The 144179-nt window shown below is 41.3% G+C and overlaps 4 protein-coding genes and 1 non-coding gene across 7 annotated transcripts; 3 read left to right on the forward strand and 2 right to left on the reverse strand.

The window, feature by feature from the left end:
* Nucleotides 1-5621: 5621 nt before the first annotated feature.
* MIA3 (MIA SH3 domain ER export factor 3) lies at nucleotides 5622-49022 on the reverse strand. Of its 2 annotated transcripts, XM_054980043.1 has the most exons (29): nucleotides 48856-49022; nucleotides 45910-46043; nucleotides 39217-39303; nucleotides 34660-37543; nucleotides 31209-31481; nucleotides 30080-30219; nucleotides 25850-25981; nucleotides 24062-24083; nucleotides 22665-22753; nucleotides 22400-22477; nucleotides 22207-22317; nucleotides 21139-21210; nucleotides 20738-20842; nucleotides 18484-18606; nucleotides 18282-18384; nucleotides 17256-17311; nucleotides 17075-17165; nucleotides 13365-13503; nucleotides 12154-12255; nucleotides 12013-12073; nucleotides 11882-11917; nucleotides 11507-11574; nucleotides 11285-11382; nucleotides 11043-11174; nucleotides 9665-9736; nucleotides 9481-9560; nucleotides 9252-9323; nucleotides 8528-8672; nucleotides 5622-6489 (listed from the first exon to the last, which is right to left on the reverse strand). In XM_054980043.1, the coding sequence occupies exons 1-29, from the start codon at nucleotides 48998-49000 to the stop codon at nucleotides 6173-6175; spliced, it is 5967 nt and encodes a 1988-aa protein (XP_054836018.1). In that variant the 5' UTR covers nucleotides 49001-49022; the 3' UTR covers nucleotides 5622-6172. The 2 variants fall into 2 exon arrangements, with proteins under 2 accessions (XP_054836018.1, XP_054836026.1); XM_054980051.1 differs by lacking the exon at nucleotides 9252-9323.
* Nucleotides 49023-55617: 6595 nt separating this feature from the next.
* Nucleotides 55618-72587, forward strand: TAF1A (TATA-box binding protein associated factor, RNA polymerase I subunit A). The gene is made up of 11 exons (XM_054981418.1): nucleotides 55618-55775; nucleotides 56724-56873; nucleotides 58212-58381; nucleotides 58985-59098; nucleotides 59963-60161; nucleotides 62968-63098; nucleotides 63964-64122; nucleotides 65482-65548; nucleotides 66303-66426; nucleotides 67462-67622; nucleotides 72282-72587. The coding sequence occupies exons 2-11, from the start codon at nucleotides 56726-56728 to the stop codon at nucleotides 72398-72400; spliced, it is 1392 nt and encodes a 463-aa protein (XP_054837393.1). The 5' UTR covers nucleotides 55618-55775; nucleotides 56724-56725; the 3' UTR covers nucleotides 72401-72587.
* Nucleotides 72588-80667: 8080 nt separating this feature from the next.
* HHIPL2 (HHIP like 2) lies at nucleotides 80668-120277 on the forward strand. Its single transcript, XM_054972420.1, has 9 exons — nucleotides 80668-81264; nucleotides 86529-87181; nucleotides 89819-89962; nucleotides 91047-91378; nucleotides 98121-98247; nucleotides 98863-99008; nucleotides 99528-99609; nucleotides 107771-107853; nucleotides 119099-120277. The coding sequence occupies exons 1-9, from the start codon at nucleotides 80668-80670 to the stop codon at nucleotides 119488-119490; spliced, it is 2556 nt and encodes an 851-aa protein (XP_054828395.1). The 3' UTR covers nucleotides 119491-120277.
* Nucleotides 94676-95971, forward strand: LOC129332331 (translation initiation factor IF-2-like). 2 transcript variants are annotated; one of them, XR_008597322.1, is made up of 3 exons: nucleotides 94676-94998; nucleotides 95334-95385; nucleotides 95595-95971. XR_008597322.1 is itself a non-coding variant. In XM_054983378.1 (3 exons), exons 1-3 carry the CDS (start codon nucleotides 94905-94907, stop codon nucleotides 95917-95919), a joined length of 312 nt encoding a protein of 103 aa, XP_054839353.1. In that variant the 5' UTR covers nucleotides 94676-94904; the 3' UTR covers nucleotides 95920-95971. The 2 variants fall into 2 exon arrangements, 1 of the variants encoding a protein (XP_054839353.1); XM_054983378.1 differs by having other exon boundaries at nucleotides 95754-95971.
* A 2204-nt stretch (nucleotides 120278-122481) lies between the features above and the next one.
* TRNAT-UGU (transfer RNA threonine (anticodon UGU)) lies at nucleotides 122482-122554 on the reverse strand. The gene has a single exon. It is a non-coding gene; the product is annotated as a tRNA-Thr (tRNA).
* Nucleotides 122555-144179: the final 21625 nt, after the last annotated feature.

Raw genomic sequence — 144179 nt, forward strand, 5'->3', positions numbered from 1 at the left:
CTCCTTGGCTGAGGGCTCACGTTCTTCCTCTTTGATTTGATTACTCTCTATTTTATGCTCCTGTCCTGTCTGCTCAGGTCAGGTCTCTGTGTGTGGTGGGGTAGGGCTCAAGGGATCTCAGGAGGAATGGCAGGGGTTTGAAGAAACCTCCAACCCCCCTCCAGCCCAAACTCTTGGGGCTGTCCCTTTCCACAGTCCACTCCTCACTCCGTCTTCCCGGCCCAGCTCCGCACCGTAGCCGGTAATCCTTAGTTCGCCTCGTGATCTAGCTCCCAGTCCCCGTTTCAGTCTCACTCTCGCAGCACTTTCAGACCCTTCCTAACGACCCTTGTGTGGCACGGTGCTGTTCCTGCAATGGCCTGGTGTGTAGAGGGCTACTATCTCTTTATTTTGCGCAACTGTCCTGTCTGCTCAGGTCGGGTGTCTGTGTGTGGTGGATTAGGGCTCCCACGCAAGGGGGATTGATGTCTCTGTCCCTTCCAGGTGGAACTTGCCCCTGTCTATGGGATAGTCTTGGTCTCTCACCCCACAACGGGGGGAAGGGGTTCCATCCTTGCCGCCACGGCCAGCAGGGGGTGATGTCAGCAACCACATCTTCTGGGAAGGAGGGGGCCAGAAACATTGCCCCCCCCGGCAGCCCTGAAAGAGGCATCCCTTGAGGGCCCTGTTTGCCTGCTGCCAATAAGCTGCACCTGCTCATGATGGGATGTGCACCATGAAGGGCGGTGGGACTTAGAACAGCCCACCCCAAGGAGGGGGAGGCATCCTCATCCACCAGAGCTGGCAGTTGGGTGATGTCTGTGTCCACAGCTGCTCAGTACAAGAGACAGCGTTACACATGTAGCTGTGCAGGACCGTGGGAGGGTACCCTATCATGGTACCTGGTTATCCCTCACTCCCTGAACTAGGGGGAATGGGTTCCATCCTTGCTGCCACGGCCGGCAGGGGGGTGATGTCTGTGGCCACCGCTCCTGAGCACGAGGGATGGCTTTGCACATAAAATTGTACAAGATGGTGGGAGGGGCCCTGATCCATGGGACCTGCTGTCTCCTCTGCGCTGGGGGGGGAAGGGGTTCTGTCAGTGCCCCCACGGCTGGCAGGTGGGTGATATCTGTGGCCGCCACATCCTTTCCCCCTGGGACTTAGAATGGCATCCCCCCAAGGTGGGGAAGGCATCTGTGACTGCCGCCTCATCTCAGAGGTATCTTTTGCCAGTAGAATCAAATCCACATACTTAGATAATGTCATAATGTCATGTGAGAATATGCAACAATGTGATATGAAATACTTTGATAATATGAGTATATGCAAATAAGTTATATGAAATTACTTTGATAATGTGCGAATATGCAAGAATGATATGAAATACTATAATATTGTGCTGCAGAGGTTTGGGTGGTTTTTGTTTGGTCGGCGGCCACGTCTTCTCGGGCAGAGGGGCCTCACACTGATGAGATCGTAAGCTGTGGGAGGTAATAGGCCCCCCCGAACCCCACCAGCAAGACTTAGAATACCCTCCCCCCAAAGAGGGGGAGGCATCCCTTCTGTCCCCGCAAGGGGACTTAGAATAGCCTCCCCCCGGGGACAGGGAGGTGTCCATCCATTCCACCATGTCCAGGAGGTGAATTTTATTGGTGGACAGTGACTCACAGCTCCACAGCACAAGGGACAGGTATCAGTCAGTCTTTTTCCCGTCCCGGGGGGTAACCGCACAACATCTACGGGACTTGGGCACCATCCAGGGGACTTAGTGTTACCCTCCCCAACCACAGGGAGGAGGGGGTGGCCACTGACATCACCCATGCGCTGAAAGTGACAGTGGCTTTTCGTTGGGGTGTGCGGGCAGGCACGGGGGGTACCGCCGGTTGGTGTCCACACAGCCCACCCCTGAGAAGGGAGGCGGTTGACTACCTCCCTGAGCCTGTGAGGAGGGGACAGCAACCAACATCACCTATGTGCCGGACATGACGGCGGCCGACCGCCTCCCCAAGCCCGTGAGGAAGGGGCGGCCACCAGCATCACCCATGTGCCAGATGTGACGGTGGCTGCCCGTTGGGGCATGCGGGCAGACACGGGGGGTGCTGCCAGCTGGCAGCCAAACCCCCCACCCCCGAGAAGGGAGGCAGCCGACTGCCCCCGCGAGGAGGGGTCAGCCACTAACATTATCCATGTCTGGGGGTCCATCACTTCAAATGGAGCCATAAGTCAATTGGCATTGATGGCTCCAATTTTATTGAACGGGACTTTCCTGGGGGTGCTAGATTTGGGGGTCTGTAACTCGGAGATCCGTATTGCAATCTTTACCAAACATGGAGGGTGGCTGGAGGAGAGCCTGCTGAAAACTCCCTGCGAATTTGGGCTCTCCAAGTCTGAAGGGGGCCATTCTGGGCTCCGACAAACCACAAACTGGTTCATGAACCAAGTCAAGTTAGTTAAAGTTCATGGTTCATGAAATGGAATGAACGTCGAACCTCCCATTTTGTTTGTTTGTTTTCAGTTCATGCCCATCTCTAGTAGTAACAACAAGCCCAAGAGAGCCAGCATCAAACCAGAGAATCCCAGCACCCAAACTGGTGAACCAGTACCAAGGCAGGCAACCAGATTGGCAATTGGCAAGCAAGCAACACTCCAATAGGAAGGCCTCAGAAAATGAGTATTTGGGGGCACCTAAGGTTTCTCTCTGCAGCCTATACCATCACTGGCTGAGAGGAATGTAGAGACACAGCTGCAGCTGTGCTTCATCAGTGTTGCACCTGTTCCCTCCCAACTCACTAAAGAAAAACCACAACAGCAAACATTAGCTTTATTTTAGGCGCTTCTGTGTTTTGCTTCTGCTTGTTTTAATAAATTGACGGACACTTTTCTTGTTCCAGTGATATTTTAGGGATTTTTTGAGTGTGGCATTTTTGGGTACAGTATTTGTTAATTTTCTGCACAGAATTGTGCCAAGGTCCAAGGAGTGTGCTGGCAGCTGGATTATTAAGGTGTTATTTTAGGTGGGAGGGATACAATTTGGATTCTGGTCTTTACATAGCACACTAATCAAATTGGATAACTTTCCTGCTCTTTTTCTACTTTGAAGTTTGGGGAAGAGTGCTTTTCTATACCTCCCTAACACAGACTTCGCTCTCAAAGTCCAGAACTAGTTATTCAGTCATTAAGTTGACCTTGAGGAAGACCAACCATGCAATGGAGGGGGTGGGGGGCAGACATGAGTGATGTGGGCTGACAATGTCACATGGGAGAAACATGCTCACTCTATATGCTCATCAGAGGCCACGAGAGGAGACTCTGAGCCACAAGAGAGAGGCATAGACCACTTGAATTTCCTGACTCAGCACCTTGGGATTGACCAAACACCTTACAGAACTCCGATACGTAGTCCCTCACCATTGCAACTGCTGAAGCCTGGCAGGGGAGGGAAAGAGGAAATAGTTTGGAGAAGGATACAGGTGAAAATGAAGTACCCCTTCCACAAGTCCTTGCAAGTTCTCCACCATGTAATTGGTTCAGCTCAGCTGGCACTATGCAACTGAGCCATAGGTGAGAGACTGTTTGGGGTGGGGCAGTGAAGACGGGAGCAGACAAAACTCGGTGGGAAGAAAGCAGGTGAAGGGGAAGAGGCTATGGGAGGCAGGAAAGGGAGAGAGGACATGGGGGGGGAGGGAAAATGAGACATCACCTGCAAGTCCCCCACATAAGCCTGAATTCTGAAGTTACAGGGGAAAAATTAACTTGATTCTGTTGACTTTCATAACGTTAGTGTGCCAGACGGAATAGTTTCTAAGCAGTCCCAAATGGATTAACCTTTCCTCATAAGTGCTTTAACCTTTCTAATTCTTGACACTTTTTTCCAATTACATCTTTTATGATAGTACAACGATGGCTGCTCTCAATATTTCAAATGCAGTAAGTGCCATAAATTCTTATCAAGATTATAGGATATTGCCTACTTTATTTTCAGTCTTTTCCCTGACATTTTTCACTGCAACTAAATTTAATATTGGCACTTCCACAGAGCTCTTTTTCTCTACCCTCTCCCATATCCCCCCTGTATACAGATTGAATCCCAATTGCAATTGGAAGGCACTAACCAATGTGGATCTTTCCTAGCAATCTGCAACTTCTGAAACACTGAACCAGACAGAATTATTCCCACCATGCTTTTCAGCAAGCAAGCACTACTAGCAGTAGTGGAAAATGGACCCAGTAGAGGGAAGCAAGTAATAAGATCCCTTGCAGGGCCTGGTACTACTGATTTACTTTTCAAATATTTGGCAATATGAATACATTCACAGTGCTGGAGCTAGTGAACCATGAGCCTTAAAAAGTTGATGCTGGAGCTTCTAGGACCCACTTGGGCAAGATGTAATTAGCTACTAATTACTGCACAAGAAGATGTGTGTGTTTGTCCTGAGTTCTGCTTACTAGGGATCCTTTGATGAAGGAGTTGCTTTCAGCATAGGGTTGTCAAGTAACAGTATCGAGAGATTGTGCATGATTCTAACAAAAAGAAGCCAAAGTTGTATTGTCTTTCGTTGGCATGGATGCACAGGATCTCTGGTGCCCGTCATTTGCCAACCCAACCGAAGAATGAAGGCCAGAAACCATGGTTGTTTCTTCAATGTAGTTGCTGTTTTACCTATTTATGCTACCATAAACCCTGCATAAGAACAATCTTTGCACTTGAAGCATGTCTTCCATCCTAACTGCTTGACAGCCTTGTCAATGTAATTATACCACTTGTAATCATGTTTTTCCTACTCCAAAGCTCTCAAGAGGGGTGGGACTGTGGCTCAGTGCTCAAGCATCTGCTTTGTATGTAAAATGTTCTTCCAGTTACTATTCCTAATATGTATGCTTAAAAGGATTATGTAATAGGTGACAAAAGACTTCCATCTGAGAGCCTGCAGTCAGACAATACCGACCTTGGTAGGCCAAGGATTTGATTCACTACAGGGCAGCTTTGTGTGATCATTAACAGAAGTACTAATGGAGTAGATACGGCAATTTCTCCTACAAGTGCCTTTACACACACCACTCAGGAGACAGCTACACTGAAGCAACCCAGTTAACATCTGATTAGAATTGCATAGAATAATGCCTTAAGGATCCCCTTCACATGCACTTCATGGCACTACTGAGTTGTTTTCTCTTGAATGCTTTAATCTGCTTCTTCTTGCCTGATGCATTGCAAAAATATTCCAATAACCTTGCCCCAGTAAAAGCTAAATGTAACATGCATCAAAATGACCATATGGATAAAGTGCTGTCTATCGATAACTATAATGACTTAATTGTAAATAGTACTATTTCAACTTGTGCTTTTTTTTCTTGTGCTTGGAAGTGAGAGAGACCTGCTTTCCAGAAAAGTTTTCAAATTAACTAGGAAATGTTTTTACTACCTGGCTTGCATTTTCCTGGGCAGTGAGGACTCTACACTTAAACCTTTTCTGCCTGTTCAGGGCATACCACGGTTTGTTCATCCACCACAGCCCTCCACTAAAAAGGGCAGATTGCCCTGACACACAGTAACAAGTTCCTTGATTAATCTGTAGTTGTACTTTTATGGCCATGAAGGAAAATGGCTGTTGAACATAACTCATCAAATTTAGCAAAAGTGATCTCGCTCTCTTTATTAATAGAATTGTCCTTCCAATACAGTGTAGTTTGAGCCTCTGGTCTTTTACACCAGATGTTTTTAAAAAGTCTGAGTTAGAATCCTTATGTAAACCACTGGTCTACAGTCACTGTAGGCTATAGTTGAAGGGGTAGCATTTCTTACATAGGTATTTCCACAGGAAATGTTCAGATTATATTTTGAATTATGAAATCACCCACCAATTTGTTACATAGGCTACATTAATTAAAAACTAACTACACAGGTACTTTTCATATATTGCACGTTGAGAGCTGTGAACTGACCACAGCTATAAGAAGCAGACTTCAGGTTCATCACAGAAAAAATTATACTTGCCCAGGAGGATGGGCAAGTCCTCATTAAAGATGATCAAAATGCACAAGGCTAGTAATTGGAGACAACTTATTCTTGCATTTTAAAAAAAAGCTACTTTGAAACCAAATCTAAAAGAGGAAAACAGAGTTGGTTGTGCTAAGCCATTGAAATCCTCACCACATGAAACGTGGTAGAGTTCAGTCCAGAGATCTCAAGTCATGGTTTCTGTTCTGGATGATGTGCTGAGTCCTGTGAGCTAGCTGGGGACGGTGGACATGGAGGACCTCCTTGGTAGCTACTGGGTCCTGAAGGCGGTAAGTCTCTGACTGGAGGAGGGGGATAGTCCCTTAATCCTTGAGGGGGTAGCCGTGGAGGATAATAATCTCTGGGGGTTGGAGGTCGGAAAGGAGGAGGCCCACGGAGATATCCTCTGTGCTCTGGAGGTGGCAGTGGGCCAGGTGGAAAGTCTCTCATTCCAAAGGGAGGACCAGGTGGATAATCTCTAGGAATGGGTGGAGGAGGAGCACCACGCACTAAAAGGAAACGAAGAACAGTAAAGTTGACACCATGTACAAATTTTGCCTGCAACTGCACTTTGGCTAAACACCTAAGGGCAAATGTGAACATTTCACACTGAAATCTGGCAGAAATATGACAGTGAACACAGAGTCCTAAGACTTCGTGCTTTCATTTTAGGAAAGTGCATTTATGGACTGCAAATCCACTGTGTTCAGGAAATAAAAAGATCTACTGCACAGAAGATGAAGCATCTGTGCCCTTTTCAACCTATCACTTCCCTCCTAAAACACTGCTTTGGCGGAAAAAAGGTTTTGAAAACCCAGCTTCCACAAAAAATTAAATATAGCTCAGGATAGAAATGAAAAATATATAAATTTATACCATACACTGACTTGCATAATTTATTCTGAAACATTTCCTTGTACCTGAAAACTAAAACACAGATTTACATCTTCTGGTTTTTGAAAAACAAAACATTGTTCAAAATGTATACATGCACAGTGTGAGCTTGGCACGACCATTCAGTCTCTGTTTTGTTGGTAGTTGCCTCTTAGGAACCAATGTCTTCTACTAAACTCAGGATCTGGCAAGCCCCCAACCTAAAGGCTGTTCACAGCACAAGATCCAAGAGCTCTAGCTAGGGCCATTTGCAGAACAGGTAGGAGCAGGTTGCTCAACATGAATGGCTTACTGTCATAAAGGCACAATGGCTAGTTTATGATGCAGACAAGCCAAAAAGAGGAATCCTGCCAAAAAAGGGGACCCCCCCGCCCCAGATACTGATCCATTCACTCACTAAATGCTGACTACTGCACCAGATTAGATGAGTTCTATCAAGGTACTTCTATGTAGAGAAGTACCTTAACAGAACTCAAATAACGTAGCACAGTACAATATAGCCAGTGCCACAATCCTGCAGGTATCACAAAGACTGCCTTTAGCGCACTTTCTCCTTGCCTCAAGGTCTCCCTCCTTTCTCATTTGAAAATAAGGATGAGCGCTGGATAAACTTCCCTGACAAACCTAGGAAATACAGCTATTTGTATCTTCATTCCACAGCTGCCATCATCATCCTGAACTCATATCCAGTTTTGGATCCTGTGACGTACCCTGGCCTTGTTTACTGGCTCCCTTACGATACCCAGCCCCGGCTCCATGTACCTCGTCCTCCAGACCTCCTTTGGATTATTGCCTGAATCTCTGCTCAGATCCATACTTGACTCCTCCACCAAGGCTCTCTTCCTGGAACTCCAAACCTCCCAAAATTGTTCAGAACCTGGACAGCCCAGACAAGCCTAATCGTGTCAGATCTCAGTAACTAAGCGTGTGCAGAAGCGTGGTCGGCGCCATTCACCAGCATCGACAACAGAAGCAGGATGCTTTCCCACCTCCCACTAGTTTAGGGGCAGTCAGCGGGCCAGTCACAACTTTAGAGGTTAGGCAGTTTTGAGGCGTTGGGCCGGATCCTAAAGGGTTAAGCAGTGCATAACGGGCGGCTCACCCCTGCAGTCTATAGGGGTGGCAAGGGCTGTCCAACGGCTGTTGGCGGTTAAACATCACTTGCCATCCTGTGGTTGTCAGCATCATGACTGGGGGAACAACGCATTGAACAGCAAAGGGACTTTCGATGCCGGACATCCACAGCCCTATGCCTTGCCAATGCTCCAAAAGGCTGTAATTAATAAAGCTGTGGCCATTTCAACCGAAGATTGGCCTTGGTAATTGGATAGAAAATCTACAAGGAAGACCAGCATTGCTATGCAGAGGAAGGCAATGGCAAACCATCTCTGTTAGTCTCTTGCCTTGAAAACCCAAGAAGGGGGTCGCCATAAGTCGGCCATGACTTATGTCGGCCATGACTAACTGTCAAACACCTATAACTGATGTTGCTTGGGTCCTGCAAATTCTACATGAGGCTGAACTGAATGCTCTTTAAAAGTTGCATCTTCACCTCCTGTTCTGCAACAGGATGTGGAAAAGATTCTGGAATTCAGACTGTACAATTTCTTTAAAGTAAAAATTTTAGCACAACATAATGTATAGCAAACATACCTATAGAGATAGGAATAGGACGGGGTCCATAAGGTGCTCGAGGGGGAGGTCCAAATCGAACAGGAGGTGGCATAGGTACAGTTGCTGGAGATGTCATTATGGGAGGACCAGTAAAAGATGGTGGTCCTTTAGAGCTTATATTAACCTGTAAAAGATGGCAGCTTTATCCTTCTAGTAGATGTTCCAATATACTACAAGATCAAGCTTCTGACCAAATATTATTTTGAGAAGCAGAGTTGTCTAGCAGCAGGGCTCTAAAACTCCATTTCTCTCCATATTATGAAGATTTCCCTGCTCTTTACAGATAATGTCCCAAGAAATGGGCTTCCAACCATGTTTCAAACAACCCATCTAGATCTTTTTCCTGTGCAACTCTTTAAATGACAGCAAGGCCAGATTTCATTTCAATATAAAAATCGAGAATGTATACAAGATGTTTAAAAAGCCTCAAATATCAAGAACAACCACACCAGACAGCAAGGTAAATACATTGTCCTTAAGATGATTAATAAGAATGTTTTTTCAAAATTCAATGGTAAGGTATTAGTTGCCCCAAGGATGCAAGGAAGCTTACGTCAAGAAGCCTGCTAAGAGAGAAAGCTCAGGGTGAGTTGTGTGAATACTCATTTTGCTATGCTGCCACGTGAAAAAGCATGCTCCTAATCCGTCCTTCCTGTTAAAGCAGCAGAAGCAACAGCACCACTCCCAGCTTCTCAGTACTCACTACAGTTGATTCAGCAGATGAAGGTGGAACAGAATCAGCACAGGGGGCTTCACGCTCTTTGGGAGGATTTTGCTTTATTTTTCCCCCAGAAGAATAGTGACAGTGAGATGACAGACAAAATAGATATATAAGTAAGCACCAATGCAACATACATAGTGGGGTAAGAGCAAAGATTCTGCCTCAAGAGTCATCTGAACTGCAAAATAAAAACTTATTTCTATTTACTCACCATTCCATCCAGTACAGCAGAAGACGGAGAGGATGTTCTTGGCCCACAGTTGATTTGGGATCCTACAGCAAGACCAAGATCTGGAAAGACGAGAAAAAAAATCCTTTCTATGTTTTATATACTGCTTCCGGAAAAGATTATAATTTTTTTCAGCTTACTAGTAGCAGTATAGTTGCAGTCTCACCTGGAGCAGATATTCTTCCTGACAGCTCAGAATGCCTTCTTGGGACTGGAGGGCCATCAGGCATAGCAGAACCTGCAGGAGACAGAACTCAAGAGCTCAACCACTTGTATGGTAAGCAGCTGTTTCTAACAACAGCATTCTTAGTGCTCTTCAAGTAAGCACCCTCCATTTTTCACTATTTATGCAACTGGTGCATGATGGTTAACACATTATAAGCTTATTCACCCAACCTTAACAATTAACAAAGGATACACTGGCACAAGAATTCTTAGTGTAAACTAGCTAGGTCCCCTACTTTCAATCAGAATTTGAAGCTAAATAATAATTGTTACAAGTAAGGAACCTTATTATCCTTAAGTAGAGTTAAGGTTGGTGCCAACATATAACTTAACTATGGTAAAGTGGGAAGAGAAGCATCTGATCCATTCTTGATCTCTTTAACCATGGCTAAGATAAGGCCTTTGGGTAAGCCTGCAATGCCTGAAACAAGACATCTGAGGCAAAACATTTAATGAGGACTATCATAAGTTGTAGACAGCCTGGGATTTTTAATACAATCATCAGTGTTAGCAGCTGAATTAGAACAGTTGTTCCCAAATCCTCGACAAATACCGGGAACAATATTCAGCTTATTTTAAACGGAACCATCTTAAGATCCGAGCTTTAGGTAGTGCGTGTGTCAGAGTACTCAGAAACTCAGGAACACCAGAGCTTTTCAACATCCATTTGCAAGACCACAAGCATAAGCCAACCAAAGAGAAGCAACTGGGTTCTACTGATTTTAATGAGAGGAAATTTAAGCATGATTGACTCATCAATTGAAATCAATAGTCAAGAAGTGTTTACCATAGGTTGGTAGCCTAAATGCTATCATCCTGTTTAATTTAGGGCTATTTGTTATTTTCACTATTTTCTATTATTCTTAACATTCATATACAGAAACCAGAAATTAGCTGCAAATCTAGTCATTAAGTGGTTGGATTTGTGTTTCATACACACAAATGGCTGGAAGATTGCAGACTACTGCGTATCTTATATGAATTAACCCTTCTTAGTTTTAAGGCTCACGTTTCTGACTAATTTCAGCTTCCTTAGATAAGAACACACTTGACAAAGTCCTTAAGTAACTCTAAAGTTTTTCCAGCACTATTTACAGTGTGAGCTATAAAGTCTTAATCACAAGCAGCTTGCAAGGATTCTTCGGTTTCTGATACTATTAGTACCACTGAGAAAATGACAATGAGATAACAAGGTGTAATGGCCATTGGGGCTAACACAAGATACAGAAAACATGACATAGCAGTTTATAAACAACAATGCTTTAAAACAGTTTGTTTACCAAAGTAGCATAATAGGGGGGGAAACCCTGATTTCTTACCAAGTTCACCTCTAGACCCTTCCCTTGGATTGGCAGAAAGGGGCCGCACAGGAGGTTCCATCATTAGTGGTGGGGAAGGAGCTCCCCCACTCACAGGTGAAGGTCCAAAGGATCCATCACGACTCAATGGACCTGTAAGATGGTCGGAATAATGTGCCATCACTGGTGCAAAATACTTATTTCTCTTCAGAAAATCTATGTTGGCACTTTAGTTCACTAACAACAGATGAGTGGATATTTACCTCTGCGCGGAGGGACTTGGGGGTCTGGTCGACCTGGTGTTGGTTTCACAATTAATGGTCTCTGAAGATTAGCTATTTTTTGATTTACCTCTATTAACCTAGTAAAAATAAAATTATTAAAAGAGACACACTTTCATAAAGAAAGTTACAGTTGAATGTATTGTCCTATCCAGTTACAAATGTAAGGTGATTTGTGTTGGCAAATGTTGAGAATATGCTTACTTTTGTCTCAGGTTGGCAGCTTCCCTTTTCTCTTCAGCTAATGTTCTCTCTGCAGAACGTGCTATGAGCTATAAGGGAACAAGTGTTGGAAATACAGATAATAAGCTAGGTACAAACCATCAGTTAGAATCCTGATACAGTGCCTACCAACAAACAGTTGTCAGTTTGGCAGCTCTCATTCAGAGTTCAGTCAAACTATGGTTCACAAACTGTGGGGCTCATAATGATGCATGAATGCAGCTAAAAAAAGGAAGCTACATATTGAGATGTTAGCAGCATTAACCTTCTCACTCCATGGAATAAATTAAGTTTAACAATACACAAATTTAATGCTACAAAACTAAAAATACAATGATTTTGAAAAAAAATTCTTACCCAGTTGTCATGGGCCTTTTTCTCATGACTAGCAATCTGAAAGTATTAAAAATGTTGTTTAATAAATTTGCACACTTGCTTAATAAATCTCATATTCACTTTATCAGAATTATCTCAGGAGAGCATTATACCTGATTTTTGTACGATCGTTCTGTTTTTTGCAATTCTTCCTCCATTTCCTGAATTCTTTGCCTGTCAAAAAAGTTAAAAGCTTATTTTTTGTTCATTATTCAAAACCTTAGGACTTTTAATACTACAAATGATTTACTAACTTGTAAACTTTCACTTCTTCAACAGCCAGGACTGCTTTTTCATCTGCAGCAGAGAGCTTCTGCTCCTTCTCCTGTCGCTCATATTCTTCTTGTGTCAACTTCCTGGGAGAGAACAGAAGGAAGCAAAATAATCAAGATGACAGAACTGCCTCACCTGGTCTTGCTGCCAGACCAAAAGCAAGAATAATTAAGAAACAATGGAAGGCATAGTGCTCACAAGGTCAAAGTATCTTCATGTGGAAAGAAATAAAGAATGCTGGCATCTACATTTATGGTTACAAAGTAGACTGGCATTCTGCCTCCTAAAAGAACGCTTCATGCTCCAGCGCATGGAGGCACCATCATTAGTGGAAAATACTTTTGGATCCAACACAAGAAAAGGACCCTTTGTGACAACTGGTCAGCTCTGTGGTTTATTTGATAAGTTCCATTTCTGTAAGATGTTTTCACTCATGTAAATATGTCTGGTGGCAATATTATTATTGTTACTGTTATTATTATATCAGAATTCTCTCTCCCCCAGTCTGGCCCATTTCTGATATTAGAGCCAAATGAGAAAAATGGAGCAACTGCAAAGGTAATGGTGTAGTAAAGGATACTTTTAGCTTATTTTGCTCATACTTTACTTATAAATATACAAGTGATCCCCTATTCACAATAAATTTGAGTCTTACTTCAAACCGATTGTTTTTTTCTCCTACTGGGGCTAATTGCAGCTTGAGAAAGTGGCAACGGTGGCTGTTAACCCTCTAGATTAGGATATTTCAAAAGAAATGTGTAACAGATGAAGAACTGACTAGGAAGTTTCCTTTAATAGTTCTTAAAAGGACTATGGCTTTGATTAATAATCAAGGGCTAAGAAAGAACACTTATTTTCTAGCCCTCAAAAATACGAATTCAAATTATTTTGCAAGACAAGCAAAACAGATATGGATTTGCAGCCTAAGTTGCTTAGAGATACTAAGTAATACCAAAACCTAGACAAAACAGGAAAAAGTACTTAAATGCAGTTGCACTGCTGAAGCTAAGAAGGGGCAAAGGCCTAGCTTGTTCAGGGATAAGAAACCACAAAGGAAACTCATGCACGATGCCAACAAGTGCTTTGAGGGAAGAACAGTTTAATAAAAAATGGAACACATCTAGTAAATAGACATCTCCTTCTCCAAACGTACTTATATTTTATGTTTCTCTTTTTAAATTCCAGTACTTACTTTTGAAGTGCCATCTCCTTCTGCTGGTAAAGCTCATTGAGAATCTCCACTTTCTGTTGTAGGGTTTTACATGTACTTTCTAGCTGAGATTTTGCTGTCTGCAAGGAACAGGAATCGTGTTCCAGCTTCTTGATTTGCTCTGCAATAAACCACATATATGTTATACTGCATCTGTGATAGTGAAGCCGAGAGGATGAACCAACACAAAATGTCTTGGTGCTCAGGAAAAAGTAGTCTGCGATCCAATTTCTGTGTTGAAAGGAAAGCTGTCCATTTGGTCAGGACAACCTCACATCACCAGCAACCAGGCAGGACTAGAGTGATGATACCATGATACAGAAGTAGTTAAGGATCAAGGAGCTCCCCTCCAAAGGGGCTGAAAGGAGGGTAGCTGGATAAAGATGATTTAGAAAAAAGGCAGAGGAACACCAAGATGAAGCAAGAATAGCATGAGGTGGGTGGGGCTGAGAGAGCTCCATAGAGCCGTGACTAGCCCAAGATCACCCAGCTGGCTTCAAGTGGAGGAGCGGGGAATCAAACCCGGCTCTCCAGATTAGAGTCCCGCGCTGTTAACCACTACACCAAAGTGGCTCTGAAGAGCAGAGCCCTGATGGTACAATAGATGGAGATGTATTAAAGGGCTGAGTATGAATGTAATGATTTCAAGAAATGGGTGCATGTATCTTTAAATGCTTGGTTTGAGCTTGGTGAAGAGTGGGGGTGAAAGAGAGGAATGAGTGAGCGATATGGTTGGTTGACTGAGATTGTGGGCGGAGTGAATGCAGTTTAGACTGGGAGAAAGGTTTCAGTCAGAAGAAAGCAGGCTGGCTGTGTGCTGCCTGAATATGTTGAAGTGTTTATGAGAGAAATATAACCTGTGTGGAACCTGAACTGAGCATGTTTGTGAAAGGACACTCAGTCAGGGAAAGAGAGGCCAGCTGTGTGCTGCCTGAGCAGGTTTAATATTTCTGTGAATGAGAGTCAGAGAAAGAGAGGCTAGCTGTGTGCTGCCTGAGGAGTTTAAGCATTTCTGTGAGAGAAATATTGAGTTAGAGAAAGAGGCTAACTGTGTTTGAAGCCTTAGAAGAGATCTGTGTGAATGAGAGTAAATGAAGTACCTTTAAGAACTAAGAACTACTTTTATGAAACCAACACGCTTCTTGAAAAATAAACATTTATTTTGTTTTGTTATATCCCAGAGTAGCTGTCATTGTTATATCCCATTCCTATCCTCAGGGCCACATAGAACCACGAAGGAGCCTGACGCTTAGGAACGTTACCAAAGGAAAAAATTAAATAAACTATCTTGGAATAAAGTATTCCTGGTGGCAGCAGACTACCCAGAGGGTTAAGGGATAGAATAAAAGAAAAATCTACCCTAAAGAAAGTAAAGGTCATAACAATGAAACTTTCCTGTCGCCTCCCTCCCACTAGAGCCCACTGATCTCCACAAAATACTACTCCTAGGGAATAGAAGAGCCTGAAGAATGACATGAGGGACGTGTGCAGTGAGAAGGGGAAGCTGTGAAAATGTTCAATTTAGTCCAGATCCAACCTAAAAAGAAGAACTATGGAAAAATACACAAATGGGGGCAAAACTACATATGGAGAATGAAGTGTCAGTGCTGATCGGAGGAAAGTAGGGTTTAGAGTGGAAAATTCAGAATTGGAACAATGTCTACTGCAAGGGGGGGAATTGATATCTAAAGTGTATAAGATTTTGTTGAAATGGTTTACAGAAGATGAGACAGTTAAAATTCGAATGGTAAAGTGGGCAATAAATTGTAATAAAGATATATTGATGGAAGCTTGGGAGAAATTGTGGGAAAATACTATATTTATTTATTTAATTTTTTCAATTTATATACCGCCCATCCCCAGGGGCTCTGGGCAGTGAACAGTTAAAATCGATAAAAACAAGAACTAAAATCAACATACAAATAATAAAACAAATTAACAAAGTGCAGTGGTGGGGAGAACCCTCCCCAACCCCAAAGGTGGGAGGCCGACATGGCACCGCCCCCTTCAATCATCGAATGCCTGGCGGAACAGCTCTGTCTTACAGGCCCGGCGGAACGATAATATGTCCCGCTGGGCCCAGGTTTCCATTGACAGAGCGTTCCACCAGGCTGGGGCCAGGACTGAAAAGGCCCTGGCCCTGGTTGAAGCGAGGCGGGCTTCCTTAGGGCCAGGGACCACAAGTAAATATTTATTCGCTGATCGAAGCGATCTCCGGGGAACGTACAGGGAGAGGCGGTCCCGAAGATATGCCGGTCCCAACCCGCTCAGGGCTTTAAAGGTAAGAACCAACACTTTGAACCTGATTCGGAATTCAACCAGAAGCCAGTGCAGCTGGCGCAGGACAGGTGTGATGTGTGACAGGTAAGGTATACCAGTCAGGACCCGTGCCGCCGCATTCTGGACCAGTTGATATCTATAAAGATATCAACATATACCACGATAAGAGAAAATGTGTATAAAATGATTTATAGATGGTATCTCACACCAAAAAAGCTAGCCAATGGAAATAGTCAGATGTCAGATAAACTGTGGAAAGCATGAGGGTTCTTTTTATCATATGTGGTGGACATGTGAAAAAGCTAAGCATTTCTGGGGGGAAATAGTAGATGCTATGTCAGAGATATTGAAGAAAAAAGTTGTTAGAAACCCAGAATTGTTATTGTTATGTATGAACCTAGAAGACTTTGACAAAATGGACAGAATAATGGTATTTTATATGACTACGGCGGCTAGGATAATTTATGCACAGCTGTGGAAGACAAAAGAGATACCATCGGTGGAAGATTGGATTTTAAAAACATTGAGCTTGGCTGAAATGGATAAACTAACGAGGAAACTTCGAGAGGAAGATATGGAAGAGTATGTAACAAGTTGGGAGAAATTTAAGAATTATATAGAAAAAAAGTGGGACATTAAAGGGAAGGTGTGGTCTTTGGATACTTTCTGAGGGGAGGAACGTGTTCTGTTACTTTGAATTAATATAGAGGTAGTAATCATTATATTATAGTAGAGGTAAAAAATCTAGTTTGTGATAATACACCATTTTATTGATATATGTAGGTACAATATATTATAATTTACTAGGTTATAATGTCATGAATTGGATAAAAATATAAAGGATATTAATCATTTTGAACATTATAGATATGATAGATATATGTAATAGTGCTATCTAAAGATATGCAATGGTATAAAATATATTACTTTGACCCATTCTTAGAATGTAGTATATAGCTATTAATATAGGGGACATATTATATTGTAGGTTATTGGATATTATTGATAGATAGTACTAAAAGATATGGAATGTTAGATAATGGTATTTATCATTAGATAGGTATTATTATATTATATATATTTTAGCTTGGTTAAGGTTTTATTTAAGAGGTAATAAAGGGAATAGAAAACTGTCGGAAGTCAGTTTAATACTGTTTTTACATTGTTGACTTTTAAATTAAGATTTTATTATGTACCTGCTTCAAGGTAGCATAAGTTTAAATACTTAAATAAGCACATAAATAAGTTTGCTAAAAAATAAGGGGGTGGATTTCACGTTAATTTGAAAACAGACAGTTCTGGCTGTCGGTTTCTAATATGCATAAAATGGGAATGAGAACTATCTTCTTGTCGGACTCCTATTGTGGTTTTAATTAAATGCCATTACATGCTAAACTGTATGTTATACACACCTTCTAATTCATGCCTTGCTACTATTTCATCATTTAGTTTGGACTGTAAGAGATCTCTGTCTTCTTCAATGATTGATAATGTTGTTTTTACCTGTGAGTAACAACAAAATGGCATGTAAACCTTTGCTGCAATACAAATACAGCTTAGGGTATACTGACTAGACAAGACAACACGTTTTACCCGTGAAACATCCATCATCTGCTTAATCTGATTTTTCATCTTTTCATTCCTGGTATCTAGCAAATAAAAATAATTATTTCATTCCATTGTATTAAATATTTCAGCAAAATTTTCAAAACATGACATATTTTGATGCATTTACTTATATCTTTAAATACTTTAAAAATATTTCTTTATAGGAGCAAGGCTCCATTGATCATTGATTTAAAAGGTAAAGGTAATCCCCTGTGCAAGCACTGAGTCATTACTGACCCATGGGGGGGACGTCGCATCACAACGTTTTCTTGACAGGCTTTTTACGGGGTGGTTTGCCATTGCCCTCCCCAGTCATCTATACTTTATACCCAGGAAACTGGGTACTCATTTTACCGACCTCGGAAGGATGGAAGGCTGAGTCAACCTTGAGCTGGCTACCTGAACCTGGCTTCTGCCCAGATCAAACTCAGGTCATGAGCAGAGCTTGGGCTGCAGTACTGCGGCTTACCACTCTGCACCACAGGGCTCCTTGATCATTGATTAGCAATGTATTAACAACATTTATAAGCCCACCTTTCTCTTAGGCAAGTGGAATATTATGCAGTGCAGTGCATTTCAATTTAAGGCAAGAAAATGTTACAGTATCAGGCATTAGTGCATAACCAATTGATAGAAAGGAAGTGCTATAATAATCCAAACCAATTATCTTTTGAATTGTCCACATTAGTTACAATCTAGAATTTGAAAAATGAACCTCTAAGATACCTAGCACACTACTAGATGCACTACTTCATAACTTGTGAGCTTACCATTCTACTAGTATCTATGCCAATATTCCTTTGAGACGTATGTAAAAAAGAGCCCTGAACTTAAGTCAACAAGATGTCAATTAACGAGATTAAACAATGGTATTATGCATTTCTCATTCAACTGGTGATTACCATCTGGTACAAACTTCAGTCTCTCTTCCAAGAAACTTTCAACTTTTGCATTTCTGTATGAAGCATTATCACATTCACAAACTGGTACGGTTATCTAATGCTTTAATACCTGTGAGCCCTCCATTAGCCAAATCATTTCCTTCATCCTGCTTCCCACCAGGCTCAGAATCCACATCAAGCTGTTTCAGCTGCATAATGCAGTTAGTCAAAACCTAAAGCAGCAGGAAAAATGCCATTCAACCAAAGAATCACAATAGTAGAAGCTCAGTCATGCATCCCATGGAATATAGAAGAATACATAGAGTTCTTACTTCAATTTCATTTTCCTTGTAGGCAAGTGCTTCTTCAGTGTCTTTTTGAGACTTCTGATACATTTTGATCTGCTCACTGAGCTCAGCATGCCTCTCATTCCAACCTTCTGCTTCTTGAAGCAGCTAAGAATATCAGGACAATATTATTAGTAATACTGACACATTAAGAACATCAGAACTGCTATACTCCAGGCTTTGAAATAATTTAGTCTAGCAGCTAAAGAGTAAAAAGACTTGTTAAAACTGCTCAATTCCCTACTTTTGTTTTCATTTTGTATCTGACAGATCTGAAAAGGCAACTGACTTTTTACAACAGTGAACCATCTGCAGACATAAACCCAGGATCCAAACCCTGCAACAGGCCTAGATGCCAAATATGTCCCCATATACATTCGGGCAATACTATAATGGAACCTAAGAACATCAGCTAGACCATCTTGGGCTCATTCACTTGCTTACCATCCAACTTAATATACGCCATCATGTGGCAACAATGCCCTTCTGCCATCTACAATGGTCAAACATGTCTCTGTATAACAAAATAAATGGATACAAATATGACATCAAAAATCACAACATTCAGAATGCCGTGGAAAAAGAACATTTTAATCTTCCTGGGCGTATCATTATAGATCTTATGATTCATACTGCACCCTCCTGTAACTGCACTCCATGGTAGACCTCTCTCATCATTCCATAACTGTAACCATGATGTTCATTCCAGTCCCTTACACAGGGACTCAAACCTGAAAGATTTAAAACACGCTCATTCTGCTATAATTCCGCCTCTCTTCCCATCTTTTTTTTCTGTTGCTTTGGTTATGAAAACTATAAAAAACCGCAGCAGCAACAGCCATAAAACCTAGAGAACTGAAGGGGAAATGGCAAACACACACACACACACCTGTCAGTGCTGCCTCCATCAGTTTTATCTGTTTTAACTATGAAATTTTGTTAATTTGTTTTTATTGTCAACTGCATTGGGAACTGTTATGGCTGAAAGGTAATTATAAATATAACACCAAAAAATAAAAAAATGTCAACAAAAAGAAAAAGCAACCCTCTGTAGCCATGGACATTCCTTTCATACTCCTGAAACAAAAGAAAAGCAGCAAGTTTACCTAGACTTCTCATTAGCTTTCCACTTTCTCCTAGCATGCACCAGGCCAAACCTCTCCAAAGCATTTGTAATCTAGCATCAATTTGCTGTATGTACACCTGCTTATCTATGCTAGCAGGATAGCCTGATGCAAAGCAGCTGCACAGAGGAACAAGAATGAGAATTCTTTGTGGAAAACTCAGCTGTTCTGGCCAGAAGTGGGGGCATGAAGTATCATCATCAAGTTTAATTTGCTCCATAAAAATGGCCCCAATTCTTTTGCAATTAAATGTCAATATTCAAGCAGGGTTCAGGACTGGTTTTGCAATGACCAGCCTAAAACAGGCCTGGAAGAGCTACTTGTTGTAACAAAATAACACCTAAACTATGATAAAAGTAGAAAAATGATTGCAACATATAAAGCTTTAGAAGGGTAAACATGTCTAGGGTAATGCTAGAAAGATTCATTGCTTATCATTAGCGCAAGTACAGGAAGAGTACTCAAAGCAACACCACCTCCAACCGATGAGCATCAAACTCAATTTAAACAGACAATAGCTACCTTTTGCTACTATCTTCAAATAAGTTCACTGTCTCTGAGCACTACCATCATCATTAGCACTACCATTAGAATGACAGGCTCCCCACAAATTCCTGTGGGTGTTCTTGTCACTCACAGGCTCACAGCATCACCTAATCCACTGCACCGCTCTACTTCCTTCCCTGGCACTGGTCAACTTCTGCCCAATCCCATTTCTCAATATCCTACAGCATTACTTGTATCCCCAAATTGTATTTATATGAAACAGGCAAGGTTCATAGTCTAATACAAGTTTCAAAGCTAAGTATTATTTTAGGAGTAACAGTAAATAGCTGCTTCAAGAACCTACATGAGATAGCATAGAACTGCTTTAGAACGGTTGTAACATAGTGTTTAAGTGACTGGGCTATGAATCAGCACTCTGCTAGTCTGAGTCCCGTTACTGCCGTAAATTCTGCAAATGGCCTTGGGTAAGCTGCTCCTCTCAGCCCAGAACCCCAACTGTATTGTAGGGATAATAATAACACTGACTTTGCCCACTACTGAGTGGGCCCTAATCTGTTCAGAAGGACAGTATATAAGCACAATGTTGTTATGATAAAAATGGATTTCACCTGTTCCTTGCTCTTTTTTAGTCTTGCATTCTCTTCTTGCACACGATGCAACTCAGACTTCACCTTTTCTTCACTTAGTTTAGCTTCACTGAGAGCGCTCTGCACCTAAAAAAGTTCATGAATGATTTCCAGTTTGAGGTGAAAGTTGTGTGAAATTAACCAATTATACCAAAATAAAAATTTGAGAGAGAAAGAACAGAGTTTTGAAAAGGTGCTGCTTCTGAGGCGCAGGGAAGGCATGCACTGGAAATGGAAGCATTTTTCTAGGTCTTCTGTACAGCCATACCTGCAGGGGATGGGTGGATGGGAGAATAATCCCATTCACAAATACCCTCCTCCATTGATAACAGACTTGGAATTCAGAGTTAGAACACTTTGTAACCAAGTTTTTCATTGTTTACCTCAGAAAGCTCTACAGAATGCAATACGATGACTTCTTGGAGTCTCTCCAAAGACTTTTGGGTTTCTGTGATCTATGAAAATAAGCATTATTATTATTTCAATATTATTAGCTGAAAAATTTGAAAACTTCAGTTATTCCATTAGCATGATCCGCAAAGATTTATTTAGTTGCCCAGAGAAAGTCTCTGGAAAGAAAATATATACATTTTTAAAATAAATGTTGTCGGAATAATAGCAACACAATGTTTTGCGACAATTACACGAAGTAATCAAACCCAGTTACAGGCTGCAAATATACCTTGCTTCAAAAATATGCTCCCTAGACCCTAAAAAGAAAGAAGCAGTTTACTGTTGATGCCTGAAACAAGCCACTTTTCTCTCAGCCACACCAGCACAAATTAGGGCTAATACTTGCCTACCTTACACTGGAGATAGATCAAGATGGGTAGCAGTGTTAGTTTCTTTAGCAATAGAAAAGAGCAAGAAGTGAGCTGTGACTCACGAAAGCTCATACCCTATCTTAAATGTTGTTAGCCTTATAGGTGCTTCTGGGCTCTTGCTCTTCTCTACTGCCACGTTACATTGTTGTTGAAAGGACTAAACTGTGTATGTGAAGCACTCTATCATTACTGTGTTTTAGAATAACAGCTGCTCTTGAACAGCATCATTGCATTTAACACTTTGTAAAGGAAAGTAACATCTAGATAAAAATTTTTAATCAACTTTCCCAGAAAACATCGAAATAGCTTACTATAACGTAGTGGATAAACAAACCACTCCAAAATAGCATTATAACAATACTAACACAAGAAGTTCCCATCAAGAACAACAAACATCTCCCAGTCAGATATGTGCAATATAAAGTTAGCCTGACCTCCTCCAATCTTGAAATAAAGTATTAGGATGGCTTAGGTCTAAGCCCACTATTTTAGAGAAAACTTAAATAAGGTGAGGTGATAATAAAAAAAGATAGAGTCACTTCCCAAGCAGTGAAGACCCTCATTACATTAAAAGTGGTCAAGATTTCAAACTCAGTCAAAAACGTATTTTCTGAAATGTCTGCTTACTTGTTCTTGTTTCTTCAAGTTCTCCTCTTTCTCCATTTCTAACATGGTGTGTAAGTTTCTCACTTTATCATCTAAAAAACTGTTTGTTTCTTTAAGCTTCTTCACTGTGTCCTATAACAGAAATAACAATTAGTAAATTTATTTTGTTTGGATACTTTTAAACATATCATCAATAAATGATACGGTGTTTTACCTTAAGCCCTGCAGCTTCATCAGAGAGATGTGTATTCTGTTTCTGGGTCTCTTTCATAGATTCCTTTGCTTCCTTTATCTAATTACAGAGTAAAAACACACACAGAAAATAGAGAGTAGATACTGACATGAATTTTATTACCCTTGTTTAAATCATAATTTCTTCCATGACATCATTAATAGAAACAGAACTACACACATTACATTATGTAAACACTGATACTTTTAATTACAGAATAAATCACATTATGCAGATAGCACAATACCTTTTGATCAAATTGTGACATCTTTTCTAAGATTTCTGCCTTTTCTTTTATGAGAATTTTAATTTTTTCAACAAGCTGATTTTCTGTCACTAGAAAAAAGAAAAAATAAGAGCAAACATGGAAGTGCTTACTACAGAATGAAGACTACAAAAACTATCTTTTGGTAACTTGCGTATCACACATCTACCTTTACAATTACGAGTCAAGAATTTCCAAGTGTGGCTCCCAATGCTGAACTCTTGGGATAAGCAACTTAGGTTCTCAAGTCTGTATGTTACAGAAGTGTGTGTGTGTGTGTGTGTTTGTTATGTGCCGTCATGTTGCCTCCGACCTATGGCGATCCTAGGAATCAAAGCCTCCAAAATACCCTATCGTTAACAGACTTGCTCAGTTCTTGTAAACTGAAGGACGTGGCTTCTTTTATTGAGTCAAGCCATCTTGTTTGGAGTCTTCTTCCTTTCCTACTGCCTTCTACTTTTCCTAGTATTATTGTCTTCTCATGATGTGACCAAGTACGATAGCCTCAGTTTTGTCATATTAGCTTCAAGGGAGAATTCAAGCTTGATTTGATCTAGAACCTAGTTATTTGTCTTTTTGGCCATCCATGGTCTCCACAAAACTCTCTTCCAACACCACATTTCAAATGATCTTATAGAAATAGAACTGTCAAATCAATGCCAATGTTTCTGCTGCAATGATGAAGTACACAAAGTGAGAAAGAAGACAGATAGTTCATTAAAGGGCTCCGTAGCAGGAAGAGAGCTATTTAAGTCCCCTGAATTCATCACATCCACAGTGATAGCATACTATCAGATGTCTGTTTGGGTTGTGAAAGGCATTCCTGTTCTTAAAAGACACCTCCAGCAAAGTGGACATTCAGGACTTGCCTTAGAAAGAGCAAAGCGGGAAGCACAACTGCAGGTCACTCAGGCGGTAGGTATTGGGAGTTGCCAACATACAAAGATTTGCATATACATCAGGACTTTCAAGCTTCCCCTTCCCACTGCAGCCCTAGAAACCCCTCTGCTGAAGGCAAAGATAACCCCAGTTGTGTGTGTGGATGCGCCTTAGGCCTGCACACAGAACTATCTGATTATCAACCCTCACACAAGTGTTAAAACATTTGAAGCTCACCATATGCAAAAGGCTCAAGTGTCCAAGTGGTGTTTTAGATATGACAAGTGAAACCCACAAAGGGGCAAAATCCCATTCTCCCACTTTGCTGGCCCCACTCCCACCATTGACTGCTCCCCCAACCTCTTCTTCTTTTAAGTGGCTGACCTAAGGATGGCATCAGATTATAATTTATTATCTGCTTAGACTTATACTAAGACTATTCCGAGAAACCTACCCAACTGAAGTAGCTCACAATATAAAGGACAAGAAAAGAGTCCTACCTTGATACATTCTACTTTTTACCTACAAAGGTAAAGCAAAGAGAATGAAGTTAGGGAAAACATTAAGCCATTTATTGTCATTCAGCAATGAAAAACATGCATTTCTGACAAGAGACCAGCAACTTCTTTAGTTTCACTTCACAAAAATATCCACACTTGTATTGCTTCCAGTGTGCGTGTCAAGTGACACTGTGCAAGCAAGCTTAAAGCAAATTCTAAAAACAGCTTCTAGGTCAATGTCTTACTTCAAAGTCAGGCTAAAGGTCTGATTACTCAACTACTGTGTGGGTGTAATTAACTTAATTATATTTTATTTCAAAACTAAACAAAATTATAAGCATGTGCACTGAAATAAGGTAACAAATTATGTTTAGTTTATATGTGTGTATATATATATATGTGTGTGTATATATGTTTAGCATATGTTTATACAGCTACTAGTTTTCTCTTCCACCCTCTCCGAGGTACACACAAACATCAACTCATTCTCTCATTTACTATATACCAATTTCAGATTAAATGAATGCAATTACTTAAAAAGTAGACTACACAGCTACTGTATTTAGCAAAATTAGACCATTCCCACAGCCGTTTATCAGCTGCTAGACTAATCATTTATGTCAAGTGACTTCTTTGTTTTCAAGTGATGCCATGTTCTATTTTCTAGAATTGTAAAATTGATTTTCTATGCAACTTATTTAATATACTTTAGAACCCTGGTTGGGACCCATAATACAGTGTATTTACAAGCTGCTTAATTTCGGGTGAGTACATTATACAGAATTAGAAGCATGAAAGAAAGAACAAAAAAATATAGTGAGGAAGTAGCATAGAACAAGCAACAGATATGCAATCAGAAAAGGGTTGGCAAGTGGGACAGGGCAGAACTCAGTACAGAAAACAGCACTTGGAAGACCAAGTGCCTTTATAGTGGGTTTATCTGTGTCGTGTGTAGCGCAACTATGTTTAAGGCAACAGGTATCACATTTCCTCTGCATTAAAGAAGTTTTCTATTACATTTAAATCTCAAAGTCACAACAGATTAGTAATAAACCAAAGTGTATCATTGTAGTTGTATTTTGAAAGTACACAGTATTGCTCAAATGATCAAATTTGATGATCTCAGACAAGGCTTCAATGTTCTAATTAATGTACAGCCTAATCCAAACACCAAGGGTCATTGTTGCAGCACAAGACAATAATTGGCCACTGAGTGCCAATGTGGTAATGGGGAAGGATAAAGACCTCCGCTTTTGCATTGTTTCCTTAAGCAAGACACCTTAAAACCTACTGCTACTTTAATTTGTACAGTACTAATGTGGATTGAAATTAGAACGGAAAGACAAAGGAACTGGTTGGCCACTGCTGTGAGACAGGATACTGGACTAGATGGACCACTGGTCTGATCTAGCAGTGGTCCTTAGATTCTTAATGCAAAAGCCCTAAACACCATGCTTCTGCAGAGATGGATGTCCTGCAGCTTCCTGCATAATGGTCCTGTACCTTCCATGGCTTTTTCTATGGCCAGAATAGCAATGTTTGGTATGTCTCACTTCTAGTTCCAGAGGAAAAGGTCAAAGTGCTAGGAGCTCTCTGCCTAATACTACCTTCCATTTTTACCATGTAATATGACACAAAAAAGTCTCTGGAAGAATAAAATGAAAGTATGTTCTTCACTGTTCATAATATAAACAAGTATTTAAAACCAACAGATCTGCATAGATTTCATCATGTGTGTTTAAGTTCGAGTAAACCAATCAGTGTATCTAAACATAGAAGTTTTCTTACAGATAAGCAGGTTCTCCAGAAAAAAATGGCAACTGTAGCAATTCCAACCAAGGCAGTTAAGACAACTGGCTCCCAAGGAAGTCCATGGAAATCAGGTCCAGGCTGCATGTCTTCAGGCAGTGTTGAAACCAGCTAAGACAAAAAGATAACAAACTTTATACAATTTTTTAAAATGAAGCCAGCCTGATTCCATCAGATCTCAGAAGCTAAGCAGGGTCAGCCTTGGTTGGTAATTGGATGGAAGACCTCCAATGAAGACCAGGGTTGCAGAAGCAGGCAATGGTAAACCACCTCTGTTAGTTTCTTGCCATGAAATCCCCACCCCACCAGAGGTTGCTGTAAGTCAGCTCTGACTTGAAGGCACTCTCCACCGCTATTAAAGTAGGACCCTGTTCCTATACATGCTAGCTTGAGAAAAGGGTCCATTGTATTTAACAAGACCTCGAAGGGTGTGTAAGACTGCACTTGGCTAATATGTAGATTTGTTTTGATCAAAAAGGGGAAAATATTTTAATAAATAAATGTCTTTCCATTAAGCAAAAACTTATTGTATCAAAAATGAGTATGATCCTAGGCCTATCACGCACACAAAAAACAGAAGACAAAGAAAAAGTGTGGCATCCAAAAGAATAATTAATCTCACTGAAGAAAGATCTAGGGCCAAAACAAATTAAACAGACGGAGATTTTCAACCAAATAATTTATAATGTTTACATATTCTCCTAACTCAAAACTCTTCTCATTTCAGCACTCTCAATTACTGAAGGTTTTTTTTAATGTAAAAGTTTTAATTTGGCAATATACTAATTCTACCATTATTGCCTTAGACTTTAATTCTTGTTGACTCATTTTAATTTAAGTATTTATCTAATTATAATTTCAAAACAAAAATATGATCATGGTTCTGAAATATTACCAATGCAACATCCACAGCCACTTTAAATACTTGACAGCTGCTAACATACTACATATATATTTATATTTTATCAAAATATCATGACCAAGAACAACTTCTTTCTACCCAAAAAACTAGGAAAAAGACAAGCTGATATTAAGACTCATTCTTTTGCCTCAAGATTATATTTTTATTTTGCCCTCCTCCGATGAACACAGGATAGTGTACCTGCTTTTCCCTCTCCATTTTAAAGCAGTCCTGTAAAGCAAATTAGACTGACAACCTAGTCAGCTTCATGGATGGGAGATTTTGTTGCTATCCTAGTCCCAAAACTCTAACCATTACACCAAACTGGCTATCTGGTTTTCACACCAGCTACTACCAACTATGGAAGTGATTTTTGTATAAAGCCCTTAGGACAAATCATTCATAGTTTGGGGGTTGGCAGTCATCAATATGCTAACAACATCCAGCTCTATATCTCTGTATCCAAATCTCCAGGCAATGCAGTAGAGGTCCGTAACCACTGCTTGTCGATGTGCAATATGTGCTACCGCTATCTTTTAGAAATCGCTGTTTTTATTGATGATTAGTAAAGAGACAGGGACTGTGACTATACTACTGTGCACAGTATGTACTGTCTGTTGGATTAAGTATGATTCTACTATGTAATTCTGCATCATTTAATATGTAATATTAATGTTTACACTTTGCTTTCGCTCTGTTTTTATGTTTCTGCAATCCAAATATTACTGCATTGTTTACTAAATGACCCATACTGTTGACTGTATTGACTTGCATTGTGTAATTTGCCTCGAATCTCAGTGGGAAAGACAGACTATAAATAATACTAATAATAATTCTGGGCAAATCGACACATGCAACATAGAACACATACAAATCTGCATTTTTTTATCCAAATAGCATTATTTAATTTTATTCCTAATGTATATCACTATCACAAAAGAAGCATTCTTTCTTTTTCCGTTTTCACCTTTACCATTTAAAATTTCATAAAGGAAAAAGGATTAAGATTTATACTATTATTAAAGTCAATGAGCCTTGACAAATCATATTATGCACTTACAACATCTCACTACCTAGAGTTACACTAGCCTTCATTTTAAATCCCAGAAATTCAAGCTAAACCATGCTGCAGCGTTTAACCGAAAAACAATACAGCATTGATACAATACATAAAGTTGCCAGATTCACCCAGACACTTGTCCCAAAGTAATTTATTTCCCATATATGAAGAACTTGGATCATCATTTAGACAGCAACTATCCAGGCCTAAATGACACCAAAATTAAAACCAAGAACAAAACTTTTTTTTAGAATTCTAGCAATATCTTGTTTACAGTTTGTTTCCATGAGGCTTCTGGGGAAACTATCTTGTGAACTTCTCAGAAAGTCTGTTTGTATGACAGAGAAACAGGAGGCTAAAGTCACAACAAACATTTAATTTCACACGTGACTCATATGAATCAGCACTTTAAGAACTCACTTCATGTATGATTATCGAACTCTTCAAAAATCTGCCTGCTTCTACATTTAACTCACTTATACAAACACAAGTTTTTTGAGCTATTCCAAGGATCCACAAAACCTCTTCCTCCACCACCGCTTTTTATTCTTCCTGTAGCAGAAACCCCTTGCACAGCACCACTAGAACAAGACAAATGTCTCCTAAACTTTGCTGTACAAAAACACCGCTACACGTATACCACGAGAAAAGGCATGGGGAGGGGGGGGTGTGATAAACACAAACCTGTTGGGGCAAGCCCCCCGCCCCGCCCCCCCGCATACACACACCTTTTTCCTCTGCCCTTCCTGCAAGATTAACCTCGTTTCTCCTCACAACTCCACTATGGGCCTACCGGGAAAATCTCGCCCCTAGCTTTGGCTGTTTCGACAAGGCGCTGTGGGGACCGATGGACGACTTGCGCTCCATTTATTTCCAGCTCCTTTTGAGTTTGCTGGTCGGGGCCTTGGACAGACGTCAGCCAAGAAAAGAGCAGGGCTACGATCTCCCTGAGAAGGCGACCGAAGCTTCGGCGCCTGGAAATCTCCCCGCATCTCCCTCCCCGCCTCCGCACCTCGCTCTTCTCTCACCTGCAGAAAGCGGCCCGTGAAGGAAGCGTAACCCCGGGAAAGCGGCCCCAGGAACAGCGCGGTACTGCCGGTGGGGCCGGAGGGAACGACAGGCTCCATCGGTCGGAGGGGAGGAGAGCGGGGAGTACCTTGGGGCGGGGGAGAAGAGGCGGCCGCGGCGAACTTTGCCTCTCTTGGCATCCGTTGCTGCCCCTCCCCCGCTGCGCCCACAGGGCCACGTCACCTCACGCCGACCCCTCCTTGACCCCTGACGTCATCGCCCCGTGCCGGCAACCTGGTAGGAGAGTTGCGAGATCGGGAAGAGAACCGGCCAGCGGTACTCCTACCGGAAGCGGGGAGGAACAATTCGGTGACGGTTACAGCCCGCTCGCGGCTTGGTTTCCGCTACGGCCCGGTAGTTTATAGGTTGGAATGAAGCGGAAGCCTCTTAACTTCTACAAGCCGCATCGGCTTGCCAGGCTGTTCGCCGGCAACGCGATGGCTAGAGCTCTTCAGTGTTCAACTGCTTGGAAGAAAGGCCCAGTTTACGCGTGCAGGAGAATGAAGTGGTTCAGCCCACTACACCATTTCGGGCTACAGACGGTGGTGCTGGTCTAGGATCCGTTTTTGCTTACAATCCCTGCTAGAAACGTAGCGGCACAGGGAGAAATTATTCTAGCCTAGCCGTTTGCCTGCTGTACCAGTTCTTTCTTTGCAAGGAGATTTTAATGTACAGGACTATTCAGAAATTTCCCACCTGCCACTTCAGTGTACACATGCAGCATTTCATTCTGCTGCATATGTACACCAGGTCCAAGTCTCATTAACTTCTAGAGTAAGGTGCACATTACAGACAAGTATATTTAAGGAAGTTTTGACATAGGCAGTTCTGACATCCACAGCAATCTCAGGAGGCTGTAGTTTTCAGTGCATGTGTGTACTTAAACCTTACCAAACATTCATATAACTTACTTCAAAATAAGGCTACTATTCTCAGCATGCTTACTGAAATTTACTGGATTTAATTACTCTGAATACCCAATTACACTGAGCTGTATATGGACTTGGGAATTCAGTATACATAATCCTATGTACACTTCTTTGGGACTAAGTGTGACTGAATGCTGCTGGACTTTTTGATACATGAGGATCAGGCTATCTGGAGCTGCTGATCTTTAAACATGCAAACAAAAAATTAAAACCCATCCTAAATACAAGATTTAAACAGATGAAACACTTACAATCTCTGTGACGGGTCGCATATTTTCTTTGGCTAAAAGGACTGCAGCACCCAAGGCAGCAAGAATTTGTGGAGCAGCAGTGTCTGGTTCTGATGGATTACTGTCCTCTTCCATGGTATTATCTTTAGCGTTAGATGTACCTTTGGTTGAAAATAAATTATTTCATAAATTTTTGACCATACTTGTATTTTGAGAGTGTTCTGAAGATCAAAAAGAGTCCAGTAGCACCTTTAAGACTAACCAACTTTATTGTAGCATAAGCTTTCGAGAATCACAGTTCTCTTCGTCAGATGCATGGAGGGCAAGAAGAAACTTGCCCTCCATGCATCTGACGAAGAGAACTGTGATTCTCGAAAGCTTATGCTACAATAAAGTTGGTTAGTCTTAAAGGTGCTACTGGACTCTTTTTGATTTTGCTACTACAGACTAACACGGCTAACTCCTCTGTTCTGAAGATGTGTTACTTTACCTGTATCCCACACTCCTGATTCTCCATTTCAGATTATGCAAAAATAAATCCTGTTAAATTTCAAGTAACTGAGTTCAGAAGTGCAGTCTTACTACTATTTGTCAGTTCTTCAGATTAGGCCTATTCAAATATCCTGCTGATCTCTGCTTTAATAATATGAGTGCAATAGTACTTTCATTCCACCATTAAGATAAAAATCATAATTTCATTCTAGATCCAGAGATCTACAGAACATCTGCAGAAAGACATTTTTCTCTATAGCAGATCCAACTCTTTGAATGTTCTTGTCTGCACTGTTTGCTGACTTTCAGGAATTGGTGCAAAACCATTTTACCGTGGCCTACACTAGAGCATGTGGGGGCTTGATTTCTACTTCTATATGACCCAATTCACAGCCCTGTGTGTCCTTCTATGTGCCCCTGGACCACCTTGTTATACATACATGTACTTTGATGGCACATAACACACACGCAAAGAGATGTCTTTTAGGCAATCTCTTTCACAGAACTGTAGCAAATTGCTGGATCAGGGTTTTAGCTGTAATCTCGTTAATAATTTCATTCATAATAATGCCTGGAAAACATTTGAATACTTTTTCAGTAATGAAGATTAAAATGCTGTTAGCAAAACATACAAGTACAAAACTACCAGGAAAGTTACCTGTAATAAAATCATCTGTGTTTGTCCTAGAATCAACTGGTTCAGGAGCTGTATCCACATGGGGCAATTTCTTCTCACTGTCAAAACTGTCCTTGCTTTCTTTTTCATCCACAGTTCCAGCATTTGCCAAAACATTCACATCTTTTGCTTCATCCATCTGAATAATGGCCTGCTCTTTTGACATCTGCTCTGTATGTAGTGGGAGCTTTTGATCTGTCTTCTCTGCTGGGCTGTCTATGGCATACCTGTCACCGCCAGTCTGTTCTGCATTAGCTGCAATCAACAGAAACATTAGCTTTCATTTTTGTTTAACAATTGGAATGGATGAGTGTTAAGAAGTGTTAGTGAGTGTTATCCAATATGCTTACAGAACAGCTTACCCTGCTGCCTACTGCAATTGAAAATGGCTTAAGCCCACTTCACTGATACAATTTTTTAGAAAAATTTTTCAGAACATGATATATCAGTAGTGTGAAACACTAACAGAACAATCCTAAATAAAGTTACACCCTTCTAAACACAATGACTTCAATGGACTCTGAAGGGTGCAACTGTTCAGTGTCTTTACAAGAACCTGAGCTCTTGTTAAAAAAAGAATTCTACTAAATGTTTTAAAGAAAATAAGCTGCCAGCCCTGATTGCTGCAGAGAGGAATTTGAAAATATGGGTTTGCTTATAATAATATTTTCAAAATAAAATATTTTTACTACCTTACAATCATAACTTTGAGTCACTATAATTTTTTAAATTGGTAATTCCCTGTTAAAAGTATTTTTCTTATAGCTATATAGATTTTGGTGAGTCCCCTCACATTACCAAATGCAACATTTCCATCAGCTAAGGACTGACAACCAAAACCTTATGAAAATGATATGCAAATTACATGAAACCAAAAGGCTACAGCTGTTTATGCAATATATTTTCAGAGGAACTTCTAGGACTTAAAACACGCCCATTCTTGTTTCATTAGTAAAACACAAACACGATTGGTCTACCTGGTGTCAAATCAAATTTTAATCTATCAAATTTTTGCCTGTTTTCATTCTTAAGGGAAAAGGTTTTCAAGGGATAAGGGATTTGCAGTGCAATCCTTCGCAGTTACTCCAGCGTAAGCCCACTGAAAGCAATGGGCTTAGACTGGAGTAACATTGCTTAGGATTTTTCTGTTAGGTACTCCACATCTTAATATATGTTTCTGATTTTCCTTCTAACATGTTTAACAAATAAATACACGTATTAAAATGCTGTGTCAAAGAACATATATTCCATAACTATAAAGCCCTTACTGCCAGACAGCACTAATTATTCACCCTTGAAATGAGTCAACGTCAGCAAATTCATTTCCAGACCACTGTTTTAAGGACAGTAGAGGACCACCATCTGTCCTCAAGAACACAGAAGTTTGCCTTATTAACATTTTGCACTGGAAATCCATGAGGCTTTCAGTTCATATATATATAAGGTATTCTCAATCTTGGCCGTAATAAGCTTCCTTTAATCAGGAAAAAATAAGTTATATTTAGGTATAGTTCTCATTAAGGTAGTAAATCTAGTGCTGGATTACGTGGAAGCTCACACGATACCCCTCATGTACAAAAAAATACTTCCAAATCCTCCCCATAGGCATCTAGTGATTAGGGAGGAGAGTTCTAGCCTAACTTTAAACTTCACATACTAGTTTTCTGTGGGGTATGGAAAGCATCCAACAATGTAAACATACACTACCTCCAGTCTGAAGTGTTATAGCCTGGATGAAAATTAAGGCCTAGGGCTCAACTACACCAGGGTTCAACAAATCTCAAGCATCAGGCCATGGCATCTAGAAAGTTCATTGTGGTGCCTAGTATTTTCAGCAATTGTTTTATTGTAGCATGTCTTAGTTCTCAATAGAGGTACAAAGTTCATTTATCATTGTGCATCTGAATTGTAAAAATAAATCTGCATTTATTACATTTATATGCAAACTTAACTTTACACCATTCCATGGTGGTGGATGGATTAGTTTTTTAACCAGCTGCTTCTTATACTAGCTCCAATATTCAATTACATGGAGTTTTTTAAAGCAATAATGAAATTATGACAAACTGGGAAGTTGGGGTTGTGCTCTGAGGTGAGCTTTTTGCTGCGGTGTTTACAACCAGGATTATCCTTATATTTATTTAATGTGTCAAGGCCTGAACGACACATTATGGTTTCTTATTTTAAACAACTTATTTTTGTTTACCAGTGTGTGGGTGCTAGAAAAAACAACTCTGAGCTTTAACTTCTATTGGGAAAAACTTTCATTAATCTGTATTTTTACACCATTAGGAGTAAAAGCAGGATAACTTTTTCCAATGAGAAAAAGGCAAAGGAGGACAGAGTTAAAATTTACTTTTCTCTTCCTTGATAAACCAATCCCAGAGGCTGCATTTGTAAATGGGGAAAAATCATTTAAATGTGTAGTTACAATGCAATTGCATTGAAGAAAATGTGGAAAAGAGAATTGATGTAGTTTAGTAGTTATGAGCATGCCAGGAAGGCTCCAGTTTAAAGTTTGTGCAGCCATGAATTTACAGTGCAATTTTAGATAATCCAGGGCCCAAAGTTTGATGGTATTGGGAAATGGCTTCTCTCTCTCCCCTCCCACCTTTTCCTACAGCATCCTGGTGTATTTGTGCACTTCTTAGTGTTTCCCCAGCTTTTCTCCAATCTTTTCCAAACCTGCTTTGCTGTGAAATTTTATGAAAGATCACAGAAAACATGGCTGCCATGTCTGCAGGAAATTCTGGATTATCCCAGTCCCATGCACACAGCAGCCGTTTCCCTGTTCCCATGGTAACTATCACCACCACTACCCCCTCCTCCACTGGGGGACTTTTTATATTAAGCAACATATTGATAAATGATGGAATGGCATATTGCTATATCAAACACGGGAGGGAGGATAATTAAAAAAGCCGCCTGATGGCACAGGGGGTGAAATGACTACCACAAGGCAGGGAAATGGAACTCTCTTCCCATATTTGGAAAATATGCCATGCCTGTAGCTAATAATATTTTAAAACATTTACAATTATCTCGACAAAAGCTGCAATCAGTCCTAAGTATGCTAACTTGGATGTTTCATTAGACTCAAGAGATCTACTTCCAAACATACGAGTTCAGCATCAACCAAAAATCATAAATAAGCTTAATCAACTTGCTTGAAACTCTCAGCATGGTCTGTCTCCATTAAACCCTGGTTAAACACTATTTTCAATCAGGAATTAGGGAATTGGTTGAAAGCACTATATTTCAATTTTGATTTGGAGTCCATCAGCTTCTAAAAATGCTTGATCAGCGATTGTCCTAGAACAGTGTTTGAATTTTGAAAATCTTTTCTAGATGTCAGCATCAAATTTGTAGGTACCTGTGTGATTACATATCTGGCTTTTTTAAGCCTTGTCAGTAATTCATTTTAACATCTTACCTGTAATAAGTACATTAGAATCCATCTCTGATTCTAGAGGGGATGCAAGTGGAGCACTCTCACTAATGGGAGAGTATTTGTGTCTTAGTGAATACATTAGTTCCTGAATATCATCCAATAGGGCAGCTTCTTCATCAAACAAATCAATTTCTCTCACAACTTCTTCTTTGTTTTCTAGCGCTCTTGAATCTAAAATTTTGTCCACAACACCCAGAATGTTATATTCTGAAGATTCAAGGATCTGGTCCAAAGCGTTTTCAATGTCTTCATGGTTTTTGTTCTGTTTCTGAGCAACCATTAATTCCAACTCCATGTCATGAAACAAGGATTCTATCATGAAAACATGTTGCTGTCCAAGATATTTTTGTAAGCGTGCGATATGTTTTTCATCAAGAAATGCCTTCATTATAGTGAGTTCTCTCACAGACTCACTGTATTCTGGTTCTACAGCTTCCTTTTTGTTTTCTGAAACACTCCTAGGCCTGGAGGGATGATAGGAATGCTGGTCTTTGTCTGTAAATTTTTTCTGTAAAGAATCTTCACTGAGATGCTCCTCTGTTTCATTAAAGTCATCCTTGTCGTCTTTTACTTTAGAAATATTTAAATTGCTTGACATTTTGTCCTGGAAGAGATTTTTTTCTTCAACCACAGAATTTTCTGCATCGGGTAATTCTGGTAGCTTCAGCTCTTCCTGCTCCTCCTTTTTGCCTTCTATCATCTCAGTCATTTGAGAAACTTTGTTTAATTGCATGCTTTCATACTCTTCATTCAAATGGTGCATGCTGCCTTCCTTTCTGTCCTGCTCAAGTGTTGTCATTGCTTCTTCTCCCGTTTCATCAACAGGATTAGCAGCTCTTGAAATAGCATCATTTGGCATTTCCACTGGAGGGCTGGCACTTTGGATACCTAATGTAAAACTTTGCTCATCTGCAAGTCTCTCTTTAGATAGTTTTGCGCTAACAGCATTCTCATCCTGTAGTAGTTCCTCTTCCGATTCTTCTATGTTGTCTTCTTGAACTTCACTCTCCACAGACTGGAATTCTGCTATGGGCGATTTCTCTCTGCCTGGATTTGCACCAATACCTTCGTCCATGTGTTCAGCTTCCTTATGAACAATGTTTTGATGAGTAAGGTTTCCATGCTGTGTGAGGCTCATGGATTTTTCTATAACAGCTCTTTCCTCTAGTGTTTGCTTCTCAGTACTTCTCATAAGACTCTCATGGGCATCTAAATATTGGTTTTCAGTGTCCTGTTTGGATTGTTTGATATTAACTTCAGCATTTCCTTTAGTGGAAATGTTTTCCACAGCAGAGGCATTTGTTTGCTTCTCCTTACTGAATATCTCTGTTTGTTCAAAATCTTCTTCACTTTGATGTGCCTCATGCTTTGTTTTACTTGAGAAAAGATTAGTTTCATCCAGATCATTTTGATGCTCATTTGTTAGTTCTTCCATAGCCTCTGGTGCTATGTTCATAGACTCTTCATTCACATCATCTTTTTCATCTAATTCTTCCCATGGTATTTTATGTATTGTATCATTTTCTAAGCCATCCTCCAAAATGGTTTCCTCTACCCTTTCTTCATCTTGTATTATTTTATGAAGAGAGAGCCCTTCTGGATCATCTTTGATGTCACCTATAGGTGGTTTTAGACTTTCTTCCTTTGTTTCCATAGGTGCTTTAGATTCCAGGCCATCTCTGTAATTAGAAAAGGCACCAAAATTATGCATAGATGTGCTTTGCAACTGTTTTTGTGTACCAATTTCTCTCTCTCTTTTTGAATACTCTTCCTTGTAGTCCTCAGTTTTATACCTTCTTTCTTTAGGATTTTTGACATCTCCATTTTGTATTTTCTTTGTAATATGATCATGTTCTGATGTTGGGAGATCATTTTTTGATGACGCCTCCTCTGAATGAATCAAAACATTTTCTTTTTTGCTGATTAGGACTACTTCCTCCTCCTCCTCCTCCTCCTCCTCTAAATCAACCCTGTCCCCATTAGTTTCATCAGCTGTTCTTTCACCTCCACTGACAATTGCAAAAATTGTATCCCCTAAATTTGTTAATAAACCAGAGTCCTCTTTTTTCTCATCAACAGATTTTGTGACACCTTCCCCAGTGACATCAAGATCACTCATTTCTGACTCATGGATACCCTCTGATAACATCTTATCAGCCTTTGGGCCATCAGAAGATATAATTTCTTTTTCTGCAAAAGATAGCAAAGGAATTTCTTCCAATTGCTCCTTAGGTTCTCTCAGCCTTTCTGGATCATAAGAGTCAATATCCACATCTTCCATGAGATCACCATCAAGTGATGAAACAAGGCTAGTTGTCTCATCATCGGACACAAGAACATCTGCAGTTGAGCCAAATTTTGTTTTGAGCTTCTCTGATACTTCCTGCTGTATAAGTGTAAAAGCACCTTCATCTTTGTCTCTATAATCTGATTGTTTAGCTTCACCCTGAGAAATACTAGAGTTTTTGGCACTTTCATGTTCTGGCACTTTTAAAGTTTGATGCATTTCTTCCAAAGGCTGACTTTGGTCTCCCTGAGGATTGTCTGTATCCCTATTTACAGCGAGGTCCTCACTCTTGGAATCAAGAGCTCCTTCTACATTATCATCCTTTTCAAAAAGAAAATTGTCCAGTTCATCCACTCTGACATGGTCTTCACTGCTTTCTTCTGAGCCCACTTCGAGATCATCCATCTGTGGATCAACAGATTCCGCAGGATCAGACCCCTTAGTTTCCTCTTCCTTTTCAATTTCTAGCTCAGCTTCAGCATCATTAGCTACAATGTCCTCTGACAATTTTAAAAGTTCATCCACATTATAATTATCAAAATCATCTTTGCCTCCATCAAAACAAACAAAATCTGTTTCCTGCAAGGGGAAAAAATATATTTTTAATTACATAAGGATTTTCACTGTAGTTCCTTAGTGTTCTTTTAATCTTGCTGAAATTATAACCATACCTATGAAAATCTGCAGATGGTTCATTTAATTAAGGAAGGCAACAAGAACCACCTCAGAAACTGTCCAAGATTTACAGTGCCATTCTAAGAGAATTGCGTCTTTCTAAGCCCATTATCTTAGAAGAGTATACATCTGCTTGGGACTGCACAGCCAGTTGGCAATCCTGTGTGTTTTTAACTAATAGTAACCCACAGTGAACACAGATCAGATTGCACAGAGCATAAAATCACCAGACTGAACATCAAGACTATACCTCTAGCAATAAGAATTGCATTCCTCATATAACAATGCAATACAGGTTTCCAATTACAATTTAGAAAGTTTGCTTCTGAAACTGCAGAAATTGAAACTAACAGTTTCATTCTGTGAAAGTTTTGCATGAAGCATAGACTCTGTTTTATCTATTTCCTTACTAGGACTTGTATGTAGTAGAGTATGATTATTCATCAACGTTGATTTTGTGTGTTTTTATTGTGCTTCTCAGCTACACTATCTGTACAAGTCACAGATACAACTGGTTGCCCTGCATCTTGGAGCTAACTGCAATTTCCCCTTTTGGACAGAGACTGAACTTAGGACACAACGGTTCGGGAGGGCTCTGTCCTTACCAAACTAGGTGTCTGTGATACATCTGGTACATTGTTGTCCTGCATGTGCGAATTGGCTATTTCAGTCGTCCACGGATGTTTGGCAATTGCTATATTGTAAATGTCATGTTGTATATTACACTGTGTAAGAGGTTCAGCAGGCGATATAGTCCTGTGAAGACCCTCCAGATTTGAATAATGTTGGGGGGGGGGGACAATAGATAACTAGTTTGTATTTTTGATTGGATTTAATGAAATTCAGACACTGTTGATGAAATAATGAAATTTATTGTATGTGATTGTATTTACGTGTAATTATATATTTATTGATAACAGAAGAGAAGGTTTTTGTACATCTTGTAACATTGCTTGTCAAGGGATTCCTGTGGATTGCCACTTCTTGTTTACTGTGATTCTAGTGGGATCCGTCCTTAGTGGTTGTTGTACCCCTTGCAACAGCAAATTAAAAGTTCTGCCAGAAATGAAATTATACTTCTTCAATTTACACCACAGACAAAAAGGTGCAAACAGAAATACTACAAGCAAAGCATAAGTTTAGAGAAGGAGGCAACAAGGACACCATCTGCAAATCTGCTTCTGCCTCAGCTAAACTCATCGCTGTCCAATCATAACAGCCATGTAACTACCCTATGTCAGAGAATTGGACAAGCGAGCATCATCTCCAACAGCCTTGTACAATGCAAACCACAAAGTAAAATGCCTTCCACCAACAATATTGTAGCCCAGTTATTTGACAGCCTGTATTAGAAGTCCCAGGCAAAAGCAGGAGGTTTATGAAGTCCCTGATAAACAGCTGACTGCATACAGCTTAGTGGTATCCCAAGTTGTGTAGGTCTATTTCACAAGGTTGTGATTTTGATCCTCCTACTGCTCCCCCAAATATTGAAAGGATACAATTGAATATAATTTTATCCACCCACCCCCCCGCAGCTGAATTCAGACTAGTAAATAGAACAAAAAAAATTAACTTACATCTGTTGGTAATTCTAGCTCATCATGGGTATAAATATGGTTTATTTCAAGTAAATCCTTTGGAAAATATCCAAATTCACTTCCAACCTGCCAGGAAAACAAGAATTGAAGTCATATTTTTGCTGCTGGTAACTGACAGCCAGTAGTAACAAGGGACTGTACAGAAGTAGCAACATCCCGGTCAAGAATTACTTTACGTAGCATAAGTGGGCATTCAGAAGGGCACCCAGTAAGAGTCACATGTGCCACAGGGCACTTGCTTATCCTTTTTCAAAACAAGTGCACTGCATCAGAAAAACTACTATGAGCACCTAATAGGTTGTCAGATGCAGCTTAGAATGTAGTGCAGGGCCCCCCTGCCATATCAGGACTACAGAATGAAACTGTATTTGAGATGGCAGTAAAAAGGACACCTTTAGAAACACATCCAGATATTACTTAAAGTCAAAGGCAACATACTATGACACACTTAAGGTGTGCTTAGGGCTGAAATGAAAAGGCATGTTTGCACTTGCTAATCTGTTGTGGATCAGTGCCATTCTGAGACATCTACAACTGTTCTGAAAGTATAACAATGCTTGGAAAGCCACCTGGAAGAACGATAGGATAAAAACATGAGAGAGAAAAGCACTGAAACACTGGTATTGAAATGTAAACCTTAGTACCCTAGACTACTGTACAAAGTTATGTACAAATTTTAAGTAAACTCCAGAATAAAATCAGACATTCCTAAAATCAATAGAAATGGAACATTGAGCCTATTGATATTTATTCAGATGGCCCTTTGATTAACCTGAGTTTTAAATTCTCATGAAACTTACTGCCAAGTAAGTGTGTTGGGCCAAGTTACATGATATATTTGGCCACATGTCAGGATGGAGTTTCCCTGCCCCAAGGAAACTTTCCTGCAGCCAAAAGGCAGCTGTACGGAACTTATTTCCCAATCCCTGAAGGCTCTGATTTGGATCAGGGCTATGGTGTGAGAGAGGGGAGAAAAGGCTTCATCCTTTCCCCATACCATTTTTCCAACCTGAAATAGCCCCAGGGAGTATTCTGCTGCAGTGTGGGGCTGCATGAGCAATGTTCAGAGCATGTGCTGCCCTACAATGGAACAAATAATGTCCTTTCAGCTTGGAAAAACAGCATGGGGGGAGGTTAGACCTCTGCTGCTATGTTTCCACTTAGAATCAGGTCCTTTGGGACTTGGAGAAGTAAGTTCCCAAAACTGCTGTGTGCATGTAGGGAAAGTGAGCTGGATCAAGGGAACACAAACCTGACTCATGGCCAAACATAATGCACACTTTAGGTTTCTGGCACACAGTTTAAGCCTAGGTTATGACTTGAGAATTCCTGATTTTATCTAAACTGCACTCTCCTTCTCTGATTCAAAGTTAAGAGGTTTGTGGGTAGTTCTCATGCTCTCCAATATATTGTGTTTAATGTTGTATTTTTAGCAGCTATAGACTTAATAATATAAAGTAAAATAAAAAAACAAGGCAGCAATATTTTCCAGAGACGGTACCAGAGATAAGGCAATTCCTTTCTTGGCTTAAGACTGACAGTTTGGTACAGATGGGCAAATACTTTTGAATGACTAAATGAGGTTTCTGATTTATTTCCCCTGTGACAGTTTGTACATACCTGGCAATTTGCTCCTCCCATCTGTTTTATTTTATTTTATTACTAGCAAATTAGCCCATTGTGTTTAACAATACAACGGGCTCCAGCAGGGCCTTGTGAGGGCATGCGCCACCCCAGGAGCATTCCTGCCCTCCACAGCTGGCTGATTTCGGCCTCAAATGGGTCAAAATCGGGTTGGTGCAGAGTGCAGGAGCACTCCAAGGCCCATCACGCCACCCCAGCAGCATTCCTGAGCTCTACACCAGACTGATTTGGCCTCAAATGGACAGAAACTGGGCCAGTTCGAAGAGCAGGGCCCATCTTCAGGGCCCATCACGCCACCCCGGCAGCATTCCTGCATTCTGCACCAGCCCGATTTGGCCTCAAACAGGTGGAAATCAAGCCAGTGCAGAGTGCGGGAGCGCTCCAGGGCCCATCGTGCTGCCTTGGCGGTGTTCCTGTGCTCTGCACCAGCCCAATTTGGCCTCAAAAGGGCAGAAATCAGGCTGGTGCTGAGCACAGGAGCACTCCATGGCCCATCACGCTGCCTCAGCAGCATTCCTGTGCTCTGCACTGGACAGATTTAACCTCAAGCGGGAGGAAATTGGGATGGTGTGTAACACAGCAGCACTCCATGGCCTGTCGCAACACCCCAGCCTGCTCGGGGTGAGCTGAGGGCCAGGTAGGTGTGGTGGGCCTCATCGGTACCTCAGTGGCTGTGGCGGCACACCCCTCCAGAAATCCTTCGTGCCTCCTCAGGGATAAAAAGTGAGTCATCACTAATACAGCTTACCTTTTATATAGTAGGAATTTTACTTCATTTACACCCACCTTTGTCCCCAGTGGGGACCCATAGCAGCTTATACTATTCTCTTCAATTTTTTCCTCACAATAACTCTGTGAGGTAGGCAAGGCTGAGGGTTTGTAACTAGCCCAAGGACACCCAGTTAACTTCTATGGCAAAGCAGGAAATCGAACCTGCATCTCCTAGGTCCTAATTTGTCATTCTAGCCACTACAGTTTTTCTAGTGCTGTTAACACATAATTTAACAATAGAATGTTTTGCAGACTTTTAAAATCTGACATAAGAGACCTTATTTTCTATCAATCACCTTCTATCCAGGACTAAACCTGGTTTCATTTTCAATGGCAGCTGACACCATATTCAAACACTACATATTCAAATACTCCTTTATTTTGAAAATCTGTGTTTTCATTCCAGCTACATCATCAGCTTTGTACAATTCTGACTCCTTTACAGTTGCTTCAGTAATTCACCATAATCAGTGTAAAAGAACTTTTCTTTGCTAGAGACAAGTGATTTGGGGCTGAGGTTATATGCAAGCTATGGGAGATAACCAAGACCTTTCTTAAAGCCTTCTAGAGAAAGATCCACACTAGACTCTCACTTGTAAGTTCAGATAACTGTTGTCAGGGTGCCAATATTAATAGCAGAGAATTACTACAGAGATTAGATAATGTAGGCAATTAGAAACTAGCAGAACATATTAAAAGACACACACACACACATACTCTAGATATATTAAGACAGCAATGTGTTCCTGAAATGTAATCTGTTTCCTGGATATCCTGATGCTGTAATTTCTTGGACATTATTTCTGATGTTTAAAAGTAATTAGATGGATAAATTTTAATTTTGAGTTACAGCACAATTTTATGCACAGTAACTCCAATCTAAGACCGGTGCAAGCAATGGGATTAGACTACAGAACCTTCTTCATAGTGAGTCTAGTAAAATTTGAAAACAGCTTTTTATGCCTTCAGGGTTTGAAAAAAACATTTTAAATTAAGTCACCACATCAGATTCTTCAATGGCAGTCCTACGCAAGGATTGAAAAACAATGGCACACAATTCTTGGGTGCCAGGCATCAACATCACATTTTTGAATTACTGGAATTTTTCTGGAATTGATTGTTTGGGTTTATAAGATGGCACAATAAAATAAAAATCTAACCAATACTGTGCATGTATGAGCAGACATAACTAGTGCTTTCCACATCGTTCCCTTTGTTAAATATTTAGTATTAAATAGTTCCACAAACACACTACATCCAAAACCATGTTTACCAAGCAGATGTTATTAAATATTAAGGGAGAGCAATTGCTATAGTATTAGAAGCTGCCAAACCTATCTTCTGCAGTTATGCTATAGAAGCCAAAAAATGGAAATTATTGGTAATGTTCACTCAGTTTGACAAGGTCCTGAAGGGGGGAGGTTGCCTCTTAGCCTAAAATTCTCTAGAAGAAGCCTTTCCAGTCACAACACATAATAAAGACATTTCCAGGAACAAAAGCTGAAGCAGCTATCCTATGGATTACTATTCTTGACTGACATTATTTACAAGACAAGATTCTTCTAAGTTTTAAATTAGCTCCTGTATGGACTAATGGCTTTCATTATAAATCAGTACAGTATCAGTACAGATGCTTTTCTATAATCAAGGCTCAATACATGCACATCCTCTAGAATGAGCTTGTTTTCAACATAATACTATTTGTAAATAGCTTCTTGATGACTGTTATACCTGTAAGAGTTAGAGAATTTCAGATCTGATCAGTAGCCATTGATGGACATACCTGGTTATAACTTAAAATTCAGCAAATAATATAGGTGTGGAAGTGTGGTGAATTGGCACTCTCTAGCATGACTATGTAATTAATCTGCATTGCAAATCAGATCTTAGTGCCATTCTTTATTTTAAAGAAGCACAGCCTGATAGCAACTACATTATGCCACATGTTCGGAATAACACTTCATTCGGCCATGCAGCAGATAGTTCTTCTACTCTTTTGTATTGCATTTGATATGAGGGGCAAAGACAAACCTCTCAAAACAGATGATGAGTTTAATAGTTAATGTGACCTTAGGATATTCAGTCTACCTTCCAAAGGTAAGATCAGTACATGCCAAAGAAGAAAAAATTAAATGCGATCTCAACTAAAAAACAACAGCTTTGGGCTTCTTCCTAAAGAAGGCGCCCTGGACGCCAATGACCTAAATAACTACCATTGGATGGTCAGCATTCCATTCTTGGGTCCTCAAGCAGGTGGGGCTATGCTGCTTCACATAGCCTTGGAGGAGGCATTACCATGACCCATTTTGAATGTGGGTCTCCCAGATCATAGACCAACACTTTAATAATTACACCACATTGGTTAAACTATGTACATAGTGGCTGGCGTTGTGCAAATTTATTTGGTTAATTGTAGATAGGACTTGTGCCTCTAATTGGTTACTAGGCTTGGCCTAACAACTATTAATATGTTGTGTTTATGAAGGGCTGCGAAGCCCTAGAAACCGATGCCTCCTAATTATCCAGGCTATTTATGGCACTGTGGGTATCAGAAGGGAATTACTGTGATGATACAATGATTCCCTATATGCAAAGCTCGTCCTTTTTTTCTTTTCTTTTTTGGTAGAATAATGCAACTCTATTGCTGCTGAGAAACTAAAGAAAATAGCATGTCCTGGCAGTTAGTTGTGTTAGAAGAGTTCACACTAGCACTGTTCCCTTTGCAAAGGAAAAATCCTGCTCAGAGAGACACACAGAGCTCTGCCAACCAGAGTAGCCACCACTAATGCTTCCTTCCATGATCCTTAGCAGTGAGAAATCTCAGTGTGGCAAGAGTCTGTCTCATTTAGTCTCTGGCATCTCACTGCCGAGAGAATGTAGTTTGATCTAGGATGCATGAACACAGGATCTTAGTCCAGAGAAAGCTAGTTGTACCTGAATCTCACTAAAATCAACTTATTTCATTAATTTAAACAGGATGTGCTTGGCTAGCTGTCTTTACATCTAGGCCATTTTAATCTATTCAGCATGCTCAATTTTTACAAAGCTCAATTGATTGGCCACCTATGCTGCTCTTTATCAAGGCTTAGGATGTGATTTAAATACTGCTGCCAGATGAATACTGCAAGCTCTGTCTTCACCCTTCTGCTCCTGATCACAATCTCCGAGGCAGCTGTTTAGAAAAAAAAATCCAAAGCACCGGGAGAAAGAAATACACAATGGTATGTAAAATGGGAGTATAGGTAACATATAGTTTGGTCCTCAAGTGGCTTCCAAAATAAATGCTAAGAACTTTTTTTTTTAATTGGGAATATGCTTAATGGGATGTGTCATGCAAGAAGAGCAATATTTTTATCATATCATACCCAGCCTTTCTACTGCCATGGAACTGAGGCAGCATATGCAGGATTACCAAAAGGTCTCCTTCCTATCCAGGCACTGGTCAGAGCAAGATCTGCTTAGCTTCAGCAAAGCTGCTTCATCATGTGCACTCCAACCATATGCTGGACAAATATTTCAGGGATAGCTCCTAGAAATCTGGATGTTTTCTTTGGATGATTTAACATATGTGCATTTTTCCATATGATCACAAGATGAAACCAACATTAGCCTCATCACTGAATGCTATTTTTCCCCATAAAGGAGAACACAACACCTGCCTCAGATTATGTTAGGGAGGAGGGAGAAAATGACAGGTGTGCCATTTCCAGTAGTTCAAAAACACTACCAGGGTTATATTGTTGCATGCCCATCCTTTGATAAGCAGACCAATTTCTCAGAAATGATCACTTGATCAGGGGAGGGGAGAGGCTGAGACCAGAGGGGAAGAGAGTGCAAAGCAGTTAAGCAAAGAGAGCGATGAGTATAATTATACTGAGAGATGGCCTGGAAGACTGCCAGAATCTACACTGTTGCCCTTGCTCTCAAGCAACATGATGCACAATTAGAAGCGGCACTTCCTGGCTGAGGAGTCTGCTTGCTCCCAAGAGGCACCACTTGTATATTTGAAATGAAACAGATAATTTAAAGAACCTCCAGCTCTCCAGTACCCTCTTTTCTAAAAGAAACTAACTCTACTGGAACCCCTGGACTTCTTAGGCAAGCCATTAATGATACATAATGTGAAGAAATATGATGTCATTGCATTAAAACTAACAAAACAACAATCCATGAAAAAGCCACAAAAAAGAATAAATATTAACAAAAATGTTATTAGGGGGAAAATGTGTAAAACCCAATAACTGTTTAAAAACTTACACTTCCAGCCCAAAGCTCGTTGGTTCTTCCTGCTAATTTATAATAAACATACACTGATTCACCTTCTTTGAAATCTACAAAGCGACAATCTGGACCTTGAAAGTCTTTCACTGCTTTTCCTCGACACATTAACACTGTTGAAAGAAAGTGCAAAGAAAGAATGATAATGTGCATTTTTAAAAAGATCTTTGAACAATAAAGGAAGCATCAATATATGACTATAAAAAAATGGTAACAAAATAATTAATACAACAATACAATTAAGGGTAAATTCTCAGTGGGCAGCTGTATTATTCTGCTTTTATGACTTCTCAAAGTCTAGTGAATTTATCGTGCCATAACCTTTCATGAGTCAAAGCTCACTTCATCAGGTGCATGAATGGGCAGATACACATACACAATGTTGCAAACATCAAAATAACAAGAGTGTGTGGTGCCAGGTGGAGGGGGTATTACAAAGGCAAGAGCTTTCAGCCTCTACTTGTAGTACCTCCCTGTTGTTCTACTTTGTTCAGCCTTGGGTATGTATATCTGCAATGGAACATCTTCAAAACTTAACAAAATGAGCTTGGGCTCACAAATGTTTGTGCCACAATAAACACATTAGCTTTCTATGCAATCAATGTTTTATGCAAATCAATGACGAAACTTCCATTTACTTCAAATGGACCAGGAATGCACCTTAACATCCCAATCCAAACTGTATTTTATTTGCCCATTATTTTCAATATCATTTAAAGTCCTGTATTTTCATTCAAGAAGATGCTATATTGTTTTCCCCAAACCTACTTGGACTCTGATCTCATTACATGAAAATAAGTCAATTTAAACTACAACAAAATGGTTACCAAGTTAAGTATCTTTAGGACTGAGGAGCAAGGAAATGATTTCATAGTACAACTGCTCTTATTCAGCGGGGGTTTTCGAATATGATGTGTCAAACTGCAGAACAAACTAGATGCAGTTGCCCAAAATAGTTTTTTAAACATAAATTATAATGTACCTAGGCTGTGCATTTTTGTTTCCCAAGAATGTTTTATAATTTCAAACTAAGGCTGAAATCCTATGCAACAGTACTTGGGAGAAACTATATTGAATTCTGGATTTGAGTAAGTGGGATTTACTTCCAACCTTATGTATAAAGGTTGAACAGCACAGCTATCCAAGTACATTTTCTGGCAAGTAATAAACTCTTGCTCTCACTTGGATGGTTCAGATACCTGGAACCGGTCAGATCTTGGAAGCTAAGCAGGGTCAACCCTAGTCAGTATTTAGATGGGAGACCAATAAGGAAGGCCAGAGTTGTTACACACAGGCAGGGAATGGCAAACCACCTCTGAACAGCGTTTGCCTTGAAACTCCTATGGGTGCACTGTAACTTGACAGCACAGAAAAAGAAAAGAACGTATCCTTCCAAATAAACATATTTAGGAATAGGTGCCTATGAAACATATAAAAACATATAATCTCTGTCTACAAACTCTGCAATGTTTGAGACATCCTTACAGTAAACCCTGAATTCCAAGAATAAATCTCAAACATATGCTGCTATCTAGGTACTTTATAAACATCCACAATTTAAGTTTTTCACAAGAGGTTGAATTTTATAGATTAGATCTGAGTATTGTTGAAGGCTTTCACGGCCGGAGAACAATGGTTGTTGTGGGTTTTCCGGGCTGTATTGCCGTGGTCTTGGCATTGTAGTTCCTGACGTTTCGCCAGCAGCTGCGGCTAGCATCTTCAGAGGTGTAGCACCAAAAGACAGAGATGACACTGTGACACTGAGAGATCTCTGTCTTTTGGTGCTACACCTCTGAAGACGCCAGCCACAGCTGCTGGCGAAACGTCAGGAACTACAATGCCAAGACCACGGCAATACAGCCCGGAAAACCCACAACAACCATAGATTTGAGTAATTTGATATAGCACAGTGAAATGGATAGGAGAGGCAGAATGAGGTCATGAATTGGCTTGTCTGCAGAAATCCAGATTCTTTGTGGCTACAAGATGCAAGTTTGTTTACAAGAGAGGCAGGCTAATCAGATGTTTAATGTTTATTAAAAGTGGGGGAAAGCTTGACTGAGAACAATGCTAATGCAAAGGCACTAAGGATAAACAGGTCTACCAAGAAGCTGTTTGTTATCAGACTCTCCTTGGGGCTGACCCCAAGCAACTATGCAGTCTTTTGGGACAACATTTTAGGGGTATGAGAAAGAAGTGGGTGATTCAAGAAGTGTTCCCTAGGATCTTCTGTGACATTGCATAGCTCTGTTGGGGGCAACAATCATCAACAGGTTTGTCCTGACCGTCTATCCACATAGACAACAGATACTATTCATCTCTATCAAGAGAGACAGGCTGGAAAGAAAGACACTGGAGACAAGGCTGGGGGTGGGGGGTGAGCTAAAGTCGAATAAATAAATAAATAAATAAACACTTCCCATTTCGAGATCACCCTCAAACATGTTTTACTCACAAGTAAATTTCTCGGAGTTCAATTGTGCTTCAATATTGGCTTGAGTAAAGACAATTTTACTTTTATTATTGCGTGTAACAAGATAGCAAAGTATAGCAAAAGTCTGGGAGTGGACACTAAGTTTCAACGAGAAGGGGGCTGCCCAGAGCCAGGCAGGAAGGACGTCTCCACTAGCATCCTTCTCGCAACTCGGAAGGGGGAAAATAAAAGGTAGCGAGGAAGGGCGCCTGCCACCCCCCGTCACCGCGGGGACCAGAGGCGCCCTGAAGAAAAAGACCAACCCCCTCGGCCGGCCGGCCTCCCTCCCCAAGCCCCGTGGGGCAAAGAGGGCAGCCTCTTTCCCGCGCGGCCTTGGAGATGCCAACAGGTCTTGCTCGCAGCGGATGGGCAGTCACAGGGACCCGGCGGAGGGCTCGCAGGCAGGCAGGCAGGCCGCCGCCGCCGCCTGCCTCCCCTGGCCTCCTACTTACTGCTGCATTCGGGGTCGGCGCAGCGCTTGAACTCGGCGAAACGCCGGTCCAGCTCCCGGCGGGCCTGGCTCGAGGGCGGCTGGGCGCAAAGGAGCAGAGCGAGGAGCTGCAGCGCCAGGAAGAGACGCCGCGGTAGCGCAGCCATGTTTCGTTCGCCAGGCTGCCGGGCAAGCTGCTGGGCGGGAGGGGGAGCAGACACGTCAGCAGAGCCCGGCTGGAAAAGGATACGGCGGGGGGAGGAGGAGGAGCAGGACCGGGCCACACCCTGCGTGGCAGCCCGGCCGCCGGGGCAGGGGCGCATCCCGGGCACCAGCCCCTGGACTGGGAAGCCGCGGCACCCCGGCATCTTCGCCGGCAGCCCCCAGCTCTGCCCTTCTCTCTTCTGCTCCCTGCTAGGGACACCCCCCGGCTTTCGCTGTCTTCTGACAGCCCCCCCCCCTCCGGCACGTGCCTTTGAAAGCCTGATGACAGGAGTTTCACCTGTCGAATTCCTGTCTAATTCGTCGCTGCGGCCGCCTCTTTGTGGGCAGGCTGTGCAATCCTAAACACGTTTCCTACGAGCTGGGGCGGCGTTGGATATGGCGCTCGCAGGTGAAGGATAACCGGAGTGCTTTTCCTAACGACGTGTACATTCAAAGGTTTGACTGAGCTCGCTGGGATTGGCACTGGAGCCCTGCAGAGGGGGTAAAAAGTTGGAAGGAGGATATATGAAGCTGTCTCATACCGAGAGAGGTCATTGCTCCATCTGACTCCAGGCTGTGAGACTCACTCTGGCAGCCTCTCCAAGTTCTTGGCCAGGGAACACTTGCATCTGAGGCATCTTAACTGGAAGTATCAGGGATGCAAATTATGCAGGTGCTCTACGACAACAGCCCCTCTCTTGAAAAGTTTGAGTGGCTGTTGGATTCACCAGTGCTAGACAGCCTAAAGGATGTGCAATGTAGATTTTCCCCAGTACATGGAAAAGAGTTTTTAAATGCTTCACCTGATGTTCAGTGTGCCACCGTTCCAACTTTTGAGCTAAGGTATAGTAGTAGCTTGCCCAAGACTACATTATGCACCCATGACAAGTCCACCACTCAAAAATGCTTGAAAAATGAAAGCTTATAAGCACTGGATCCCCCCTGCCTGTCTGTACTGATAGGTAACAGAAATAGACATGCTTAAGTGCAACACACCAATTTTAAGGGCTCTAGAGCCAGTTCTTCTCTCATGCACTCATTTAATATATATATATACAGATTCTGAAAATTCTGCTGAGCCATATTGTCAGCTTGGTTACATAAAGCTATTCCCTACATATATTTTACCTGTGCTTGCATTTGTTCTTATGTAATATGTATTATAATTGGCTGGCTCCATGGGATGTATTGGTTAAGTTACTGTGAGTGATATATAGGTAATGTGTTTTTATCCATAATTCTGACAAAAGCTACTTAATGATATTGGATTTTATGTCCTAACATAGAAAGTAACATAATACAACAGGCTGATAGCTGAGAAGCAAATGTTTTCATTGTTACACATTTGGCAATGTGGAAGAGAAAGGAGGACAGGAAAAGCCCTTTTAAAACCATCAGTTAAAAAAAATGCTGCAAAGTACACAAGTTACTTGTAAGAAGTACCGAAGAGGGGTAATTAGCTAACTGGATCTATGGTATGATTGCACAAGTCAGCTGTGCTCTACCAGTTATCAGTAAGTTCTTATCTGAAATTGTTACCAGTAATCTCTGCTAATATCAGCATCAGAAGTGAAGTTATCATATCCTCAGAAAATTGATTTTTCATTGTCTATTATCTTGTCAGCATGATCTCAATGAGTCTAGCAGAATAATCAATGACCATTATGTTTCTGCTGGAAAGTAGAAGCTATTAACTTTTTTCCTTCATCCAATAAGAGGAATGTTAAAAGTGAAAGACTAGAGTGAGAGACAACTTAAAATACTGATGCCACATACCCATATCTTTATGCCTTTTGTTGTTATCTGATTACTTCCAAGTAGTTTGCCTATGACTGAGCTCTGAAATATTCCTCCTCATAAGGTTTAAACCTGTTCACTTGTCACTTGCTGTTTAGAAAGTTAGATCTACTTTGCAGGAATATTCAAAACAGGATCTTTTTCTTCTCCAGGCTGGGTAAGAGGGAGCATGCAAACCTGTTCAGATCTCACCCTGGGTAAGACCCCAGAGCTGAAAACTACATGTAGAGATCCCAGCATTCCCCCCCTGAAAAATCAGGTGCACAGGGCCCAATTCGGATTGCAACCATGGCAAGGAGGAAAGAGGGTTAAGCCTCCCCTCATCGCACAAAGGTTTTAGAAAAAGTTTTACCCCCCCCCCCCGCCGCATTCTCAGCCTAACCAGTCTAATATATAAATCTTTCATATAAACTCATCTACAGAATTCTTTGGCACTTGGATCTCTCGTGCTTAACAGTGAAATCCTAAGCAGAGTTACATCCTTCTAAGCTCATTGTATTCAGTGGACTTAGAAGGGTGTAACTTTGCTTATTTGTTTGTTTGTTTGTTTGTCTGTCTGCCTTTCTCACTGAAACCCAAGGTGGATTACGAAGTGGAAGTCCATGCAATCAACAGCTGGGACATTCAAAAACAATGCAAAGACTTAGGAATGGATTAAACTGTAACTAACCTACTACAGCTGCCTAAACTAGGAAATCTTTGCAAGACCTTCTTCTGAGGGCCAAACCAAATGTACAATGGTAGTTCCCAGTGATTTTTAATATTTTCAGGTGCATGGGGGGCTGATTTGGTGGCTTTTAAGCCATCCTTTCCCCCGCTATTTTCCATACTTGGCTCCCTGGGGAAATTTCAGGTTGGAAGAATGATGGGGTGGGAGGACTTAAAAACCCCTCCCTCTGCACCATGGTTCCAGTCCAAACTGGGCCCTTATACACTTAAAAGTAAAGTTTAAAAACTTGTGAGAACACAGACCATCCCATGCAAATCTTGTTTGATTCAGATGTCCCTAAATCACGTCACTTGCACTGGCATGTATGATAAGTTCTGTTTTCTCCCATTATGATTTCTTCATTATTAACATCTCCTCCACTGATAAGAACTGAGCAACCTAACTAAAGCTCACTGCATGTTTTTGAGCTGGATTGGTTTTTAGAAGTGAGATGAATAACAAGAAAAAGAAATGGAGCCACGTGTGTGCAGCAGGGATGAAATCCGGCTCCTGCAGAGTTTTTTTTTTAAAAAAAAACCCTGCCCTCATCCTGGATTTATTTTAGTGGCAGGTATACTTGTGGGAATATCTACATATGCTGAAATATATTAATTTGTAAATTGACCTAACTTAAATGGCCTCATGAGCACTAAGCATGATTGTAACACATCAGGAGCACAGAATGTTGAAGGCAGTCAGTATAGGAGGAAACCTCCCTTGGAAAGCAAAAACAGGAGGGGAAGTTGTCCAGTCAAGGCTCTACCAATTTATATTAACCTGAACTGAAGAGGGAGAGTGCCGTGAGATGAGTACCTCCTGATCTCCCCTGTATTTCAGTTTGATGTAAGATTTAAAGACTTTGACCACTTCAGTAGTTCTGAAGCTGTGATAGAAGAATTAGGAAAAATCGCACCCAAAGATTCTTTATGCTACAAAGGGGCATCTCTTTACAATGTATAGTACCCTGTAGGAGACTAGCATCTTTCAGCTCACCTATCTCCAACTTGAGCACTAGTTTGCTGAGATTCCAAGCTAGATAAGGAAGAAGCCACTCATATGGCTCAATTGTGTTGTTCTACTGTGCTATGGATGAGAAGATTTTACTACTTATATTTATACCCCACCTTTCATTCAAGGCAGCATATATAGGGTTCCTAGGAGACCTCCCATCCTGTCACTGATCTGATCTAGACCAACTCAGCTTCAGCAAGGTTGCTATATCATGAATTTCCTTATCTGTTACCTCACATGCTACATTAAATCAAACCACCAAAGTTACCTCCTGATATATCACAACAATATGAGTTTAGAAAGGAAGGATATAGTATAAAGCTAAGAATTCCCTAAGGTAGTATATATTACAGGGTCTTTTTAAAAAATGTAGAATACTGCAGAATCCTTTAAGCCCTGTCTACTAGGGTTGCCAATTCTTACTTGGGAAATTCTTGAAGATTTGGAGCAGTACCTGGGAGGCAGAGTTTGGGGAGGAGAGGGAGCTCAGAACAGCGAATCATATATGCTGGCAAATGGTTTCTGATATACCATACAGTCTATACTTTCAACAGCTTGACTAAGCATAAAAGCACAAATAATAAATAATTGTGAAATTGGATGGAGGTGATAGATACTTTCAGTAGTGAAAAAGCTATTACTATGATGTGATTAATTTTAAAAAGAGTAAAATGGTGTCCAGTACTGTCTATAGGGTCTCTTCTTGTCTAAATGAAGCATTAAAGTCAATTCTAAAAGACCTAGGCTACAGTTCTTTTTTCCAAGAAATTTTTATTTTATAAGATTAAAAGCTCAGTAAAAAGGGCAGAGAAATAGAAGAAAAAATGTAAAGAAAAAAGAATTCAAAAGAAGAAAAAGAACAAAGATTGAAAATAACAAAGAAAAATAATACGTTTCATTTTCCATTTTTCTCTACAACACCTATCATATTTTAACAAACATTTTAATTTTAGTTTTCATATCTCCAAAATTTACCTTTTCAATACTGCCTCCCTTCTATTTATTTTTGAAGTCTACATTGACCTTTTATCGTACCACGAAATAAGCATGTCATCCATATCTCAGGTCATGATGACTTTCTAATGTCAAGAGCCTCTCATTTCTCAGAAGCATTCATTCCTTCATCCACATTAGAAATGAGGCAGCATAGTACACCTTCAAGTCCAGTAAACCTAGGCCAAAGACTTAGGCTGCAGTTCTAAGAGCACTTTCTTGGCAGTAAGCCCCATTGAATAAAATGAGACTTATTTTTGAATAGACCTGCTTAGACTCACTCCCTTCTAGTACGTTTCTAAGCAGAGCTGCATCCTTCTAAGTCAGTCGAAAGCAAGAGGGTTAGAAGGGTGTAATAGAGTAACTGTGAAACACTGATTTGCAGATTTCTCTTTTGTGGAGACTATCCTATTTTCTTATTTCATCCTGCATTATCATTTTTGCATATCTTACAACAGCAGCATCTTGGGGCAAAAGTCCATTCTGAACGAAGGGATTACTCTGCATTGGATCTTGTTTTGAACTGGCCTCTCCTAACAAGACTCTGCCCCCACCTACCTTTCTCTGAGTAGTTAAATTAGCCTGATGGATTTACACTCCAGTACATCTGATGAAGAGAGCCAGCTTACAAATGTTTATGCTGTAATAAGGTACCACTGGACTGCCATTGTATTCAATTAAGCCTTTAAAAATGAAAAAAGGATATTCACAACCCTACGACACTGAAAGTGTGGATAATGTAATTCATATAAATAATGTTTCTGACATAATCATTAAGGCTTCTTTACCTGAGCAAGTGTCCTGCAGCACACATTTGAGCTCATAAAAGTTACTCACCTCTCAGGCGTAATGCCATACACCTATGCCATTAAGCCTTCTGGCCTCTTTTTGTAATAACTGTTCCTTTCCTGCCCTTCTGTTATTGATAATGTTGAGTATAAATGCATCTGCCAAACGAATACATGGTGCATGTATCTGACAAAGTGAGGTCTAACTCATGAAAGTTTATGCTGGAATAAATTTTGTTAATTTCTAATGTGTCACCTGTGTCCTGTTTAATTTCACTAACCTGGGATAATCTTACCCAAAATGCATCTTGGGGCAAAAGCACTTTGTAACATTTTGAAGATGTTGCTGTTGTAACTAATTACATAGTCTACAAGTACAAATCAGATTAAAAAATGGGATAAATAGGGAAAAATGAAATATCTTCATTTGAAAATATAAAAAGCCAGTAGTTCATCAAATACGTCCATACACTAATGCACACACTAATGCATCCTTTGAAGGATGAAAGGAGCAGGGGAAAGTGACAGTTCTTATATTACTAAAGCTAGTGAATGATTTTACATAAGGCACGAGGTTCCAATCTGACAGAAGCCAAATTAGGTTTTATTACTTAAGGATGTAAGTGCATGCAACCCACTGCTAAGTATTATTAGGGCACACTTCTAGTTAAACGCGATGGGGTTACAGTTTTGTGAGGCAGTCAGTCTCTTTGCTCCTTGGGACCGACTTTTGAGTTAAGATTCGTTCATAAGAAAGTTGTCAGAATATCAGAGGGGTAGAGCCGTCACGTCTTTTGCAGAAAAATCTGAAGTAGCCTTTGGCCCCCGAAAGCTGATACTGTCCGAATAGCATCTTAGGCCAATTGAACAAAACTCGTCCGTGGCCCTTCTTTTGGAAGCTGCGATGTACAGTTTTTGTTCCAGTAGCACCACTGGACCCGAATCTTGCTCTTTTGCTACGGACGAACACGGCTACTCGCCTGAAACTTACTTTCTGTTAGTAAAATGACACCCAGGGTAGCTTACAACACGCAATAAAACACTAGAAAAAGAGATTTTTTCCTTCAGGCATTTTTGTAAAAAAAACAAACCACTCTTTCCCCTCCTCCCGCCACCAGCAACCGCTCGGTGATCCAGGCCCTCCCAAAGACAGGCAGCTGTCGAGTAAAAGAATGTTCTTTACTCGGCCACAAGGGAGCGGAGGAGAGCGACGTCCCAATCCAGAACGCTAGGCCGCCGGATTCACGCATGCGTTCTCAAAGACTGAGGGCGACGAGATCATCACTCATGCCCTGAACAAAAATGGCTATCGCAGTTGCGGAGCTCTTGAAAACGAATGAAGAGTGCCTTGTAGGCGCTTCATTGTTTTGTTGCGCGTGCTGTCTTTGGGTAGCGGTGCCTGCGCTCTATTGAGAGAGGTTGCGGAGGACGAGAAAGAAGGTACGCTGAGCGATAGGGTCTATTTCGGGGCCTTGTTTCTGTGAGCGAAGGGCTTCCGCTGCGAGGCATTCTTTAGCCCTGGCTGCTGTTGCTGCTGCTGCATGGCAGGGTGGAAAATTCTAAGCGAAGACGCCACCTTGAGGCTTCCATGAAAAGGCAATGATTGATTAATATTTAATATTGTAATTTATTTTAATTTTTAGTTACTCATTTTTAAATTTTAATTTAATAATTAATATTTAGTGATATGCACGTTCGTGGTGGTTGCTGCTTGGGTCTGTTTTCCCCCATATTTTCATCGATCTTGTAATAAATCTTTTAAATGTAACCTGCTTTGACTTTTTTAATGGAAAGGTGGGTTAACATTATTATAATAGATTCCCCCAGAATAGCCTTCTTGCAGCGCTCTCCTAAGCAGCGTTGGGTTGTCGATTTCACTGGACTTATGAAGGGTGTTACTGTGCTGTGCATACGATGATCACTTTAGTTAAAATCGTTGCGTGAATTTGCATGGGTAGTTTTGAGGGATTGCGATTTTGTTTGTTTGTACTATCTGTCACTTATTCTCCATGCGAGTTATTTATGGTGCAACCCTGTATTTGTCTACTTAGAAATAAGTTGTATTGTATTCAGGGGTGTTTGCTCACAGACAAGTGTGCATAGGATTGCAGCCTTGATTGCCTTATGCTTCCAACTTTCATGTATGAAGTCACATTTGAACTGAAAATATTAAATGCTAGTTTCCTTATAATGTTGCATATTTTCCCTGTTAGGTGAATTCTGTATTTCATTAACCTGTTTATTTTATTTTTAACATTATTTACTTCATTTATACCCTGCTTTTCTCCCCATTGGGGACCCAAAGTAGCTTACATTGTTCTCCGCTCCTCTGTTTGATCTTTTAAATGTATTCTTAGAACATACAGATATTTTTTTTCCTTTTCATAGAAATGGATAGTTTTGTTGATGAACTGAGAAGGGAAGGAGGGGAGGCATCTTCAGAAGAAGAGCCTGAGGCCGCATCTGTGGGAACAGCAGGGAATACTGTGCTTCCTGAAATTTATTTACCTCGACTCCCAAGGTGTTTTCAGCATCCCAGTAAGTTTAATTGGCTGTGGGCATTGCAAGCTGCTGCTCTCATTCTGCCCTCTACTGATCCTTTTGTCGACCTTTTTTCTTGCCTTCTGGGGGGTGAAATTAAAGTTCTGCTAGGAACAGCTGCTTGGGAGAGCATGAACAGGGGGATCAGTTGCAGCCTTTTTAGGTATATTCTCACATATGTGTGAACCTCCATTATCATATATGAACATATGATGCTGTCTTATACGAAATCAGACCCATCAAAGTCAGTATTTACTCATACTTGCAGCATGACCCTTTCCAGGGTCTCAGGAGGACGTCTTTCACATTACAGACCACCTGATCCTTTAACTGGAGATGCAACTTGGGACCTTCTGCATGCCAAGCAGATGCTCTCCTACAGAGCCGTGGACTCCTTATGATTTAGGCCATTGGTCTGTCAAAGTCATTATTGCCTGACCAGCACCACCTTTTCAAGATGAGACACTTATGGGCTGGCCTGTTCCTTAAGGGTAGTATTAAATTAGCTTAAAAGCATAGTTATTTTCCAGGGGCAAGGACCTTAATGGATAGTTTATGCTAGGGCTGTAGATGTAATATCAGAGTTGTAGAAACTGGTGCTTAATATTAGATGCTAGTATTGTAGAGAGATGAATAACATTCCAGAATCCTAGGCTCCAACACTAAATGCATTTTTTCAGTTAGGCTGTTACATGGCTTTTCTGCTATCAACCCAACCACAAATTTAAAACACATTGATAGTTGTATCTTAACTAAACCCCTATGTATGCTATGATGCCTAAGGAGTTCACTGCCTGTGGTCACTTCGAGTAGTCTTATAAATCCTCGATGAGGGGATTGTATTGCATGATCGAATGCCTTGTTTAATATTACAGGAATCGTGATTGTTTCCAGATAAATCTCTTTACTACTGCCGAGATTGTTTACTAGGAAAGATTCTTTCATATTTTAATTCCTCTGGTTCAATAACAAATTACTTTTGCAGTGAGTGTTTGTATGTTCATAGAAAAGAACAGTGGCATAATATCCTGAAGAAACTGTTCTCATTTTGATTGGTGCTGTGTAACTGAATTCACCAGTATATAGCAAAAATGGACAGAAATGGATGCTGTAGCGTATTTGCAAAATGTTACAAAGTCAGTTAGACAGAGTCACCACAGAAGTTATATTTCAAAACAAGATGAAATATAGGTTTAATCTCTGCATTTACATACTTTGCTAAATCCACTTTTTGAGTGTATGTTTTATATCTTTTTCTGTGAACTGCTATTGAAACTCAAAGCATTAGATCCACAACTGTTTAACATCTGTTGGCAAAATGTTAATTTTTTGTAGCAACTGCAGGCCGAAAACCATCAGATTTTCAGAAGGCTAAAGATGACTGTTTAAGCTGTATACAGGATGCTCTCCTGCAAAGTCAGTGGCAGAGAGCTGCAGAATTAATGATAAGCTATCTAGAGACACTGGAGAATACAACTAAAGAAAAACAGCGGGCAGCACCTGAAGTAAGTAAACAATCTAATGATTTCATCCTAAACATTAAATTGGAAGAAGTCACACAAATTTTAGTGGTCTGAACTTCCAGTTAATGACTTACATCATATGGTATGTTTCCAGTGAAGGAAGGGCACTTCCCTTGGTCAAGGCTGTGACATTTTCACTTGTTTCCTCCTTCCACTTGATGGCTCCTCACTTTGCCTCTATACTGTTTATGAAGGTCCCCCTCAGAGGGACGGGAGACAGGAATGTTCTCATCTTCAAGTGGCACTCTGCATATGAACTTTTTAGAATACAAGCCAATATGTTTAGAAATGAAGTAGAAAACTGCTTAGTCCATTCAGCATAACATATCTTTCTGTGGCATGACAGAATCTTTGAGAGTTGCTTTACACAGTTAGTTGTGTAATATTTTCCTCCTTACCTTAACAGCTTGTATACTTTGAAGGTGCATCTATACTTACAGTGAAATCCAATTGGCTTAGACTGGAGTAACTCTGCTTAGGATTGCTCTGTTACTTAGTAGTCATGGGAAACTCTCATGGACATGCTATTTCGGTTTTGTTTCACATTGTATAGCTTTTATATATTACAATTTTTTCCTGTGATAGGAGATCTGGAGAATAGGAACGGAAATTTTGCATCATCATCCAAGAAGCAACATAGAGGAGTCCACCCAGTTTGCAGATCGGATGAAAAATTTAGGAGTAAAGGGATATTTAAAGGTGAGCATTGACTCAAACCTAGCTTAAGATAAAGATAAATACCCTTCAGAATCTGACATGCTTATTTTGGAAGTGCAATCTGAGAGAGTGCTGTTGGTTCTTGAAAGTATAGGGGCGGATCCTGCCTAAAATTTCTGCATGTACAAGATGGGGGCAACAGACCATCCCCAGCAGACCATCTCCCCCACCCAGCAATTTCTGGGATGATGGGCATTGTACAAGAGCAGCATTTGAGGCATCTTTTGGGCTGCAGTGGAAGTGGGCAAGTGGGGAAGTCATATTTCTGTGGATGAAAATCCTGTCTTCTGAAATTTTAGGCACAATACAAACCATGCTTATGAAGTGGTTTGCTGAAATTCAGAAGCAGTGCTCATATCTGATTATGCAGAGTAGAAAATTATCTGGTTAAAAGTATGGCTTTGTATTTTGAATTTCCAAAAATACGGCGTTTTTGTCCCATAGCTGCACAAAGCAATCTACCCTGGTTCAATTTTGTGACTGGAAAGGTGAGAAGATATAGTATGCTGATCTTCATCTTGACTTTGGGCAAATCACACACCCCTCCTTTGTTTGAACAAAGTACTCCCTGTGTGCAGTCTGACTTGGGGCTTTTTGTGCAGTGGCAGCTCCAGCATGGATACAGAATACATGTGTGTGTCCCCATATCCATCCATTTCAGTGTAGTTGATAGCTTTGTAGGTTCACTCCTATTGTGCATGAGGTCTCTCAGTGCATTTTGTACTGAAATTAATGGGGAAGCCCACTTAAATGGGCACAGAGAGCTCCTGTGTGAGTTCGTATGCTTGTGGCATTGCATTCAAAGACTTTTGATACAGAATGTAAATAAGGTTGAAATGATTATAGGTCTCTTTAGAGCATGTCTTCCACCTCTTGTGTAATGGGTATGTGGATGAGGCTTATCAGAACCTGGCCCTGGCAGAAAGCTGGCGCTACGGAGAACAAACAGTTCTTCAGGAAAAAGAGCTGAAACTTATTCAAGGCTACAAGGGGCTTCTTGACTACTTCAGATGGCTAAAAAAGAAGACAGACATATTGCAGCTTGGTGAGTACCTTGTTGTACGAAACTCAGTCATACGATAGCACTTGTTTGTGGGTATGATTTTGACTCGGGTTCAAATCCCTGCTCAGCCATGACCTTGGACCAGTAACTCTCAGACTGATTTACCTCACGAGTCTGTTGTGTGGGGACAAAATATGGAAGGGGAGAACCGTATATGTCACTGTTATCCCTTTGGAAGAAAGGCAGATTAAATACGTTTTGATAAATAGAATACCATTGATGGAACTTGTACTCTACACCAGGGACTCCTTTGATTACATCATAAGTTAAAGATGCTGCTTCAGTTGCATAAAATATTATCCATGTGATTATAATGTTTCCTAACACTGCATGATTTGGTAATTCCACTGTAAAACTTAACATTTGGCTCCAGTTAAAGTGCCAATTAAAATAAATTAGCAACTACAGTGTCACAAAATTGTCATTTTTTAATGTAATGTTTGAAATGAAGAGGGACATGTGGAGCAGGTAGCAGGAGTTTGGAGTGTGATATTCAAAATACATTAAAATAGTTTTTCTTTGCTGGAAAAAGAATCATCTGCTTTGGCTTTATGATTATGATAATTCATAGCTTGATTTTAAAAAAATAAACCCTAAAAATGCACTTTAAATCTTCATACTCTTGAAATTTTTACACATGCCCTGTATTTTATGATTTAGGAAAGTGATCTCTGAATTGGAACACATTTTTAATATCTTCCTTGTGAGGTAAATATTGGGCCTTGAAGCCAGCTGCAGCACATTGTCTCCACTCTGGTGCCCACTATTCTCTACCAGCTTTTGCTAAATGTCCTTCTCCACTTAGGTGTATAAAAGTGACTGCAGACTGGGATGGTCTCCTCTGGTCCTTTTATTAGAATTCAAGAGGCTGTGCGCAGCAATTGCTCATAACACTGGCCGTTCTGATGGGGGGAAATTACTTCCCCCTCTTCTGCAAACAGAAATGTTGTTTTGTTGGAGGAAGTGCATGGCTGGATTAATGCCTTTAAGTTTATAATGGTGTGATAATAATAGAAGACTAATATCTATTCTGAATGAACCAAAGCAATTTTATATTTATGTGCTTCATCTGATAAAATTCTGCATATCATAGCATTTGTACCTAAACCATGAAAATGAAGTCAGTTGTGTTTGTGACTAGCTGGTTAAAATAGGACATGTACTCTTGCTGTAATGTTTTGCATGTAAATAAGTTTGTGTGTTTTATTTCTGTGTATTAATGGGGATTTAAAATATATGTTTACCGTGCTTAGATGTTCATGCCTCTGATGTGAGAAGGAGAGCCAGTTTGGTGTAGTGGTTAAGAGCATGGGACTCTAATCTGGAGAAGCGGGTTTGATTCCTCACTCCTCCACTTGAAGCCAGCTGGGTGACCTTGGGTCAGTCATAGCTTCTCGGCGCTCTGTCAGCCCCACCCACCTCACAGGGTGAGTGTTGTGGGGATAATGATGACATACTTTGTAAACTGCTCTGAGTGGGTGTTAAGTCATCCTGAAGGGCGGTATATAAATCAAATGTTATTATTATTATTATAGTGGAGTGGAGTGTGCTGTATTGGATAGTGGCTGTACCCTTGGAGGGCAGAGTGAACTGCAGTTTGTAGTCAGAGTGCTGAGAGAAAAGTGCTCATTTTGGCTAAGTTGACAAACTGGAAGCCTGAAAAGGTCTTGTTCTGGCTAAGTTGGTAAACTGTGAGGAAGCCTGGGGTCAGTCTGTGTGTATCTCAGAGAGATGTTCTACCTAGGTTAAGTCAAGCAAGCTATGAGGAAAAGCCTCAGTGAATCCATGTCTGTATGAATGAGAGGAATGTTTATTCTGTTAGTGAAGATCTGTGTGGAAAATTAATCCTTGTGACTGGATCTGTGAATATAGTTTTAAGAATATTGAACTATTTGGAACCACCAATCTTATGAACCTGTTCTGAAACCAGTACGCTCATCAAAACTCTACAACCACCACGCATACGTACTTACAAATACATTCTTCTTCTGATTAAGCAAAACTCCCATTTCATGTGAAATCCCTACAGCCACCACCCCAAGTGCTGACTGTTCTGTCATACTACCATCTATAACAAAGCTTTCCTCAAATATCAGTTAAATGGAAGAGTTCTAAGGTGAAAGCCTTTTGGGAGGCAGCAATATATAGGTCGCACAAACAGGGCAAAATGCCACAGTGGGATTCAAACTTCAAAGGGAAGGTGTTCTCAAGATAAAAGTAAAGAACACCTGAAACACTGTGGGTGTGGAGAAAAAAGGAGGTTGTGCCCAGGGTCCTCTTGAGGTAGAAGTTTAAGGTAATGTAATAAAGGTCCAAGGCAGAATAAACAAAAACATTCCACCCCTTATCTAGTTTGTACTTAGCTTCCTTGGGACCATATGCTAGAAGGTTAAGATGCAGAATAGAGTTACTGTATAATGTCTTGTATCTCTAATTAGGCTTTGCTCTCCTTGCTGTTGTGGTCTTTGCAAGCTTGTTTGATAATAGGTGAATGATAAGGTTACCAACAGGCCTGGAGAAAAATTGCTTGGATGCTTCTCCATTAATGGAGGCTTAAATGGGATGATATTTATCTCTATGCCCAGAAAAACTTCAGCTGCCCATTTCCACACGTTAAGGCTCAGTTACAGTGACAAGACGTTTTCCTCCAGGCCTGTTGCCAACCCTAGTGAAGACTGTTTATAATGTTCTCTTTAAAGCTGAGATTATTGTCATTCTTAGCTTAGTTTCTGTGAACTGAACTTGAACACCTCTTGTGTTATCTTCTACCCCCTCCTCTCACCTCCAGAGGAAGAAAGCTATGCTGAGTCCTCTATTCAGCAAGAAATGCACAGCTTCTACCGGCAGGCGGCAGTCAACCTTAAGGAGATCATTAAAATTCCTGGAGTTTGGGATCCTTTTGTATTATGTTATGTGGACGTAAGTGCATGCTCTACTAGCTTACTATTTGATACTTGGTCTAAATATTGCTGGCAGTTAAAGATTTTATAGCTATGTGACATTCTTGACGCTTCCATTACAGTTAGTAAAAAAAAGTGATTCAGAATTTTCTAAGCGAGGATTGGGCAGCCGTTGAGAATACACTGCAATGTACTGTTAGGGCGGCCACTAGTTGAAAGATGGCTTTAATAAAGGAAGATCACAGGCATTCACAAATCTACTCACTAGGAACAAGGGCCCTAGCTCTCAGGTAAAATGGATGCCCACCACCAGCATGCATCTGTTTCCTGAGCTTTCACTTGTGCAGTAGTTTGTGGAAGATGAGAAATGGCAGGAGTTTCTTCCACTCTCTCTGACCTTCTCCAGACACCAGTGCAAGTGAGAACATTCCACAGATGCTCATGAGGACTAAGGGAGGCTGATCACAAAGCTGGTGTGTGTGGATTCCTGCAAGTTGGTGAATGATAGGTCTACCTGTGATAGTTAGAGACAGCACCCTTTTTCAGAAGTGTTAAGCTTCTGTAGTCAGATGGGATAGGTAATCAACCGTAAAGCTTTTTGACTGACCTTAAGCCAGTCTTTTTCTCAGTCTAATTTACCTCAAAGAGTTGTTAGAGGGATAAAATAGGAAAACCTTGTATGCATCTTTGAGCTGCTTGGAAGTAAAAATGTACTTGATAGTAACTGTCATTGATATAACAGCTCAGCAATCTGCTGTTTGAAAAAACAGCTTTATTATTGAAGCAGTTTATATATCACATTATTTTTGTTTGGGTAATATCTGTGATAATATAAGAATTTTAACTATATTTAAATAATGTTGGTGCAATTTGTATTTCCACAGCTCCTGGAATACTATGAGGAATATGAAGAAGCCAGAGAATTGTTAAATGAGTATGCTTACAATTCCAAATTTCCTGCCAACCCTAATGCTCATGTCTACTTCTATCAGTTTCTAAAGAGAAGGGGTGAATCAAGGAAGAAACAGATCGCTGCTCTTCAAGTATGAAATCTAGATCCTATAGAATTGCTACTGTTCTGAAAGCCAGGGTAATGTAGTGATTAGAGTGTTAGATTAGGATTTGAGAGACCTAAGTTCAAACCTCCACTCTGCCATGAAGTTTAAGCTGAACCTACTTCACAGGTTTGTTGTGAAGATAGTGCAGGTAGGGAGAATGATGTCTGCTCTCCTGAGGTTCTTAGAGAAAGAGCTGGACAGAGATTTGCTGCTTCTATACATGAAGCTTGCCTTTAGTCGCTGATGGACCTCTCCTCCATGAATCTATCTAATCCCCTTATAAAACCATCTATGCTCATGGCCATCACCATGGCCAGTGGCAGTGAATTCCACAGTTTAATAACGTGTTGAGTAAAGGAAGTATTTCCTTTTGTCAGTCTTAAACCTGTTTCCCAAGAACTTCATTGGGTGTCCTCGAGTTCTAGTATTATTATTATTAGTAGTATTGCCGTTAGTTTATTTCTCTCAATATAGTATATTTGTCTCTCTATATTCCTCTATCCCATGCATAATTCTATAAACTCCTATCATGTCTCCCATTAGTTCTCTTTTTTTCTAGATAGGAAAGCCCCAGACTCTCCAGATTTCGTTAATAGGAAAGGCGCTTCAACCCCTTAACCATCTTGGTTGCCCTGAACGACATCTTGGTTGTACTTTTTGAGTTAGAGATGTCTTTATGTACCTTTCATAATTTTATAAATTTGTTGTACCTTTCCCTTTGTGATCCTTTATTTTTAAACTAAAAGGCTCTATAAGCATTAACATTTCTTCATAGGAAAGGTGTTCTTAGCACTTTTAGTTGCCCTAATCTATTCCTTTTGCATAGCTAGAAAGTCCTTTTTGAGATGTGGTAAAAAGATCCATACATCAAATAGATTCTAAACAAGAACGGAGCCTATATTTATTTGGAAATTTTTATGACACTAGTAGGTTTCTTCTGTCTCTTCCCTAATAATTTGCAGTGAATGTGCTCTTATTTTGCTGTGGGCACACACACAAAGCTAGTATTGTTTATTGGCCCATAGTGCATATTGGGGTATGTACCATATTTTTAATGCTTTCTTTGTAGAGTTCTAGCTCTCTCCATGCAGGGAGAATGGGCATGCGTGTGTGTAGTACATTCAGAAATGAACTTTGTAATGGTACATAATGTGTATAAATTCCTGTTGGAGTGTACTAGGGAGATGAACTGCACAACGTGAAGGACTTTAAAGTGCCACCAACTTCTGTTAGATGATATAAACTTCTGTGCTTAAGTCTGCACTGAAATCACTGAGATGTAAACATGCCAAACTTTGCTCCATTACCTAAGGATTTTTTAAATTTCTGTCTTTTTTTCTGTAGGTCTTACATGAACTTGTTCCTTCTCATGAATTGATGTTGGAATTTTATGTCATGCTTAAAAAATCAAGTAAGACTTTTATCATATTGTTTTCCAGAGCTAGGAGCAAACTGGCTGCTGGGCTTTGCTTTCTTGTTATGGGGTAGAGGAGGACAGAACCTTAGGTATAATTGCATAGAGAAAGCTGTTCATCTCTGCAAGGAAATGTTGATGTAAATAAAAGCTCATTCATTAATTGCAATATTTCTGGTGCAGCTCTTGAAGCTTCAAAGGACTTTGGGCGCTCTGCTTTACATGTTAGTTGTAAACCTAAGGTGTCTTTGCTAATATGTGCAGCAAAGATTTAAACCCAAGGTGTCTGTTAAGCAGGAATGAAAATAAAGCTTCAAGAGTTGGAAATATTATTTAGAAATGGTGGGAGTTTAAATTGGATTTAGCTTGTGAATTTTGGGTTTTGAATTTTGAAGGCACTGTCTTTAAAACCACTTCAAATTTTAGCTAGTTGTCCCTGATCTTAACGGCCAACTTCATTTGAGGGGAAATGGAGCTCCTTAAAAGCTGTCCCTGGCACATTACAAACAGCATAACTGGAGTTGGTCTGGCTGTAAGAAAGTGCCATTGCAAGTAAACAGGTATAAATGTTGCTGATCCCACAGAAGGGGCAATCTTTGGAGAAATAAACAAATTGTGTTAAATGTGTTGCAAGCTGCTGAAGCATATATGAATGCTTCCAGCATGAGAGTCTGGTACAAATTTGTACCAGTAGAATTTGTTGGTCACTGACTAATATAGGATGTCTCAACATGATCTGTTCTGATTGCAGAAAAAAGTAAAAACCAGAGACTGCGACTGGAAGTTATTTTTGCAGTCTTAGACTTTGCTGGATGGAAGGAAAATGTAAAGGCTTGGAGATGTTTGGCAAAACAGATAATAGAAATATTACAAAAGTGAGTGACAAAACACCTGTCTCTTGCTGGACTGCCGTGCTTTAGACTGCGGGTTGAAGATTGAATGTTTGATTGTTCCTGTGTGTATTTCCTTCCCTACACATACACATCAGTATGAACAGGAAAGCCTGTGCTAAAAATGTGCCTGTAGTAAAAATGTCCTGTCATTTTTGATGGAACATAATGCTGAAGACTAACTCACTTGAGCAGTTCGTTTTTCATAGCAGTCAACTCATTTATTATTGGTGTAATTCAGCCTTACAGGTAAATTCAGAAATAAGATAGTAGCATGTAACAAAGTCAGTAGCCCACTGGTTGTTTTTTAGAAATACTTTTTTGAAATGAAATCCCTAGTCTCAGTTTTAATAACTAACTGGAACTGAAAATGTTAAAGAAGCCACAAAGGGAAGAGAAATTACCATGATGTAACTTTAAAGAGTCTGGAGGAAAATAAGAAAAAAATCATGGCTACAATTATATAGGAGTCTTTTTTAACTGCTGACTCTCTTCCACAGGCTTAACTGTTCAAAGTCATGACTGTTCAGAGACATGACTTTTTTTTGCCTAAACTGGCCCCCCATTTACTAGAAAACAGTGTAGGGCTTTTGATTCATGGGCTCTGTGACATCATCTGGGGGCAGTTTCTAGCCACCATTAGCAACCGGGTGACCTATGAATCAGTGCAACTCATCTGATACTAGCAGAATAGTTTTTTGTTTTACAGTTACACTTCCAAAATCTATTATTGTCTAAATATTGAGTATTATTTTTCTTGTAAACTCTTGTCTTAGCATGGTTTTACTAACTCAGTTTTCATACTTGTATGAAAAGTTTTCAGGATCTTAAATAAAACTGCAGGGCATACTATTTTATAGCACAATTTACTGGAAATATAGAATGAAGCTGCAAGTAGCCTGATTTTGACTTTTTAAGTGTTGGCCACCTGCAGTGTTTTGGTAATTTCTTTTAAAAATACAGATTATCTTTCCAACATCTGAGATGAATCTACCTGGGCCTTGGCTTTTTCTCCCTCAGTTCTGGCAAGCAATTTGACTGGCTCAAGGAGGAATGGGATACCCGGAAAAAATGGTGGCCAGTCTTCCATTTCAGCAGTTATTTGGCAAAAAGAGACTGGCAGGAAAATGAAAGACTTGCATGTGAAAAAGTCCTGGTGGCTGGAATACTGCTGGGAAAAGGTAATTTTAAAACAATGTGCCTCTCCTGTCCCTAGAAGTAGTTTTGGAAGGATTGTAGCAATTCAAAATTTCATTTTTGGGGGGGTGAATGAAACTTTATCTATTTATTTTTTAATTTTTTTATTGGATTAGATGTCATTAAATTGTACATTACAATCAGTTTCCTTTAATTTTTCCAATTCTAACCCCCTCCCTTTCCCCCCCTTTTGTTGACTTCCAACAGTTTTCCAACCCCTTGTCCCTTTTCCCTTACTCATTTCAAATTTATTCTATCTATCAAACGTAAACTTTCACTTTCTTCTAAGCTTATCTATATAACACAGTGCTCCTTCTGTCTTCCTACTTACTTTAACAACTAAATAATGCATAACTAAATAATACATTCTTGGCATATTTTCTTTTGATAATAATCATTTAGCTAATTTTGGTACTCTATACTCTATCTTATAATCTCATCTTCAATATGGGACAAACAATTTATCCCTCATTTAGCATAATTTTAGATACTTCTATAAACAGTACATTCAATATAAGTCAACCAATTTAACTTATACTCTATATATTACTTTTTCTACATATCTTATCTTCATACTGTTTTAATTATATAATTATATTATTCTTCCATTATGCAACTATCCACCAAAAATAGTCAACCAATTTGACCCATATATACCTCCAAACTAATTCAATCAATTTAATACATGATCTATACATTAATATATATTTTCCCACCTTGCTTAAATTCCTTCATTGCAATTATAAAATTATCTCCATTATACGATTATTGCCAGAAATGAAATTACTTAGTTTCTATCCTTATAATTAGTTAATTTCTAACCTTATAATTCTTATAATAACACCTATAATACTTAATGCTATATATAATAGTCTAATAAAGTAGTTGCTTAGAAATTCTCATTTAACTCTCCACCCCCCGGTAAAGTCACCTCCCTCTACTTTTATTGTATTTCAGTAATTTTCAAACTGCCACAGTTCTCCTCCCACCTCCCATTTCTTCACTAAATATTGTTTCAGCTTCTCCCAATCCGTGTTGAACTGTCCTGGATCAAGGTCTCTCAGTTTCCTTGTCATTTTGTCCATTTCCGCCATGTACAGCAATTTATATATCCAGTCCTCAATAGTTGGCACTTCTTGCACTAATGAAACTTTATTTTGAGTGTATAAAATGAATGAGGTTGGATTTTATTTTGGGGAGAGAAGTTAAAGTAGCCACATACTTTGATATGTGAGAAATGCTTCATAGTTTGTTCTAGATGCATTTATTTTATTTGATTGCTTTTTAAAATCCCACCTTGTGTTACCCGAAGGAGTCCATAAGTCTGTTCAGAAAAAATATAAATAATATCCATGTAAATCGTACCCACAAACAGAACCTTTCAAACCTGTCCAACAGGCATTCTGAAAGATCACAATTAAGTTACAGCAATGTTCAACGGTCTTCCAAAATCAAAACATTTCAAGCCCTTATCTTAAAAATAGTGGTTGCTTGGCAGGCTACTTAAAATTCTCTTTGATATTATTAACCAGGATTTGTTACTTGAAAGTTAGTTGGGGTGTGTGTGTTTGTTGTTGCAGTTGAAACAGACCAGATTTCAGTAATGAAAAGGAAGGTATTGCAATGGGAAGAGAAGGGTAAAAGAAATCAAATGACTGATATACTTGAGGTATACAATGCTATCAAGACACTAGTTTCTTGAAGTAAGATGGTAAATCACTGGCATGTATTAGATTAAATGAGGTATTTTGCGTCAGTGAGCCTGATGAAGGCTAGGTTCGTGTAGCAGGCTAGTTGATTCCCTTATACTATATGTACAGGTCAGGAAAGTCTTAAGAACTATGTTTATTTTCACTATTAAAAGATGTTTTTACTGTCTAAGCTTGTTGCTCCATGTTATGTATTACATATATTGATGGTATCATGTGAATGGCACCATATTTAGTTATTTACTTCATTTATACACTTCTGTTCTCCCTAGTGGGGACCTGAAGCAGCATACATCATTTTCCTGTCTTCCATTTCACCCTCACAACAACCCTGTGAGGTGATAGGTCAGGCTGAGAGAATGTGACTGGCCAAAGATAACTCAGCTTCCATGGACAAGTGGGAGATTTGAACATGGGTCTCCCTGATCCTAGTCTGACACTCTAATCACTGCACTATAGTTACTCTCATACTGAGTGATGCAAGCAAATAAGACAGGGTAGTTGAGCAGACAATGAAAGGAAAGGAGTGCCAGGGTAATGTGGAATGAATATGTGAAAATGGAGTTTCCTATACTTTGGCTCTGTCTCTGTTCAGTACAAGGAGAGTGGAATTAAACTGAAGGCATCCCAGAACAGGAGGAGGGATGTGAAGGGTATATGTCCTGAATGACTAGAACTGATACACTTGAAGCATTGGTTAAAGTGAGATTTCCCCCTTCTTTCTTTGTAAGAGTAGTGTCATGGCTAGTGTGTTGGATTTTTGGCCAGGGAGACTTAGATTCAGATCTCTGGCCTGAAGTTTAGCCTAACCTTCCTCACAGGGTTGTTGTGAGGTTAAAATGGGGAGCAGCTATGTATGCTGCTCAGAGATCAGTTGAGCAAATGCACAGTTGTGGTCCTTATATAGCCTTAAATCTTCATTTAACATGCAAAGTGCAACATATAATTCATAGATAGGAAAAGATCCATGTTCTGATATCTCTTTGGCTCCAGTGTGAGCTGTGAGAGAAAATGCATAAGAAGATTCATGCCGTATGCATTTCCTGAGGAAGCTTTGCAAAACAAGGAAAGGAAGCTGGTGTCTTGTCAAAGTGGCATGGCGAGTGGCAAGGCTGTGGAGTGACCTTGTTGTTTTCATTTGAAAGATACAAAGCAAAGGACGTATGAGATACAATTGCTAATTTTTAATATTGACTTTGTAACTAACCTTGAGTGATTGCATGAGGCTGTTATGGAACCAATGTTTACACTGTTACTGTAACAGAGATATCAGAATGTGGATGGATCTTTTCCTATCTATGAGTTATATATTGCACTTTGCACTTTATATAAATATTTAAGGCTATATAAAGACCACAACCGTGAGCTTGCTCTCCTGTTTATGTTTTAGTCTTCCCAGTTTACTTATAAGTTGCAGTGAGCTCCCTGCTGCTCCTTTTGGCATTTTCAGTAGTGCAACACTTCATTTTTGGCTTTCTGAGATCAGTCGAGGCATATAGATTTTAAGAGAAATTTAAGTTGTGCTGCTGAGCGACGAACGTCTTTTGCATGTGTATAAACTATGGGAGATTAAGGAACTTCTTACCATTGCTCACAAATGTTATTTGCATGCTCTTCGGTGCACTGAAGGGGAGAAAGAGATGAAGTTCATGCTGATTGCTTAAAGGGTCTTTTCCACAGTGGCAACATAGTTGAAGAACTCCCTCCCAAGAGAGGCCCCTCTTGCTCCTTCCTTATTAAACATTTAAACACCAAAGAAGGGAGACTTGAGGAACTTTTTTTTGGCTGCCTCACAAATCTTATTTATAAGGGATATGCGTATTTTAATTAATAAAATGGCAGCATTTGAGTTGGAGTGAATCAGTACAACGCCTTCAGCATTCAATGGTGCTATTTATTTCCAAAGGTGTTGTGAGACTGTTCGGTATCTATAGATCGTGCTTCAATTTCCACTAAACTGCCAACAAACCCTGTCAGGTTTCTGGCATGGTGCCATTAGGCAAGTTAGTTCCAGGGGTAGGATAACCTTGTTAAATTATCTGTTCTATGTTAGAAAGGGAGCAATAGTTTCATCACATTATAATGTGATCAGTTCTTAGAATTCCATTTAGTCTTGCTAAACATTGAGCTCTGTCCCCAACCCTTGCAATATACTTGTGGAGTGCTTGATTCTTAGGCATGCCATAATGGGATTCCCCCTCCCCCCTTGAATAGCAGAACCTCAAAGTCTAATCACTTTCAAAAGCTATTTGCTATTCAGGATTGGAGATTGCTTTTTTAAAAACTTCTAAAGTCCTATTATATAACATGAGCAACTAATTGGTCAGTTCTATGGATTCAAGCTAATGGTAGCGGCCAGGTGTATTTGTAACTTAAGATACTTTTATGTCATTTGAGATGTAACGACATGACTGTTTTACATACATAAACCAGGTTAAGAAACCCTTAAAACTGAGATTTTAGGATGGTGCTGAGAATTTTTTGTTAGCGCTATGGTTTCCAAGGCTCATTAGGGGGAAGCATTGAAATTAACTTGTTCAGTTTACAGCATAAATGTAACCTCTCTGATTTTTGCTTGGAATGGGTATAGTACCATAAATTCTTGAATAGGGATTACCAACCAATCTTAGTTTAACCAAACGTATTTGAAGAATCTTATGTGACCCCACTAACAGTGCAATCCTATGGAGAGTTACTCCAGTCTAAGGCCATTGACTTCAATGGGCTTAGACTGGTGTAACTCTGCATAGGATTGCACTGTAAATCAACTAAACAAGGCTGAAAAATAGAACGGAAGCCTGATGGCTTTGGGTCAGATATAATAGAACAGATTGATCACGCTTGGGGGAAGCCCTACCTGGGGAAGCCCTGCTTGTTTCTTGTTTTAGCTTTTTAATACAAATTCCAATAACATTTCACTTTTTTTGGTTCTAGATTGCAAATACTTTAAGCATGTCACACATCAAGGATGTAAAACCAGGAAGAAGAAGATCAAAGCACTGAAGAATTTTGTGAAAGAAAATGGCTGGGTCAATTTGAGATTGTCTGTCTGATATTTGATCACTTCAAATGTCAGTGGTGTTTTCCTTTTTCTAAAAGGATGCAAATTATTTTTCTAGAATGTATGATTTTTCACATATGTATAGATTCCCAGTGCAAAGAAATATTTTGTTGTAAAATTGTGCATCAATGACAATCATTTGTGCACAGAGTTTTTTAAAATAAATTTGAAGGAATGCATCATTCTACTTTGAGTTATTGCTAAAATATAATTTAGGATTTTGAAGCTTTTTTAAAATATGAAGCAAGTTTTATCATTTATACTTCAAGTTTTCATGTTTATAAATACATTCCTGAACAGAGTTGAGTGAGAATTACAAAATGAGACGTATAGCATATATGCAATGATAATATAGATAGATAATATAGATAGATAGGGTCTGTGCTATGAGCATAGACCCTGAAGATCTTCCCAATGCAATAGTTGTTTATGTAATAAAAGGGAAGGTCCCTTTCTCTTCTGTTGCACACATGCTTTATCAGGTTTTCAAATTTGACCATTTGTAGTGGCATGCAGACACGCAAACATATATGTATGTTATCCTTGCCTGTGAGTGAAGCCCACGCATCATTCAATAACAAATACCACTTGTAGACCTCAAAATCAAGATTCTTCCTCCCCATGTGCCTTTTTTGTTGCTAGTAAATGAGCGTATGTAAATTAGAACACATTTCTTCAAAATACAGCCTAAAACAGCCAACTAATAAGATTACCACTAAGGTGCAATATGTAGGGCTTTTATTGAATATTCTGAGCCTTAGCCCTTGATGGTCAAAATCCTGCTTCTCTTTTCTCATGATCAAAAAAAGTCCAGTAGCACCTTTAAGACTAACCAATTTTATTGTAGCATAAGCTTTCGAGAATCACAGTTCTCTTCGTCAGATGCATGGAGGGCAGAAAGAAACTGGTCAAATATAGAGGAGAGGGGAGGGGAGGAGGAGAGGAGGGATGTAAACAACTCCTTTGATATGGAGATGCAAACAGCTCCTTTTGATGTGGGGATCAGTTTGCTTGTGTAAAGGTTCAAAGGAGTTTGCCGTGTTAGTCTGTAGCAAAATCAAAAAGAGTCCGGCAGCACCATCAAGATTTTGATTTTGATTTTGCTACTACATTTTGATTTTGCTACTACAGACTAACATGGCAAACTCCTTTGAACCTTTACACAAGCAAACTGATCCCCACATCAAAAGGAGCTGTTTGCATTTCCATATCAAAGGAGTTGTTTACATCCCCTCTCTCCTCCTCCCCTCTCCTCCTCTATATTTGACCAGTTTCTTTCTGCCCTCCATGCATCTGACGAAGAGAACTGTGATTCTCGAAAGCTTATGCTACAATAAAATTGGTTAGTCTTAAAGGTGCTACTGGACTTTTTTTGATTTTGCTACTACAGACTAACACGGCTAACTCCTCTGGATCTTTTCTCATGGTGTCTTTTTCTTGGTCTGCAATGAGTGTCTTCTGCTGCTGGCATATTTTGTGATGAAAGTATATATTCTGCACCACAAAGCTATGAAAAATCTTGAAGGGCCAAGAAGTAAACATTGACAAAATATCAGAGTTCAACTAATACTCTTGTGATAACTTTTGTATTTTACACACCATTGCTTGTGCTAGCCAAACTACATTTTTGTGAGGGTCCACTCAACTGTGCATATTTAGAAAGAGTATTTTCTGTTCTAAGCAGTCCATGTAGCAAATCACCAGAGAAGGGGTAAAAACACTAAGATATGATTTGGTATAAATATAATTTATATTGTTAACTGAAATGCTGAAGAAAGCAGTTTGGTGCAGATCTAGTCAAATATCTTAGGTATAAAGCAGATCTTTTGGGACTCATTAAACTGAACACATCCCATATGGTGGTCTACCTGTCTCAAGCAGATCTCTAAAGAGGGGGAAATAAAAATATTGTAAATAAATAGCAGAGGGTGAAAAAGCTTTTGCTGCCTGCCTAAGTAAATAATGGTTGTATCCAAAGTACCATAAGTGGAACTCTTCTTGTTGAACTGGACTTTCTCCTGAAACATGGTTAGCAGGGCAGGGAATCCCCTGCAACAATTCTGGGATGTAACATGGAAGCCTGCATTGGTTGGCTCAGAAATATTAAAACATTACAAGTTAAAACAAAATGAAACAACAAACCCCAACATTCCCCTAAAGATGCCTGATGTTTATAGCTCATCAAAAGCTTTGACAAACAAGACTTGCAGAACCTCCTGAAGATCTTCAATGGGATCTCCCCTTACCCTTTTTAGGAAGTTCGTTACACAGAGTGGGAGCTATGATGGAAAAGACCTGGGCTTGGTTGATGCTAGGTGGGCCACCCTAAGCTGCACTTCCTCCATTGGTGGAAATTTCTTAAAACAGATAGAAAATCAGCTTGGGATCCAAGTATCTGATAAAGTAGACTATAGTCCATTACAGTTTAAAAGTGTTGTTCTTCTAGATGCCACAAGACTCCTGTTTGTTTCTGTGGCAACAGACTCAGCAAGCTTTCTGGAGTCGAGAAAGGTTGACAAGCACTTTGAAGGCCATAATACTCAATGGGCAGGTGTTGTTAGGCTTGATCAATCGAAAGGTCTGCAAGTTTGTTAGAGTCTGGGCTATGTACAAAAACCCGCTGAAACTCTGCATCAAGAAACATGCTGTATGTAAATTATAAACCTCAAACAAATTTGCATAACCTATTCTGCTTCTAATGAGCAGAGGTAAGAATAGAGGATTGAAACCTGTGCTTCTGAATCTGAGAAAGATGTTACTGGACTCTTTACTATTCTGTCAAGTATTGGTTATATACTTACAATGAACTCTTCCCAACTAGGGCCTGATTAAGACATGCTGAAGTCCCATTGCATTACAAAAATAAATCTCCCTCCAACAATGTTCCAGACAAACGTATCCCCAAACTGGAACTATAACAAATGTTAATGTGTTCTGTTCAGTCTATATAAAACTTAGCACTGAATGTATCCTGTGAAAAGGCTGAGAACCCATTTCAGGAAGACCATGAACAGTGACTCTATGTGGTGTCTAACTTTTGACAGACACTTGCAGAGGCACCATGCAGAGAAAGTCTAGACTAGGAAACGGCAGGACTTTGTGGATGGTAGTGAATGGGGAAAGAGCTGCTGCTAAATGAAGGTCTCCGTTGATTGGGGTCAGATATATTTTCCTTGGGGTATAGGTGAATATGAAGGGGAGAGAATACAGGAAGCTAAGGAGGAGGGGACAGGAGATAACAATAGATATGCATGTTAAATGTTCCTTTTGAATTATGTAGCCAAATCTGTGGATACTTAAAGGCAGAAACTGGAGCTGTGAAAAGACAAAACAGGTCGTCCTACAAACCTGAGAAAAAAATCTGAAACCAAAAAAGAAAAACAAACTGGGTACTGACCCTCCCCCAAATAACAGAAGCAATGCTTGTACCTTTAAGAAATGAATGCTCGCTGTTGCTGGGCAACCACAACACTCATGCCAGTTCAATCCTTGGTTTCTCTCATTAAGGACAGAGCTCTTTCCAAGCTCTGTTTTGGCCTTTGGGGTGTAAATGAACTAATACATACAGCTGTAAAGTTGGTGTGTGGTAGGGAAGGAGAGAAGGGAGCAGTGAAAGGTGAGGATTTGGGGATTGCCAGGAGGACAGAAAGAGGAAATAGTGTAGGGGAAGGGGACCCAGGGGGAAATGAGGTGCCCTTGCAAGTCCTTGTCAGTTTCCCGCCGCTCAGCTAGGCCTGATACAGTGGTTAGGTTATCGTTTTCTTGGTTAGATGCTGCTGGGGAGGGAAGGAGGGAAAACTGAAAATGGGGAGGGGGCAAATAAAGGTAGACACTGCTGCGTGGGAAGGAAGAAGAAAAGGAGAGATACTATGGGGGATGCCAGGGAAGAGGAAATAGTGGGGAGAAGAAAGGAGATGCCCCCTTTAAGTCCTTGTCGGTCCTTCTAGGGTTGCCCAGTCACCCTGGCAACTGTCAAGAGATCAGGAGGGCGGGGGCAGGGATTTCAGTACTTTATATTTCCTTGTCCACACGCATCTGCGCCCATTGCAATGATGTCACTTCTGGAGTGATGTCACATGGGGAGAGGGGGCATGTGTGCACTTTGCATCAGGGCCAATTCCTTAAGAATCAGCCCCAAATGCTCTATTTTGGGCCCAACACTTATATATATTGGCCCCAAACGCTCCTGCCCATCCATACAATGTCACTTCTGGAAGAGGCATCGTGGCTGAGTGCGGAAGCATATATGTCCATTTCCTTGGGATGCCTGCCAGTGGCAGGCAATTGTCTGGTGACTTGACTCCTCCCAGACAGGGGGAAACTGCGGAAGTTTCCCCACCACTGGAGGCAACCTGTCTCCCCTAGGTCTTCTACTTGTTTCTTTCTATACTATATTTTACCCATATGTAACAGGGCTGGATTCAACTACATTTTTCTGTCAGCAGAGGGAGGGTGGTGTCCATGAGTGTCCCCTGTCTCTCAGTAGTGGCATTTTGGGGGGCTCAGTGGGCTGCGGCAAGAGGGGGGATTAGCAAAAATTGCCTCCTTCTCCCATTGGCAGTGGGGCACCAACAGAAAATGACCTTTGGATTCAACCTACTGAGCTCTTGAAAATGCATCGTTATGCATATCTTGGAATTACTCGTGCCTGATTTATCAAGTAAATAGTGACAGCTGTCACACTCATATCCTGCCTGTACTCGACTGAGCTCAGAAAAGTATACATGGGAGATAATCCCAGTTTATCTGAAAACAGCCTTCTGCAGTGTGTTGGACAGCATGATGGTGACTTCTTCAAAGGCATTTTCTGAACTTTGTGGCTGAGCAAGGATCTGCACCAGAGACCTCTGGGTTCAAGTCCAACGCTCTAACTTCTATACCCCATTGTCCATAATATCTAAGCCTTTTTGCTGTTCTATAGTTGCCAAAGAACTTCAGCTCCCATCACCTCTTGTGTGTGGCAGATTTGTGTTTTGGGGGGGGGGGTGCAGTAGTTTGCATTACCACTGACTTTACATTTTCCAGTCCTCATTTTGCAGTTGTCATGTGGATGCTACATAGAAGAGGTTCTTCTCATGCAGCACCCATAACATGAATACTGCCCTTCTCCGTCACATGGATATTCATGATGACAGCTTGCAACAATGTGGAAACTCTCCATGCCCCAGGCTCACTTGCTATGGGAAGCTGCTCTACATGATACAGATACTTCATAAAAAGGTGTCTCATGGAGGTTGTTTTAGGTAGTATCTAAGTGATTATTAACATGAAGAGTCACAGAATGGCCTTTAACTGACTTTTTTCTAATTGGTGTGGCATAAAAGTGTAGTAAAGCACAAAATTGCTGATATGGAAGCAAGTAGCCAATCAAACTAGAAGGAGCAGTTCAGTCGGTGCCTAAGCAAAAAATTGCCCCATCTGAGGACCCAGGCCAGAGGTAGAAGCTTTATAGGAGCAAATGGAAGCCTATTGGCCCCTTTGGTCACATGCTGTGGTGATGCTATAGTGCAGCAGGCAGCAAGCTGGCAACCTTTCCTCCCTTGGCAAACAGCCATGGTTGTACAGTACAATCCTATGCAGAGTTGCTCCAGTCTAAGGACTGAATTGTAAAGCACCTGGTTCCTATTGATGCAGTCCCAGGTTCAAGATCTCTGGTATTTCACAGAACTGTGCTGACTGGACAAAAGTAAAAGGTAAGTAAGTCTACAGCTACTTCTCTTCTGGAAGTAAAATGCTCTTAAGAAGATTGCCATGGAAAGTTCAGCACCACTATGGTACGATAAACACAAAATGGACGCAATGTTCCAACACCACTATTTGAGAAGAACTTTGTTTTTAACCTGGCTGAAATATAAAAAATACATTGATCAGGAGAAGCCACTGTGGATTGTACCAGCTGAAGTGATTAATCCGAATTTGGAATACAAAGGAAAAGAATGGCTTACCTTTAAAGAATTAACAGAAACAGAAGATAAGGAGCTAACACTCAAAACAAATGAGGAATTGTCATTCAAATACGGCTGGTTTCAATATCGATAGATCAAGGATTTATTTGACTCAGATCAAAGGAAGACAGGTTTTAGAACTAAAAATTCAGTTAGAAGAACTTTTGTTAGGGGATAATAATAAAGCAATCTCTAAAATGTATAAACTGTTATTAAAGTGGTTTACAGAAGATGAGACAGTCAAGGTTCAAATGATAAAGTGGGCGATAAATTGTAATAATGAAATAACGATGGAGGCATGGGAGCAATTGTGGAAAAATACCTTAAAGATTTCAACATGTACCAGTATTAAAGAGAATGGCTATAAAATGTTGTATAGATGGTATTTAACACCAAAAAAATTAGCCATAGCTAATAAACAGATGTCTAACAAGTGTTGGAAATGTAAGGAGCATGAAGGTTCTCTATTTCATATGTGGTGGACTTGTGACAAGGCTAGAGACTTTTGGGCTAGAATATGTGCTGAGATGTCTTTAATACTCCAGTATAATGTTGTTAAAAATCCAGAAATGTTGCTGTTATCTTTACATTTGGAAGACGTTAATAGAAATGATAGGATATTATTGTACTATATGATAACAGCGGCAACCAGCAAGAATATTATATGCACAATACTGGAAGAGAGAAGAAACACCTGAAATTGAAGAATGGATATGAAAACTGTTGTACATGGCTGAAATGGACAAATTAACGAGAAAACTGAGAGATCAAGATCCAAAGGGATTTTTCGAAGATTGAAAGAAAATGAGAAAGTACTTAGAAAGAAAATGGGATGTTAAGGGACAATTGTGGTCTTTTGAAGTATATTAAATAAGATAAGATATATTTTAGATCTTTACCAGTAGCAACAGACTAATAATTATAGCGTAGAAATATGATCAGAAAACGGGGGGGTTGGAGTGCTGTTGGGAGTCAACATTGAAAAGGGGGAGGGGAGGGGAGGGGGTGGGGAACATATACTTATGGGAACTGAAAAGAAATGTAGTTGCTTTTAATTTGATTGTATGTTAACCCATCCAATAAAATTTTATCAAAAAAAAAGAAGAAAGTTCAGCACCACTTGACTTCATCAGTGCTATGAGAAATTGTAGTACTCATTTGCATTATAAATGCTTTCTTTTTTGCATAGACAATAGTCAGGCCTAATGCAGATGAAGCATCCTAAAATAGTTAAGAGTATTCAGTGTGCTTGTGTGCTTCCCCCTTCCTTTTCACAGCTATCCAAAGAATAGAGTCATGACTCGTGTCTGTACCATTAATGTTTAGTCCTAGGTATATCTCAAAGCAAGTCTGTGGGGTGGAACTGAGCAGTTTTGGATGGTCAGAGGACAGAGTTCAGCACAAAAACTAACCCAACATGTACAACTTTTAGACTAAAAAGTGTGAGGAAGGAAAAGAAAACTAAACTTAGTGTTGCTCTCTTGCCTTTCTGCTAATTGCTCCAAAAGCAAAATACATAAATAATGATAATTGTTAACCCATTAGAGATAGAAATATCAACATTACAAAAACTCTAGAGCAACTGTAGCGGAATGTTTTATAGATGCAATTATTGTTCAAACTCTTTGGCCTGAATGTTCACTTGTTTTGATTTTCAGCTTTAAAGTAATACTTTTGTGGTGGGAACAAAAAACAGAAATATTTTGTGATGCATACCTCCTACACTGTAACTATGTTACCCCTACCCCACTTTTTCTCTCCCTCCACCCTGATTACTTCTTCTGTGGTGTGCCCAACCTGGCAGAAATTTCAACTAGATAAAGGACATTCTATAATATAGAGGGATAATTTAACATTTTACAGATTTATTGGCTAAACTGTGGCAAACTATTTCATATGTCTTAGTTTTCAGTGGGTAAAGTGAAGTCATTTAAAATATAATTGTGAAGATAACTATATTAAATTATTGTGATGCATATGCTATTGCAATAAGAAACATCACTGGGTAACATGTAAACTGCTGATCATCATTCTATTTGTATTTCAATATAATACTTATGAATTAGCAAGAGGAAAATCCGCTTCAGTCCTTTAGACCTCAAATTGATGAGTTTAACTGGAATGGGTATGTAATGGATGAAGATGAATCATCTTCCTTCCCTATTTGCTGACTTCTGGAATCTCTAGCCTTGTGAATGAGGAAAAATAACTATTTTCTATAACCATGGTTTACATATAGTTAGAGGGCTTATAGCATTTGCAACGTATTGATAATTTCCGAGACTTGTTTTTAAATTCTTTAGCATAAGTTACCATGTGGCATCTGGTAGGCTCTTTCAAGGGCCAGAGAAATTTACACAAAGGAGGCGGGGAAAGGCTTTTGCAGTCTGGAGATGCAGAGGCTGTCTGGAGAGTTTTCTTTCTCAGCTCACCAACAGTAAGCAATGGGGGAGCGAGTTTGAGAGAGAAAGTAAGCAAACCTAAGCAAATATTGAGCTCTGTACTGCTGAGACATTTCGAAGCTCAGAAGATGAAAAGCCTTAATCTTCTAGGTGGTCACATCTCTAATACTTCTCACCTCAGGAAACCTCCAGCGAAGAAAGTTTCTTTTGGCTCCCACAAAAGCAGAAACTGCAGGATTTCTACAAGGTCCTCCAGTTTTTTCCTCTGCTTCTTCTTCACCCTGTTGTACCAAGCAGGGATACTTCTGGGGCACCCTCAGTGCCTAGATTATGGCCCTCCCTTCCAGCCTCCCTTTCATCTGGAGTTTTGTTCTGCCTATGAGACGTTTGGCTGCTGTGACCAGGAAAAGGACAATGCCATTGCAGCCAAATACTGGGAGATTATGGATTACATTGATCCCCAGGCATACAAATTGTGTGGAGGATACATCAAAGATATCTTGTGTCAGGTAAGACAGTGGTTAGTAGCCTTCATTATGCACCCTTAAGAGCTTTGCTATAAGATATCATGACCCTTGGAGTGAGGGGCACAAAATGAATGTAACTAGACAAATGATTTTGCATCTGTGGTTACTGGGGAATACTTCAGCAATATTTTCTCTATAGGCAAATTGATGTGTATTTATTTATTTTATATTATTTATAGTCTGCCTTTCTCATCGAGACTCAAGGCAGATTATACAGAGTAAGTCAATATGATCAATGTGAATGGGGTGGAGTGGTTAGAATATCAGATAGGGCCAGGGTTCAAAGCCCCACTGATTCGCACTTCACCTGACCTACCTTGCAGGGGTGTTGTGAGGTCAAAATGAAGGGAGAGAATCCTTGACTGCTTGGAGATAAGATGGGAAAAATATGTATCTATGTGGCATTAGCCAGGGGTGAATATCATAATTCCTTGATGAATTCTACATCTCTGTCAGGTATCAAAATGCTGCAATACTGCTCTAAGCAATGCCATTGTAGTAATTAATTCTAAACTACTGTATAGAATTCTGTCTTTGACTGTGTGGGAGACTCAGAGACACACATGATGCTAAGGCTAGAGAGAAAAAATAGGATTCCCCTCCCCCCACCCCTGTACTGCAATCTTAAAGTTTGAAAGAAGGATTGTAGCTTCTAGTATGGTGCCTCACATCACTTTTGCGTCAGGCCCACAGGTTTTTCAGGCTTCTGTATTTGTTAAAAATCTGCAGGCACTGTGGGGCAAATGAGCCATGAGCCAGAAAACCCTCTTAAAACCCTTTTAAAATTTATTCTGTCTGCAGCTTAAATGAGTGAGTTATGCTTCCCTTGATTAATCATTCTCAACCTGCCTCTTCACAAGATTGTTATGATGCTCAGTAGAAAGTAACTCTAAAGCATATTTCACACTGAAAAAGGCTACAAACTTATTCACTGTGATAACCAAAGTCTTGATCAAGTAAAGAAAAAATGGCTTGTTGGGAAGATTATACTAATATTTTCACATCTGAAAACAGAACACAAGACGGTCTTCATTTTGCTTGCAAATGCAGACCGATTGGACAGCAGACCAAAACCAGCCCGTGGACTTGGGTGTTTTGATTTTCAGATGCCATGAATGTGTTTAGATTGTGCTCCTGCCTAGTGCCCTGCAAAAGCTGCCGTTCTGAAAGCAGCCTCAGATAAAACAGCTGGCATTCAAGCCGCCGAAGAGTCAACCCTCCAGTTTTGGTTGTCCCTTCAGGCTGCTTTCTAGCTTCAGGCTGCCCCATCTGGCTAAGGGAACGGGCCAGAGGGGGGTTTGGAGAACAATTAGCTAAGGGCGCAATCCTTCCTGGTCTCCTGTCTACCCACTGATTTATAGACAGAAATCGCTGTCTTGTTAGTGACACCATGTTAGTCATTCAGGCCACCATCTGCCAGCACAAAGCAGCCCAGCCAAAACACACTCGTTAAACATTTATTAATCTTGCAGCTAAGCTTCCTTAGTCCTAAAATATTATCTGTGTGTACTGAATCTCCTTTTAGGAGAAAGACTGCTATGATTGTAAAGTTGAAATGGAACCATTTTCAGGGGAAAAGCCCAATAATTTTACAGGAACACAGGGCCAAAATTCTTATGGGGGGGGTCAATATAAGAAGCACATGCGCCAACACCCCCTAAAACACCCACCCTGAAAGAAATTTAAAGCATTTAAAACAGCTGGGTGGGGAAATTAATGCCATTCTAGGAACAGTGAATAAGCTTGAGGGTTGTTGGCTCCTTTGCATTGTGGTTCTGATGAAAAATTGTCTTAATCACGTTTCGTAAGTCGGGTTGTAAAAACTACTGCAAAGGTCAGTTTTTGTGTGATATATTTTTGGCCAAAGCCTCAGAATTTTAGAATTCAAAAGTGCGATATAAATGTTATATAGTTCCAGCAGCTAAAAACTGTAGGGCAGTTTGTACATTAACGTACTGCTCAAATGCATAATAAGAACAGAGGCTAGGGTTGCCAGCTCCAAGTTGGAAAATTCCTGGAGATCTAGGGAGTGAAACCTGGAGAAACCAGGAGAAAGTGGGGTTTGGGGAGGGAAAAGACTATGGTCCATCCCCCAAAGTAGCCATTTTCTCCAGGTGAACTGATCTCTGTGGCCTGGAGACTAGTAATTCCAGGAGATCTCCAGCCACTACCTGGAGGCTGGCAACCCTAACAGAGGCATACACTTTTCTGGTTTTCTGCAAACTATGCAAAGCTGAATGATTCAAGAGGATTTTTCTACAAAGGTAATAGAGTTGTAGCATACAGGATGGAACTATGCTACTATGGTCTATGCTACTATGTATAGCTCATGTTACCTATTGCTGTAAGTAGGACCTTACTATGTTATTTTCTGCATGGTCTAACATGTCATGTTAAAACTTACGTTTTTGCTTCAGTTCTTTTTTCAGATTTCTGGTTGATTTCAACAAATCCAAATACTTGCATTGTTTATTGGATGTCCCATCCTATTGATTGTATCGATGTAGTCAGCTTTGAGTCCCAAGGAGAAAGACAGACAATAAATAACATAAATAAATACATTTATTTATTGAGGATAAATTGTGAAAGGGAGCAGTGATTTCTGCTGATTGCTCCTTTCCACCGTATTGTCCCTATTGCTGCTCCTGAGGGTCTGCTGGTTCCTAGGAGCAGTATTTTAGGGGATTGCACAGAATGGAGAAGTGGGAAGGTCCCACTCAATGAAGTTGTGGGTGGTTGGATACAAGCCAGAGTCAACGTTCTGCTGTCATTAGATAGTTTTTAGCTGACTAAACATTTTCATTTTAATTAATTAGTCAATAAACTTTAAAGGAGCATATTACCCAAACCTCAATTTTTATTTATTTAGGTACTTGATTCGTTTATTGGAATCTGTTACATCTCCGGAGGTTCATAGCAGCTAACAGATGGATGAAGAGTGAAAATTATGATAAAGTGACAAATGCAATTGTCATTACAGTTCATATTGTCATTACAGTTCATATCATCAGTCCTTTGAATTTGAATGTGGAATAATCAGTAGCAACTTCACACAGATGAGGGAAATAAAACAGACCGAACAGCCGTTACTGCAAGGCCTCCTAATTGCAGAAAGGTTGTGTAGGCCCTGAGGAATGTCTTCACCTCAGACAGTTAGCCACAACAGACATGGCTTGCATTCTATGAAGCACAGACAATGCATGAGCAAATCCAGGATTTTAAGAGAGAGTGTTGATCCAAAGAAAATGGTGGGGGAAAGGAAATCTATTTTTTTCCAGAGGCAACATTTTTTTCAACACCATACTAATGTCTGAGGATTTAACACTGTAACTGTATCACTGAGGTTTCCATGCCAAACTTTTCCATGTGATAATTCATGCCTTACTAGGAGTGCCTTGCTAGGGTTGCCAACAGGCCTTGTAGAAAAATGCCCCTTTAACAGAAGTTTAATGTGTGGAAATGGGCAGTCAAAGTTGTTCACAGCATAGAGGTGGGTAAGATCCCTGGGAAATAACATCCCATTAAGCCTCTATTCAAAAGACCGGGCATTTCCTCCAGGCAGTTGGCAACCTGAGTGTTTTCTCCTGTCTCTAGAAGTTAAAGAGTTCCCAGCTATTTCTTGGCAATTTCCTGTGCCTTTAATAATTTTACAATGGCAGACGTTCAGTGGGTGAAACCTTCTTCCACCATTTCATACCCCTGGGAGAAAGGCTTCCCTCTGCTGAGTTTGCATCTATAATCATGGAATGGTTAAAGGCACAAGAGCCCATCTAGAAGAAATATTATTATCGGTATTCCCATACATGCTTTCTTTTGATATCTTCTACAGTACAATATTCTGCTCTTCATGCTAGTCAGTATTCTAGAATTTCTTCCAGCTGGGAAAATAACCCATTGCATGTGATAAGGGGCTTGGCAAAATGTACAGACTTGTATAGAATTCTGAACTGCAGAGCATTTTAAAGGTGATGTGTATCATTCTATTGTATATTCTCCCCACTCTTGATTTTATGTGCATGTAAATAAATTTACAAATCAACCCATTTCAAATTAACTCCCTCCAGAATTTAACTAATCACTTTTCAGTTTCTTTAACTCTGGTGTGTGTATTGCATGCATTGTTTCATTTTGTGTTTTAACATGAGCAGTGGGAAGTTTAAGACAAAGTCAGACTCTTTTAGGGCAGGAAGGACTAGACCAGGGGTCCCCAACCCCCAGGCTGCGGACCGGGACCGGTCCGCGGCCTGTTAGCAACCGGGCCGCACAGGAGGTGAATGGTGGGCAAGCGCAAAGCCGACTCCAAGGAGCAGGCAAGGTAGGCGGTCGCCATTTAGGGAGGGGCAGCCGCATCTTGCCTGGCCGGCCCTGCACCTTTATTAGAAATATCACCTCGCCTGGCCGGCTGACTCCCATCGTGCCTCGGGGTCTCTCCCGCTCCCAGCCGGCACACGCGCAGTTGCTGCCTTGTGCTGTGGTTGGTGTGGCTGCGCTTGCTGGAGCTGCTGCCGCCGCCCTGCCCTCGCGCCTTTGTGTGCTGGGTCACTGTCAGGCCTGCCGGGCAGCCAGCTGCCCTGAGCACCGCCTGCTGCCTGCCCCAGTCTACCTCTGCCTCCTCCAGTCACCACCGGGCCTACTGGGCAGCCAGCTGCCCTGAGCATCACCTGACGTCTGTCCCAGTCTTCCTCTGCCTGCCTCTTCCTCTCCTCCAGTGGTGTGGCCACTGCTGGAGAGTGGAGAAGCGCCACTGGCCTCCTGCCTGCACAGTTGCGCTAAAAAATATAGACTTTGTGGTGGTACAGCTGTTGGGCGGCTCTGTGTGCTGCAGCTGACAGCAACCAAAATGAGATCATGGAGTAGATTGGACATAAGCAACACACTTTGGGTGTCACTGTCTCCTATCACCCCCAGACAGGACTGTCTAGTTGCAGGAAAACAAGCTCAGGGCTCCCACTGATTCTGCATTGTGGTGAGTTGTATAATTATTTCATTATATAATGTAATAATAGAAATAAAGTTCACAATTTTATCATCCCGAAACCATCCCCCCCCCGGTCCGTGGCAAAATTGCCTTCCATGAAGCTGGTCCCTGGTTCCAAAAAAGTTGGGGACTGCTGGACTAGACATTTGTGGAACACAGTAATATGTTTACAAATGCACAGACTGGACAGATATTTCAGAGGTGTAATAGCAGCCACACCATCAATTTCAGGTGTACAGTTCTAACAGAATTATTTTCTCCTTGATAGGAATGCTCACCCTATGCAGCACATCTCTATGATGCAGAGAACCCTCAGACACCTCTTCGGAACCTCCCTGGCCTTTGCTCTGACTACTGTTCAGAGTTCCACTTATATTGCCGTTCTGCAATCACTTTTCTGACTGATGACAAACACATCCAGGAATGTTGTGAGAAGAATAAGACCCGCTTCTGCAATCTCCTCAACATCCAGGATCAAGACTATTGCTTCCCCAATGTGTTGAAAAACACAGACCTTAATCATAACCTGGGCTCTGTGGTGGAGGACAAGAAAGGCTGCCTTCAGCTGTGCCTAAGAGAAGTGGCCAATGGGCTGAGGAATCCAGTCCTGATGGTGCATGCTAATGACAACACCCATCGTATGTTTGTGGCTGAGCAGGTGGGCATTATTTGGGTCTATCTTCCAGATGGGAGTCGACTGGAAGAGCCCTTTCTGGATATTAAGAAGTTGGTTCTAGCTACCCCTTGGATAGGCGATGAGAGAGGTTTCCTTGGCATGGCCTTCCATCCCAAGTACAAAGACAATGGGAAATTCTACATTTACTACTCATATTTGGACAGGAAAAAAGTGGAGAAAATCCGGATCAGCGAACTAACAGCCTCTCCATTAGATGTCAACAAGGCTGATCCAAATTCAGAAAGGTAACATAGAAGTTCTTTTAAAAAAAAAATTAGATTTCTTTTCTGTGGAATGCAAATTCTAGCAAGCAAAGCTTTCTCTTATTTTGTCCTGATAACCCTGTGAGACAGGTTAGGCTGAAATATAGTGTTGGTGTATACTTGCTAAAATAAATAAATCCTACTTAGGCCTCAAGAAACACTGTATTCTGTAATCTGCATAAAAAAGCACAATATTATAATAATTGCACATTTGTATAAAAGAAGCACATTATCTACTGCTAGACAAGGAAGGGACAACACGGTAAGGATGGAATGTCAAGTACTGTTGACCTGTCCAGGGCCACAGAATGACTTTCTGATAGAACTTATGTCCCCCAGAGCCAAATTTGAACCTTGACAAATATATTTTGAAAGTCCAAGTATCTAAAGAAGAGAGCTTTGACTCTTGAAAGCTTATATCCTGAAAATCTTGTTGGTTTCTGTGGTACCACTGGACTCAAATCCTACTGTTGCAAGTACATAATGCATACTGGGTTACCTCTACATGCTTGTTCTGTTCTCAAAGAACTCCAAAATATTGATGACTTAAGGCACACCTTCCCTTTGCAGGAGCAATGCTGATTTTTCCTCTTCAGCCTTTGTTTCTCTGTGTGCCTAATAATTCTGTCTTTGATAACAATTTTTACTAATTTGCTGGAGACAGACATCAGACTAACTGGCCTGTCATTTCCTGGTTCCCCTCTGGAACCTTAAAAAAAAATCTGTGTAGCACTTCCCAGTTCTTTGGTACAGTGGCTGATTTTAGTGACAAATTAAATATATTGGTTAGTAGATCAGCAATTTCACATTTGAATGTCCTAAGAACCCTTGGGTGTATGCCTTCAGGACCTGACGACATATTGGTTTTTAATTTCCCCAGTAAGTCTAGAACATCTCTCATCAACTCAGTTTGATTTAGTTTTTCAGACTCCCCTTCCTGAAAATAGTTGCTCTGGCCTGGGTACATGTCCAACTCTTTCCAAAGTGGACACAAATGTGAAGAATTAATTTAGCTTCTCTGTCATCTTCCTATCTTCCTTTAGCAATCTTTTTATTCCTCAGTCCCTATGGGAACTCAGTTCCCAAGCACCACAGGGACCTGATTCAGATCAGGATTTCTGTGCAGGTTAGGACTGGAGGGACTCCAACTTTCCCTCGGCACTGTTTTCCTTACCTGAAACTGCCCCGGGGATGCCGTTGGGGTTTGCATGTGCAGTATTGATTGGATGTAGGAGTCTGTTGTAAATTTTACAGGTTTTTAAATTCTTTTTACAATAAAATGTTTAAATTTAAATCGTTGTTTGCTACTTCAGAATCTCTTCAGGCTGAGAGGCAGGATACATATTTTTTAATTAAAAATAATAAAGAAGATGTGCTTGGAAACATGAAGAGGCACCATTTAGTAGCTTCCAAAGCTGGGATGCCCCCACAAAAAAGATGTTGAACAGACAGTTGCTTGGATCCACCAGAGTGTTTGTGAAAAGTAGTCAAGAAAAGGGGCTGTATGCATTATTCCCATTCACCTGAATTGTTCCACATAATGGGAACAACAACTGAGGGCCTAACTGTGCATTACGTCTGCTTGGAGATGTTTCCTGGGTTGGGTTGAGAGATGTGTTCTGGTGTCCCAGTGCATCTGTGTCCAATTTGGATTGGGACCATAGTGTTCGGGTTGCTTTTGCAACCTGAAATGGCCCTATTGAAGTCTTTGCATGTATTGATGGACTATATGTTATGTTTCCCCAAAGGGGCAGACTGTGGCTTCCTGGGATGCTTTCAAGTTAGGCAAATGGCATGGGGAAAGGTCTCTCTCCCTGTGACCAGTCTTAAACTGAATTAGGATCATGTGTACCTGGGGAAGCATGGAAATCCAGAGCACGACTATCAGCTCAGCGCAGGGATGTCTCTGGGAAAACCAGAAGGCTTGCCTTCTCTGAATGAACCTGCCTAGAAAGAGGAGCTGCTGAGCTGGTAAGTGGGTTTATATAGGGACAGGTGGAACTTACAAGCATGTGCTTCTCAAATCCTAAAGACTTTTTTTAAAGGTTAAAATTAATGACATGAATTAAATACACAAATAAATAGGCAACCAGTTATTTTTAGATTGGCGTTAAATATAAGAGAACAAAGGATCATGTAGCACCAGCACTTGCAATTTGTGATTTGTGCTCTGGTTCTTCTGGATTTGACTATAGTTTAAGGCTACTATCTTTGTGTGGAGCAATAGTTTGACCTCAAAAGACCTGTACATTGGCCAAAGCCCATGTTTAGGGGGCCACTTCCATTTACTGGCCTATACTTGCTGATAGACACAATATTCTGAAATAGCTTATCTTCTGAAAGGAACGATTATATGCTTGATATACCTGTAAAATGGTGATGTGATGAAGAGATAGCAGCAGAAGGATAACATTTGCAAAGGAATGTTAAGCTCCTTCTTGATTAGTCGACGAAAACTTAAATAATGTGGAGACATCAACCAAATTGTTCTAAAGACAGTGACTGAATAAGTAGTATGTTTTTGTAACCTACTAAGGCTTTGGATCTTATCCACATATTCCAACTGTCTTCCCCTCCCTTTTCTATATATGTTCTAAACTCTGTTCTTTTTCTTTCCAGGAACCTCTTGGAGATTGAAGAGCCAGCTGCAAATCATAATGGAGGACAAGTCCTCTTTGGTCTGGATGGATATATGTACCTGTTTACAGGGGATGGAGGGAAAGCTGGGGACCCTTTTGGTAAATTTGGAAATGCTCAGAACAAGTAAGCTGGAGAACAGGAACATCTTATTGTATTTAAATGATTAAGTATAAGAGGAAGCGAAGTTTATCTTAAAAAGCAAATTGTATGTTTTAATAATGCTGCTTGTTTTGTTGATTTCTGTATGAGGTACCTTTTCGTTAGGTTATTTGATCATCGTATAGATTTTTTCATCATTTAGGTAAGTTGCTTTGAACAGCATTCAATAGACTAGTGGAATAGATGTCTTTAAATAAATAAGTAAATGACTATATAATATTAGCATATTGATCCTATGAACATACCCACCAAGGGTGGACCGAGAAACTTAAATAACCTTGAAAAAATACCATCACTGTGGCACCCTTGTATGCTTCCAATCAAGTGGAAAGGCAGAGCTCTTAGAAATCAGTAGAAAATTTGCCTAACCTCACCTGTCCAGTTTTTTTGGAGATTTTTTATAAAAGTAGAGGGGGAGTATGCACTTGGCGGGGGGCTGTGGCTCTGTAGTAGAGCATCTGCTTGGCATGCAGAAGGTCTCAGGCTCAGTCCATGGCATCTCCAGTTAAATCATCTGTTAGTAAGTGATATGAAAGACCTTTAGCCAAGACTTGGAGATCCGTTGCCAGAGTAGACAGCACTGACCTCGATGGACCAATGGTCTGATTCTGTATGAGGCAGCTTCATGTGATATGTGGCTATTGGAATGCATTGGTTCCTTTTGAATTATTATAGGAATACACTGATTTTCCAAAGAACTATTAGAAAGCCTTAAAGTAAAGGGGACTGATTGTCAATAAACCACAGACCTTAACAAACTTTTGAGGAGGATTATGCATAAATAAACAAAACCACTGTTACAGATTTCAAAAATTACAACAAATAAGTGCACAGTGACAGCATCCAATACTTGCATCTTGTTATTGAATTATGTGTCTTGAGTTTTCCCCGTCTTATCTATCTTTTGAATTTTTATTATGGTCACAGTTCCTAGAGATCACTTTGTGAACAACCAATCTGTGTAACTATTCTAATGTTTACATTTATATATCTTCTGTTTCTATTTTATTTTCATTAATTATTGATTTATGCCTTGATTTCCTCTTAGGAGTAGTTTTTTAGGAAAAGTTTTGCGGATAGATGTGGATGGCAGAGGTTCCAATGGGAAGCCTTACCACATCCCTCTTGACAACCCATTTGCTTCAGACCCTAAAGTTCTCCCAGAAGTCTATGCCTATGGGGTGAGGAACATGTGGCGTTGTTCTGTGGACAGAGGCAATCCGGTTACTCACAAAGGAAGGGGAAGAATATTCTGTGGCGATGTTGGGCAGAACAAGTTTGAAGAAGTGGACATCATTGTTAAAGGTGGAAACTATGGCTGGAGAGCTAAGGAAGGATTTGAATGCTATGATATAAAGCTCTGTCACAATTCCTCTTTAGGTAAGAAAAAGTTGTTTTTTGCACATACATGGAAAGGCCTCCTGTTTCTAGGAATATCTGCTTAACAATTTTTTTAAACATAAAATTAACATAATATTTCCAAGGAACTTTGCAGATATGTAAGGTAGGAAGTATTCATAGTTCCTACTTATCAGTGAGGCTAGACATGTATTTGAAATATTTGAGGGGGAAAGCATTTTGAGGGAGGATTTCGAGCAGGGAAATGAGGTGGGAGTGGTAAGAAGGATTGGGAGTCAAAGCCCAAGCTAAAAGATGCAGTTTATTTATTTATTTTCATTTATAGCCTGCCTTTCTCACTGGGACTCAAAGTAGATTACAAGTATGATAAAACTATTCAGTCAATCAATATGCTGATTACGAAATATAACATTTCAATAATAAGAACATTTGAATCTAACAGCAAAGATTCCTAGTAAAACAAAGCTATGTAAATTTCCTTTTGCGGTTAGAAATGTAAGGTAAAATTCCATGCGTTTTGAAAATTCTTCTCACAAGAAATGTTTGAAACAGATGCAGATAAGCTTCTGTCTCTGGTGAAACAGAAGAGCTGTGTCTGTTGATGATTTCAACACGTCCTCCCCGACCACTTCCTCAAAATTTCTGTGCTCTAAGTTGTAAGTTTATCTTACATTTTTAAAAAGGCATCATTATATGCATTAGTTTCAAGTGAGTAGCTGTGTTGGTCTGCAGTCGAAGTGTAAGATCTGTGTCCAATAGTACTTTAAATACCAGTTAGATTTCCAAGGTATGAACTGTCAAGAGAGAGCTTTGACTGTCAAAAGCTCATACTTTGGAAATTATGTGCATTAGTGTGTAGTGTGAACCCTGGATTTCTTTCTCTTGTTCTTGGGCTTCGGTGATTGTCAAAGCAAGTAAACAATTTTGGGTTGAGAGAAGATTTGATTTGTTCTTTTCTCTCAGATGTATTGTTGGAAGATTGTGGAGCAGTTCCACATTATATACTTAAATTAGTCATACCTTCTGCTTAGGACACACTAGCAATCGTAGTGCTGTAAGAGGGGCTAGGGATTTTCAACAGAAAATGCTCAGCATCCTCACCAAACGACAACCTCCAAGACTCTCTTGCAAAAACGGTAACAGTTAAATTGTCATCACACCAATATATGTTTGTAATGTAGTACTTTTAGTGGATAACTTTCACTTAAACTCCAGGGTACATTATCATCATAGCTAAGAAATGGAGTGATTTTTGCACAGATCACAGTAGCAACACAATGGAGTGTTGTGTTTTTTTGGATGTTACCCCAGGAAGGGTTTAATTTGATGTAGTGCTTCACCAAACAGATAGTCCAGCCTGGGGCCCCCCAACCTTTTTGACACTGTGACCACCTTTGTAATTCTGACACATTTTATGCAGCCACAAAATGGCCACTATGGGAGGTGGCAGCACATTCATATACAGAGGCTATCCAAGAGCAGAGGAAAAAAGAGTAATTTTAAAAAATACGCTGGGAAAGATGACTTAGAGAGAGAATAAAGCCAACAGAGTGGTAGGAGCTGCCTAAAGATGTGCTCTGGAAAAAAATTGGTATTTTTTCTCATAGACCATATGAGAGAATCATCATGATTGGACAGACAGTTGAGCTCCCCCTAATGTGCGATGCCATTTGTCTGTGAGAATTGCCTCCCTCCCTTCTCCTTCCTTTTTTTGACTGGAAAACCCCTCGAAGCAAGGAAAAAAACCTTCTGTGACCTTGAAAATTCTGATCCTAGTTATTTCAAATATTTTCGGGATTAAACAGTACCAACAATACTGGTATATCTGAGAATCCACATATCAGCTGGTACTTCTAAACATACCCCCAAAATACCAGTAAGATATTTTTCAGCTTTTTAAAAAATCCTGAAATACCCGATCATATATTTCTGCTGCTGCCATCAAAACATTATTTTAAACTGTACATCCAATCAGATCTCCAAAGGCCAATCAGAAGCCCTCCTGGGAAGGAGCCTACCTAGTCTACCCACTTTCTAAAACACTTGGCAGGCACCAGGACAGGTGCTGGCAGGTGCCATGGTACATGTGGGTTTCACACTTGGGACCTCCAGTCTAGCCAATTAGTACTAGCTCTTTAGTTACTTCTGTGATATTAACTGGCTTGCAGGATTTCCTCATCCTTTAAAGCCCTCTATATTATACTGCAAAAATCAGGTATGCATGGCCTGGCAACTGGTGGGACTCAGAGCAGGCAGAAACATGGGGCACTGGCAGTGATGGCATGACATTACTTCTGGGGAAACCCCAGAAGTGATGTCATCCCTCTCTAGGAATCATCTGAAACTCTTTGGTAAAACTGTAGAGTTTCAGGTGATTCCTGTGGTGCGGCTCCTGACAGGAAACAGCTGTCCAGTTGATTTGTAATGGCAGACTGACTGTTGGAGAATTATGACAACAAGGCATGCTCCTGGGGAAGAGGTTCGAAACAAGAGTGGAGCCAGCGTCTTGTTGAGCGCATGGAGCAGGGCAGCTGACATCTTCGCAGACCTGTGAACGTAAAGAGAGGAAATTAGTTGTTACATGAACAATTATTTATGGTTCTTACTCATTTTCAGCAACAGTAGGATCGTAGCCTTTGGGCATGGACTTTTTGTGGCTCTTGTGAAAGCAAAGGAAATATTTTACTAATCATGTCATGCAGCCAGAACTATTTGTCGATGGTTGATTGCATTTGTATTTATTGATGTGTATAGAAAGATGATGGAACTAGTTGCTGTTTTAATAAATGTTTATTTATTGTACATAAGCACTTTATGAAATGTTTAACTTGTCTCACTTACTGCACTTTAGAGAACTATAAAAGATCATTTTGAAACTGGTTACAAGTTTGGATCATTTTATAGGAGGAGAACTGGCAACCCTGGATATGACTGACAGAAGATAGAAATTTAGCTTTCTACCTATCAGGAACAATGATTTCCCCCTCAATAACAGTACAAGAAGACTAGCTTAGGAGTCATTCTTCTATTTTTTTTGACCCAGTAGTTGTACCATTTTCCATCAAGCTGATTTACAGTGCAATCCTAAGCAGAGTTACTCCAGTCTAAGCCCATTTACTTCAATGGACGGGCAGCCCAATCCTAAGAAGGGCGGGGAAAGTGAATAGGAACCGAACTAAGGCTTGCGACCGCGTATCTGGGCTTTACGCCCGCGTAAGTCGCCCTCCGCCCGCGCTGGGACGCGGCGCTGGCCCGCCGGCGGGCTTGCACTGGTGCAAGCCTCAGGCGCCCGGGCGGCGGCGTAGGAGTGGCGTAGAGCCCTGCGCCGGCGTGGGGGGAGGGTGGGGCCGGAGTTAGTCCGCTCCCTAAGCCCCTCCAGAAGCGGGAACGCCCACAGCGGCGCAAAAAAGCTACGCCATGGAAAAAGAAGGCGTAGCCCATAGGCGCCCATGGAACGGCAAAAAAACGACCCTCTCTCTGAGCGCCCCGCCCCGCCCCCATGGCCTGAAGGAGCATAGGATGAGAACTATCCCGGGGACCAATCAGCATGCGCGCCCGGAATGGACGAGCCCCCCTCTCTGCACCCAATCATCTGCGAACGTGCCCTACAAAACATCCGGCCAGCGCCGCCCAAACCCCAGGTAAGTGTGCACTTGGCCGGAGGCTCTGCCCCTCTGTCCGTGTGCTGCGTGGCATTGCCCCTTTCAACACCGAAGGGGGGTGAGGGCATTCACGGTGGCAGGCACAGAATGCACTCGGGGGACTTTGCGAAAAAGTGGAGGAACTTCCCGTAAAAGGGAAGAAGTGCAAATGTCTGCCTAACTCCCTTTCTACCCTGACAGAAAGAATGACTCAACATCTAACTGGACTCATGCAAGCTCGTTGCTTCTAACTAAGCACAAACAAATTAACCCTTCCGAGGCAGAAGGGAATGACACTTGGCAAATTAACTGCAGCCTCTCCTGTTTCCTTGCAGGTGCCCTGACTCTGGCGCTCCCGCCTGGTGATGACCGACAGAGCGCTGACAGGTGAGGAGGAGGTAGGGGAGGGGGGGCTGTTCTGCAGATTAGTGCAAACCGCCCATTCACCTGAACCCACCCGCTCACTTGCTGCTTTGGGTGAGGCCTAGCAGGGGTGGGGGGCAACCATGGCTGCCCCAGCCGCCTCAGAGGCAGGCGCCCCGAAAACCACATGCGACCAGGTGTTTGTTATGACCAGCTCATTCCCTCCCTTAAAGGTAAAGGCTTGCCAAGGCTGAGCGCATCCTCGCCAGACCGTCATGGATCAGCTGGTCGCTGCTGGCGTCGACTATATGCATCCTCCCGGATGGCGGAGTGTGGGGCTTGCCTCGCCAGTGGAACGAGGCAAAGCCCACATGTGTCTTTTTCCCCCACAGGCACGTCCAGGGCAGGGCTGCTCCCCCGCGTCCTGCCCTCCCCAAACATCTCTGTCGGACGGTTGGCTGCAGCCCAGGAAGCACTTTCGCGCCGTGGCCTGCATCCCAGCCCCGTCCCTCCGAGCGGGAAGGAGGGCTGTGTGGAATGCTCCGACTCCCTTGCTAGCCTAAAAACAAGCCCACTTGTTCCAGTGCAATAAAACGAGTTGTCAAACAACTGCCTTCTGTTTCTGCGAGTCTGACTTCGTCCTCCGCCCCTCCCCCAACACTCCCGTCACATATCTCCACCTGCACATCGCCACAAATGTATCCGACAGACCCCGTTCTGCCTCCCCGCCCCCCCTCCCCTCACAGTAACGTCAGGTAGAGGGTTGGGGCAGGGCATGTCAGCGGGGAGGGGGGAGCCACCAAGGGCGATCAGTCCCTGGTAGGGCGAGCAGCTGGCACCCGATAATAAGCCAGGGAGAGGGTTGCCAGGGGTGCTGCTGCAGGGGGGCGGGAGATGGCAGGGGAAACGGTCCGCTCTCCCAAATCCTAGCCGCATCAGCAAAGAAACTAGGGTAGAGGCAGGCGGATGCCATATTCCGGGCAGGAGGTTCCACGCGCCGGAGGAGGGAGCGGCTAGAGGTGCATGCCGCATGGGAGGAGGCGAACAACTGCGGGCGGGAGTTCATGGCCACGGTACTGGAGGTGGGAGAGGGGCTCCGCGCCTCTCAAGCCCGTGCCGAAGCCCTGCTCGGGCGGCTCGTCGCCATCCTGAACCCGCCGGCCCCGCCCGCTGCAGCAGCTCCACCTGCCCCAGAGGCGCCCCTCCCTCGGGCCCAGTTGCATGCAAGAGGCCGGGCCCGTGGACGGCCAAGGGGGTCTGGCCGCCGGCCTCGCCGGTGAGCCCCGCTGCCACGTTCCGGGGGGTGGGGTGTTCTGCTGGACAGGCGGGCCGCAGACAAAGGTGTTATACAGCTGCTGGAGACAAGGGGGAAGGGTCCTGGGGCGGTGGGGACAGCGAAGCGGGGCTTGGCTGCGTGACCTGGTTGCCGCAGCCGGGAAGGCGGGTGGAGAGGCAGCTGCTTCTGACCATGCACTCGCACAGGCGCTGGACGGCACAGGGGGCGAGCGGGGAGGGGGCTGGTGAGGCAGTGCCCGGGCCATCGATGGGCCCCTGGCTGCCTGTCCTTCCAAATGGGCTCTGCCCAGCCCTCGACACCCTGCCTCTCCTACACGCCTCCCCTTCCTCAAGTCTGCTGGGGGAGGTGGGATGATATAATAATAAAGACTGATTTCTGTGCAACGGGTGTCTGTGGTCTTTGCCTTGGGATGGGGACTGGGGCAGGCCCGCTGTGTCTGCCTCTGGGTGGCGGCCTCAGGCCAACCCTCCCGGGACTGGCTGCTGCCCTGGATTCCTCATGGCAGGGCGCCTGGCAGTCCCATGCCAACCTCTCTGGACACAGCTGCCACGGACTTGGCGCTGCATTGGGCAAACGAGGGAGAGGCTCCTCAGACCATGCCCACCCCTCTCCTTCCCGACTGCGAGCCCCGCCCAACGCACGAGCCAGTGTGGTCTTCCGGCATGGGCGTGATTTGCCTGCTGCTCTGGGGCCTGGCCGGGATCGCGTGCTGCCCATTGGCTGCGCCTATCCTGGCCCCTCCTCCTGCCGCTTGTCAGGAACAGCGCCCTTTGGCTGCGCCCGGCGGCGGCCGTGCATCAGACCCGCCCACAACACTTTCTGGTTCTACCAATTTGCATCTCTGCGCTGCTGCTGGCGCCGCTGTGGCCACAGTTTGCTGGCACAGGATTCGGCCCGGCGCCGCCACCACACCGCATGTGCAGCTGCACCGGCGTTGGGGCCGGCCATAGGATTGCGCTGTTAGACTGGTGTAACTTTTTTTAGGATTGCACTATCAGTATCTGAGAGCTGAACAAGAGGCTAACAACTTGAGCCCTCTCTTTACTTTAGTCTAAATAAATGGAGTATGAGTTTGGGAGGGAGAAAAGTCCTGGGCCTTCTCTTTATCCATCTTTCCTGGATCACACATTGACCATAGGAGGAGGAAGCTGTTGACAGTGTATGTATTTTAAAGAGCTGTTATAGTTTGTTTTTCAAACCACTGCAAATATGGAAATGGGCATATTGTTATTTAAGAAAGAAGTCTGAACGCTCTTTAAAATGATACAACTTCATTTAATAGCAGTGCTGGCACTATTATAGTTTAAGGGCTATTTTCCCCCTGGCGTATGATAGGCTTTTAGTAAGATCTGTACTGACTTTACTGAAATGCCCAATTTGTTTTGAATTTAGGTGTCAATTTGCAGCAAGTCCACTTGAGAGAGTCTGTTCACTGAAGAGTATTTTTTTTCTATTGTAACAGATGATATTCTTCCAATATTTGCCTATGACCACTCTGTGGGAAAATCAGTCACTGGGGGCTATGTTTACAGAGGATGTGAATCCCCAAACCTGGATGGTCTTTACATCTTTGGAGATTTTATGAATGGGTAAGAAAGAAACTAGTTTCCCTTGAATAGTAAATCCATTGTGCATAGCTTCAAAGTTAGCATTTTGGTTATTTGGTGCATGTGTCCTAAGTGTTAAGGCTTTTTAGAAGTCAATCAGGCAACAGCAGAGGTATGCCTAAGGTTGCCAACAGACCTGGAGAAAGTGTCCTGTCCCTTTAAAAGAGGAAATGGGCAGCTGAAGGCATGGAGGTGACTAATATCCCATTAAGCCTATATATATTTCAGTGGTTCATCTTTACCTACTGCTCACAAGAATGAGTAGGAGTGGATGAACCTCTCCATAGAAAGAATGGGATGATGGGTCCTGCCAGACTAGTTAAAGAATGTACTTACTGAAAGGAAAACAATGCTGAAAGAGGAGAATGGGCTATGTTAAGTGGTAGTGTAATGGTGCAGGGTCCAAACAGCTCTTGCTAGTAGCAAGTAGCAAAACTAGTTTGGTTCACTGTGTTTCAAGACTGTTTCTGCTAAATGCAGAAATAACCTCAGCTAAGAGCCAGGGATCCAGCTAGGGATGTAACAATTCAGCATGAGTTTTCTGTTTTACAATGGAATTATGGAACCATAAAACATAAAGTTTTGTTTTTCACCCAGTCGCCTTATGGCTTTGCAGGAAGATGAGAGAGGAAATAAATGGAAGAAGCAAGATATTTGCATTGGTAGCCCTAAAGCTTGTGCTTTCCCGGGGCTGATCAGCTCGTATAGTAAATTCATCATCTCTTTTGCAGAGGACGAAGCAGGTGATGCATGTTACTGTCTCTGCTTTTCAGGGTTAAAGGATTCTCTTTCACCGGGGTGGGAGTGGTTAAAATAGAGCAAACAATGGCAGCTTTTAGTAAGTGCAGACAACTGAGGGTGCAGCTATGAACTTATTTCACAGTAGAGACCAGTAAGAATGTCCCCCAGTTTCCAGCTGTGCTTGTGCACATAGTAATGCCCCCACCCCCGGAGCAACTGAGCACCTCTCTTTCTTGAACAGGAGGTTTTCAGTAAAAGGTCACATCAGACTTACTTAGCTCCCTGCCAGCCAAGACAAGTGCTGTCTGGCGGCCATATAGGAAGGTCTGTTATGGGCTACTCTGGTATTGCAAGAATGGGGAGTTTGCCAGGTCCCCAGCAGACCACATGATGCAGCTGATGGCTTTGTGGGGTCACAAATTGTGTGAAGGCCCAGTTTAAATATACCAAACATTGATTCATTTTGTACAGTTTTATCCGAAACAATCTTACTGGCTTTATCCTCTTTCTTTTTATTCCAGGTGAACTTTATTTTATGGCTACCTCCTATCCCAGTGCCTATGCGCCACATGGCGCTCTCTACAAATTTGTGGATCCTGCAAGGTAGGCCTCTTTAAAATCCATGCATTTCCTAGCTCTGCTGCTTAACTCTTTTAAAAACTCAGCCATTTATTTTGCTTTCTTTATTTTATTTATACCTCCTTAATGAGGTGCCAAAGCAGCTTCCATTGTTCTCCTCTCCATTTGCCACTGAGGGGTGGGTCAGAATGGAACATGGGTACTGCCCTGATAGCAGGAACATCTCATTCACACCATCTGATTTTCAGTTCCTTGTGTGAAACCTGCAAATCAACTATAACCATGACCAGAAAGCCACCTTCTTACACTAGTTTCTTCAATTTACGCCTGTCTGAATTTGCAAATAAATCCACAAAATAGTTAAAATGAAGTACATTTAGTTAAAGCAATTTGGTTCCATTTAAATTGATAGGTGTTAACTAACTGGTTTAAATTCTGTTTAAAGGATGGGTAGAGATGGGCTGTCTGTAGATACTGGAGTTTGAGGGCTAAATGACATGTTTGCAAAGTAGCCATGTGTGGTGGCATAAGAATGAATGGAGGACTGGCTTAGATGTAATTTAGGTAGGCTGGATATATTTTTTTCCTTCATGGCATGTTATAATTTCAAAAAGTCGTACAATGAACAGAGAGTTATAAATAGTGCTTTTTTTCTAAAAGAAGAAGAAGAAGAAGAAGAAGAAGAAGAAGAAGAGGTGCTCATGATGTTCACTGCTTTGGGGGCCCAAGCCCACTGGCTGAAATGATGCTGGTACTGTGTGCTGGTGTGTACTGCCAGAAAAAAATGCCCTGGGTATAAACTTCCTTTCTTTCAGTTTTTGCAAATTGTCCATGTGTTGGCTAGAAAATATGGTAACTTTAGAAATAAGACAGAGTTTGTAATACTGCCATAAAATAATGCCATCAAAGGAAACATCTCAAGTTTCTACAGTAAAAAGTAAAAAAAAAAAATCACCATTGACATTTTCAATAGAAATACCAGTAAAAATTGGAACGTGTCTCATGGCTTTCTGCAAACTATGCAAAACTGAATTATTCAGGATTACTTTTTTACACAGGTAGGAGGGCTACACTGAAAGGAAATGGTTCAAAAAGGTGCTTTGGTAAAGGAACAGGGACTGTAGACTATATTACTGTGTACTGTCTGTCGCTAAAAATAATATTTATTTATTTATTTACATTATTTATAGCCCGCTTTTCTCATTGAGACTCAAGGCAGATTACACAGTAAGCTCCTACTGGGTAATTACTGCATCGTTCAGTGTGTCATGTTCAATTGCTTATGAATCAGCATTGTTTTATTTCTCTATCAGGTTTTTGCTTGTTTTTCAATTTTTTCCTACAATTCCAAACTCTGTTGCATTGGGTTTTGGACATCCCCAGCCCTACATAATCCACCTTGACTCTTAGTGACAAACAAACAAACAAACAAAGCCTCATGTCAGCTGACAATATTTTCTGATCTAAATTTTGCAAAACTATGTATAACTCATATCTTATATACTAATAGCCAATGGCCCTGATCTGAGGATACATAATTCTGGAGATTGTAACCATGAACGGACAAGACAGATGTTCCTACACACCTGAAAAATGCCCCCGGTTTACAGGAAAAACTGAAATCTAAAAAAATACATTGGGGAGTTTAAATCCCCTCCCCAAATGATAAAAGGAGCACCTGTAGCTTTAACCAGATGCCCTCAGTAGCTGTTGCTAGACAACCATAACAGTTTAGACAGTATTCCAGGCTTGGTTGCTGTCAGTAAAAGGCAGGGCAGAGGAGGACCCTTTCCAGCACTGTTTTGGCCTTTGAGGGAGGGCTCATGGGGCTTATGGAGGCTGCCAGGAGGGAAAGAGGAAACAGTGTAGGGAACAAGATAGAGGGAAAAGTGAAGTACCCCTCACAAGTCCTTGCAGGTTCCTCACCATACAACCATACAACTGGGCCCAGCTCAGCCAACACCACACAACTGGGCCATAGAGGAGAGGCTGCTGGAGGGAGGAAGGGGGAAAAGGTAAAGACTGGGGCAGTCAAAGGTGAGTGGGAAGGAGAGAAGGAAGCAGGAAATCACAAGGAGCACTTGTTTTAAGATAACTGGATGTTGAGAAATTGGAAAATAACAGTGATGTCTAAATTAATGTACCAACAGAGAAGTCTTGAAAATGTCAAAGTACAATCAGATAAATGTATTGAGGAACGGTCAGTGGTGTGGTGTGGAATGGTCAGTGGTGTGGAATGATAAAATTAAAGATGCTTTGTAATAGCCAAGAAACATTTACTTTTGTAAAAATAATAAAAAAAAATGAATGGAGGACCAGAAAGGGAAGGTGGTAGGGTCTTTCCAGTCCTTTCCTTGGCAGCTGTTTATCTGTACAAAATTGGCCCGTCACTTCCTTTTTCTCTGTTTACAAAGATATAGAGTCCCTATGTTTTTCCTCTTGTGGGAAAGTTGGGGAGGGGGATGATGGGATTTTGAGTGGACAGGAAGCTGGCAAGGAAAAAATTGACCAGCACTTTCTTACCACTGCACAACCAGCCTCCCCCTGCCCCCCATGGCTGCTTGGAATTGAAAATGAACAGTCAGGAAACAATTAGGGAATGACGTAGTTGACCCCAGGAGCTGCTGAATCTTTAGAGACAGGACTAAATACACCTAGTTATTTGCAAGGGCGGCCTGCAGTGCTGTCCTCTTTTGAATCTGTGACTAAATAATCAGTGCTCTTCAAAGCCACAATAGAAACAGCCAGTGGCTCATGTAGCTGTAAAATGCAGTATTTTTAAAACACTCCTCCTTTATTGAATATATCTTCAATGTAGTCAGTATTCTCTTCTACTCACTCTCTCCAAATTGGCCACCACTGCTGAAGAAAAGCATTTAATCCTACATGGTGAATGCCTAGTAATAGGAAGAAGAGCTCTATATGTTCAGAAAAAAAGTTGTAATGCAGTGGTTGTTGTGGGTTTTCCGGGCTGTATTGCTGTGGTCTTGGCATTGTAGTTCCTGATGTTTCGCCAGCAGCTGTGGCTGGCATCTTCAGAGGTGTAGCACCAAAAGACAGAGATCTCTCAGGGAAGCATCTGAAGATGGCAGCCACAGCTGCTGGTGAAACGTCAGGAACTACAATGCCAAGACCACGGCAATACAGCCTGGAAAACCCACAACAACCATCGTTCTCCAGCCGTGAAAGCCTTTGACAATACATTGTAATGCAATATTCTTTGAAGACTGAGAGTTTAACAATTGATTATTCAGTTCATTCTGCATTAGCACCATTGTCACACATAACATTTCTACATTCCTTGATCTGAGGCCTGCATTTAATTTTCCAATCAACTACTGCCTTGTGACCTTTAATTATGAGCAGCTGTTAACTTCATTAAGTTTCCCTAGTGTTAGTTGTATTTCAATATCATTTAAATGGTGTATGTGTGGGTGTGAGGTGTGTGTGTATTATATTTTCAGGTGACAAGTCAGTAGTTATAATAATTACTCTCGTGCAGGCAAGAGTGTTCCCATGACCAAAGGTGCTCCTATGATACAGATGAAAAGGGAATAGCGCTCAAACTACTCACCCATTGGGCTGAATCCTGTTAATCTGTTCCACTGATTCCCTTGGTGCAAGAATAGCTCTGACTCTTGTGGCTAGAGAAGTACAATTTGTGTTGAGAGAATATATCACTGGTACCAAAATGGATCCCATAGGATCCAATCACAGTTGCCAGCATAAGGCTACCAACAGCTGACAAGTGATGAGAGAATACCATTGCGGGGCCTTCACCAGCAATGTAATGACATCACTTCTGGCATAGCCAGAAATGACGTCAGCACATTGCTGGGGATGCGCTAGCACTTGGCCAAAACCATAGACTGAATGCTAGAGCATTGGCAGCAATATGTTGACTTCACTTCTGGTTGCATCTGAAGTGATGCCAGTGCATCAGGATGCTGGCCATCCCCCCTCCGTTTCCCTCTCATTTTTCTTCTGCTGCTTAGAAGGGCCCACTAAGGGTAGGAGATTCCCTGCGTCCCAAGGGAGCTTGGCAACCCAAGATTCAACCCATTATATCATCTTTGCTAAAGGTTTTGCCCATAGCTAATGCTTTCAATTACTTTATCATTGGTACTTTTTAGTGCTTGTTGTGGAACTATAACTCACTGGAACAATGTAGGCAACCAGTAAATAAAATGCTTCCTGTTGTCTTCTCTTACCATTGTTAGGTGTTTGGTTGAGAATATAAGGCTGTGATTCAAATTCCATCCGTGCTTTGGATGCTCATTGTCTTAATTCTTTGTGTCTTCAGTGTAATGACTCCAGTATGTTCTTAAAGATCCAGTAGAAGAAGTGGAGGAGACTTATTGAAATGAAACCCTGCTGCAATGATGGCTGGACTGAGTGTCCTTAGTCTTTTGAGACTATACATATAGCATGTACAGCTATCATTTTATGCTTTACCGTTTCCATGGATATGATGTTATTTGCTGCTCATGTCAACAATAAGCTGTTTGATCAAAGCATATTGGATGTGGCAAAGTTAACTGTTAGGGATTTGTAAACATTTTTTTAATGAATCTTTTTGTAAGAGGATATAAAAGTGGGTGCCAAGTGCACTTTGCCTGAGATGTTTGAAGTGCATCAGTTTATTTGAGCGTTTCTCCAGTACACTTTCTTAAACTTGCCAGTATTATTGCCTTGGTTTGATTGAGGTCCAGAGTCCGGGCTGGGGTCACTCACTGTTGGGACACAGGTGAGAATCCCCTCATTTTAACACACAGCATTTTTCTTCTATCACATAGCAGTTTCAACATTCCCTGATCCAGGGCCAGCCCATCATTGGGCAGCAGGCTCCATGGAGATGGAGCAGCAGCAGTAATGCTTGTAGGGTGCCTGCTGTCTTTCTGACAGACATGGTGTCATTGGGCATCCCTGGAAGGATTAGGCTTGCCCTCCCCTCTCACATTTGCCACTCCAAGCAATGAGTGATGGTTGCTAGGTGCTGCAGCTGCAAACCAGAAGGACAGGGTAGGTGAGTGAGCAGCGGCTGCTGCTTGGAGTGGCTGCAAACAAGCCATTAAGCAATGGTGTTAGGGAGCAGCTATAATTTGGGCTAAGGCCATGCCTGAGAGGGGGCCACTGGATAGCATTTTGCAGCCACCCCCCAGCTTGGAACCTGCTGTCATGTCTGTACCCCCTACATCCATGTCATTGTTCTAGGGGATGCTAATTGCTAATACTGTGTTTTGATTTCATATTGCAAATGCTATATGCATCACCTCATTCAAGGAACGATGGTGCATGGACATAGCCCAACCACCTGACTTTTTGGCATAATCTTAAGTAGGTTGCAGTTTCTCTGGGACTTTTTTTTGGGGGGGGGAGGTAACAATGCTTCCCTGTTTATTATCCTAGTGTTTGTTTTGTTTCATTGATTTAATACACTTATTAGTCCCATTTCAACTGCAAAAGGTCTCAGAGTGACTTCCAAAATATTTTGTAACATTTCCTACATGAATCTGCTGGTTATCCTATGTTGAAAGGAGAAACATAAAACACTTTTTGTTCTTGTGTTTTTAATGTGCCTTGGAAGATCTGCCTCTTTAACTGCTTTCAACAGCTTTCTTATTTGTGCTCATCCTGTTCCTGTGTTCAGCTGCATTTGATGGTCGGCCTCCACTTTAAAATAAATATGTACTAAAATAAGTACAAAGATCCATTTTTCCCTGGTTTTCCATGCTGTGGAGCCCCAAAGTCTTCTACCAGCCAACTCTCCTTGGGCATAAATAGAGAGAATTCCCCACTGTATGGGCAAAACCAGACATCAAATAAGAGCTCCCAGAGCATCCCCCAGCTGTGGGCTCACATGGCGTGCTTCACAACTGCAACAACAACCATGCACAGCAACCAATTGCATGCTGGCTCTGCTGGCCCTGTTGCATCTGGCTATGTACTTCAGGCAAGCTATTTTTTAATATGTAAAAGTGCTGCATTAATATTAATATTCATATTTATTAATTCATTTATTTTAAAAAGGAAAGTTTAAAAAAACAAGCTTAAATATTCTGAGAATTGGAGAGAATTTTTGTTTGGTCATATGCAACCGGCGGCAGGGGCGGGGTGGGGGCAGGGATCCAGTGAGCTCCATAGGCTTCTGCTTCAAACTTGCAGAACTATTTTCTAAGAGCTCAGATCTGGAAATGAAAGGTACATTTGGGCCAAACACCTCAAAGAACTTTCCAAAGTAGACCTCATCCTGCTCTAAAAATACGGTTTTTCTTCACCCTTTATTAGCCAAGTATGTGGTGCATCAATGGTGCATCAGAAAAGCAAAGTATTATTATTATTATTATTTCTTAAATTTATAGTCTGCCCTCCCTGCAAGCGGGCTCAGTGCGGATTACAGCATAAATACATTAAATAAAACAGTAAAGTCAAAGAATCACAAGATCCCAGACCCAAGTTCAGCGACATAAAACATAGCTCCACAACATAAGTTCCCAGTGTTCTGAGACCAGATTCCCTTCACCCTTCTCTGCAACCCATATAATGAGAAGAGAGGGGGTGGAGACATGAGTTGATACTCAGTTGGTCATTACTCGTACGTGGGGGGCAGATGGTACGCTTTCTATAGGATCTAAAGACTATTAAAATGTAGCTGAAAAGAGAAAAAATGCCTGGAATCAATGATGAACTGGATGAAGTCAAATGCACTGCAGATCAATCTAGACAAGATAAGAGACACTGCTGGTAGGGAGTTCTATCGGTCATTGTGTAGGTGTTTTCGCTGTTCTGGATGGGGTTGTGTTCCCCATTGAGAACAAGGTGTCCAGTTTGGAGGGATTCCTAGATCCAGCACTACTCCTGGGGTACTGAGGTAACAGCTGTTGTCTGGAGTGCCCTTTTCAGCTTTGGCAGACTTCCTTGCAGTGTCCTCATAAGGGAAAGAAAGATATTGACACTGTTATACATTCTTGGGTAAATTCTAAAGTAGACTACTGTAATGCACTTCATGTGGGACTGTTCTTGATCTCAGTTAAGAGACTTCATATGATGCGTAAGAACACTTTATTCAGGAGTCTTTGGTAAGGTACTTGTTAAAAAACGTTTGGAAGTTCAAGTACTGGATCATCCTTATCCACATGCTTGTTAACCTGCTCAAAGAACTCCCCTTTGCAGGTGGGACTTCCCTTTGCAGAAGCCATGCTGATTTTCCCTCCGCAGGCTTTGTTCCCCGATGTGCTTAATAATCCCATCCATATCGATAATTCTGTCTCATTCTGTCTGCAGAATGCGGTGGCACAATTCCTAGTGGGTTCTAGCTACAGGGGCATAGTATGACATTGCAGAAAGGCTCAGTTCAAGGTGCTGGCACTGACCTTTCAAGGCTATATGGCTTGAGACCAGGGACCTGAGAGAGCATCTCCTCCTGTGGGAATTTCCTTGGACACTCATGACACCTGCCCCAGGTGTCTTCCTTGGCTGAGGCTACATTTGCATTTATAAGAAGCAGGTTCTGCTCTGCAGTGGCGCCTGTTAGTGAAATGTACTCTCCCTTGAGTGTCAATGGGCCAGCTTCCTTCTGGTCTATTTCATTAATTATTTCATTAATAATGCAGTTGTTGGGATTTTCTACTGTTTGCATAGGTACTTGATAAGTTTCATAGTGCATTTTACTGATTTAATATGATTTTATATGATCTGTCTTGGTCATTAGCCATCTTGTGGACTCCAGGAAGTGTAATAACACAGATTCCTCTTTTGCTTTGTTAGGGGGCTGATGCACCACATGTCTGGTACCTGTGGTCAGCTAGTGTCACAATGGTTGCAGCACAATGTGATCATGAAATGTATTTGCAAAGCAAAAATTGAGAATTAGAACCAGATAATTCCCTGGTTTTGTCAGTAGAGATTGGATCTTCCTATTCCTTAGTCATTGTGAATATTACAGTTCCAACTAATTTAGCAAAGTTATAGAAAAAACATGAACATCTCATTCTTGGAATGCTTAACATCAGTAATAAAAATCCAATTCTCAACAATGAAAAAACTAAAGCAAGGATTTGAATACTATAAAGCTCTGGAAATACATATTGATAAACACTATATATTTCCTGGGGTTTCTTCTGCAGGCTAAGCTGTTTCTCCTCTCTCAGTCACATGTAATTCACATGACAAATCTCTTTTCTAGGAGGGCTCCACCAGGAAAATGCAAACATAAGCCTGTTCCAGTGAAAACAAAGAGTAAGCGAATCCCATTCACTCCACTTGCAAGTAAGTCATTAAAGCATTTTTGCTATGTGGTACAATATGTAATTCACATTGAAAGGAAGGATCTGCTGAAATATACACCAGCCATTGTCATCATTATAATGATTTATATAGCACGTGTTTCTCACTGAGATCCAAGGCAAATTACACATGACAAGTAAATACAGTATAATCAATAGCCTAGGCATTCACAGAGCAAAATTACAATATTATCAACAGGATATTCAATGAAAACACATACAATAGGTTAATGTAGCTGCAAGTTTGAAAAACTAGCAGAAAGCCGAACACATAGATGAAAACTTCCACAATTTAAAGTGTAAGAAATTAACATGACATCCTTGGCAACGTTGAACTATCCATTTGTTTAAAGCCAAAAGGACTGGGATTATTTATGTATTTAGATTCATTACCTGCTTCGTCTCGAAAACTTGGGGCAAATAACACAACCATCACACACAAATCAGAGTGAAAATTTTATCACATGTTTTCGAACCCAAAAGAACAGGCCAGCCAGTTAGGTTTAAAACATTTATGACCTGCTGTGGTGTTTAGTAAGTCTGTTGCAGCAAGGAACAGGAGGACCCAAAGCATCTTATGTGTCTGGTACACACTTATAACATGGGCCCTGCTCACACATGGTCCCACCCCTGTAAACAGTGTCATGAAAGAAAACTTCTATTTCATATCAAAAATGTCATAAATAGACCATGTCATTGCAACTGAGCTTGCTTATAGCACCATTGTAGTCACTAGACTTGCATACCTCCCCCAAGGCACAGGTTTGAGAAGGAGTGACATAATGGTGTCTGTGCATGTCACAATAAGTTTTCAGTTGTAGTAAGTTATGTTTATTACATAGTTATTCTGCATTTCCCAAAGGTGGCGTTAGTCCTTTCTAGGAATCACCAGAAACTCTATGGTAAAAACAGTTTTTCCCGGAAGTGATGTCCTGTTATTGATGTCCCCGGTGTTCTGCTGGTTGCCTATGGGGGAGGAGTATGATTTCCCCTTTCTTTAGCAATGCCTGTCGCATGTCAGAGATTGCTATATATCCACATGTAAATTTAGCATTTGAATAAGGTATAACATTTGAATACCCATCCTATATACCAGCGATGGTGAACCTATGGCACGTGTGCCACAGCTGGCACGCAGAGCCCTCTCTGTGGGCACGTGAGCCAAGTCGCCAATTGCTAGGTCCAGGGCTCATTTGGAGGGGGAACGCCTGCAACGGCGTTCCAGTAGCTCTGAGCAGAGATCACATGGGTTTTGGCCCTGCCCATGTGATTCCTTTTCCTCAAGGCTGCCTCCCTGCTGCCCATCTCTTTAGCAGCAGGAAGTGGAGGCAGCAGCGAGGCTGCTGGGGCTGGCTTTCTAAGGAAGAGTAAGCTGCTTTGATTTAACTTGCTTTACTTTCAGTCGTGGCTCTTGAGCGAGTGAGAGAGAGAGAGTGCTTGCAAGCAGGGCTGCTGGTCTAAAGAAGAGCAAACTGCTTTGATTTAACTTGCTTTACTTTCAGTTGTGGCTCTTGAGTGAGAGAGAGGGGTGGGGAGAGTGCTTGCAAGCAGGGCTGCTGGTCTAAAGAAGGGCAAACTGCTTTGATTTAACTTGCTTTACTTTCAGTCATGGCTCTTGAGCGAGTGAGAGAGAGAGAGAGAGAGAGAGAGAGAGAGAGAGAGTACTTGCAAACAGGGCTGCTGGTCTAAAGAAGGGCAAACTGCTTTGATTTAACTTGCTTTACTTTCAGTCATGGCTCTTGAGTAACTTTGCTTGATAACTTACCAGTCTCCAGGCTGGCTGGCATCTGTTCTGCCTGGGGTCAGGTAGTGCCTGGCAAGGGGTTTATGATATTCCATATCTTTAAACTGTCCTTGCATGTGGGGGAGGGGTCTGACTTCTAACCCATGGGTGGGAAGGAACAGGATGGCCAGTGATAAAGGGCTGCTGTAGCCTGTACCTCTGTCCTCAAGACTCTTTTGAGCCAGTGATAGTAGCAGTGTAGGCTGCGAAGCAGAGTGCAGAGGTTAGAGAGAGGAGAACTTGGTTTTCCTGAAATTACTCATCTCTCTCACTTTCTGAGGCATTCCCTGACACAACACTGTGTTTGGTTGCCATTGCCTTGTGCTTGGTGGTTTTACTGCTGCATGGTAGATGATGTGGGTACTTGGTTTAGTTCTGCGGTATTCTCCCATTGCCCTCAGGTTCTGCCTGGCCTCTGTGAGTGACACTGGTTCTGAAGGGCTTGCAATAGTGTCCCTTGTTTCAGTTTGGTTTTGGTGAAGTTCTCTGATTTGACATGATTCTCTGGTTTGATGTTGTTCCCCTTGGTTCACTTACATTCTTGGGGGATTCTATTCCCTTGCTTCAGTTTGGTACTGTGGGGTTCAACTTGTATTCGGGACTGGCCACAATGGAGAGTGGCTGAGGCACTTTGTTCAGGGGCCCATAGAATTGGACCGCAGCATTCAATCTTCCCGAAACATTAGTGTATAGGAAAGAGTAGACGGGAAAGAGCAGGTTCCCTGCAAATTTGGTGGAGTTTGCTTGAAAAATGCCTCCCCAACCCCCCAGAAAGTTTTCCCCATGGGGAATAATGGCTGGATAAATTTGGGATTCTACGATCTTGCCAAATTGGATTAGAGAATCTTAACTGGTGGTTGTTGTGGGTTTTCCGGGCTGTATTGCCGTGGTCTTGGCATTGTAGTTCCTGACGTTTCGCCAGCAGCTGTGGCTGGCATCTTCAGAGGTGTAGCACCAAAAGACAGAGATCTCTCAGTGTCACAGTGTGGAAAAGATGTAGGTCATTTGTATCTACTTAGGAGGGGTGGGGTTGAGCTGAGTCATCCTGTAAGAGTTTCCCAGGGGATAGAATGTTTTGTTAGCCTGGTGTTTTTCAGAACTGGAAACCATGCTCTGTTCATTCTTAAGGTTTCTTCTTTCCTGTTGAAGTTTTGCTTATGCTTGTGAATTTCAATGGCTTCCCTGTGCAGTCTGACAAAGTAGTTGGAAGTGTTGTCCAGTATTTTGGTGTCCTGGAATAAGATACTGTGCCCTGTTTGAGTTAGGCTATGTTCAGCCACTGCTGATTTTTCAGGTTGTCCAAGTCTGCAGTGTCTTTCATGTTCTTTTATTCTTGTCTGGATGCTACGCTTTGTGGTCCCGATGTAAACTTGTCCACAGCTGCAGGGTATACGGTATACTCCTGCAGAGGTGAGGGGGTCTCTACTGTCTTTTGCTGATCGTAGCATCTGCTGTATTTTTCGGGTGTGTCTGAATACTGCTTGAAGGTTATGCTTTTTCATAAGCTTTCCCATCTGATCAGTAATTCCTTTGATATATGGCAAAAACACTATTCCTGTAGGAGACTGTTTTTCCTTGGTTGTTTGATTCATCCTGGGTTTGATTGCTCTTCGGATTTCATTTCTGGAGTGGATGACCAAGGTATCCAGGAATGGGAGTTTTCCCTCGATTTCTTTCTCCATTGTGAATTGTGTGTTCAGGTGGATGTTGTTGAGATGATTCAAAAACCCCATCAATTCTTCCTCCCCATGGCTCCAAATGAGAATGGAGAATGGAGAATGACAATGGAGAAAGAAATCGAGGGAAAACTCCCATTCCTGGATACCTTGGTCATCCGCAAAGCAAACTTTCAGTTAGGTCACAAGGTCTACAGGAAACCAACTCACACTGATCGGTACTTACACAAAAACTCCAATCACCACCCCTGACAGAAAAGAGGCATAATGAAAACATTAGTGGATCGTGCAAGACGGATATGTGAGCCGCACTTTCTCAATGAGGAAATTAATCATCTAAACCACGCACTTCAGGCAAATGGCTACTCCAGAAATGAAATCCGAAGAGCAATCAAACCCAGGATGAATCAAACAACCAAGGAAAAACAGTCTCCTACAGGAATAGTGTTTTTGCCATATATCAAAGGAATTACTGATCAGATGGGAAAGCTTATGAAAAAGCATAACCTTCAAGCAGTATTCAGACACACCCGAAAAATACAACAGATGCTACGATCAGCAAAAGACAGTAGAGACCACCTCACCTCTGCAGGAGTATACCGTATACCCTGCAGCTGTGGACAAGTTTACATCGGGACCACAAAGCGTAGCATCCAGACAAGAATAAAAGAACATGAAAGACACTGCAGACTTGGACAACCTGAAAAATCAGCAGTGGCTGAACATAGCCTAACTCAAACAGGGCACAGTATCTTATTCCAGGACACCAAAATACTGGACAACACTTCCAACTACTTTGTCAGACTGCACAGGGAAGCCATTGAAATTCACAAGCATAAGCAAAACTTCAACAGGAAAGAAGAAACCTTAAGAATGAACAGAGCATGGTTTCCAGTTCTGAAAAACACCAGGCTAACAAAACATTCTATCCCCGACAATAGCCCTGCAGAGAAGATTAGCACATCAAGCACCAATCCATATGCAAAAGAACCTCCTCAGGATACAGTGAAGCCTCCCGCCATTAGCATTCCACACCCTGGGAAACTCTTACAGGATGACTCAGCTCAACCCCACCCCTCCTGAGTAGATAGAAATGACCTGCCAACATCTTTTCCACACTGTGACACTGAGAGATCTCTGTCTTTTGGTGCTACACCTCTGAAGATGCCAGCCACAGCTGCTGGCAAAACGTCAGGAACTACAATGCCAAGACCACGGCAATACAGCCCGGAAAACCCACAACAACCATCGTTCTCCGGCCGTGAAAGCCTTCGACAATACAATCTTAACTGGATTGCAGAGATACTGGAATTTTTTTTTTTTAAAGAATTTTTATTGGATTAGAAACATATAATAACAATTATAATCACATTCTTTAATTTTTTCTAATTCTAACCCCCTCCCTTTCCCCCCCTTTTATTGACTTCCAACAGTTTTCCAACCCCCTATCCACTTTCGCTCTACTCCTTCATATTTATTTTATTTGTTTATTATAATATACTTTCAGATTCTTCTAAGCACTATTTCCACTTCCTTTCACATATAAATTGTCATATAAATTGTCATATAAATAAAATCCTCTTAATCTATCTTCTTCATTAAAACTACTAATAATATTCATTTTGATAACCTGTGTTTTATCTTACTCCTTCTATTCTCTTCAATATGGGACAAACAATTTGCCCCCCTTTATACATCAATTCCAATACTTCTATACACATACTTATTATACACACTTATTGTCATTTGCTTAGGCTTCTGTTCTATATGTTGTTCTTTATCTATACATATACCATAAGTCTAACAATTAGACCTATCTTTGAATTTACGTATGTATGTATATATTCACTCTATGTTATACGGTTATCTTTCCAAAAAATATAGATTTGTTAATTTCTATCCCATTAATTCACATAGTATCAACGCTATTGCTACTTAATATAATACTTAAAAATCATATAAAGTTGCTTAGAATTTTTCCATTAACTCTCCACCCCCTCGGTATAGTCACTTCTCTCCTCCTGTGTACCTCAATAATTTTCAAACTGCCACAGTTCTCCTCCCACCTCCCATTTTTTCACCAAATATTGTTTCAGCTTTCCCCAGTCTGTGTTAAACTGCCCTGGATCAAGGTCTCTCAGTTTTCTTGTCATTTTGTCCATCTCCGCCATGTACAGCAATTTGTAAATCCAGTCCTCAGTAGTTGGCACTTCTTGTACTTTCCACTTCTGCGCATACAAAAGTCTGGCTGCTGCCGTCATATAGAATATCAATGTCCTATGTTGTGCTGGGATGTCTTCCATTCCCAAGTTCAGTAGCAGGAGTTCTGGGTTCTTGTTAACTTGAAATTGTAAAATCTCACTCATTACTCTTATTATTTCCCCCCAGTACTGCCTAGCTACCTCGCAAGTCCACCACATATGATACATTGATCCCTCATGTTTTTTACATTTCCAGCATTTATTAGACATATTCGAGTTCCCTAGCGCAATCTTCTTTGGCATCAGATACCAACGGTAAATCATTTTGTAAATATTCTCTTTAATATTGGTACATGTCGTGATTTTCAATGTATGTTTCCACAAGTATTCCCACGCCTCCATTGTTATTTCTTTGTTAAAATTTATAGCCCACTTCACCATTTGCACTTTGACTGTCTCATCTTCAGTATACCATTTTAACAACACTTTGTAGACCTTAGAAATTTCCTTTTGGTCTTCTTGTAAAATTACTTTCTCTAATTCTGAGTCTTCCATCCTTATCCCTCCCTTCGCACAGTCTGAGTAATAAAGATCTCTAACTTGTCTATACTGAAACCAGTCGTAGTTTGGAGACATCTCTTGTTGCGTTCTTATTCTTATTTTAAAGGATTCTATTTGAGTTATCTCCTTATACGTTAAACACTGTTGTTCATTATCGACCGTTCTTGGATCTATTACTTCATATGGAACCACCCAGGAAGGAATTCCTTCTTGTAGGTATTCTTTGTACTTCTTCCAAATTGTGAAGAGGCTTCTCCGAATATAGTGATGCAGGAACATAGAATCTGCTTTTACTTTATCATACCATAGGTATGCATGCCATCCAAATAATTTTTTGTATCCCTCTAAGGCCAGCAGTTTGCGATTTTTCAATGTGATCCAATCCTTCAACCATACCAGACAGATTGCATCATAATAAAGTCTCAAGTTGGGCAGTTGCATTCCCCCTCTTTCTTTTGCATCCTGTAACACTTTCATTTTCACTCGAGGCTTCCTGCCTGCCCACACAAACTCTGATATTTTCCTCTGCCATTTATCAAATTGCTTGGAGTCCCTAATGATTGGTATCGTCTGTAACAGAAACATAACTCTTGGTAACACGTTCATCTTGATTACTGCAATTCTTCCCAACCATGACAAGTTCAGCCTATTCCATTTGATCAAATCATGCTCTATTTGAGTCCATAATTTCTCATAGTTATTCTTAAATAGATCTATATTTTTTGCAGTCAATTCAATTCCCAAGTACTTCACCTTACTTGTTACCTCACAGTCTGTTATTTCCGTTAATAACTGTTGCTTTTGTTTAATCATATTCTTACATAAAATCTTTGATTTCTTTTTGTTTACATAGAAACCTGCCAAGTCTCCAAACTCTTTTATTTTTTCTATTACCTTAGGCATGTTTTCAATTGGATCTTCCACAATTAACATTATATCATCTGCAAACGCTCTGACCTTATAGGAAAAGTCTTTTATCTTTATACCACGGATTGCATTATCTTCTCTAATCTGCATCATCAAAATTTCAAGAACCAAAATAAACAACAATGGGGATAGCGGGCAACCTTGTCTTGTACCCTTTCCAATAATCAGTTTTTTAGTCAGCTCGTCATTCACCACAATTGCTGCACTCTGGTCTCTATAAATTTCTCTCACTGCTCTTATGAACCTTTCCCCCATTTGTAGCTGTTCCATGGTGGCAAACATAAAGTCCCAGTTCAAATTGTCAAATGCTTTTTCAGTGTCTACAAAAAAGAAACCAACCTCCTTATCACATCGCCTGTCATAGTATTCTATAGCGTTTATGACTGTCCTTAGGTTGTCTCTGATTTGTCTATTTGGTAAAAAGCCTGCTTGTTCTTCTCCAATAACTTCGGCTAGCCACCCCTTTATTCTCTCCGCCAAGATCTTTGCAAAAATCTTGTAGTCATTATTAAGTAAAGAGATAGGTCTGTAGTTTTTAACATTGGTCAAGTCCTGTCCTTCTTTGGGGATCAATGATATATTTGCTTCACTCCAGGTATCTGGGATCCTTTGGTCCCTCATAACACCATTGATCACCTCTTTTAAAAACGGTATCAGTTCATTGGCCATTGCCTTGTAAAACTTAGCTGTGAGTCCATCAGGCCCTGGCGCTTTTCCCAAGTTTGTTGACTGTATTGCCTTCTTTATCTCTTCTTCTGTTACTTCACTGTTTAGTTTAACTCTCCACTCCTCGGACATTACTGGCAGCTTCATTTTCTCCAGATATGCGGCTATCGCATCTTTATTCACTTCTTTCTTATCATACAATTTAGCGTAAAATTTATAAAAGGCTCTGCTAATAGCGACCTGTTCCAGGTGTACTTTATTGTCATCACATATTTTATTTATTATCTTTTTCTCCTTTCTTTTCTTCAATTGCCATGCCAAAAATTTCCCAGGTTTGTTCGCCCCTTCAAACGACTTTTGATTCAGTCTTTTCAGATTCCATTCCAATTCTTTATTATTCATGGCCGTCAACTGCTCCTGAAGGATTTTAATGTCCTGATATATTTTCTTTTTCCCTGGTCTTTTCTTCAACTGGATTTCTTTGGCTTTTATTTTTTCCATAATCTCCTGTCTCTTCTCCTCTTTTTTCCTTCGGAGTCTTCCATTTAAGTCCATTAATACACCTCTGATTACTGCCTTGTACGTGTCCCATACCTTGTTGGTTGGTACTTCTTGATTCATGTTGTACTGTATGAAGAATTTAGTCTCCCTTCTCAACATTTCCATATTTTCTCCCTCTTGCAACAAATCCTCATTTATTCTCCATCCTTTTCTCTTAGTTCTTTTTCCAAATTTCCACATAATTGGGTTATGATCTGAGCCTACCATAGGCATTATTTCTACTTCCTTAGTCCAAAGTACTAAGTCCTTTGAGGCCCAGATCATATCAATACGCGATAAGGTAGAGTGTCTTGCAGAGAAAAAGGTATATTGTCTGATTGTGGGATTCTGCGTTCTCCACACATCTTCCAACGCTTCCTGTTGCATTAATCCAAAAAAAGTCTTTGGTAATAATCCTCTTTTCTTTTGTGTAGTGGCTGATTTCTTGTCTTGTTCCAAATTCGTAACTCCATTGAAGTCTCCTGCAAGTATTATCTGATCATATGAAAGTTCATCTAGTTGCTTCTTTAAATCCTCAAAAAAGCACTCTTTAGCTCCATTAGGCGCATATATTCCAATCACCAACACTTTCTTTAAGTTCCAAATGCATTCCACTGCTATAAATCTGGCTTCCCCATCTCTAATTATCACCTTTGGTTGCAGCTCTTCTTTTATATATAGTACCACTCCCCTTTTTTTCTTTTTTGAGGCCGCTACAAATTCAATGCCCAATTTACTTACTTTAAGGTATTTTACATCCTGATTTCTAATATGAGTCTCTTGTAAGCAAACTATATCACATTTCTGTTTTAATAGCCAGTGGAAAATACTTTTTCGCTTCTTAGGTGAGTTAAGTCCATTTACATTCCACGATAAAACTTTGCACTCCATATTCAAAGCCTTGTTGTTGGTAAGTCTTTTTCATTGTCCATCATGAACCTTTCCATTTCCAATTCAGATCTGATGCGCTTTCTTACCCCTCCAAATTCAAAAGATATCCCTTCCGGTAATTCCCATCTGTATCTTACTTTCATGTCTTTCAAAGTCTGGACTAACACTTTGTATTTTTTCCGGTCCAAGAGCACCGATCTGGGTAACTCCTTCATGATGATAATTGTCTTGCCATCAACTATCAATGGATCCTGAAATTGCTTAGTCACTATCATTTCCCTTACATTCCTTGTCGTAAATTGCACTATCACATCCCTTGGTACCTTTCTCTGGGTCGCAAATCTGGAATTTATTCGGTACACCACATCTAGGAAAGCCACAACCTCCTCCTCCTCCTTTTCCAGGTATTCAGCTAACACTTCAGTCACCTGTTCTTGTGCTGTCTTTCCTTCTACTTCCAACAAACCTCGAAACCTCAGCTGCTTTTCCATATATTTACTCTCCGCAACTGCCATTCTTCCCCTCATTACTCTCATGTCCGTTCGCTGCGTCTCTGTAAGGTTGTCCATCGCCTTCTCCACATCGTTAACTTTTTGCTGCGCTGCCTGCAGGTCGGTTTGTATCGTCTCCATTCCCTTTTTTACTTCTGCCAGCTCATTTTTAACTGTCTCTTTGACATCTTTGACTTCTTTCACCAAGTCCAATTTTGTTTCTTTAAGCTCCTTTAGCATTTCACAAAATTTTTTGTCCAAGTTCTCTATGGCTGCTTGCCACTCTTTCTTCGACATCGTGGGGCTTGATTTACCTCGCTCCCACGAGTCTGCACGTTTTCTTAGCTCCGTGGCGTCCAAATTGGTAGTCCTTTTAATTAATTTAAAAGTCCCGGTCCTTTAAATGAACAAAAATCGCTTCAAAAATCCAAAATGTCGGGCGTCTTTTCTCTATGGTTTCTCTGTACCCTTTTGTAATCCAAGATGTCCTACTTCCGCCCTTGCTGAAGCCAAAGCCCTTCCCTGTTCAAAAATGGCGATGCCCTTCTTCCTGTCTTCCAGTAGGGGCCGTCTCCTTCTGGCGACTCTATCACTATTACGTACTTCCTGTTTCCCGACTCTCCGCTGCAGCTCTCGCGATGGTAGAAGTTTTCCCACAGCCTGCTATCGATTCTCAACCACAGGTATGATAAACAAATGTCTCTTTTCTGAAATTACTTCTTTTTACTTAGTCCTTTTTGGAATCTATTTCTTGCCGGGTTTCCCCCTCCTTATAGTAAGTCTGTTGCAGTTTAAAAAGTCCTTTTAAAACTTCGTTACTTTTAACAATCCATCCCAATTCAGGAGATAGTGATCTTTACCTTTTCAAACGTCTTTCTGGGTTGTAATCACTGCTTCAATCTTAAGTTCTCTTTCCGTTTATTTTCCCCCTGTTGAAGCTTGGGCACGAAGGTCTTATGCCAGCCGCACTGGCCCCGGGTCTGTCGCAGAGATCTATGCCGACCTGTCAAAGGGTGGGACCTCAAGGGTCGAGAGAGAATCCTTAGCGCAGAACCCCCCCTCGCCCGAGATCAACGCGCCCTGAGGTCTTTGAGCGTTCTTTGCCTGTTCTCCGCCTGAGAGCAGGTGGCCGGGGGCTATTTGTGCCCCTCCGGCCGCTGAAACAGCAGCCCGGTCAGCTCTGCACTTAGAGCTGCGTTAGACCTCCATGGATCCCAAACCGGAAGTCCCGATACTGGAATTTTTTTTTTTGGTGCACACTCCTATTCTCCAAAATAAAGTTGGCTGGGATCCAACAGATCCATTCTGCTAACAGTGGACCCTTCCTCCAATGCAAGGAGCCCTGATGTGATGGAAGGGCTGTGTTAAGGTGGTGGAAGGCTTCTTGCACAGATAGAAGGCATCACAGTCAGCAGAAGAAAACTTTGGATCCAACCTAATATTTTTAAAAAAACATATACAAGTAAGTGACCTTTTGCAATGTCTTTCACAGAGACTGTCCCTGAACTGCTTAATGAACTTCTTGCAACCAAATCACCTAAAAAAGCTGTTAACACAACTGAAATGTCCCAAGCATCTTCCCGCCCCAAATCTAAGAAGCCCGCATCCCACAAAGGCTCCGCTAAACGCAAGCCAGGAAAGCCCAAGCCTACTGGATCTGGTAAAAAGCACCCAAAGGCCCAACCAACCAAGGCCAAGGCTGGTGGATCAAAGCAAACAGTAAGGACTCCACATGCCTCCAGAGGATCAACAACCCCCCTCAAAAGGAAAGGGTCACAGTTCAGCAGAGCCAAGAAGAAACTTTCAAAGCTTCCAAAGCTGAAACCAGCAGCTAAGGAGAGAAAACAGAAGAAAAAGAGGTTCAGCTCCAGAAGTGAGATGTGAGCTTCCAATGTGCCTGAGAAGAATCAAGAGAATGTGGAGAAGATTGCTGGGCAATTCATTTGGTTTCCATTTTGCTCTTGGCAAGAGTAAAATTGTTGTATAGTTTCCATGTAAAAATATTGGGGCGGGGGGAGGAATATTCACACCTGGTAGAAGCAGCTGCTAGTCCACTGATCGTGACAGCCCTAAGATGTGTGTGTTTAATTGAGAGTAACTGCTCCAGATGTTTTCCAGATTGTTGCTTTTCACAAATCTGTACTGGTTAAGTAATTAAGCTGTGATGCAGCACTTTGCTGGTTTGAATCTCACTACTGCCATGAACTGACGAGGTGGCTTTGGATAAGCTACTCCTCTCAGCCCCAGCTCCATTGCGGGGATAGTAACACTGACTTTGTTCACCACTCTGTGTGGGCACTAATCTGTCCAGAAGAGTGATATACAAATAAACTGTTATTATTATAACTACTACCGAGGAGATAATTTGGTGATCACTCGCAGGAGTGGAAGTCTAGTGACTACAGTGGGACTATAGGTGATCAATTGAGTTGTGCTACTGATTGCCATCAATGGAAGTACAATAAGGGTCTAGTTAAATAACTTTGCAGCATAAAACATTTTAGTGACCTTGGTCTGAGAAAAAGGAGGGGATTGAGTATGTATAGAACATTGGCTGTACCTTAAAGGGGTGAAAAAGAATCCTTTAGGCAGCTGGTGTTTTCTTTTATGAGAACAGAACAAAGTTATGTCAGCTATTAATGATAGCAGCTTTCACATACTTTCTAGCTAGAATACGCGTTCTGAGGAATTGGCCTCTTTTTATGTTTCTTCAATTAAATGTTGGAAATGACAATAAAGAATTCAAAATGTTATGTGCTTGTGTGACCTCCTTGCAAGGGAATTGTTTGAATCCCAATAAGTATATTTCACTATTAAAATGAGCATGCCCCTATGATGTGGTGGAGAGTGCCCTCAAGTCATAGCTGACTTATGGCGACCCCTGGTGGGGTTTTCATGGCAAGAGACTTACAGAGGTAGTTTGCCATTGTCTGTCTCTGCAACCCTGGTCTTTATTGGAGGTCTCCCATCCAATTACTAACCAAGGCTGGCTGTGCTTAGCTTCTGAGATCTAATGAGAGAGAGCAGGCTCACCTGGGCTATCCAGGTCAGGGCACCCCTAGGATGTGCCCAGGATTTAATTCAGTACCAGATAATCTTTTTATTCAGTCCATGAAATCCAATGCATAATTCTGAGGGGCATTGGTACTTCAAATTCATATCAGACAGAAAGCTATCCAAATGGAGGTGACTCTGTAACACAGGAAACCTTAGCTTCACAATATGTGGGCACAGTTAGTAAGTACGTAAGAACCACGTTGATGGATCAGACCAAGGTCTGTCTTGCCTGCAAAGAGACAGTGGCCAGCCTGTGAAGGTAGCGAGCATGACAGGAAAGTGACGGTCACCCCTAACATTCAGTAACTAGTGGAATATTGCCTCTGAACAGAGAGACTATTTAACTATCATGATGAACAGCAACTGATATTATCCATGATAATTTCAGAGGAGTAACCCTGTTAGATTGTTGTAGAAAAATAAAAGAGAAATTCTCTTGTACAGTAAAAGACTAATGGCATTTATTCCAGCATGAGTTTTCATGCGTCAGAGCTCAGAGTGTGTTCACGACTTTAAAAAACCTACCTCCATGTCTAATGGATTTCATCAACGAGGAAAGAGCAGGAGGAAGTGCTTTTTGTGTGATCAGCACCTATTAGTAATTAGTTTTATTGGGTGTCTATTTATTTATTTGCGTTCTTTATAGCCTGCCTCACTCACTGAAGGCAGATTACACGATGTAAGTCAATATGATCAGCGGCTAGGACATTCAATAAACAGTACATTCAATAAATAATACATTAGAAATTTGCAACAAGCAGAAATCCAATACAGAGCTGAAACAAAAGATAAGGAAATTGACATGACATTAGACAATGTGGAGAAACTATCTAGTAAGCACATACTTTAAGCAGCAGACAATACACAATAGTATAGTCAGTACTGTTGGTAAAGGCAACAGTTTAGTAACCAGGAACAGGTGGACCAATTTAAACAAGATGCAGGCAGGGAAGAAGAATCTTCGTGTGCAGTGTTGGAATAGTAACTCATTTAAACCGCAATATGCGCAACCTTAGCATGGCAAGGATCCATAGTGCTGATGGGTGTTGCATAGATGTGCTTACATTGTACGCGCAGTAACCCAGTTTAAGCTGGATGCTTTGCAGGTGCAAGAGTGCACTGCTAAGTTCTCTCCCATCAGTGTCACATTTAAATTGGTCTTAAGTGATATGCCTATGCATGACACGTTAGATTGTCACCGAACTGAAAATATCTTTGAAGATTGCCAAAAAAGAGGTTGGTGAGGCAGTCCTCACAATAGGCTATAGCTGCTACCATCATGTTCAGTTTATAAGCTTCCAGGTGAGCACCTGATTGCTTTTACAGCGCAGAGTGCCTTTGATCTGCACTGCAGCGTCAGCGATCCACCACTACTGAGCCAAAGCACAACAACACGTCCTTCCGCAGACTGAACAAACTTCACTCATGGAAGAGTAATATAGAATCCTTGCCCTGCACTACCACCTGCTGACTAAAGTTTGGAACTACGTCTAAAGCTGCCGCCTTTGCTGCCACGCGCCCGTTCCCGGAGCTCATTTGAATCTCCAAATCCACGCAGGGACGAATTTGAATCATCATTTTAACCTTTAACCTTTGTATTTTAAAAAAAGAAAGAATTGTCAGCGTTCAACCAGTGTGGGATGAAAATAAGAATAATTGTCCCCCATCCATGTTTACATTTTAGCCCCACTTGATAGAGCTAAATTGTTGATTTTACTATACATTTTTAATGAGCTGAATTTTGCCTTAAATGTTGGGCACTGATATTGCAAATACAAATTCTATTTTAGAAAGAAAAGAGAGAAGAAAAGGACAGGAAGGCCCCAGCGAGGATCGAACTCGCGACCCCTGGTTTACAAGACCAGTGCTCTAACCACTGAGCTATGGAGCCACCTATCAGTTCTGGTTATACAAATGAATGGTACTGTACTATTCTACCACCGACTTCCAAAAATGACCAAACAAATGTTGCCGCGAGCCACAACGAACTCCCTTTCGGTTACAATTAGATTTCTAAGAGGGCGTTTCTGATTTGAAGCAACGATAGTTTTAAATATTCAAACGAACTCTTCCTGACTTTCAGATTGTAAATTCTTTAGCAGGCACTTTAATAAATACTAAAGATAGTAAATGGCCATTTCACGAACATGCAGAAATATCAAATACAGCACGGGAGACTCTCGATGCTGCTCTTGGGAATGTGTACGAAAGCCTGTTCAGAGACGTGCTGGGGCCCCCGGCCTTGATCAACACGCAGGGGAAAAATGTGGATGTTGCCTCATTATTTATTTGTGTGAAAAAGATTCCCGAGGAAGTTTACTCAGTTTTGGCCGCGTCATTTCAAGACTCCGAATTCAGCTTTCAATAAAGAGCTTCGTTCTTAATCCTGATTGGCAAACGAGGGAAGAGTGAAAAATCCACTCACCTACCTCACAATTTGAAACCGGTGCGAGTGTGATGGTCATGCTCTTTCCCCAGGGAACGGGCGGGAGTGTGTGTGTGTGTGAGTGCGAGCGAGCGAGAGCTAACAAAATTTTCAACACTCTCCTCGTCAAACTACAATTCCCAGGATTCTTTTAGCAGTGAGGCTAGGTGGGGAAGCCATGGAAGTTAAACTGGTTTAAATTGATAGAAATTTATACTACTACTAATTTATTCAACTACAGTTTCAGAAAGAAAAATGGTACTGTAATGACTTTTTTTAAAAAAATGTTTTTAAAAATTATTAAACCTTTGCCTTTGGACCTTTAGTCCAGCTCCTCCCTACATTAGCTTAACCTTTTACCTCAGGAGGGATCTGGTCACTCACAACCAACACTCTTTTTATTGCCACTCACACACACACCACACACGAAGCTGAAGTTGGTTCCCAGTTCCCAGTTCCTTATTCGAATATTGTGGGAAAACTGAAAAGCTCTACATTCCAAAATGAAGTTTGCAGGGGAACATATTATACACCTTCATATTCAGAAGACTCAGCTCTCTAAGTGGACCTATACTGGGTCATCCTACAAAACCTAGATCTTGAGTAAACAGCTTCAAAATAGGATGCCCCCAGAACAATTCAATAAGAAGAAAGGGGCGGCAGCTGCAGCAGGAAAAAACTTTGGATCACCCCAAATCACACAGATCTGAACTCCAGAGACTGTCCCCTACAAGAGGACATGTGCTGGAGCTGATCCAGTCTCTGGTTCTGGACCTAAGGCCTCGCATGTGGCCTGCCTCCAAGCACCTAGTATTACACATGTTTTTGAATAAGGAAGTGGTGAAAATATAAGCCCCCTGCAACCCCAAATAATCTTTGGATCATCCCAAATCACACACCCCTGAACTCCAGAGCCTGTCCCCCACAAGAGGACATGTGCTGGTGCTGATCCAGTCTCTGGTTCTGGACCTAAGGCCTCGCATGTGGCCTGTCTCCAAGCACCCTGTATCACATATGGCTTTGACCATGGAACTGGTGAAAATATAAGCCCCCTGCAACCCCAAATAATCTTTGGATCACCCCAAATCACACACGCCTGAACTCCAGAGCCTGTCCCCCACAAGAGGACATGTGCTGGTGCTGATCCAGTCTCTGGTTCTGGACCTAAGGTCTCGCATGTGGCCTGACTCCAAGCACCCAGTATTACACATGTTTTTGAATAAGGAAGTGGTGAAAATATAAGCCCCCTGCAACCCCAAATAATCTTTGGATCACCCCAAATCACACACGCCTGAACTCCAGAGCCTGTTCCCCACAAGAGGACATGTGCTGGTGCTGATCCAGTCTCTGGTTCTGGACCTAAGGCCTCGCATGTGGCTTGTCTCCAAGCACCCAGTATTACACATGTTTTTGAATAAGGAAATGGTGAAAATATAAGCCCCCTGCAACCCCAAATAATCTTTGGATCACCCCAAATCACACACCCCTGAACTCCAGAGACTGTCCTCCACAAGAGGACATGTGCTGGTGCTGATCCAGTCTCTGGTTCTGGACCTAAGGCCTCGCATATGGCTTGTCTCCAAGCACCCAGTATTACGCATGTTTTTGAATAAGGAAGTGGTGAAAATATAAGCCCCCTGCAACCCCAAATAATCTTTGGATCACCCCAAATCACACATGCCTGAACTCCAGAGCCTGTCCCCCACAAGAGGACATGTGCTGGTGCTGATCCAGTCTCTGGTTCTGGACCTAAGGCCTCGCATGTGGCCTGTCTCCAAGCACCCTGTATCACATATGGCTTTGACCATGGAACTGGTGAAAATATAAGCCCCCTGCAAGCCCAAATAATCTTTGGATCACTTCAAATCACACATATCTGAACTCCAGAGACTGTCCCCCATAAGAGGACAATGTGCTGGTGCTGATCCAGTCTCTGGTTCTGGACCTAAGGCCTCGCATGTGGCCTGCCTCCAAGCACCTAGTATTACACATGTTTTTGAATAAGGAAGTGGTGAAAATATAAGCCCCCTGCAACCCCAAATAATCTTTGGATCACCCCAAATCACACACGCCTGAACTCCAGAGCCTGTCCCCCACAAGAGGACATGTGCTGGTGCTGATCCAGTCTCTGGTTCTGGACCTAAGGCCTCGCATGTGGCCTGACTCCAAGCACCCTGTATCACACATGGCTTTGACCATGTAACTGGTGAAAACGTAAGCCCCCTGCAACCTCAAATAATCTTTGGATCACCCCAAATCACACACCCCTGAACTCCAGAGCCTGTCCCCCACAAGAGGACATGTGCTGGTGCTGATCCTACTTCTGGTTCCGTAGCTTTGATGTTTTATTTATGCTACCTCCCAGATACCTGTATTGGGAATTGCTTCTGTTTTAAAGCAGGCCATGTTTTGGGCCTGCTCATCTTTGCAGCCTGGACTGGAGTGTTAACTTATCCATTTGAGTGCCTGATAGTAAGTGGTCACACTTGCTCTCATGAGCCCCTTCTTCCACTTCTTGCCATGAAGGAGCTGCTGTCCCTTCAACATCCTCTACCGTTTAGACCTGGTAACTATAATCCCAATTGTGACATAAGTGAAAAAGTTACCCCTCCTCTTGCAAACTTCTCCTTCTGCTTATTCCCTCCAATTTGCTAGGAGACCATTGCTGGTAACATGATTGGGGGTGCTTCCTAATAATTTTTTTTCATCAATGCTATCTTACACTGGTTTTGAAAATGTCTTTGAAAACTAGACTGACTGATCCATCTTTTGAGGTCAGAATCATTGGTGCATTCATAGAATATCATCCTTATCTACAGAAAGGAGATTATCGAAAGCCCACATCCATTTGGGGACAACTTGCAAGTAAGCTATATGCAAACACCCTACAATTTAGAAAATGGCTAAATAATTTTTGGCATGAAGATCAAAAGGGGCTAAGAACTAAAACAGCTGCAAAGATTAGAGACATTAAAATACCTTATGTCTGTAACAAGCCTGAAGAATCACATTCTTATGTTCAATGTGATGAATGCAAGGACTGGTTTCCTCCTAAATGCCGAGATTATCAATCTATAGCTGATTCTGCCCAGTTACTTCCATGGTTTTGTCCAGTCTGTGAAGCTCTCAAGAATATTGAAATTACCAATGGCACAGTAACAGGAGATGATAAATATGGAGTAAGGGAAACACCTCAATATGCACAGCTGAATGTTGACACAAGTGATTTTGAGAATCCAGAAACTGTGGAAACATTTAATGTTAATGATACAGAGCAGGAAATTCCCACTGAATGCTGGCCTGTGGTTTCTTGGAAGAAAGCTATGCTCAGAAGGCTGTGCTCAGAAAAATGTGAAGGAAGTGTTGATCCTCATGATGATCAGTTATCTGTTTCTGAGGACAGTGATATGAGTCATGCTGATGGCGAAGTGGTAATTAGCAATGCTACCTTGCAGCAAATGGTTTCCACTGAACTACCTGTTAGCACAACTGGGGAATTTAGAGCTTCATGTTTACCAGCATTTACAATCACTTTATGTATAACTGAATGGAGAAAAATATATTTTAGCACCTCACAATCTGGATTACAAGGTGACTGGGCAACTGTATTTGGAGAAAAAATCCAGGAATATAATAAATTTTGTGTGTTTTCCTTCACTTACAACCGCATTAAAAGAAAGGATTCAAGGGGAAAAAATGCTCCATTTTGGCATGGCAAAGCAAAATGCAAATTTGATGGATGCATCATGCTGTGTATGACAATTAAGGATGTGCCCAAAAAGGAATCCAGTTATGTCAAAGTACACATCAATGTAAAAGGACAAATAACTCACAGAGTTGGCCAAACATACAAAAGACACACACGCTGACCTGAAAGAACTAAACTCAGAAAAGAACTTAAAGGAGATACACCAAGTCAGCTTAGGATAAAGCTTGTTAATCATTCCGACCCTGATGCATTACTTGCGGGCAACCATAATAAAATAAAGAGTACATCAGTACTGCAAAAAATTTCCAGTGAGGGGAATCTTGATGGACGGACAGATTGCAACAATTTCCAAGACTGTATTAACATACAAAGGAAACAGGATGCCACAGAACATTCTGTACCTAAAACAGGCCGTTTGTATATACAATACATTGCTGTGACACCATTTAAATTACACATGTATATGGAGGCACAGCTTCACCTGCTCTCAGATCTTCAGAGAGCAGGTATATGTGAGCTGTACCTCGATGCCACTGGATCTGTTGTCAAGAAACCACCAGGAATTGACCATCACATTTTATACTACGCATTGTGTACAAAAGTCCCATCAGATTCTTCCTGTATTCTTCCGGTAGCAGAGATGCTTACCTCAGATCAACGCACTCCTGCTATTTCTCAATGGCTGGCATTACTTTCTCGTGATACATTTCGAGTCACTGGACATAATCTGAAGCCCCAAAAAATCGAATGTGATCATAGCTGGGCTTTAATACATGCTGTCACAGAGGTTTTCAATCACGTGGCACTACTACATTACCTATTTATGTGTTACGAAGTATCTATTAATGATAGACCTATCAATTTTACAGTAATACATATCTGTGCAGCACATATGATAAAACTTATAGTTGGACATGTCAGTAAATTAAAGCTTTCTAATGAAGTTAAAAAGTTTTTATCTACTCCTTTGCACTGCTGCAAAATGGAAAAACCATACAGGAATGTAGTTAGCTTATTAAATGCCTCACAATGATATTTGGCACCAAACATCTTACAGAAAATTGTAAGGCTGCCATCAGCACTGTACAGCATAATCTGAAAAAACAGAAAATATCTGTAACTCAACAGGACCTCAATCTGACAGACGATATCATGGAATCTGCATCAGAATCAATATACGCCAAATCGCCATTTGTAAGATTAATACCAAAAGAAAACTTTGAAGATGAGCAACTGAACAGTGCCTTACAACCAAACATCTACTACAGTATTGAATTGAAGAAACTCTTGTCAAAGTATGTTCGCACATTGCCATTATGGAGCGGAATCATGCTAAAGGCCAAACAATGGCCCAAAACCAGAGATACTAATTCTCCTGCTGAAAATTGGTTCAGAATTGTTAAGAATCAAGTTCTTAATGGCAAACTTCATCGCAGACCAGCAACATTTGTAGAGATAATGAAAGAAACAGTTCAGGGAAAACTTCGTGTATCTACAATCAGCATCTTCCAGGGATGCTCTGCAAATAAAGAGGTTAAAAAGGGGAGGGCCTTAAAGAACAATGGAAAAGTTAAAGATATTCCACCTCCACAGACTGTGGTGGAAATTTGGTACAAACGGCCACATGCAGCAAAAAAGAAGGTTTCAAAATACTATAGAGCACCACCTGTGTCTCTGCACAAAGAGAACCATCCTGTTTCTGATTGTCCTCCTTGGAATGGAATAGCTCGAGTAAACAGGCGAAAGATAGTTCTTAAAAACACCTGCACCATTGATAATCTGTTGTATATAATTCATATGAGCATGGAACAGTACCCACAACTGAAAGAAGAAATCAGGTCATTGCGAAACACTGTGGAAGCAATTAATGCTCTGATCAGAGTAAATAACGCCTTATGTGAAAAGAAATGGAGTACTTGGAAAATGGAATGGCTACTGCAGTTTGCGAACTATGAGGGGAAGAGTTTCTGGGACTGCTATGGAACCGAAGAAGAAATGGTTACCACACATCTCTCTTACTTCTGGCATACCACACAGTTGTCTACCTGTGACAACCATAACTGTTCGAAAAAGGAATCTCAAATCAAATCATCAGAGATAGTATTATGGTGAGTGTGCATTCCTACAATTTGAAATGACATATGAAAAGATAAGAGTCTGCAGTGAATAAAGTTACAACTGTCTATCAATTGGCAAATCAATCACTTTGGCCTTCCTTCTTGTTATTGTAAGTACAGTTTGACAGATGCCAAGGAAGTCCAAGAGGCACTGAATGCATTCCATGAACCATCTTCTCTGCCATGTGGCATGTACTTTGTAGACAGAGAAAAGGGCGATGTGAAGAATGATCAGCTGGCATCTCTCCATGATAACAGGTAAGTGCTGTGGTTTCTGAGAGGTATTTGTGATGTTATCCATCCATGCATTGCTTGAAAGGAGACATGGATGTCATACAAATATTCTTGTCATATATTTATGGAATCTTTTCTGTCAGCAATTAAAAAAAAACAGGGCTAGACTGGTTTTGATACCAAAAAGGGATTGCCAACAAAGTGAAAGTAGTAGATACTGCTTATGTTAATATTGATAAATCATGGTAATTTATAATCTGTATGCATGGTATTTTCCTTTGACTATAACTTGTGTGCAAAGTCACTGTAATCCCAAGTTTAAGAACAGGGAAGTGGGGGCACAGCAGTTACACCCACATTTAAAAGTTAAAAAAAGGTGTTTGTCCAGAATGATGTGTTGTGTGTCCAATGCTTGTTTTAGAATTTATTTTCTTTCTCTGTACCCCAACTTTCTCCACCAACGAGGACACATTGCAGCAGACATTGTTCTTCTTTCCCTCCTCTCAACAATGCTGTGATGAAGGTTAGGCTCTGAGTGTACAACTGTACCAAGGCAACGCAGCAAGCTTCCATGGCAGAGCAGAGATTTGCACCTTGGTTTTCTGAACTGAAGTTCCATACCCTAAAAAGTACACCACATTGGATCACCACCTATGCTAAATTGTAAATTGCACTGACACCATCTGATGACTGAAATAATTCTGATATATATGATACACCCTTTCATTATCTGTTTCAGAATCACTTTTAAAAAATGCAGTGGCACACCGCAACTGGGACCTCGTCTATTTGTCAATGGAATGCCATGCATGCTGATGATCTCTGTTGCAGTCAAAGGTCCATATACAAGCACTGATCAATTTGATCCGCGGAACTTCCCAGCAGAGATCTCAATATATAACATTAAGTACGTTGCTAAATCAATCTCAGATTTTTAAGAAATCATCACAATTTTTTTATTCAAATGCATATGTGAAGAAAATCCTAATTTTGTATTTACTGTCTCACAGAGGCAGAATAAAAAACAAGGAATGCCTGTCTTTTCCCTACCCCAAGAGCATAACCCATGAACAACTACAGATAAAAACCATTAACTTATTTTCTTCTGCAGATACAAAGTGGTTGGCATAACATATAATACGGGACAACATTTTGTTTGTTTCCACAAACTGGGAAAGAATGGCCATTGGCATCTGTATGATGGACTAATGGAAAAACAGAGCACAGGACATGGCAACAGAGAGGCCACAGAAGCTGTTTTCAATGATATTATGAAGAGACACCCCTTTCCGAACCACATTGTTGCTCTTCGTCAATCATCAACCTTACAGTGATGCCCTACCACCAGCACTGGAGACACAAAATTCCAGAAAAACTTTATGTGAATTTTCAGAATAAACAATTTTATACCTTTCTTCTATGATTTTATTTTTTCACACTCCTAGCCAGCTGAACTTTAAATTGACTCTACTGTGAACTTACAGGGGATTACATCCAGTAGTAGCCAGCCAGCCTTAGCCATAAAAACAAGATTTGGAACAAGTTCCTGTTCCGTCCAACTAGACATTATCATCTATTGCACACAATTCCTTGGAGCTTTCAAAGTTCTGGAAGAAAGGTCAAGATTTGGAGTGAAACAAAGACTGTTTAGGGGTGCAAAGAGCTTAAATTTTCCCCACTTCCTTGTTCACAGCTATGTCTAATACAAGGTTCTTGCCAGCATGCCACATAGGAGGGCTCAGCTCCAAAACTAGAGAATGGATCAGAACCAGCATATGAGCTGTGGTGGGGGACAGTCTCTGGAGTTCAGAACTGTGTGATTTGGGGTGATCCAAAGATTATTTGGGTTTGCAGGGGGCTTACGTTTTCACCATTTCCTTATTCAAAAAAATGTCTAATACTGGGTGCTTGGAGGCAGGCCACATGCGAGGCCTTAGGTCCAGAACCAGAGACTGGATCAGCACCAGCACATGTCCTCTTGTGGGGGACAGGCTCTGGAGTTCAGATCTGTGTGATTTGGAGTGATCCAAAGATTATTTGGGGTTGCAGGTGTTGCGCAAAAGTGCCTCCCCTTTGCCCCTCCGATTCGCTGAGCAAAAGAGACGAGACAGACAAGAGCTGATGTAAAAAAAGTATATTTGCAAATATAGGGCACAGGCTTCAAGATGAGCTCAGAAAGTACCCCCAGAACAAAGGAGCACAGGTTACTTTTAAGGGCTTGTGACATCATTTTGGAGGAACGAAAGTCACATTCAAAATAAGGCACCTGATCGCTTTTACACCTTTAGATTGGACTATTGTCCACCTTTCAGTCTCGCAACAACATCATTTGCCATCCTATCCTGGTCTCCATAGTAGCATCTCCCTTCATTCCACAACTGGTTACTTTTCTACAAAAACTCTCTTCTCCAAAGGGGGAGGGGGTGGAACTTATAATTCTCCCTTTGTCTTTGGTGTGTGCCTTTTCAGATGCCCTCAGGAATGTCCAGTTATCTATCTAAGGCTAGACATTCTTTCCATGTACAGCTAGGGAGAAGGGGGGTGGGGGGTGGCGGCCAAAGAGCAGAGACCAGTTACTTTAAAACATAAAGAATCCATCTTATACTTCTTGCTAGCTTAATATTATGGCTATATGATTAATCCATAGTCTTTACTAATACAAATTTGCTAATCCCACACAGGGGTCTTATATTTTCACCAGTTCCATGGTCAAAGCCATATGTGATACAGGGTGCTTGGAGACAGGCCACATGCGAGGCCTTAGGTCCAGAACCAGAGACTGGATCAGCACCAGCACATGTCCTCTTGTGGGGGACAGGCTCTGGAGTTCAGATCTGTGTGATTTGGAGTGATCCAAAGATTATTTGGGGTTGCAGGGGGCTTATATTTTCACCACTTCCTTATTCAAAAACATGTGTAATACTGGGTGCTTGGAGACAGGCCACATGCGAGGCCTTAGGTCCAGAACCAGAGACTGGATCAGCACAAGCACATGTCCTCTTGTGGGGGACAGTCTCTGGAGTTCAGGGGTGTGTGATTTGGGGTGATCCAAAGATTATTTGGGGTTGCAGGGGGCTTATATTTTCTCCACTTCCTTATTCAAAAACATGTCTAATACTGGGTGCTTGGAGACAGGCCACATGAGAGGTCTTAGGTCCAGAACCAGAGACTGGATCAGCACCAGCACATGTCCTCTTGTGGGGGACAGGCTCTGGAGTTCAGGGGTGTGTGATTTCAGGGGATCCAAAGTTTTTTCCTGCTGCATCTGCCGCCCCTTTCTTCTTATTGAATTGTTCTGGGGGCATCCTATTTTGAAGCTGTTTACTCAAGATCTAGGTTTTGTAGGATGACCCAGTATAGGTCCACTTAGAGTGCTGAGTCTTCTGAATATGAAGGTGTATAATATGTGCCCCTGCAAACTTCATTTTGGAATGTAGAGCTTTTCAGTTTTCCCACAATATTTTGCTTTTTAGTTTTCCCACAATATTTTTCTTTGGCTTTGCGAATAACGAATAAGGAATAAGGAGCTGCGAATAAGGAAGTGGGAATAAGTAACCAACTTCAGCTTCATGCGATACGGGGTGATCCAAAGATTATTTGGGGTTGCAGGGGGCTTATATTTTCACCACTTCCTTATTCAAAGGCATGTCTAATTCAGGGTGCTTGGAGACCGGCCACATTCGAGGCCTTAGGTCCAGAACCAGAGACTGGATCAGCACCAGCACATGTCCTCTTGTAAGGGACAATCTCTGGAGTCTCTGGAGTTCAGATCTGTGTGTTTTGGAGTGATCCAACGATTGTTTTGGGTTTCAGAGGGCTTATAGTTCCCCACTTCCTCAAGAAATGCCAATACCACAGAAAACAGTGGGAAGCATTACAAACAATGCAGTACAAGATTTCAGAAGTGAAAACACTGAAGTGGCACACTCTTATTATCAGTGTCCCTGCCAAAAGGCTTCCAGAACACTACAAAATGGGCTGGAACGGGCACTAAAGAAATGCCAATACCACGAAAAACAGAGGGAAGCATAACAGACACTGGAGAACAAGATTGTATAAATGAAAACACTGAAGTAGCATGCTTTTATTAACTCTTTCCCTGCCGAAATGCTACTGGAAGAACACAAAACAGGCCAAAAGGGATGTTAAAGAAATGCCTGTACCACAAAACACAGTGAGAAGCATTATGGACACCAGTGAACAAGGTTTTACAAAGGAAAACACTGAAGCAGCATGATTTTATTAACCCTTTCTCTGCCAAAATGCTCCCGGAACAGCATAGAACAAGCTGGAACGGACATTAAAGAAATGCCAGTACCACCAAAAAAAAAAACAGTGGGAAGTATTAAAGACAGTGCAGAACAAGATTTTAGACATGAAAACACTGAAGTGGCACACGTTTATTAACACTTTCCCTGCCAAAAGTCTTCTAGAACACCATGGAACGGGCTGGAAAGGGCACTAAAGAAATGCTGTTACCACAAAAAGCAGTGGATTGTGTTAAAGACACTCCAGAACAATATTTTAGAAAACACTGAAGTAGCATACCTTTATTAACCCTTTCCCTGCCAAAATGCTCCTGGAACAGAACAAAACAGGCTGAAACAGGCACTAAAGAAACACCAGTACCACAAAAAACAGTGGGAAGCAATACAGACACTGCAGAAAACAAGATTTTAGAAGTGAAAACACTGAACTGATACACTTTTATTATCCCTTTCCCTGCCAAAAGGCTTCTGGAACACCACAGAACAGACACTAAAGCAATGCTACTACCACAAAAAGAAGTGGGAAGCATTGCATACACCAGAGAATGAAAACACTGAAGTGGTATGCTTTTATTAACCCTTTCCTTGCAAAAATGCTCCAGGAAGAGCACAAAACAGGCCGGAACAGACACTAAAGAAAAGCCAGTACCACAAAAAACAGTAGGAAACATTACAGACAGTGCAGAACAATATTTTAGAAGTGCAAGTACTGAAGTGGCATTCTTTTATTAACCCGTTATCTGCCAAAGTGGTCCTGGAACACCATGGAATGGGCCAGAATGGGCACTAAAGAAATGCCACTACCAGAAAAAACAGTGGGAAGCATTAAAGACACCAGGAACAATATTTTTGAAAGGAAAACAGGAAAATATTGTGCTTTTATTAACCCTTTGCCTGCCAAAATCTCCTGGAACACCACGGAACAGGCCGGTATGGGCGTTAAATAAATGTTAGTAGTGTTTAGAAATATCACATGTGCCCTTGTTCACAGAAAAATCTTAAACTAAACATGGAGGTTGCAAACTTGCAATCCATCTAAACTAGCCATCAAGTCTTCCACTTGCTCAGATCTTGCACAAATACTGTCTGATATATGGGGTTGCCAGGTTCCATAGAAAGGTTCAGATGAGCTACAGGTGAATTCTGGAAAGGCAAGTTTGCCAGATTTTCAGGAGGTGAGAGCAATAGAGAGTGGGATCAGAACAGCAGACAGGGGGGCGGGGCATCATGAGCATGTATGCCAGACGCGTGAGGATCAAGCTCCTGGCTCCACCCCCCCAATCATTTTAAAAGCTTTCTAGCCTGATCTTTTTATGCCATAAAGATGGGTAAGACAGGAGGCAGCAAAAATAAAGCCGTGGAGCCGACTCCACAGTCGGTTAAACTTACTTCTCAGCAGGAGAGCCCAGAAAGGGAGCTGCAGCAGAATCATGTCTCACAACTAAGATGGCCGCCGCTACTACTGTGGAGACACCTGATGAAGCAACCCAGGTACAGGAACCCAATATTAATCATAAAATTGACCAATTAGAGGATAAAATTGCTAGCAGAATGGAGAGACTTTTGAAGCCCATGAGTGATCAGTTAAAAGTAATCACTGAAACACTCCAACAAGTGACTCATACTGCAGATTCTGCTTTAGAGCTCAGTTTGTCTCCACAGAAAGAAACACGCACCCTGCAGGCCAATGAGAGCTAGATGAGAAATAAAATCATGGACTTGGAGAATAAATGGAAATATAATAATTTAAAATTTCGCGGATTTGCTGAATCTGAGGAAGGCTCCACTGATTTAACAGCTTTCTTGGCTGGGTGGTTAGCACAGGAGTTGCAATTGGAGGATGGTGTGGCGCCAAATATAGTGTCTGCTTATAGAATGGGCTCCCTCCGCAACTTAAGAAAGAACATTTCCAGAGATATTATTGTCAAATTCATGGACACACACACTAGAGAGAAAATTCTCCAAGAGGCAAGGAAAAAGGGCTTTTTCCTCTTCCAAGGAAAGAGAATCCATGTTTTTCAAGATCTGTCTAGTGAAACCCTTTTGCAGAGAAGAGAGCTTAAACCCATAATCACTCACCTAAATAATGCTAACATTAGATATAAATGGGTGGCCTCTTCCAAACTCCAAGTAATTCATCAGGGAAAAGCCCTCCATGCGACGGATCTTCTATCTGGCACAACCCTACTCAAGGAGCTGAACCTGCCTCCACTGGATGTGGTCGTTAAACCTACAAATGACGATACCATTCAGAACCCCTCATCTCGGTCAAGCTGGACCACGATCCCTGCGAAACCAACCACCTGAGACAGACAGCGATATTTTCTTGTCTCCTTTGAAAGCGATGAGCTATGGCCTCATTGATCTCAATGGCCTCATTGATCTCACTGCTGATGGACGGATATCACTTTTCAACATCTTCAGCCAGCATTGATCTTCTCTGTACAGTGTCTAAGACAGCTACTGGCTGTGCTAATGCTGCTTTCTTCTTTTCTTCTGTTCTCACCCTTTCCTTTCCTACTATCACTATGTGACTTATCTCCTTTACCTTTATCTGCAGCTCTATCCTTTACTATTAGTCCTATGGTTGGTGGGGGGAGGGGGGAATCACCTGGTTTTCATTACTGTTCCCAGTTTTTCTTAGGGACCTCCAGACATAGAGAGGGAGAGTGTCCTCTCCTCTCTACCCATTGCACAGAGTGTCTAACTTCGTGCCTCTGGAGTGATTGCTCCTTGTTTTAAGTGAGCAGAGGGTTATGACAGTTAAGTTTGTGATGTTGTTTGTTGGGGGAGTTGGGTACTGGATTGTATTGTTGAGGTTAATCCTTGGAACGATCGTTTATTTTCAGACACTTCTGTTCAGTTATGTAAAGCTAAGGGAGGTGCATCTCTAACATTACAAATGCTTTGTTTCTTGGGGTTGACTCTACAATTTGTGTTTAACACTGAAATTCTTTTAAATGCTAATACACTATGATGGACATAATTAAAATTATTACTTTTAACTGCAGAGGTTTAAACAACGCCATAAAACTCAAACGTGTCTCCACAGTGCTAGCAAAACAGAATGCAGACATATTATTTCTGCAGGAGACCCATTATAAAAAGGAAATGCCTCAGATACTGAGATCTAACAGGTTTAATATGCAATTCCAAGCCCCCGGCTCATCAAACGCTAGGGGGGGGGGGTTGCAATTTTGTTTTTGAGAAATGTTAAATTTCAGTGGCTAGACTCCAAAGTTGACCCAAGAGGAAAATTTATATTTATTAAGGGGACTCTGGAAGAAACAAAGATAACTTTAGCCTCTATATATGCGCCAAATGATAAACAACTTGATTTTCTTCATGAAACCATATCTAGCTTATGCATGTTTGCGGAAGGGGAAATTCTGTTGGGGGGGATTTTAACTGTATTGCAGATTTTAATTTAGACTGGTCCCAGAATGATAGGAGTCGTCTTAGGAAAAAACAACGTCAATCAAACCTGCAACTTCTATTTGATAAATTTGCTCTTAAAGATGTATGGCGTAATCAACACAGGCAAGAAAAAGATTTCATCTTTTTTTCTGCTCGTCACCAGGTTCACACAAGAATTGATTTTATTCTGGCCTTATGTAAAATTTATCAAAACCTTACCTCCTCTAGTATAGGCAGTAAAATTTGGTCAGATCATGCATGGGTGGAAAGTCAACTAGATTTGGCAGAAAAAAGAGACATGAATCACATTGGCTGTTAAATAAATCCACAAAGAAATAGAGAAAATGCTTGTGAATTATTTTAAGGAAAATGTTGCAGGAGAAGTCTCTCAGGCAACAATTTGGGACGCCGTGACGGCAGTGGCTAGAGGGAAGATCATTTCTTTAGCTTCATTCTATAAGAAAGAAAGAAAAAAATTTAAATTAGACATCCTAAATAAAATCCAAGTATTAGAATACAAACACAAAACATACAATAGTAAAAAGGCTTATAAACAATTATTGCTAGAATGGAAAAAGCTTGAAACACTGGAGTCCTCCAATATAAAAAAGAATTTACTTTTTTTTGAAACAGAAATACTGGCACAGCAATTCTAAGACACTGCGTTTGCTTGCTTGGAAGGTTAAAAGAAAAGCCTCCTCTCAACAAATTCACCTAATCAAAAAAAGCAACAAGGCTTATACTTCCAACAATAGAGAAATTTTGGAAGTATTCCATGCTTTTTACTCTAAACTTTATAAAACCACAAATCCCCTTCCATCAGAAATGGACAATTTTCTAGTTTCCTGTACTTCTTTAAAGCAACTCACTATAGCACATAGGGAATTTTTAGACTCTCCCATTTCCACTCAGGAAATCACAGGGATCATTAAAAAGCTCAAACTTAATAAAACCCTGGGCAGGGATGGTTTACCCCGCAGAATTTTATTAAAGTTTTAAGCACATTCTAGTGGAACCATTGAGACTGACCTGCAACACAGTTCTTTCACAGGGTATCTTTCCCCAGTCCTGGTATGAAGCTTTGGTCATTGTGATTCCCAAAACAGGGAAAGATGCCACCTTGCCAACATCCTATCATCCAATTTCCCTGTTAAATCAGGATGCAAAAATCTTTATAACAATACTAGCCAATAGACTGAACAAAATCGTAAACCAGTATGTCTACCCTGACCAAACTGGCTTCATCCCGAATAGAAACATCACAGATAATGTACGTAAGTCTCTTAATATTATCAACTACTGTAATAATAACCAAATTGAGGCACTGTTATTGGCATTGGACACAGAAAAGGCTTTTGACAGCTTAGAAACTAATTTTCTTTTGAAACTCCTGTCAAAAATGGGTTTGGGCCCATCCTTTATACGCTAACTAGAGGGACCTGGCAAGGATGTCCCCTCTCCCCATTATTGTTTGCCCTCTCTATCGAACCGTTGGCAGAAACCATAAGACAAACATCTGAGATTGCAGGTGTTAGAATAAAAAAACACGAATATAAAGTCTCCCTCTTTGCAGATGACATGGTACTCTATATTGTTAACCTACTTGCCTCATTAACTCCCCTGGAAAATATCTTGTATAAATTTGGGCAACTATCAGGCCTCAAAATTAATAAATCCAAGTCTGAAATTTACCCTATTAATCTAACCCCAGCCATATGTTCACATATAGCTTCTACTTTTGAATACCACTGGATTTGTAATAATTGGGACTATTTAGGTATCATGATTCCCTTAAATTTAGCCAATCTAAAAGATTCTAATTTTAAACCCCTGGAGGTAAGGGTTAAAAATAAGTTTAAGGATTGGGACAAGTTAAATTTGTCCTGGGCTGAAAAAATACTGCTAGTCAAATCCATGATTTTACCTCTTTTCTTATTTAACTTTCGTATGCTGCCTATTCATCTCACGGATCAAGATATCCAGTCATGGCAAAGTCTCATAAATAAATTTATCTGGGCTAACAAACGCCCTAGAATCAACTTCTCAACCATGAAACGTGCCTCCAATAGAGGTGGATTGGCTATACCTGATTTAAAACATTATTACATGGCTGCTCAATTAGCTAATATAGTGCTTTTGTTAAATACTACAGAAAATTTAGACTGGAGCTATGCTGAAACAACACACATTTCCCCACATGACATAAAAGATATAATCTGGACAGATCATAAAAGCAGACCAGTTCAAACATTTACCAATCCTTTTCTGAAATCTACTCTAATAACTTGGGACAGGGTAAGGCAGTATCTAGCCCCCACTCATTCTCCGTTATCATCCTTCCTGGACCAATCTTGGGCCGTTTCCAGACAGCTTACCTGCCTCCGGAACGTTGCGCCATCTTGCGGGGAAAACGCAAAATATCGTTTTGCGATGTTGCGGAAAACTCGCGCGAGAAAACGCGATATTTCATCTGGAAATGGCCTTGGTTTCCACCTGGAAAGGATTTAATCTCATTCCAGAAATGGAAGATACTTAAGAAAAGTAGAATTATGGATATAACCAAACAAGGGGCCATCCTAAGTAAAGGGCAAATTGAAAAAGATGCAGCTGATACCTTGCCATGGTACCAATACTTACAACTAGGGGTGTGCAAAGGCACAGTGGTTCAGCTTTCCTGATTCGGGTATACCCGAATCGAGAAGCCGATTCGGGTATATCGATTCGGGTATCGATTCGGCTTGATTCAGGGGTTCGGGAAAGCTTTTCAATGGGAAAAAGCCTCCCCCAGGATTCTCTGAAGCCTGGGGGAGGAATTTTCCCACTGAATCAAGCCAAAATTGGTGGGGGCCTTCCTCTAACTCCTCTCTAACAACCCCCCAAGTTTCAGACCGATTGGACTTTGGGGGGCCAAACCAGGTCCCCCATCCTCGCCTATAAAAGGGCATAGCTTTAGGTTGCTGCTGCTAATCTCCTATTTTGTGCTTGCTGCTGCTGATCTCTATTATTTCCTATGGGGGAAAAATGAAGAGGCAGGCTTCCTTTGCCAGGGGTGGCATTTTGCAAGCAAAATGCCCCCCAACCCTCAGGGACCCTTCTCCCACCTTTCCTCCCACCCCCCACCAAGGCTCAGCCTGCTCCCACTTGGGGGGGCATTTCATGGCCTCCCCAAGTAGGTGCTCTTTTCTCTACTACTTACAGCTGGGGGAGGCTTGTCTTGCCAGGGGTGGCATTTTGCATGCAAAATGCCCCCCAACCCTCGGGGGCCCTTCTCCCACCTTTCCTCCCACCCCCCACCAAGGCGCAGCAAGCTCCCACTTGGGGGGGCATTTCATGGCCTCCCAAAGTAGGTGCTCTCAGCCCCCAAAGTCCACCCCCTACAGCCCCACACATACCCAATACCCCCCCAGCTGCCACACAGACCCATATTCCCACATTAGCCCCTCACAGACCCAAATACACCCCCAGTAGCCCCACACCCATAACCCCAGGAACAGGCTTGCCAGCCCTCTCCCTTTGTTCCCTATGCTGGGAACTTCTAAACTCTCTTTCCCAGGGCAATTCTGCACAGCCCAGGGGTGCCACAATGGTGGGCACACTTCTGAGTGCCAGCTTGTCCCTGGGAAAGAGCACCTGAACCACAGACACCCTCCCTCAAATTCCCCCACCACCTACAGAGATGGCTGGCCAGCCTCCCCATTGCTCCCTATGATGGGAACCAACTGCACAACAACGAATAAAACACGAACAACACAAAATAAAGTTTTTTAAAAATTATTTTCTCCCTTTCAAAGTACAAGTAGGCAAAGCATTATGACACATTACACCAGCAGTCCCCCACACAGAAAAATTAACACAACTCACTTAACATCAGAGAATCACAAAAACACAATTCCTGTCAAAAACACTTTATTTCTTGAACAGCTTTAGGTTACACAGCAGGGGGGCACACCAAAGGGCATGGCAGCAGTACCTTACACAAAAATAACACGACTCACTTCATATCAGAGAATCACCCAAACACAATTGCTGTCAAAAACGGTGAAGTGGGTTGTATTGTTTTGTGTAGTACACTGCTATCATGCCCTGTTGTGCCCTCGTACTTTGTAACCTAAAGCAGTTAAAGAAATAAAGTGTTTTTGACAGGAATTGTGTTTTTGTGATTCTCTGATGTTAAGTGAGAGTTGTGTTATTTTTCTGTGTGGGGGACTGCTGGTGTAATGTGTCATAATGCTTTGCCTACTTGTACTTTGAAAGGGAAAAAATACTTTTTTAATAACTGTATTTTGTGTTGTTCGTGTTTTATTCTTTGTTGTGCAGTTGGTTCCCATCATAGGGAACAATGGGGAGGCTGGCCAGCCATCTCTGTAGGTGGTGGGGGTGTCAGGGGGTGGTTGTCTGTGTGTCAGGTCAGGTGCTCCTTCCCAGAGACAAGTTGGCACTCAGAAGTTTGCCCACCATTGTGGCACCCCTGGGCTGTGCAGAACTGCCCTGGGAAAGAGAGTTTAGAAGTTCCTAGCATAGGGAACAAAGGGGGAGGGCTGGCCAGCCTGTTCCTGGGGTTATGGGTGTAGGGCTGCTGGGGGTGGATTTAGGTCTGTGAGGGGCTAATGTGGGGATTTGGGTCTGTGTGTGGCAGCTCGGGGGGGAATTGGGTTTGTGTGGGGCTGTAGGGGGTGGACTTTGGGGGCTGAGAGCACCTACTTTGGGAGGCCATGAAATGCCCCCCCCAAGTGGGAGCTGGCTGAGCCTTGGCGGGGGTGGGAGGAAAGGTGGGAGAAGGGCCCCTGAGGGTTGGGGGGCATTTTGCATGCAAAATGACACCCCTGGCAAGACAAGCCTCCCCCAGCTGTAAGTAGTAGAGAAAAGAGCACCTACTTGGGGAGGCCATGAAATGCCCCCCCCAAGTGGGAGTAGGCTGAGCCTTGGTGGGGGGTGGGAGGAAAGGTGGGAGAAGGGCCCCTGAGGATTGGGGGGCATTTTGCATGCAAAATGCCACCCCTGGCAAAGGAAGCCTGCCTCTTCATTTCCCCCCCATAGGAAATAATGGAGATCAGCAGCAGCAAGCACAAAATAGGAGACTAGCAGCAGCAACCTAAAGCTATGCCTTTTATAGGCGAGGATGGGGGACCTGGTTTGGGGGGCCATAACATGGCCCCCCAAAGCCCAATCGGTCTGAAACTTGGGGGGTTGTTAGAGGGGAGTTATAGGAAGGCCTCTACCAATTTTGGCTTGATTTGGTTGGAAAATTCCTCCCCCAGGCTTCAGAGAAGCCTGGGGGAGGCTTTTTCCCATTGAAAAGCAAGCAAAATGCTGCCCCGAATCGATTCGGGGCATGCCGATTCGGGAAACCCGAATCGATTCGGGTTTCCCCGAATCACCCCGAATCAGGGTGATTCAGGATTTTTTCGGGTTTCATTAACCCGAACTGCACACCCCTACTTACAACTATCACACCTTATAAGCAGCCAACCAAATGCAAATGCTTTGAAACGTGAACTAACAGACTTTGAGTTCCTGCTAAAACAAATATCATCTCAACGTAAGGGATTTATAGCAAGAATTTATTCTATTTTAAACCTAAAAAAATGAACATCCACCCTTAAAATACCAAATGAAATGGAATAGGGATTGCAAGAACATACTAACGGACAACCAGTGGGCCCTGATTTGGTCAGGCAGACACCTAAAAACTAAAGCAATCAATATTAAAATGTCATCTTTTAAAATAATGTCGAGATGGTACGTGACACCTAGTTCCCTCCATCACCTTAATCCTATTATAGCTCCGCTTTGTTGGAAGCAATGCGGCCAAATTGGAGATTATATTAATCTCTGGTGGACGTGCCCTAAAATCCAGTCATTCTGGGACTTAATCTTGAGGTCTGTTACAGAAATCACAGGCTATGATGTACCTAAAAATCCTGAGACAATCCTGCTGGGTCTCTGGGAAGACCCAACAGTACCAACGATCAGGAGAAACTGAATACTCTTGTTATTAGCTGCAGCGAAAATGCTTCTTGCGTTATACTGGAAACAAGACAGACTTCCAAAATTGCAGCAGTGGTACCAGAAAGTGTGGGATATCTTCACCATGGAGAAAATAGTGGATTATCTTCACTCTACTGATAATCCACAGCATCATTCAACGTTCTTTACACAATGGATGCCTTTTTTGAACCATCTTCATGCTACCAATCAACTGCCGAATGCAGATATGAACACTTTCAGCTTTTTGGCAATCTTATGAGTCTTCTCTAGTATTGTACCTTCTCTAACAATAATGTACTTTTCAGTGATAGCTAATCTCTTATTGACTGTTCCAAGGTTCACTGTTTATGTTTTTTGCATGTTATGTGTAAAATTTTTGTTTAAATTGTTATGTATTCCAGAAAATCAGAAAATAAAAAGTTCAACAACAACAACAACAAAAAAGAACAGCAGACAGCAGGGTTTTCTGCAGTGGCTCAGGGCTTTATGTGCACCCAGACCAGGTTTTCAAATCCCCTCCCCATTGTCTGGAGTTAGCCTGGGGCTTAAAATATGGCTTCAAGCCAATACCGGTTGCCTGGCCGGAGGCTCCAACAAACAATCAAAAAGAGATGTTCTATCTATCTATCTATCTATCTATCTATCTATCTATCTATCTATCTATCTATCTATCTATCTATCTATCTATCTATCTATCTATCTATCTATCTATCTATCTATCTATCTATCTATCTATCTATCTATCTATCTATCTATCTATCTATCTATCTAAAGACAAGTGTCCTGACTGACTCATCAATGCCCAGCCCAAACCCCTGAACCTGAAAGCATGAAATTTGGGGAGAATGTTCCTTTTGTGGTGTAGAGGCTCACTAAGAAGGGATTTTAAGAAATTTGGCCCCTAAGGAGGTAAAAAGGGGTAAAATGTGTTTTCCCATAGGGATACAGCTTCCCTGTGTGGCTGGGAGGCTGCTCATCCCACTCCCCCTGCCAACTGCCAACTCAGCCGCTGTGCCCTGAGGTCATTTGCATATGTGGCCCTGATTGGTCATCATCCCAACATTCTAAACAGTACTCAGGACACATTCAATGACTCCCTGTGGAGTTCCTCAACATGCTCAACCCTCCTGACTTCCAAGCCCACAAGCTTCTCCTCAAAGTGGGGGCTCCAAAGTGGGAGAAAACCATCAATGAAGTTTACAAAGTGGTCCTTCAGTAGAAAAATAAGGTTGTACGTATTTTTCACTTTATTTCTTGCACTACAATCTTTTCCTTTTAAAAATCTCTTCAATAAATGTTACATTTCGAAATTCACTTCATCAGTTTTAGGCATCAACACGCTTCGCTTTATTCAAACA

Source organism: Eublepharis macularius, chromosome 1 (genome assembly GCF_028583425.1).
Source record: "Eublepharis macularius isolate TG4126 chromosome 1, MPM_Emac_v1.0, whole genome shotgun sequence".
NCBI lineage: Eukaryota > Metazoa > Chordata > Lepidosauria > Squamata > Eublepharidae > Eublepharis > Eublepharis macularius.

What these genes read in the sequence shown, in the direction of transcription:
- TAF1A (XM_054981418.1), top strand. Translation starts at nt 56,726, where the DNA reads ATGGATAGTTTTGTTGATGAACTGAGAAGGGAAGGAGGGGAGGCATCT. An exon ending in AACAGCGGGCAGCACCTGAA is followed by an intron (nt 58,382 to 58,984) that starts GTAAGTAAACAA and finishes TTCCTGTGATAG; the next exon opens with GAGATCTGGAGAATAGGAAC. An exon ending in AACAGATCGCTGCTCTTCAA is followed by an intron (nt 64,123 to 65,481) that starts GTATGAAATCTA and finishes TTTTTTCTGTAG; the next exon opens with GTCTTACATGAACTTGTTCC.
- MIA3 (XM_054980043.1), bottom strand. Translation starts at nt 49,000, where the DNA reads ATGGCTGCGCTACCGCGGCGTCTCTTCCTGGCGCTGCAGCTCCTCGCT. An exon ending in ACAAGGAAAATGAAATTGAA is followed by an intron (nt 18,385 to 18,483) that starts GTAAGAACTCTA and finishes CTGCTGCTTTAG; the next exon opens with GTTTTGACTAACTGCATTAT. An exon ending in AAGGAGATGGCACTTCAAAA is followed by an intron (nt 12,256 to 13,364) that starts GTAAGTACTGGA and finishes GTTCTCTCCCAG; the next exon opens with GAAGTTGACACAAGAAGAAT.
- LOC129332331 (XM_054983378.1), top strand. Translation starts at nt 94,905, where the DNA reads ATGCGCGCCCGGAATGGACGAGCCCCCCTCTCTGCACCCAATCATCTG. An exon ending in CAGCGCCGCCCAAACCCCAG is followed by an intron (nt 94,999 to 95,333) that starts GTAAGTGTGCAC and finishes GTTTCCTTGCAG; the next exon opens with GTGCCCTGACTCTGGCGCTC. An exon ending in GACCGACAGAGCGCTGACAG is followed by an intron (nt 95,386 to 95,753) that starts GTGAGGAGGAGG and finishes TTTCCCCCACAG; the next exon opens with GCACGTCCAGGGCAGGGCTG.
- HHIPL2 (XM_054972420.1), top strand. Translation starts at nt 80,668, where the DNA reads ATGTGGCATCTGGTAGGCTCTTTCAAGGGCCAGAGAAATTTACACAAA. An exon ending in TTTTGCAGAGGACGAAGCAG is followed by an intron (nt 99,009 to 99,527) that starts GTGATGCATGTT and finishes TTTTTATTCCAG; the next exon opens with GTGAACTTTATTTTATGGCT. An exon ending in CCCATTCACTCCACTTGCAA is followed by an intron (nt 107,854 to 119,098) that starts GTAAGTCATTAA and finishes TGTCTTTCACAG; the next exon opens with AGACTGTCCCTGAACTGCTT.